The 137,236-nt window shown below is 52.5% G+C and overlaps 7 protein-coding genes across 26 annotated transcripts; 6 read left to right on the forward strand and 1 right to left on the reverse strand.

Moving 5' to 3' along the window:
• Positions 1–8,840: 8,840 nt before the first annotated feature.
• RNF215 (ring finger protein 215) lies at positions 8,841–15,841 on the forward strand. Its single transcript, XM_042962799.1, has 9 exons — positions 8,841–9,125; positions 9,360–9,503; positions 9,980–10,051; positions 10,132–10,217; positions 10,677–10,833; positions 14,241–14,360; positions 14,440–14,583; positions 14,831–14,933; positions 15,022–15,841. The coding sequence occupies exons 1-9, from the start codon at positions 8,841–8,843 to the stop codon at positions 15,042–15,044; spliced, it is 1,134 nt and encodes a 377-aa protein (XP_042818733.1). The 3' UTR covers positions 15,045–15,841.
• Positions 15,842–17,491: 1,650 nt separating this feature from the next.
• CCDC157 (coiled-coil domain containing 157) lies at positions 17,492–31,843 on the reverse strand. 12 transcript variants are annotated; one of them, XM_042961746.1, is made up of 15 exons: positions 31,625–31,843; positions 30,771–30,873; positions 30,007–30,075; positions 29,001–29,114; positions 28,695–28,847; positions 26,125–26,383; positions 24,198–24,369; positions 22,792–23,437; positions 22,003–22,080; positions 21,438–21,628; positions 19,955–20,131; positions 19,620–19,788; positions 18,411–18,550; positions 17,910–17,998; positions 17,492–17,822 (listed from the first exon to the last, which is right to left on the reverse strand). In XM_042961746.1, the coding sequence occupies exons 6-15, from the start codon at positions 26,370–26,372 to the stop codon at positions 17,573–17,575; spliced, it is 2,160 nt and encodes a 719-aa protein (XP_042817680.1). In that variant the 5' UTR covers positions 26,373–26,383; positions 28,695–28,847; positions 29,001–29,114; positions 30,007–30,075; positions 30,771–30,873; positions 31,625–31,843; the 3' UTR covers positions 17,492–17,572. The 12 variants fall into 12 exon arrangements, with proteins under 12 accessions (XP_042817680.1, XP_015393165.2, XP_042817678.1 ...); XM_015537679.2 differs by lacking the exon at positions 29,001–29,114; XM_042961744.1 differs by lacking the exon at positions 29,001–29,114 and having other exon boundaries at positions 26,125–26,386.
• A 103-nt stretch (positions 31,844–31,946) lies between these two features.
• SF3A1 (splicing factor 3a subunit 1) lies at positions 31,947–51,678 on the forward strand. Its single transcript, XM_042961743.1, has 16 exons — positions 31,947–32,105; positions 34,720–34,841; positions 39,078–39,285; positions 40,413–40,670; positions 43,164–43,238; positions 44,183–44,333; positions 44,689–44,882; positions 45,769–45,886; positions 46,181–46,366; positions 47,007–47,128; positions 47,232–47,477; positions 48,031–48,238; positions 48,750–48,904; positions 50,118–50,219; positions 50,333–50,404; positions 51,189–51,678. The coding sequence occupies exons 1-16, from the start codon at positions 32,043–32,045 to the stop codon at positions 51,288–51,290; spliced, it is 2,382 nt and encodes a 793-aa protein (XP_042817677.1). The 5' UTR covers positions 31,947–32,042; the 3' UTR covers positions 51,291–51,678.
• A 6,300-nt stretch (positions 51,679–57,978) lies between these two features.
• TBC1D10A (TBC1 domain family member 10A) lies at positions 57,979–91,202 on the forward strand. Of its 3 annotated transcripts, XM_042961781.1 has the most exons (10): positions 58,728–59,177; positions 59,898–59,994; positions 77,702–77,801; positions 81,815–81,922; positions 85,417–85,523; positions 86,220–86,334; positions 86,414–86,479; positions 87,169–87,358; positions 87,464–87,618; positions 88,218–91,202. In XM_042961781.1, the coding sequence occupies exons 2-10, from the start codon at positions 59,945–59,947 to the stop codon at positions 88,722–88,724; spliced, it is 1,398 nt and encodes a 465-aa protein (XP_042817715.1). In that variant the 5' UTR covers positions 58,728–59,177; positions 59,898–59,944; the 3' UTR covers positions 88,725–91,202. The 3 variants fall into 3 exon arrangements, with proteins under 3 accessions (XP_042817713.1, XP_042817715.1, XP_042817714.1); XM_042961779.1 differs by lacking the exons at positions 58,728–59,177; positions 59,898–59,994 and adding an exon at positions 57,979–58,456; XM_042961780.1 differs by having other exon boundaries at positions 58,728–59,994.
• Positions 91,203–91,288: 86 nt separating this feature from the next.
• CASTOR1 (cytosolic arginine sensor for mTORC1 subunit 1) lies at positions 91,289–96,240 on the forward strand. Of its 5 annotated transcripts, none has more exons than XM_042961782.1 (9): positions 91,289–91,670; positions 92,303–92,373; positions 93,556–93,743; positions 93,830–93,962; positions 94,220–94,346; positions 94,758–94,871; positions 95,045–95,127; positions 95,229–95,323; positions 95,454–96,238. In XM_042961782.1, the coding sequence occupies exons 1-9, from the start codon at positions 91,558–91,560 to the stop codon at positions 95,520–95,522; spliced, it is 993 nt and encodes a 330-aa protein (XP_042817716.1). In that variant the 5' UTR covers positions 91,289–91,557; the 3' UTR covers positions 95,523–96,238. The 5 variants fall into 5 exon arrangements, with proteins under 5 accessions (XP_042817716.1, XP_042817717.1, XP_007082601.1 ...); XM_042961783.1 differs by having other exon boundaries at positions 91,422–91,670; positions 94,223–94,346; positions 95,454–96,237; XM_007082539.3 differs by lacking the exon at positions 91,289–91,670 and adding an exon at positions 91,883–92,084 and having other exon boundaries at positions 95,454–96,240.
• A 10,957-nt stretch (positions 96,241–107,197) lies between these two features.
• On the forward strand, positions 107,198–112,361 carry OSM (oncostatin M). Of its 3 annotated transcripts, XM_015537675.2 has the most exons (4): positions 107,198–109,410; positions 110,387–110,457; positions 110,941–111,074; positions 111,710–112,361. In XM_015537675.2, the coding sequence occupies exons 1-4, from the start codon at positions 109,217–109,219 to the stop codon at positions 112,256–112,258; spliced, it is 948 nt and encodes a 315-aa protein (XP_015393161.2). In that variant the 5' UTR covers positions 107,198–109,216; the 3' UTR covers positions 112,259–112,361. The 3 variants fall into 3 exon arrangements, with proteins under 3 accessions (XP_015393161.2, XP_007082598.1, XP_042817967.1); XM_007082536.3 differs by lacking the exon at positions 110,387–110,457 and having other exon boundaries at positions 109,301–109,410; XM_042962033.1 differs by having other exon boundaries at positions 109,328–110,457.
• Positions 112,362–127,721: 15,360 nt separating this feature from the next.
• On the forward strand, positions 127,722–134,107 carry LIF (LIF interleukin 6 family cytokine). Its single transcript, XM_007082537.3, has 3 exons — positions 127,722–127,832; positions 129,619–129,797; positions 130,510–134,107. Exons 1-3 carry the CDS (start codon positions 127,814–127,816, stop codon positions 130,918–130,920), a joined length of 609 nt encoding a protein of 202 aa, XP_007082599.1. The 5' UTR covers positions 127,722–127,813; the 3' UTR covers positions 130,921–134,107.
• The last annotated feature ends 3,129 nt before the right edge of the window (positions 134,108–137,236 follow it).

Raw genomic sequence — 137,236 nt, forward strand, 5'->3', positions numbered from 1 at the left:
CAGGATAGCAGGTGGCAGCCGGGGTTCCTCCCCTGAGGCAGCTCCTTGGCCCCTGCTGTTGCCTCTCCCCCTGAAGTAATGCAGTGAGAGCAAGGAAGCCTGGAGCCAAATCCCACCTTTTCAGAGGGCAAAGTCACCTGCCTTCTCCAGGTGCCTGTTTCCTGGGGAGAAAAATAATCCTTGCCTCTTTCCCAGGGCTGCTGTGAGAATTCCAAGTGAAATAATGGCTGAAAAAGTGATGGGTGCACAAATGTGGGGGATTATTAGTACTATTATGTGTTAATTCTGAAGGCACAACAGACTGGAGAAACTGAGCCTGCCCAGCTCCTCCCAAGGAGCCCACTTCCTCTTCACTTCCGCAGTCCATCCTGGCTTTGTGAAGACGCAAATCCCCTCCCCGCCCCACTTCCCACAACCGAACCCCCCTAATTAAGTCCCTTACCTTCCCAGCTATCATTATCTAATCCCTAAGCCTTTTCTCACCCGTCTCCAGTTGTCCCAGGGATTCAAATCCCTTTAGAATGAGGTGGCCCAGTTAGCTGTGAACCCAGAAGCTGGGGGCAGGGAGCAGGGACTTCAGGACTCCCCCCGAGTGGAGGGGACAGTGGAGGAGGGTAGGAAGGGTACTGGAGACCCTGCCCTGGCTCTGGACTAGCTGGCATGAGCCTGGAGACTTCCCTTGGGCAGAGTGGGTTTTCATTTCTACACCTGTACCCTGCATCCAAGATAGAATCCAGATTCTACAGTCAGACTTGCTCAGGGCAGGTCAGTGCCTTTGAGAAACAGAATGGCATGGGATAAGCCCCCCCTGACTCTGGAGTCAGACTACCTGGGTTCAGGTTCTGGTTCCATCACCTACCAAGGTTACTTGGCCTCCATGCCTCAATTTCCCTTCCATTAGATGGCAATGATAATCTACTACCTCATATGCCTTTGGTGAGATTAAATGAGCTAGTTCATGCAAAGGGATCTTGAACAGTGCCTGGAACATATTAAATGTACTGGCTGTTTTTATTTGTACTTCTTATTTCTTCCCCCCATGATATTCTTGCCATTCAGATCTTAACACACACACCACCTCTCAGAGAGGCCTTTCTTCCCTTGGTACTGAAACTGAAGTAGCCCCCAGCAACCCACCCCCCATGCTATTTTATCTCCTTCATATGGCACTAACCGTGGCCTGAAATTACCCTGCTTGTATATGTGGTGATGGTTTCCTATCTATTCGGAAGGGCAGTTGCCATTGCTGGTCCTGGTCACTGTTCCATGTCCAGTGCCTAGAACCCAGCAGGTGCTCCATATCCATTTGTGGGCAAGACCCAGCACTCACTCTGTCCCCCAAGGGCTGGGCCCAGGGAAGGAGCAGGCCCCTGGCCACCCCTCCTTTGGTAGCCCTTCCTCCCCCTGACACCACAGTTAAGATGCTGCTACTCTGTACCTCTGACCCTGCCCTGTGTGATCTTTGGAAAGTCACCACCCCTTTCTGGGCATCCGGGGGAGGGGAGGGAGAGGGCAATGTAACTAGACAAATTTTTTAAAATCTGCTTTTTTTTTAATGTTAATTTATTTTAGAGAGAGAGAGAGAGAGAGAGCACGAGTGGGGGAGAGGCAGAGAGAGAAGGCACCAGAGGATCTGAAGAGGGCTCTGTGCTGACAGCCCGATGCAGGGCTTGAACCCATGACCCGTGAGAGCATGACCTGAGCCGAAGTCGGATGTTGAACCTACTGAGCCGCCCAGATGCCCCGACAGTCTAAGAATTTTCTAAGAAAATTTGTTACATATCCCGGAGCTCATGCCTATTAAGTGAAAGGACCTCAAGGATCTCTGAGGTCTGAAAATGCAGCCCCCCCAGCCTAGCCCTCTCTTGTTGCCACTGGTCCTGAAACCTCCCATGGGGGTAGGGGCGGGGCGCACTCCCCTCAGCTAGGCATTGCCTTCCTGAAGGCCCTTTTTGAAAACAGCAGAGTGCAGCACAGGGCCCCAGCATGGTCCCCGGGGACTAGCCTGCCTCCTGGTGGCAGCTTGATTACATTGGCCCTCTTCCATCCCGGGAGGGTACTCCTGGGTGGCAGACACACATTCTGGATATGGACTTGCCTTCCCTGCCCTTCATCCTACTTCCAGCATCGCTCACGGAATGCTTTGTCCATTTTTATGCACAGCCTGGTATCACATTGAAGAATTCATTTCACAGCAAAGGAAGAGCAGCCATGGGCTTGTGCCCGTGGAATTCACCGGCCTTACCACATATTCTATTACTGGTGTCGATTCTAAAACACTTCACTGGCCCAACCCTGTTCCACTTGGGAGAACACATGCCATGCCTCACACTTTTGTTAACAGCTTCATTTCTTCCTAGGTCCCTGCAACTTAAGGGGGTGAAGGAGATAGGGTGCACTGGGGCCTCCTCCACACAGTTCACAGCCCAGCCCAGGGCTAGGAAACCTTGTAACCCAAGACACAAGCCATTTGGAATGACAGCATGTCTGGTGAAAGCCTCCCCCAGCTCCAAAGTGTTTGGTCCAACTCCCATTTTACTTTACAGTTGGAGACACGAGCCAAGAAAAGGGAAGTGGCTTGCTCAGAAGAACATGGCAGAAAGAGTGACAGCCCTGCCCCTGCCAGCTCCCCACCCAGCCCCAGAAGTGAAGCAAGCTAGGATCTGAGGAACTTGGCTCCTCTGGAGCGGCCCACAGGGCTGAGCATCCTGTTTGTCCCTCCCTGAAGCCCGAGGTACGGCACCAGGTCTAGCTGCCTGCCTCTTCTCCCAGCTGGGATCCCTTCCTTCCCTGTTGGGTCCTCTAGTCTCCTCCTCCTCCTCAGATGTTGCGATCCCAAGCAGGACCTCTCCTGGCATTCATTCCCTGCAGTCAGTCTCCTGACTTTTGCTGCCTTGTCCCTGGGCTGATACTCCCTCCAGCAGTAGCTCCCATCTTCACTGCCCCTCTACCTGCCCCCCACCCCAACCCACCACACACAACAGCAGAAGGGCCCTAGTTGGGCTGGGCTATACCCTGCCACGTTTACAAGCACTTGTCTCTTCGAGGGTAACTAAGGGTTACCCAGCGGGAGGACAGACCACAGAGGAACTCTGATTACTCACCAAGTTTACAGGGGCACTCAGGCTCCCACTGAGGGAAAGCCAGGATTTGTATATTCGTGGGGAAGCAGAAACTTGTTCCAGGCTGGTGACAGACACAGGCAAGGCTCTGTGCCTGGTTTGTGTATGTGTATTAAGGGAGCAGTGAGGACCCCTTGCCTCGGGTGGGCAGGATGGGGGTTAGGGAGCAAGTAGTGGGAATGGGGATAGGCAGACAGTGGAGCCAGCAGCCTGGCTGATTACAGGGTGTGTCCTTGCAACCCTGTCATTGGGGCTGACAGATGGGCTGGGACATCCACAGAATTGGAGAAACAAGACTGTCAGTGGACACCAAGGAGACTTCACAGTGCATTTTGCAAATTATGGAGAATGCTTTTTTTAAAAAATATTTATTTACTTTTGAGAGAGCGAGCGATAGAGAGAGCATGCACACAAGTGGGGGTGGGGCAGAGAGAGAGAATCCCAAGGAGTCTCTGCACTGTCGGCACAGAGCCCCATGTGGGGCTCGAACTCACACACTGTGAGATCATGACCAGAGTTGAAATTAAGAGTTGGGCACTCAACCGACTGAGCCACCCAGGCCCCCCAAGAATGATTTCTTTGACATATGAAAGAATGTTAGTAACCTACGCAAAGAAATAAAGAATGATATAATGAACACTGATGTGATTTAAAAAGCAGAATACTCCTGGGTGCCCTTCCCCAATTATATCCCACAGATGAACTGAAGTTTGTTTCTCATTCCCTTGATTTTCTCTATAGTTATGTTGCAGATGAATTTATCTCTTAACAATATAGTCAGTCTTGTGTGTTTCTTCTTTAATTGAGGTGAAATTGAGGTGAAATTCACATAACATAAAATTAACAATTTTAGAGTTAAAAAAAGTCTAGTGGTACTTCGTACATTCACAATGTGGTGCAGCCAGCACCTCTATCTAGTTCCAAAACATTTTCATCACCCCGGAAAGAAACCTTATACCCGTTAAGCAGTTACTTACCATTTCCTCTACCTGCCCCCTGACCCAGTCACCAATCAGCTTTCTGTCTCTACAAATTTATCTATTCTGGATATATCATACAATATCTAGGCCTTTTGTGTGGGGGTTATTTCACTTAGCATAACGTTTTCAAGCTTCAACCATATGGTAGCATGGGTCAGTACTTCATTCCTATTTATGGCTAAATAATATTCTATTATATGGACATATCAAAATTTATCCATCAATCAATGGACATTTCAGTTGTTTCCACCTTTCAATCATTGTGAATAATACTGCTATGAACACTGGTGTACAAATCTCTGTTCGAGTCCTTGCCTTCATTTATTTTGGATATATACCCACAAGTAGAATTGCTGGATAATATAGTAATTTTACGTTTAATTTTTTAAGGATTTTCCATAGCAGCTGCACCATTTTACATTCCCATTCTTGATCCATTTTGAGTTAATTTTTGTATATAGCGTGAGGTAGGAGTCCAATTTCATTCTTTTGCATGTAGCTGTCCAGTTGTCCCAGCACCATTTGTTAAAGAGACTATTCTTTCCCTTATTGAATAGTCTTGGCACCCTTATTGAAAATCAGTTGGCCATAGATGTCTGGGTATATTTCTGGACTGGCAATTGTATTCCATTGATCTATGGATCGCTTTATGCCAGTACCACACTGTTTTGATTACTGTACTTTGTAGTATATTTTTAAATTGGGAAGTGTGAGTCCTCTAAATTTGTTCTCTTCTTTTTTTTTTATTTTTTTTAACGTTTATTTATTTTTGAGACAGAGAGAGACAGAGCATGAACGAGGGAGGGTCAGAGAGAGGGAGACACAGAATCTGAAACAGGCTCCAGGCTCCGAGCTGTCAGCACAGAGCCCGACGCGGGGCTCAAACTCACAGACCGCGAGATCATGACCTGAGCCGAAGTCGGCCGCCCAACCTACTGAGCCACCCAGGCGCCCCAACTTCTTTTTCTTTTTAATGTTTATTTACTTATTTGGGATGTGGGGGGAGAGAGAGAGAGAGAGAGAGAGAGAGAGAGAGAGAGAGAATGAATATCCCAAGCAGGCTCCATGCTGTAAGTGCAGTCTGTCATGGGGCTTAAACTCACAAACCGTGAGATCATGACCTAAGCCCAAATCAAGAGTCAGATGCCCAACCCCCAAGCCATCCAGATGTCCCTGTTCCTTTTTTTCAATATGGGGTATTCAGGGCTCCTTGCAATTCCATACGAATTTTAGGATGAGTTTTCCATGTCTTCAAAAAAGGTCATTAGGATTTCAGTAGGGATTGCATTGAATCTGCACATTAATTTGGGTAGTATGGCCATCTTAACAATATTAAGTCTGCCAACCCATTAACATGGATGTCTCTCCATTTATTTAGGTCTTCTTTAATTTATTTCAGGAATGTTTTGTAGTTTTCAATGCACGTTTTTCAGCTCCTTGCCTAAGCTTATTCCCAGGTAATTTAATTTTTTATGGAAACTATCATAAATAGAATCGTTACCTTAATGTTCTTTTAAAATCATTCATTGCTGGTGTGGAGATACACAACTGATTTTTATGTGTTGATCTTTTACATTCTGACTTTTCTTAAAAGTTTATTTTGAGAGAGAGAGCATGTGCAAGCAGGGGAGGGGCAGAGAGAGAGAGGGAGAGGGAGAATCCCAAGCAGGCTCCATGCTGTCAGCCTGGAGTCCAGTGAGGGGCTCCATCTCACAAATCGGGAGATCACGACCTGAGCCGAAATCAAGAGTCGGGTGCTTAACCCACTGAGCCACCCAGGCGCCCTTAAATCCTGATGTTTTGGGGCTTAAATGATATTATTATTTGAAGACTTGCTTTTTGTGCCAAGCATTCTATTAGAATTGTCCATGATGATACGCACAACTAATACATTTGTTTTTCTCTGTTGCGTGGTATTTTACATAAGAAGATACTACAGTTTATCTCTTCTCCTAGTGATGACGAGTCAGGCTATTTTAGTCTTTTACTATTCAAGCAGGGCTGCTCTGCATATACCCAGGGAATGGTTCTCACCTGGGACTGCACATTAGAGTCATCTGGAGTACAAGTCTTTTGTCATTACCAGCAACAAGGCCCTACCTCCCAAGATTCTGTTGATTTGGAGTAGGGTTTGGGCAGCATTTTTAAGAAGATCCTTAGATGATTCTTTTTTTTTTTTTTTAATTTTTTTTTCAACTTTTTTTTTAAATTTATTTTTGGGACAGAGAGAGACAGAGCATGAATGGGGGAGGATCAGAGAGAGAGGGAGACACAGAATCGGAAACAGGCTCCAGGCTCCGAGCCATCAGCCCAGAGCCTGACGCGGGGCTCGAACTCACGGACCGCGAGATCGTGACCTGGCTGAAGTCGGACGCTTAACCGACTGCGCCACCCAGGCGCCCCGATCCTTAGATGATTCTAATGTTCAGTCTGTGTTGAGAACCACTACTCTAGAGTGTATACCTAGGAGTGGGATTCCTGGGAGTGTACATTTTCAGTTTGATATGATGTAAAATCGTTGCCAACTGTATGGTACAACCAAGCCATACCACCCTCAATAGTACATATTCCATTATTCCACATCCCTACCAACCCATGACATGTCAGATTTAAAATTTTTGCCAGTTGATCTCTCGTGTGATCTTAACTTGTATTTTCCTGATTACTGATGACGTTGAGCACCTTGTTATATCTATTGACCATTCTTGTTGTTCTTTTGTCAATTGCCTATGCGTACCCCAGGCCCTTAACTATCTATCCATTTGTACATTCTGCAGAGGAATCCTTTGGTTGCAAACACCTTCTCCCAGTTTGTGGCTTCCCCTGCCATTCTATTACAAGGTTCTGATTAACAGAAGTTTGTCATTTTAAGGGTGCCTGGGTGGCTCAGTTGGTTAAGCGTCAGACTTTGGCTCAGGCCATGATCTCACGGTTTGTGAGTTCGAGCCTCGGGTCGGGCTCTGGGCTGACAGCTCAGAGCCTGGAGCCTGCTTCGTATTCTGTGTCTCCCCCTCTCTCTGCCCCCTCCCTTGCTCACACTCTGTGTCTCTCTGTCTCTCCATAATAAATAAATGTTTAAAAATAAATAAATAAACATTAAAATAAAATTTAGAAGTTTGTCATTTTATTGTAGATGCATTTTTTTCAATCTTTTCCTTTATAATCTGTTTTTACATTGTAAAAAATCTCTCCTGACCTTGAAGGAAATACGATAGCCTTTTATATTTCTTTCTAAAAATGTTTGAAGTATTACTTTTCATATTTAGATCTTTAATTCACACTGGATTGATTTTTTTGTGTATGATGCGCAGAAGAGGTCCAATTTCATTTCTTTTCCTTATGGTAAACTCATTTTCTTAGCACGATTTGCCAAACAGTGCATCATACTGGCCCTCCCCACTCCCCAACTGCAGCGCTTCCTCTGACATAGCCACATTTTAGGTATGGAGGCCAGTTTCTGGCTTCTCTGTTGGATGTCTGTTTGTCTGTCTTTGGACTTACATCGGACTGTCTTATTCTCTCCATCTTATTCTTCAGGGGCATCTTGACAGTTCATCATCGGTGGTTTTATGGGTGTTCACTATAAAATTCTTTCAAATTTTCTGTATATTTGAAAATGTTCAAAATAAAATACTGGGGAAAGAGTGTTGTGGCTTATCTGGCCTTTGCCCTTTTATCAAGATACAGTTTTTATTTTTAAAAAATTATTTATATTTGAGAGAGAGAGGGAGGAGACAGAGAATGCCAAGCAGGCTCTGTGCTGCCCGCGCAGAGCCATACATGGGGCTGGAACTCACAAACCATGAGATCACACTGAGCCAAAATCAAGAGTAGGAAGCTCAACAGACTGAGCCACCCAGGCGCCCCAGGATACAATTTTTAAAAGGTTCAGATTTCTGACGAAGTAGTTCCCAGCAGCCACAACCTTTGGGAGAAAAGGATGAGTTTTAGGACGTGTGGACCTCTCACATTCCTTTAGGCATCAGAAATTGTTAGAGATGAGGCAGTGCTGCTCTAATATCACGCTCATTTTACTACCCAGGAAAGTGACCTGCCTGAAGACCCAGCCTGTGGGAGCCACTGAGGAGTTGTGTCTGCCCTGCTTTGTCTAGGCAAGCACCCCGAGCCCCTTTCTCAGCCCTTTCAGGACCCTTCCCCCATCTTCTTTCCACGCCAATGTCTGGTTCTCTGTCTCCTGGAGCTTGGTCTGGAGGAGAGATAGAAACCCAGGAAGGAGGGGGTTGTGACTTGACCAAGGCCACACCGTATGACCGTGTAACCGTTAAGGCTGGCGCACAGCAAGGGCTGTCCCTTGTTCCTGCCCTTCTGGAGCCCTGATCGTGCCTCCGCCTCCCCTTGCGGCCAACTTTTTCCCTCGGTCTCCCCTGCTCTGGTCTCGGCAGGTCTGACAACGGCCACAGGCGGTGACCGCTAACTCTCTTACTTCCCACCTCTGCACAGACCTCTACCCGGGCTCCGCCCCATTCCGGCCTCCGCGGCCGCCGGCGCCTGAATTCTCCGCCGCCACCAGGGGGTGCGCGCGGCCCAGTCTGAGCGCTGGAGTCGCAAAGAACCACCCCCATCCTGGCGCCCCGCCCCGCCCCGTCCGGCCCCGCCCCCGCCCCTCCCGGCGCCCCGCCCCGTCCGGCCGCGGCCTCGTTCCTTACGTTCCCCACCCCCTCGCCCCCCAGCGCCCCGGACCCCCGGCTCCCGTCTCTTCTGCTCGCAGGGTCCGGCCATGGGCCCCGCCGCTCGCCCCGTTCTGAGGTCGCCCCCGCCGCCTCCTCCGCCGCCGCCGTCGCCACTGCTACTGCTGCTGCCCCTGCTGCCGCTCTGGCTGGGCCTGGCGGGACCCGGCGCCGCGGCGGACGGCAGCGAGCCTGCGGCCAGGGCGGGGCGGGGCGGGGCCCGCGCCGTGAGGGTGGACGTGAGGCTGCCGCGGCAGGACGCTCTGATCCTGGAGGGCGTCAGGATTGGCCCCGAAGCCGACCCAGCACCCACGCTGGGCGGTCGCCTGCTGCTGGTGAGCGCAGCCGAGCCATCTGGCTCCGCACCCAGATCTGGCCTTCATCCTGGACCAAGCCCTAGCAGTCCAGCGCCCCCTCCCCAGGCTGCCCAGGCCCCAGATTCCGGCTTCCAAAACCCGAGATCCAGATGCTCTCCCCTTCAAACTCGCTTCCAAACCCTGGCCTTGAATCCTCCGTGTGTCCCCTCTTCTTCCCCCTCCTCCCTCTGCCGATGGTCCTTTGCCCCACAGATGGACATCGTGGATGCTGAGCAGGAGGTGCCGGTAGAAGGCTGGATTGCAGTGGCATACGTGGGCAAGGAGCAGGCGGCCCACTTCCACCAGGAGAGTCAGGGCAGCGGCCCGCAGGCCTATCCTAAGGCCCTGGTTCAGCAGGTGCAGAGGGTGTAGGTGGCAAAGGGGGCTGGAGGAAGGGGTTTCAAGGCATCTGCTAGAGCCAGACTACCATGTGGGCCCCTAAGGAGCTTCCAGAGAAACCCTGGGCCTGGGTGAGGCAAGGGCCCCCAGTTTGTAGAATTGAGTCAGTGGAAGCAGGGAGGTGGGAGGAGGCCAGAGAGTGAGGAAACTTCATCAGGCTCTGAGAGTATCAGATGGGGAGTTCCTGCCCAGGGTCTAGGGGCAGGCCCTTCCTGCTAGGACCAGGGAAGGCACAGAATCACTGGAGTCCCACAGAGCATCTGGGGGAATGGCAGGAGGAATAAGAGTTTCTGCCCTTGACCTCAAAGAGTGTACAGCCAGTCTGTCCAGAGGAAACACTTGCTGCAGAGCCAGCAACTAAGAACCCTGTCGTGGGTGGTGAAGCAGGTGTGTGGGCAGGGTGCCTGCTAGCTTCTGCCTTTGTCCCCTTGCAGATGCGGAGGGCGCTCTTCCTGGGAGCCTCTGCCCTGCTCCTCCTCATCTTGAACCACAACGTGGTCCGAGAGGTAAACGTGTTCAGGCAGTGGGGGTGTGCAGGCCAGGGAAGAGGGGACCAAGGCCAGCTGACCTTCTTGTCCATTAACAGCTAGACATATCGCAGCTTCTGCTCAGACCAGTGATTGTCCTCCATTATTCCTCCAATGTCACCAAGCTACTGGAGGCACTGCTGCAGTGAGTTGGGGTTTGGGTTCCAAAGGACTGGGCCTGGGAGCCTGGGTACTGAGGGGTCCCTGAATCTGCCATGGTTCAGAGGTCTCAGGACCAGGGATTTTCTTGTTAACCTTAAAGCTATAGTCTCTTAGTCTGAAAAATGAGTGAGGGGACTGAAAGAGTGAGTGAGGGGTCTGGAGCAAAGAGACAGCTCTAGGGACAGAGGGGAATTGGCTCTAGCAAGGAGGAAGCTGGATTCCTGATTGACGGGTTCTTTCTGGGACTTGCAGGCCTCCCTGGCCTGGCTGATACAAGAACTGGAAAAACCAATAGCCAGGAAGGACCTAGAAGCCAAAGCAGAAGGGCTGTGGGAGGATACTTGGGGGTATCCTTTTTTTTCTACAAGGCTGGGGTGGATGGGTCTGGGCCTCTTCTCCCAAGAGTCCTTCCGTCTGGCCCCTCTGTGGCTTTCCCTTCCAGGAGGACCCAGGCCACAGCTGAGATCACCAGCGGAGAGTCCCTGTCAGCCAATATCGAGTGGAAGCTGACCCTGTGGACCACCTGTGGCCTCTCCAAGGATGGCTACGGAGGATGGCAGGACTTGGTGTGCCTGGGAGGCAGTCGGGCCCAGGAGCAGGTGGGTGCCTGGGGGGAGGAGACTCAGGTGGGGCCGCACACATGCCTTGTCTCAGATCCTGTGGCCTCTCCTCGCCTTGGTGACCAGGAGCACTTCTTCCACCTCCCAGGGCTGAAATGAGTGTTCATTGACATGGTGGGTGCTCCGTGCAGTGCCTGACCGGGGTCATGCACAGTGTCAACTACTATTGTCATGTTATTCTCCCGCTCAGAAGCCCTCTTTGGCTGCCCATTGCCTACAGAATAACGCTCAGACTTCTTAGTCTGGCTTTCACAGCGCTCCTAATTACTCACCTATCCTTTCTTTTCTAGCTTTCTCCTTATATTCTGCATCCTGTGCCATTTACTGGCCTTCACACATACCCTGGTTTCCTGCCGCTAGGCCTTGCCCATGCCTGCTCTTTTTCTCTGGTTCCATATGTCTCTGTCTGCCTGCTTTCTTTGGAAAGTTTCCCTCACAACCTCTGCTCACCGTTCCTCTCTCCTTCTTCTAAATCACAGCAGTGCCTTGTCAAGCCCTTCACAGGGTTCTTAGGACAGGCCATCCCGTATATGTGTTGGGGAATGGGTGTCTCCTGAAGGCTGGGGCTATGTCTTACTTATCTCTGGATTTCTCAATGCTGGGCATCGAGAGGGTTCAAAGGTATTCCATCCATAAGCATTTCTCGAATCCCTACTCTTTGCAGGGCAGGCATGTCCTGGTCTCCTGGTGGGCAGCCTCCGGTAGATGTTGGTGGATGTGGACCATGCGGGGCAGCTTCAAGTCAGGCAGACTTGCAATTTTAGCTGAGTGATCTCAGGCTGTGTGTTTAACTTCTCTGGTCTCATATCCCTCACTTGTGAACCAAGGCCAGCGCACAGCCACAGGGTTGTCAGGGAGTCGTGTACCTAAAGCTCGCGGTGGGCATGGAGCAGATGGGCAGGTGCTGCTACCCTGAATATCTTCACTATTAGAAGTTCCTGAATGAGTTAGCAGTCATCAGATAACTTTTGAGATCTTAGGACACTTAGGGCTCCATGAGAAGGGCTGTGGAGGGTCCAAAAGACCTGAGACACCTGGGCTCAGTCCTGAAGGGCTCAAAGATGAGCAGGGCTCTCTCACACAAAAAGGCCTCTGCAGTTCAGCCCAGCTTGTGGTATTTACTGTTTGAGCAGCAGGAACTGAACCCCAGTTCTGTGAAGGGAAGGAGCAGCCACTAGGACTGGTAGAATGGAAGGGCTTTCTGGAAGAAAAGGGAGCCCCACCGTATTTCCCCCTGGAGGGCAGCCCACTCACACCTGTGGGTGGGGCAGACATTTGATGAAGGGCTATCAGATGAGAGGAAGTGCCTGTAGAAAGACTGGAGATAGGGAAGGGGCAGGCTGGGCAAGGGGCCTGGAGCTGGGAATGTATGCAGTCTTCAGGTCAGTCTGGCTGGTACAGAGGGCAAAGCTGAACAGCCATGCTGCTGGCCACAGCGGACCCATACAATTGTTGGCTAGCCATGATAGCTGAGGAATCTTAAGGGTGGCTGAAGCCAGCTCTCAGCCCCAACCCCAGGGCCTAGTCACCATCCTTCCAGCTTCAAAATCCAGAGCTGCAGCACCCGTGTATCAGAAAGGTCAGATGAACCACTCCCTTACTGCTTGGATGGACAGACCCTGCCCTCCCTCCTCACCTGGGGGTCCCTAAGATGGGCTGAGCCTGGGGAGGCTGGTCTCCAGCCTGCAGCAGCGCTCCAAGGCGGCCATGCCCTCCACCCACCCAGTGCCCACAGTCTGCTCCAAAGCCTGGAAGTCCAGGTTCCACCCTGGAGAGCTTACATTGCAATGGCCATGGAGTCCTGCCACGTGTCAGTCTGGCTCAGCAGGGTAGCTCCAGCCCTGGGCTCCAGCCCTGGGCCCCATTTGGGGAGGAGATAGGCCATGGCTGTCCCTCTGCTGGGTTGAGCATGGGGCTGGTGGTGGGCATCGGCCCTTGGGACACAGCAAATGCATCTGAGCTCAGCCTAAGGCGCTGTGGAAAGCTTCCTGGAGCAGGTGCACAAGGGAGACAGGGACACAGAGACCACAAGGGAGAGGGTGAGGAGTGGGAAGCTGGGGCTCACTGACATCTCTTGATAATGGTCTCTCGGGTGCCACCGCTGAGCAAGATTAACATCTTGTGACACTAGTGACACCCAGCCTTATCCAGAGTGGTGTTCTCTTTTGGTAGCAAATAATTTCTCGGCCTCTCTCCCCCAACATGATGATAGTTGAACTTCATTGTTGGCTGAGGAAGAACATGATGGCAGAAAGCTACTAGGAATGCAGAAAGCTTTTAAATGAATACATTCATTCCTCCTAACATATCCAAAGACCCTGTGAAAAGGTGAGCCTGTGTGGGTGAGCTGGCTGGAGTTTGCTTACTCTGCTGCATCATTCCCTGAGCCAGCTGTTTTGTAGTCAAAGTCCAGCTGCCACATTGCTGTGGGGGGAGTTCAGTCAAAGTCACTATGTACCCCAGAACTCTGAGGCCTTCAGGGGACTCTCAAAGGCTGAGGCAGGTCAGATGTGGTTCCCTCCCACCAGCGGGACCACCAAGGGCGGCGGCAGGGAAGTACACACTAAAGAGTGTGAGGAGGGCTTGGCTGGGCAGGGGGAGGCGAGTGGGAGCATTTGCTTAGCCCTGGTGGTCAGGGAGAGCTCGGGAGCAAGGGACTTCCAAAGGCATTAGCCAAGGGAAGGGGTGAGGAAGAACAGGGAACATGAGAAGAAGCAAGGAACAGAGTGGGTGGAAGATCTAGGGCCTTGTCAGAGGGCTGCTAGAGGAGTTTGGGTTTTCTCCTGAGGGTGGGGGCATTGCAGGGAAGAGTGTCCAGCAGGGGTCCTCCATGATCAGTTTGCAGGTGAGATCCTTGTGGCTGTGGGAAATGGGCTAATGAGGCTTGAGCAGGTCACCCAAGGAGTGGAGGGGTGGGACGGAGGGAAGGGATGCATGAGACTCCTAAGCGTGAAGCCACAGGGGACCATGTGAATGTTCTGCCCACACAGAAGTGGGTAAGTGATGGCGCTCAAGAAAGTAGACCAGGAGAAGTGTGGGTTAGGGATTGGGATGGGAAGGTGAGCTGGGGAGGGGCTGGGGAGTCTGTAAGGCTGCCAGAGAGAGGCTTCCAAGTATGCAAAACATACTGAGTTTGTTGCCCAAGAGAGGCCTGGGCTGGGGACACATGTGGGTCCCCTCAGCTGCTGGACGAGGAGTTGTGTAGACAGCCGGGGCAGACCCTGGGAGCACACAGATGGGAGGAACAGAGGCTTCAGAAGAGAAAGCCAGGAGCCTGCAGGGACACAGTGCCAACGGACCTTACCTGCCTGGTCCTTTGAGGGGATTTACTGTGGGAAGAGTGTGGAGTGGCCCCAGGACCCCTGACACTCTACTCCCCTCTCCAGAAGCCCCTACAGCAGCTGTGGAACGCCATCCTGCTGGTGGCCATGCTCCTGTGCACAGGCCTTGTGGTTCAGGCCCAGCGGCAGGCGTCAAGGCAGAGCCAGCGGGAGCCCGGAGGCCAGGTGAGAGCCAGCTCCTGGGAGCCCCGGTGCCCCCAGACCTCCAGCCTACCCTTTAACTGTGTCTGCCCTCCCCCAACAGGTAGATCTGTTCAAGCGCCGTGTGGTGCGGAGACTGGCATCCCTCAAGACCCGGCGCTGCCGTCTGGGTAGGGCAGCACAGGGGCCCCCAGAGCCTGGTGCTGAGACTTGCGCCGTGTGTTTGGACTACTTCTGCAACAAGCAGGTTAGTGCCCTGGGCAGAGGCCAGCCATCAGCTGACCCATGATGTCTCTCACTCCACTCCTGAGAGACCCCAGAACCATTCCGACCGGGCCCTTATGCTCCCAGCCCCTGCTATAATTAGGAAAGCAGAATGGTGGGTGGGGGATAGGCCACAGGATTTTCATCATTTCCCCAGCTCAGGTGGGGGCCAGGCATCCCCACTTGGAGGCTTGACTCTGGGGCCTGAACTCTTGCCTCACCCCCTGCAGTGGCTCCGGGTGCTGCCCTGTAAGCATGAGTTTCACCGAGACTGCGTGGACCCCTGGCTGATGCTCCAGCAGACCTGCCCTCTGTGCAAATTCAATGTGCTGGGTAAGCACCAAGGGTGGGGACCCTTGGCTGGCTATATACCTGCTTCCCACCTGACCCTTCCTTCCTGTTTTTTCCTCCTTTTCTGCAGGGAACCGCTACTCAGATGATTAGCTGCCGCAGCTGCATCTCTGCATGTGGTCAAGGGACCCTCCCGCCTGCACCCTGGCCCTAGGCCTGGGCTCGTGGAACACAACAGCAGATGGACGGGAAGCTCTGCTGGTGGGAGGAAGGATAGGGACCTCCCCTCCTGGGGGGCAAGGCACCCCATCATATTTGTACTGGGAAGGAGGGACCACAGCCCCCAGTTAAGGATGCAGGGTCTGGACCTGCCAGTCAAGAGGGAAAAGCCACTTTGGGCCCCTTCTCTGCCATCCTGGCGTGTCTGTGTCTGCCCTCCCCACAGACAGATCCCATGACCCTGGGTGGGAACCCTGGAAAGAGGGTGTGGGGCAGCGCAGCTGTTCCCAGGGCTCTGGCAGCTCTCTGACCTGCCTGTCCAGGTATCCCTGGGGGCTGAGGCTGCAGTGGCTGGCCAGGCTTTATGCTTATTTATTGGGGTTTGGGTTGTGGGAGGAGCTGTCCAGCCTTGGGGACACCTCTTGGTCAAGGCTGTGATGGTCAACCCAGAGAGGCCCTTCCACTGATACTGCCCTCAGCCCTTGGACACTGGGAGCTATGAGTGCTACTGCCTGTCCAGCGGGGTTCCCTTCCCAGGCCTGGCTGGGATTAGAGGCCTCAAGAGCCATCAAGTCCTGTGCTTCTTGGCCGGGCTATAGGTTGCCGACCAGGATACTTGAAGCTGCAGGATAAATGTGGTGCATCTTTTAGGGGCAGCCAGTTTTTTTAGATTTGGGGTAGGGGGGAGGTTTAATATTGAAGTAAACATGGATATATTTTAACATAAGCTATCAGATTTGTGTGGATGTTTTAAGACAGAAGAGTCACTTTGGGCTCTACTGTGTGGGAGGTGGATTTTAAAATGGGCCCCAAGATCTCCCAGCCTTCCTGAACATCCCCTGTTATAAACCTGCAACTATGAGTCTAATGGATTTAATTCCCATGATTAGGTTATGTTATATGGCACAGTTGACTTTAAGGTAGAGAAAGTATCCAAGAGGGCCTAACCTAACACGAGAGCCCATTAGAAGCAGAGAGTTTTCTCTAGTTGATGGAAGAAGAAGTCAAAAGTTGAAGCAGGAAGGGCATTCAATGCATGAGAAATTCTCTGTTGCTGACTTAAAGACAGAGGGGGCCACTTGGCAAGGAAGACAGACAGCCTCTAAGAGCTAAGAGTGGCCCCTGCTGCCAGTGGCCAGCAAAGAAGTGGACCTCAGTCCTATAGCTGCAAGAATCAGAATTCCTCCAACAATCAGAATGAGCCTAGGAATGGGTTCTTTCCCAGAGCTGTCAGAAAGGAATGTAACCTGGCAGATATTTTGATGTGTCTCTTCTAAGATCCTGAATGGAGAACCCAGCCACAGGGCCTGGACTTCTGACCTACAGAACTGTGAGCAGAGGGGAGCTGAGCTGTGACAGGTCCTCCCCCTGGGGCCCATGCCTCCTACCTCAGGGATCCCACCCCAAGGGCTGGCTCTCACCTGTAAGGGACAGGGCCAGGGCATCCCAGGACCGCCGGGTTTCACAGAAGCGAGAGTCGGGCAGACAGTGGCCATGCCAGTTGAGCTACACACATGGCCCCTCTCAACCCTTCTCTGTAAATTGAGGCACACTACCTGCTGGCCTCCTCACCAGGGGAAAATGTCACAGGAAGCTGAGAGTGCCTACCCTGAGAAGTCCTCAGTAAGGCCTTAGAGCTTATCCTTCACTGATGAGGTAACTTAGGGCAGGCTGGAGGCTTCGTGAGGAAAACTGGACCATGGGCCTGGTGTGGCTGGTAGCATCTATGTCCAGGTCTTAGGAGACAGGCCTGGGAAGCCAGGGCTTGCTGGGTGTCTGATTAGATGAGGCCTTGCCCTGCCTTCTAGGAATCCAACCTCCTGGATTTAGAAAATGCCTACATTTCTTGAAGGTGAACAGATCCTCAGTAAAAGGAGGGCTGCCTTTCTTGGGTCCTTAATGTCCTCATCCCAGATTCAGAGCTGGGGCAGGAGGTCCCAGGCCCAGTCTGGGGATGCGGAAGGCTTCCCTGCCCTCTGCCTGCTTCTGTGAGCCCAGAGCCGGGACCCTGTTCTCTGACACCCTTCTGCCTCATACATCCTCACTGGGCCTACCTTGGCAGCTGCTCTCCTTCCCTGACATACCCCCTACCCTGACCTTGCTCTTCATTGGTAGGAATCACCGACTCCACATCACCCTTTTGCCCTTGCTGTGGGCCTTTCACCTGGCCCAGGTACTGGAGCTTCTTTCTGTCCTTGGTGTGCCCTCTTCTCCCATTGCCCTGTCAGGACAGAGGCAGGTAGCACCCATTTACTGAGGGCCCACAGTGTGCCAGGCCTCTCCTGGCAGGTGACCTGCATGACTGGGGACTAGGTGGTCCCTGCCCAGAAAGGGGAAGGAAGGACTCTTCCCCTGGCTCAGCCAGGGCTTTGAGATCAAGGTTGCTGTGGGCAGATGGCCAGGGCTTTATTACATTGAGTGGGTTGCCAGACACCTGCCCTCTAGCCCCACCCCACAGCAGGCTACGTGGGCCGCTCCTGGGGCTGATGTGCAGGGTTGGCCTGGCGTTGGCCTGGTGACAGTCTCCTCCTCAGCCTGGCCAAGGCCTGGATGGGGTTCTGAGCACAGTTGGTCGAGTGGGTCATGTCCTCCAAGGAGGGCTTGCTGGGCCGGCTGCAGGGCTGCTGAGGTGAGGATGCCCGGAGCTGGCACGGTAGGGTCCTGCCCGCACTGGCTGTCCTGCTGCTGGGCAGGTGCTGCCTGTCCGGGGGCCTGAGGGAGGACCAGATGGCAAGATCCCCTGTGAGTGACGGGGACCAGCCCACCTATCTGCCCCACCTCTGGCAAAGCCTTACTCACCCTGGGGATGCGTTCTGGGCCTGGGCCAGGGCCGCTGCTCCGTGGATGCCCTTGTTGTGAGGGGCCCAGAGCTGGTCCTGTGGAATCAGCTGCAAAAAAAGCCAATATCAGAAAGGCTCAGGAAATTTCTCTGTACTGTTCAGAGAGGGTATCATCACCATGGAGGAGAGGGAGGGCCCAAACCTGTACCCACACCCTTCCTCTGAGGGGCAGGGTTTGGGAAGCCTTCCAGGGCTACCCCAGCTGCAGTAAGTGTGGGACGTTTTGCTTTCTGACAAGTTCCAGGTTGCACTTGAAATAAAGGTACCAAGGACTGGAGGGGGAAATTCGGAGCTGGCAGGCACTGTAACACTCTCATGCCTGCTTGAAACCTGTGTAAGCCACGTGATGAGGCAGGCTTTCAACAGGTTCCCAGGGTGGGGTCTGAAGACCTGCCAGTTAGGTACCTCCTCCAAGTCTCCAAGGGTCATCCCTCTCAGGTTGGGGAGCCAGGATGCCCACCTTAAGGCCCCCCTGCTGGGCTACTTCCCGGATTTTGGACAGCATAGACCGGAGCCGCCCATTCTCCTCCTGCAGGACCCGGATGCGGATGTCGTTGGCCTGCACCTGCCTCTCCATGTCGTCTGTAACATTGCCGGAGCCTATGGAGACAAGCTCTCTGGTACCTCACCCCAACCCGTGGAACAGGATCTCAGAGGGCACACATGCCAGCTGAGGTATGGCTTGGGTTGGTGGCCTGGCAAGCACAGGTGAGCTGAGCACAGTCAGTGCACTGAGCCTTCCACCTCATCTTCCTTCTCCTGAGGCCTTGTCTCTGCTTCCCACCCCTACTTGCTGGAGGTGACTGCAGCATTGTAGAATCTGACAGCTGCGTGGGACCTCCAGCTCACTGAAGACTTTGTAACTAGGCAAGAGAGTGAATCTCTGCCAAAGCTGCCTGTTTTCAGAGGGCCAGAGAGACAGTGAGCTGTCCAAAGTCACACAGCCAGCTCTTCTTGGGTATGAGTTACAGGAATTCAGCAAAGATGTTCTTTCTCACCACTTGGGGGATGGAGGTTTCTTCTCTGACTCTATGAACCTGAGCAAGTTGTTGCTTGCTGTGGTTCTCAGTTTCACGGTTTGTAAAAGGGCTCTTGCCTGCCTTGTGGGGCAGATGAAGGGACAGTGGAAGGGCCTGGAACACAGTGCTCAGGACCACTAAATTGTGGTGGATCTTCCTGGCAGCCTTGCAAATGGATTCACCCCCATCCATTTGGGTGAGGGCTGGAGGGGCTGGAATGAGAACCCAGGTTTCCTGGCATCCAGTCCTCTGCTAAGATGGGTAACTAACACTCCTGTGCCATGGGCTGCATGACACAGGACAACTGGGGCTGTACCCCTGGAGCTGGCTCCGTGGTGTGGTTTGGGGAGACACCAGGATGGGGGACACGAGGAAGTTGAGCAAGGACTGGCATGTGACATGGTAAAGAACACAGGCTGCAATGTTAGAACTGTACATTGGACTCAGCTGTGTGACAGTGGGCAGTCACCTCACCTCTGGGCTTCTGTGTCCCCATCTACACAGAGTGGATGATGCACTGTGTGTCCTGGGAGCTCGGTAGGGGCCACGCTGCAGGCTGGGGAGTTGCAGACCCAGTGTCTTGCCCAGGTGAACCCTCAGCTTCCTGTCCAGGCCCTGATATGCCCTTTCCACCACCTCTGGGTCCCTACTTGGGATCTGGGCCTCGATGGGTCTGTGCAGGTCTGGGAAGGCCACCAGCAGTCGCTCCCGCTCCCTCAGCTCCATGAGCTCCCGTTCCATCTCCGATATGGTCAGCTGCAGATCTGTCGTGGTCTGCTCCAGGCTTTGCTTCTCCCGCTGCAGGCTCTGCAGTAGCTCCTGGGGCAGGGAGAGGCTCGTCTTGTCTGAGGAATGGCTCCTGACTCCCCTGGGGACACCCCCTTCCCTTCCAGACAGGGGACTGGCCCACAGGCACTCAGCTGGCTGGATACCCCTCTGGTGAAAGGGAAGAGCCATCCCACACCCTTGCCTTGCCCGCTCCCACCTGCTGGGCCAGGAGCTGGCTCTGCCCCTGCTCCCTCTCGCTCCGTACATTCTGCAGCTGCTCCTCCACGTGGGCCCGCTGGGCCTCGGCCTCGTCCAGGCTGCCCCGCAACTCCTCACGTTCCTGGTCCAGGCTGTCCAGCTGCTGCAGCAGGGCTCGCTGTTTGGACTGCAGGGACTGAGCCAGGGTGGGCAGGCGGGTGAGGCCCAGCCGGCTGGTACAAAGGAGGCTATGGTATCTTTGACCCTCCAAGCCCTCTCCCTTGTGCCCTGCCTGTGTAGAGGGGAGGCTGTGCACAAGGGGCACAGGAAACACAGCTGTATACCCTAATGTATACCCCCAGGCCAGTCAGGGCCAAGCCCCCCAACCTGCAGACCGCTGCCCTTTTGTAGAGCAGTTGGCCAATTAATTATCAGTCTCGCCCCCTTCTTTACAGTCACAGTCTCCATTCGGAGAGGCATTCTGGGCAATATGCTTTTCTTCTTCTCCTTAGGTCTTCAGTGTCCCATCAGCCCATGTCACTTGGGACCCACATTTCCTGACATCCACTGAGTGCAAAGCAGGAAGAACCAAAGCTGGTCCGTTCTGAGTCCTGGCTCTACCTCTGGCTAGCTGTGCAGCTTTGGCAATTTCCTTAATCTCACTGAGCCTGTTTCCTTATCCATAAAATAGGGATATGACAAGAGTATCTGCCTCCTTCTGTTGTGATGAGGAATAAGAACAAGAGGGCTCCAGAGGCTGAAGCCTACCATCTGGATCACTACACACACCTGATGCACGGTGACCATGACTGTTTGCAGGGCACTGAGAAAAGCACCTGCTTGCAGTTGACAGGCTTTCCCATACTGGGCCATGCCTGATGCTGGGGACTTCCACCTGGGGTCTTGGCTTCCCAAATGAGTCTCTGAGACTAAGAATAGTCAGGACAGTCCCCAGACCTATCCCCTTCTCTAGGTGGCAGGTTACTTGCTCCCTCAGCCATACTCTTGAGGGTTCCTGCAAGGCCCCAATGCTGAGGGCACAGCTGTATTCTGGGCTTCGGCTCACACTTGCCCTCCCTATCCTTCCTCTGACTGATGGACTAATCACCAGCCCTTGGCATCCAGTTTAAAGGCCACTTCCTCCCAGAAGCCATCCTGGACTCCCACAGGCAGATGTGCCTGTCCCTCTGTAGACTCCTGCAGTACTTTTCCTGCCCCTGTTAGCCATCTGGCAGCAGAACTACGGTGGCCCAACTGCTTGTCCTCACTGGGTGGGGAGCTCCTCCAGAACAAGGCCTCCTTTGGGTATATCTGTTCCTGGATCACTGTTTCCCCAGGGCCCAGGGCTCAAGGAAAGGCTCAGACTCTTGGTAAAAATCAAACCACCTGGGTGCATGCTGGGGAGTAGGTACCCTACACGGATAACCCCCCACACCCCACCAATGGAGCTCTCTCTTCCTGCAGCCCACGTTGCAGATACCCTCAGGTGCTGGGGGCCTCACCTCCTGGTGGCGGACCATGCTGTCAACTCGGGCTTTCTCCTTGTCCAGCTCTGTGCTGGCCCAGCGGATCTGCTGGCTGGCCCCATCCAGCCGCCCTGCCAGCACCTGCACCTGCTCCTCCAGCCGGTGCACCTGCCTCTCGGCCTCTGCCCTGCGCTCGGCCTCCTCTTGAAGCTGCCGGGCCTTGGTCTCTGCAGGATTGGGTGGGCATGGGAAAGGGTAGTGCAGGGAAGCCTGGATGCAAGTCCCTGTGCTGCCTCTGACCCGGATGGGACCTGAGGTGGGGTGCGGAGGGGTCTCATCTCTGGGTCTCAGTGTCCTCAGCCACAAAATGGGGCCCTGAACACTGCCTGAAGTGGGTTGTGAAAATAGAAGGTGCTCTTTGGGTGGGAGGTGGCACCCCAACTCTGGCCATCACCCAACAGCATGGCCAGTCAGGCCCACTCTCCTTGTGGTTCCCTTTCTCTGCCCCAGAAGCCCAGGGGACAGAGATGGAGGGTGCTCATCCTGCTGCACCACCGAGCACATGGCACGGGGTTCAGGGCCATACGATGGGACTCCTCACCCACAGCCTGCATGGACTCCTGTTGCTGCTTCAGCTCCCTCTCCAGGGTGGCCACCTTCATCCTGAGGTCACTTGTTTCTACGGCAGCCGAGAGAGAGGGGTCTTTCAGAGGCTCCCTTGGCCCCAGCCAGTGCCTTCACACCCGGTGTACCCTGCAAAGCAGTGGCAGCTGTTGCCGTGCAGAGGGGCTCCCTGGGCTTGTAGAAGCTCTAGGGAGATGCCAGGAGGCCTGGGCCCCATTTACCCTATCTACTGGCTGACTGCCATGCCTCTATACCTCTCTGGGCCTTAGTGTCCTCCACAGAGGCAACAGGCTGAGAAAAGGCAGTGGTTTGCCCAAATCCGTCAGGCCACACCGCATCAGTGGGTGCTGGCCCATTTCTGGTGCCATAGCTGTACCTTTGCCTGACGGCTTCCACTGAAACCAAAGAGGCTGCTCTGCTGGCTGGAGGTGCCAGGGGAGTAGCTCTGCCAGGAGCTACTTCAGCGACACCGGAGTGAGTGGATTAATTCCCTGGCTCCCTCACCCTCCTATGGGACAGCTCTGAGGTGCGTGTTCTATACCACCAGCTCCAGTGTTCCCCGTTGGGATCAAGCTCCAGTTGCCTGCAGTGTCACCAGCTTGATGAGTTGCCTTCCCTCTGTGTCTCTTGCCCACTCCTTAGCCCGGGTTTCTTTACACCAACTACTGATACCTGCAGCCCTGTTGTGGGGGCCGCTTCTGGGAGAGCCTGCGCTAGGCCATAGCAGAGCCTTGGGCACTAAAGGTCCGGGTTCTGGGGCACAGACCTGTGAGCAGTTGCTGCTTGTTGTGCTCCCACTCCACCAGGTGCTGCGCAGCTTCATCTGCCTGTTGCTGCCGTTCCCCCTGCTCCTGCTGCAGTGCCTGCTCCAGCTCGCCCACCTGCTTCCTCAGTCCATCCTTCTGGCCCTCAGCCTCCTCCAGCTGGGCCCTAAGGGGCCCAACAAGCTGAGTGAGGGCCCCCACATGCTTACTGAGGCGTGTCAGGTCTTTGCTCTGCTCTGCCGCCCAGTGGCCCATGGTGGCGGCCGGCAGCGGCCTGAGCCCCATGTTGTCCTGCACCAGCTGCTGGAACTGGCCTAAGGACGAGGGCAAGTTCTGGCTCTGACATAGGCTGATGACCATGTTGCCCACCTCCCGCAGGCTTCCCTGGACACTGATGCATGCATCACAGGGCACCAGGGCCGTCTCCACAGTCTGGGAGTGGACGCTCCTACTGTTCTTGACGGTCCTGGCTGGATATTGCAGGGATATTCTGGCAGGGAGGCTGTCTGGCTCCTGGCAGGTCTGGGGCGAGGCCGGCATTGGGGAGGGGGGCTTGATGAACTTGGCAGTCACAAATTCAGGGCTCCTGGCTGGCTCACCCTTGGCTGTGGGCTTGGAGGTGAGGGTCTCCCCTTGGTTTACCCTTTTCTGTGGTCAGGAAAAGAAAGGGAAAGCAGATGAGGGAGACAGGCCTGGAAGGTGACCAGTTTCCTGGGGATATTGTGACAGCCTCTCCTGATATTCAGACCCTCATTATCTGACACCAATGTGAATGAGAGAGAGAACCTTCTCCTTTCTACTGCCTCAATTTACCAAGCCCAGGCCCCCTCTCTGCTGCCCCCTGCCCTAGGCTCCGTGTAGTTACATGCATGGCATTAGGTGTCTAACAGTGTAGGTGTCTAACAGTGAAGCTGCAGCTGCCAGTTACTGGGGTCTTGCCTAGTGGACTTGCTTGCTGTCAGGTCACCGTAGCTGCTTGCAGTTTTCCTTTCCTCCCTGTTATGGTGATGGTGGTCCTTCTCACTGGGGATTTGTGAAGATTACGAGATAAGCCATAACAAATGGGGCTAACATTAACAGTATTACCCAACAACGCCCCGAGAGGTAGGAATTGCTATTATTCCCACTGTACAGATGAACAAACTGAGGTTCAGAGTAGGTAGGGATTTTCTCCAAAGTCCCATGCATAAAGAACAGAGCCAGGTAGCCCAGACATGACCCCTGTGACCTGCATTGCTAACTGTGTACTGTATTTGGCATTGATAGGAAGGCTCCAGAGTTGATACTATCTCCTTCAGGAAGCACGGGGCCAGCAAAGGATGTGGTACACATGTGGTGTGCAAGGAAGCTGGGACTGCGGCAGGTATGAGGGTGGCCATGGTTGGGGAGTGGGGGGGAGCCAACCCACCTGTGGGGCTGCCTGCTTGTAGAGCATGCCCAGCCTCAGTAGGCTGTTCCAAAAGCACCGCGCTGTGAGCCCCACAGACATGCAGCGCCCCACGGCCTGGGCAGAGGGCACTGTTTGCTCTGAACCAAGGTTCTCCAAGTAGCTGGCACAGCTCTGAAGCAGCAGCAGGAGCCTGTGGGCAGAGACAGGAGGGTTAGCTAGGGTAGAGCCTGGTGCAGGCATGCCTACACACCATGCAACTAGCAGCCTCTGGCTCTGAGGACTTAGAGGGCCTTAAAATGTGCTCTACTGGACCAGCTTCAAACCCAATCCAAGAGCCACTGTCTCTAGGAAGACCTCCCTGAGGGCTGTGCTTGGGGGCCTCTTCCAGGCTTCCTGGGTAACAGCACTGCTATCTGGCTGTTCCCCACTACACTGGGATGCTCTGGGAGACAGAGTCTTGCTTCAGTTGTGCTGTGAGTGCTCGGAAGGTGCTGGGTGGGTGGCTGCATTACACACATGGCTCAGAGCCTTCACCTTACAGAGGACAGAGCGGAGACTCTAAGAAGGGAAAGGGCCTGCCCACAGCTTCAGGGCGAGCATGCAGGGCAGGCATGCCCTGGAGTTTCCTGATTCTAGTCAGGGTCTCCTGCAGGGCGAGCTGCTCCTGTGACATGGGACACATGAAGACAGCTGGGTGTCTATGTTAACCTCAGTGTTCAAAATTAGAGTCAGGCTACTTTTAAGGAAGAGAGGCATTAGAAGGATGAGCTTGGATCTGCATGGGAACCAAGCTATTTTAAAGGAAGAGGAATTATGTTTACAGAGCATACTGGGCAGGTAAGCCACCTTGTATTGTTCCGAGTGCAGAAGGGTCATCCTAAACCCATCGGAGCCTTGGGCAGAGAAGGCCTGGGGAGGATGCACCAAATGCCTCCAGGGCCCACCCTTTCTGGGCCAAGGTGTCTTCCTCTGTGAATGGGGACAACTGTGTCTGCTGCAGTGCTGGGCAGCACTGGCGGCGGGGGGGGGGGGGGCAGGGGGAAGAGCCTGGAAAGAAGACAGAGCATGGCCTTGACAGAGGGAGTGGAGAAGACATGTCAGCAACAGCTTCCCCAGGGGCATAGGTAGACTGGGCCTTGATGGATGAGTGGGGCTTGGCCAGACCAGGAAGGGTTGGGCAGGGGTACTCGAGCAGAGGGCACAGTGTATGTAAAGGCACAGAGGAAGGAAGGTGTGTTCTGTGCTTATCCGTGTTTAGCTTTTCACAGGCTCCAAATAATGCTTTCATACTGGGGGTTCTTCTAAGTGGTTACCCTGGCTTCTCTGTCCCCAGGCAGGTCATCCCCAGACCGCTGGTGTCCTTGGCTGTCAGGCCCCCATGACTTCGGTACGTGTTTGGAGCACAGGGAGCCTGGGTTTCGGGCCCCAGGAAGTGGAAGCCTGATGACCATGTTACGTTTAATGATAGTGTGGAAGTGGAGGGGCTTCAGGGCAATCTGCTGGCCTCTTCCCAGCAGGGCCAGAATCTGGAAAAACATATTCCATGTCTGACCTTGTGACACAGAGAATAGCATAGCCCACAAGACACCAGGAAAAAGAGCCTGGGATGGAAACTCTGAGCAGCAGCCGTGGTGTCCCCAAGGCACAGAAACCCTGAGGAGGCAGCGACGGCAGCTGGAGAGGCAGCTGTTGTGGTGGGGTCGGGGGGCGGGGGGCGGCGGTTGCTGGCAACCCCCTGAGGGCAGGCACGATAGGAAAGTACAGCACATGACAGAAGAGATCACTATGAGGGCCTTGAACTGACCAGCCTCCTGACAGGTACTCAGTTAAAGGTGATTATTGTCACCAACATTATCCCTGCTGAGGGGGATCCCAAGGCTGGTCTACTGGTTTAAGGGGCAGATGCCAGCATCCTGAGATCACCAGGTTTGGTGGAGGCCCTCACCTGTCAATGACCAGCTCCAGCAGAACAGCATGGGACAGCTGCGTGAACTCAGGGTCACCTGGCACATGGTCATAGTGCTCTAGCAGGGCCACCATGTCCAGGTCGCAAGCCACACGGTCAGGGAACTTCCAGGAGGGGAAGTGCACAGGCCCAGCACGAGAGAACACATCCACAATGGCGCCCTGTAAGTCGGTGAGGTCCTTGCGCAGGCTGTCCATGCAGGACTGGCTGCCCAGCAAGTGCGCCATCCTCGTGGCTCCTGCTGAGCAGAGAGGATCCCCGTTAGCCAGAGCCATGTGGCTGCTGCTGGAGGAAACTTCCTAAAACCCTGATCTGCCCCGTTCTTAGGCCAAAAGTCCAACCTAGACCCTGGGGAAAAGTCTTTCCCAGGCCTGGGTCATGGGCCCTTTGGTACCTGCTGGTGGGTAGACTTTACCAAAGTCCCTCTCATCCCCCCAACGCGATGCCCACACTGCCAATTCCATAGCTCCAGGAGTCCCTCCAAGGGCCCAGGTGTGCCAGACCCCTGCTAAAGGCTGGGCAGATACAGCTATGAACAAGTACCTATAGTCCTTCTCTCCCTGAGCAAACCACTGAACAGGCAACTGACACCTAAAAGAGAGTGGTAGTTACAGGGTAACAGGAAGAGCTGGATCATGCTGGGCCATTGTCAGCTCCTGCCTGGACAGCTGCAGCATCTTCCAGCAGGGCCGCAGGTCTGATCCCTCCAAGTGACGCACTTCAGCTCTAGAGATCTGGGCCAAACCCGACCCGAGCATGTCACACCGGCCAACACCCCTCAGGACTCCCTTGGGAGAAAGGCCACCTCTGGCCACATCTCCCCCACTGCCATACTCTGCGTCCCAACCACCATCAGCTCCAAACAGCAGTTCAAGTGCCAGCACTCATTTCTAAACCTGGGCCCGATCTGTCTCTCTGGTCTATATCATGCTTTCCCCATTCAATTCCCATCACCCCGCTAATTCCTCTCATCCTTTGGGCTTCCTGGATATCACCTCCTTCAGGAAGCCTTCCCTGACCACCCTCTAGGGCAAGACACCAGTAAAAGTGCTCAAGCAATAATAAACATTATTCTTGTGATTACTATTATTAGCAGTAGCGACAACAAAGACCATCCTTGTCTGGAGCCACTGCCTGCCTTCTATATGTCCCCTTTCCCCCTGCAGCCCATACAGAATGCTTCTTGTCCATCTCTGGAATCTGTGGACATCTGAAGAAAGTGACAAATGGTCCCTGGTCCTTGACTCAGAAGGTGGAGAAGCATGACACTGTCCTGCCCCTCCAGTGGCTCATCGCATGCCCTGCCAGTTTCACCCTCTTCCCTCTGTTCAGAGCTGGGCAGCCCTGGTTCTTCCCCACCCTGAAGCAGGGTCTCTTGTCCTTTGTGGGTTTCTTAGCAGCAGAAAGCACTTCCTTGTACCATAGCTCTTCCCTGCCCTGCATGGGCTGCTTGGGCAGTATTTAGGTCATGGTTGGTTTCCCTGATTCCCAGCAAGTCCAGGCCTGGTACAGAAGTTTCTCTTCCTCCAACCTATTTCTACCCCAACCTCACTCATCTCAGAAAATGGCACCCCCACTATGTGCAACTGGACACTTCCTTGTACTCCCTTCCTTTACCCTCACATCCAAGCGCCTAGTGCTGCCAATCCTGTGTCCAGACCACACTGAGAACCCACCACCGTGTTCGTTAGTGCTGCTCCACACTCCATCTTCTCCCTAGACCACCGCCACCGCTTCCCTTAGGAGTCACCCTCGTCCCTCTGCCCAGCATCACCTCGTCCATTCATTCTGTATATGGCCAGAGTGATCATTTAAAAGGCAACTCAGGGGCGCCTGGGTGGCTCAGTCGGTTGAGCGGCCGACTTCGGCTCAGGTCATGATCTCGTGGTCTGTGGGTTCGAGCCCCGCATTGGGCTCTGTGCTGACGGCTCAGAGCCTGGAGCCTGTTTCAGATTCTGTGTCTCCCTCTCTCTGACCCTCCCCCGTTCATGCTCTGTCTCTCTCTGTCTCAAAAATAAATATACATTAAAAATAAATAAATAAATAAATAAATAAATAAATAAATAAATAAATAAATGGCAACTCACCCCCCAGCCTAGAACTCTTGAATGGCTTTCTACAGCATAAACACTGGAACACTTCCTTGGGCTCTGCCCCTGTGTGGTCTGTTCCCACTTCAGCATTTTACCATCCAGAATGTGCCCTCACCTTCCCACACTTTCTCTAGATAAGACACCTTCCTTCAGGTCCCGAGGCCAGGTGAGTTCACCTGTTACACATTCTCAGAGCACTCTGTTCTTTTCCCTCCCAGCATACGCCACACTGGCACTGAATTATTATTTGAATATTTGTAGTTGGTAGTCTGTTTCTCTACAAGTGCATGGACTGTCTTTTAAGTTCACTGTGGTATGACCTGGCCACCTGGGCTGAGAGACCTGAGGGACTGCTTGTGCCCACAGCTCCTGGGATGCTCAAAGGCACCCAGAGGTGATTCCTGAGGGCTGAGCTGGCCTCTCTGGCTTCCCAGAGGACTTGGGCCCTGTCCTCACCTCTGCACAGGTGCCTGCCGGTGAAGCTGAATGCCTGAGTATGTCTGGCTGTCAGACTAGCCTGTGGGCTCTGGGGTTCAGGGTCAGAGGCTCATCCAGGTCCCTGGCTTCCTATATCCAGTGCAGGGCTGGCCCCGAGTAGCTCTTCAGTGTCTGGGAATGGATGAAGGCAAGAGTGAGTGAGTGGGCACTCAGGGAGACTTCCTGGGGTGGGGTGGGGGCAGGGAGGAGCCTGTCCCAGAAGAAGAAGAGGGTGTCCCAGGCTAGAGGAATGGAGTGAGAGAAAGCACATGTGGGGTCACCTACCTTGAGCCTGAGCACAGAGGTTGTACTTTAATGGTGTTAGGCCCTGACCACGAGGACCTAGTGTGTGTTATTTCCTGAATCTGCCTCCTTTACACAGGTGAGGAACCTGAGGCTCTGGAAAGTTAGGGAATTAACCCAAGGTCACTCAGGGAGCTAGGATTCTTGAGTCCAACATTTCTGCTCTGTCTTCAGGCCATGCTGCTTCTAGAGCAGCACTGTCCAAAAGAATTATAATGCTAGCCTTATATGGGATTTTAAATTTTCTACTAGCCATAAAAAAGTAAAAAGAAACAGGTAAGTTAATTTTAACTATATATTTTATTTAACCTAATAAACCCCAAATACTCTCACTCCAACATGAAATCAAAATAACATTATTAAGGAGATTATTTTACAGTCTTTTCCACATTCGGTCTCAAAATCCAGTGTCTATGTGACACAGCACATTTCAATTTGGACCAGCCACCATCTTCAAATGCACCACCACATTGACTGGTGGCTACTGTACTGGACAGTGCAGGTATAGAGGGTCACATCCTGTGTGTTCATGAAGCAAATGGTGACTGAGCACCTATGAATGCTGGGCACTGTGTCAAGAATACAGACAGAGAAGGACACACAGAGCCCTGTCCCCAGGGACCACCTCTGAGGACCCCTACGGGGGGCAGGTCTTTGGTGTGTCAGTTCTGTCAGTTCCACCCACGGGGCAATGAGTATCCACCCTACAACACTCATAAACACACACTGGCCCACATCCCGCAAACTCATGTTGCCACATGACCGCCTCTCGTGAGATATTGCCACCTGTGAGATTTTATTTATATCCCCAAGGAATGAGGCAGAAACAAACAGAAAAAAACAGACTGAAAGATTCTGGGTTTCCTTCCTGGAATGGGAGGCAGGAAATAAATAAAGCAAGCAATCCCATCCTGGCAGGAGGCATATGCAGGTGGCAAAGCACCTGGAACTCAGGAGCTTGCTTGTGAAGACATCAAGAAACACTGACCTGTTCACCCTCAAATAACTATAGCTGCCATCTGGGACCATTTGAGATACCAACTCCTGAACTCTGGTTCTGTTAAGTAGAACAAATGCCAAAGCATCAGTAATATGTGAAAGGAAAACAACACTGAAAAATATCCAAGGTCACCACCCGTCGTTTTCTTCTGAACACTAGAGATTTGCAGTTACAAACGTGTTTTGAGAACCACTTAGTTTTGTGTTAAGTGAAGAAGCATTTGACATGGGCTTTCTCTGTAATTCCTGGGTCTTGAGTGGAACCCTCAGCCTGAAGCTGCCAGCCCTGTACTGACTGAGATCATATAGGTGATGGCACTAATTGTGCTAACATTGCCCTGAGGAAGGAGCAGCAGCTAACCCTGCCTCTGAGTTCCCTCATGCTTAAGGTGGACTTTTGACTTGCAGAGAAGGGAAGGGGCCTTTCTTCCACTCCCATTCAACATGAAAGCTCTTTCCTTCTCTGAGCCATAGGACCCTACCCCTCTGGGAAAAGATTATGCCCACCTCTGGGGTGCCTGGGTGGCCCAGTCTGTTAACCGTCCGACTTCAGCTTAGGTCATCATTTCAGGTCATCATCTCGAGGTTCTTGGGTTTGAGCCCTGCGTCAGGCTCTGCGCTAACAGCTCAGAGTCTAGAGCCTGCATAAGATTCTGAGTCTCCCTATCTTTCTGCCCCTCCCCACCTCGCATTCTGTCTTTGTCTCTCAAAAATAAATAAACATTAAAAAAAAAAAAAAAAGATCTTGCCTACCTCCTGGCCAGTGCCCCTGCTGAGATTCAAGGTCATCAAACACTTTGGAAATTCTAAAACGAGTTGTCAGCCTCTGACTCAGGATTGCTAATTGCCTGGATCCCTGGGGATAATAAAGGACCTGAATGAAGACAAAGGAATAAGTAGCTGCACTAGTAAAGGAACAAGAATGGGTTTGGATTTCCACTCCACCAACTCAAAACTTCACTGTTCTCATCTGTAAATAAGTTGCTATAAGAAATAAGTGATGTAAAGCATGTAGTGTTTGGCACAGGGTCAATAAATCCTAGCTATCATCGTTCTACATTAATAATAACAACAATGACATAAACCAGCTATGGAGTGTGTGCGTGTGAGAAAGAGGGCTGGGGTAAGACACTTGGGAGGGCATCTCTTCCTACCCGGGCTCCATTTCACAGGTGAAGAAACTGTTAAACTATCCAGACAGGGCAAAAGCCGGCCCGGATTCAGGAGCTGGGAGGGAGGGGTGACGGGACAAAGAAGACAGTATCTCAGGAGAGGAAGTGGAATGGGTGGGATTTGAGGTGAGCCTTGGGGAAGCTAGGGTCAGCAGGAACGCACCTGAAAAGGTCTTGATTTGAGATGGTCTGTGGGGCTTGAGGGCGGGACTATGGGAGGTAGAGGGTGGAACCTAAGAAAGGCAGTCCCACGGGAAAAGGGACCAGTGGGAATTAGGACTTGGGACTTGGGACTTGGGAAGGGGGTATAGAGGAGGTGGACCTGAAGCAAAAGAGGAGTTTAAGGGAGAAGGAAGGCGGGGTCTTCAGAAGGCAGCCTCGAGGGGAAGGGGCTCTCCAAAGGGACAGGCCAATGTGAGGGAGCGAGGAACCCACCTTAGGAGTAAAGGAGAGGGGGGCCAAGGTCGTGAGGTGCGGGTGGAGAGTGTCCGGAGAGTGATATAGGACGTCTCCCCAGTCTCCTGCGTTGCAGCTTCAGCCCCAGTGTCTGGTCGGCTCATGAACTGTCCCCTGCGCGCCTGCTGCTCCTGTGATCGCCTACAAATCCTAGCCTGGTGCCCCGACCGCTGCCATGGCAACGGCTTCTCGCGCTGGCAGCCCTAGGAAAGGGGCAGGAAGTTGCATCACGAAGAAGGGGCGGTCCCGGAAGTGCGTCAGCCTCTCCTCCCCGGCGACGATTTTTCTCGGCCGCCGCCATCTTGCGAGCTTGTCGTATCGTCCGTGCGGGGAGCTGCTTTGACGCAGCACCGCTCACCTTCAACAAGGCGGACTGGCAGCCCTGAGCGTCGCAGTCATGCCGGCCGGACCCGTGCAGGCGGTGCCCCCGCCGCCGCCGGCGGCCACCGAGCCCAAACAGGTACCACGACCCCCGCACCTTAATCGGCAGCCTAAGCCTCGGCCTGGGCCCTCTCCGGCGCGGGCGCTCTTCACTCGTGTAGAGGAAGAAGCGGCCGCTTACGAGGGCTGGGAGGGACTGCAAGTCCCAGGAGGCAGCGCGCTTCCCGCCCTACGCTGCCTTCGGGTAGCGAAACAAGCGGTCTTTCAAAGTGTGGTTCGCGGACCAGCAGCATCAGCATCACCTGGGAGTTCATTAGAAATGCCAGAACTAAATACTAATGCATTTTAGCAAGATCTCAAGGTGATTGGTTAAAGGTTGAGAAACACCGATCCAGCTCACTTGCAGGTTTTCTGTGGTACTGCCTCTCCTCACCCTGCCCTCTGGCTTTTGCCCAGTAATCCCTAATTTCCCAGCCTGTAGGGTACATTTGTGGTAGTTCTCAGTATCTACTCTTTGCGTACCCTTAAGCCAACCACCGTGTGAGGCTCCGACTGAACCAGAATGAATGGAGCACAGCTAGTTTATGAAGTTCACGGTTCTAGTGGGGAGACAGATAGAAGTGAATTCTCAACAAATGTTTATTGCTTTAATCACCATAATTGATACCAGCCAGCTCTTAAGTCAACCGAGAGGGAAAGAGGTGTGTAAATCATTGCAGTGTGGTGTGATATGCCCTGTAGGTGAAGCCCACATGAATGCTAAGTAAATTGTTTTTAGAAAGATGAATTGGTTTGTCAGATAGGTGATTGGAAAGGGGAAATAGCATCCTTTATTCATTCAGCAAACCTTTATTGAGTACATACAGGTGTGCTGATTACTGCTTTGGGTTCAGTATACAGCAGAGTACGTGAGAGAAGAGGTCCATACCCTTATAAGTATGTCAGTATCCCTGGTATTTTCCCAGTCATTTGGGGAAAAGTAAACAAGGTAATACCAGATAATTGCAAAAACACCAGGGTAGGCATCAGGTGGTGTCTCAGATCAAGAGTAAATTAAAAAGTGTGATTGAAGCGTAGGGTTGGAAAGGGGTGGCAAAAGATGCATTTGGGGGGATTTGAACTTTTTCTAGTACACAGTGGGGAGAAAGGGAAGAGTTTTAAGCTGGATAATGACGTTTGTGTTTCAGAAATTCAGGTAGGTTGTGATGAGAAATGCTAGGAGCACAGTTATACAAAAGATGCTGAGGGCCTGGCTTAGATAGTGGCAGGGGGGTGAGACAGACGGGATGGGCAAGCTCAAGTCACAAAATGGCTGGTGGTGCATACTCTGCAGCTAAAGTGATGTGTTGGAATCCTGGTTCTGCTCTTTGGTCCAGTTAAGCGTTACATTCCTCAATTTTGTCATCTGTAAATGGAGTATTCACGTCATAAGGCTCTTATAAGAGTTAATCTATTTAAAGTTTTTAGAAAAGTATATGGAACCCACTACGTGCTTGGTAAATGTTATCATCGAATGTGGAGGCTGAGGAAGGGAGAGGAGGCCCATGTTTCTGGCCTGAATGACTGAGTGCATGGTTGACCATTCATAAGGAAAGTGGTTAGAGATGAAAGTGCCCGGGAGTCAGCTGGATCTAGAGTTCTCTGGCACATAAGAGTGATCTGGGACATCAGTTTGGGCTGGATTGTTCAACCTAGAGGTGGTAGGGGAAGTAGGGGACATGGTTGTGAGTGCCTGAGTACAGTGTGAATACCTTGGAGAATAGAATTTGGGGGAGCCCTAGGGCAGAAGATGAAACAGGAGCTAGGAAGGAAACTTGGATGGAATGGTGAGCAAGAAGGAAAGACAGGTGACAATGGGACCTGGGAGTTGAGGAGTAGAGAGTTTTGTGAAGGCATGGACACTGGTCACATGATCAGATGGCTGCTGTATTTGGCATTTTTTACTTTGGCAAGAGCACTTGAAATGGATGGGAGGTGAGGAGGTAGGAATGGCAAGACAGAGAACTCAGGATATTTACCAGAGGAAGAGGGGGAGAGGACAACAGCAGAAAAGAATGTGAGGGCAGGGGTGCTGCTATTTTTTTGTAAGACGAGAGATGGACCCTTTGTTTACTAAGGAGAAGAAGCTGGTAAAGAAAGAATATTGGAGTTTATGGGACAGTTGATGTTGGGTATTCCAGTGGGGTTTCACAGAACATTTGTGCATTGAGTGGTGGTTAAGACTGGAATAGATGCAGAAGAAAGGGGCATAGGGAGTTGTCAGCAAAGAGTTTCCTATTTCTTTATTCAGCAAACAGTCATTAAATATTCCATGCCAGGCACATCCCTAGGTGCAGACATGGCCTTCCGAATTCTGGGAGATGGTTTCTTAGAATGTGGTCAGATTCTCACCCCCATCCCCCATCTTAATCACCGGGGCACTTGGTAAAAATGTAGATTCCCAGTGTCACTGAGACCACTTGCCTGTGAGGGAGCCAAGGAGGCTGCTTTTTTCACTGGTTTCCCCAGGAGAGTCCCACTCAAGTATAGTGCAGTTAAGATAACCACTTTTCTGGAACGGAGGGTCCTAACTAGAGGAATGTCCACGGAAGAGAGTCTACATTCTCAATAATATCTTAGAGGAGTTTGACAGTGGGGATCCAGTCCCAAATCAGGAACTTTAAGACATCATTTTCCTTTTCTTGTTTTCACAGCCTACAGAAGAAGAAGCTTCTTCAAAGGAGGATTCTACTCCCTCCAAACCAGTGGTGGGAATTATTTATCCTCCTCCAGAGGTCAGGAATATCGTTGACAAGACTGCCAGCTTTGTGGCCAGGTAATGTAGCTGCTTCTGCGTTGTCAGCCTAGGCCTGTTAGCTCATCTGACACCACCAGCTGGCGGTGAGGTAGGCAGTGGGCAAGATTGGTGTCTACAGCACAGCATGGTAGGGGCAGAATGTGAATCACACCCAGTCCCAGAGTCACCAGGAACCTGTGCTTCCAAAATGGGCCTGAGGAAGTGCCTGGAAAGCTGCTTTGTCATGGATAGTATGTGTGTCTGTACTGCTGTATGATAGTATGATAGTCTGAGCTGCTGACCTGAGGAAGACGAAGAAAGGAGTTAATTGTTCTCATTATGTAAGAACTGTGCTCAGAGCTTCAACTGACCCATCTGTAAAATGGAATAAAATACCACCTCAGAGTTGTTGTAAGGCAGGAGAGGAGGAGTGGGACTGAGCTGCACGTGTCAGCAGTCTTCGTGGATGGCATGGAAGTCAGTCTGAGTTCCTCTCACTCTTCCGCATCTTATATACGCTGCCACTTCCTCAGATGGAATCTTCTTGATGGCCACTTGGCTCCAAAGGTCAACACATCCCCTAGTTTAAAATACTCTTTGGCAGCCAGCAGGCCTCATGCAACCTACAGAGCTCTTGTTTTTCTTCACAGTATATTTTTTTAAAACTAGAATTAGTTGCCACTGTTGAAAAATGTGGAGATTGCACAATAAATCTAGATTTCTGGCTTCTGTGGGCGACCAGACAGCTCATTGCATGGAAGAAGTAGCTGGCCTAGAATAGACTCCTGCCTTCAGTCAGGGCATATACTCCAAAGGGCCATTCCTTGACCCCAAGGCAGCATCCCCATCACAGTACATCATGTAATACAGGACTCCTTCCTTTCCCAACCTCCTAATATAATGAAAGGTAGAAGTTATTCTGCTTGATGTCTTTCACTTGTCAGGCTCCATGCAGATTCATATTATTACATTTCAAAGGCTTTGATTAACTTGGGTATTGCGTTAAATCTGTTCTGTGCTTGATTGAACAGTCAGATTTAGGGCAGTAAGTGTTGTGTTTATGATAAATGTTTAGTATCTCATAGCAACGCTCATACTTCTCTCTTCCCCCTGATAATTTAAAAACAGAATAAATAGGGTGTTAGAGGAAGAATCACCACAGTCTCACTACCAGAATAGTTTCTACCAGCTGTTTTCACTTTCCTGTTTCCTTCTGGGCCTTGGCATCCTTTTTTAGATCCTTTAATACTAGTAGATACTTTCACATCCTGCTTTTCCCTTTTGTGTTGTGTTATAAGCCTTTTCCCATGTAGCTCCGTGGTCCCCTGATGCTGCGCCGTCCTTGATACACCATGCTGAGGTGATGTTCCTTCCTGGACTTGGCTGTCTCCTCTATATTTTCCTTCATGGTTGTTTCCAACATTTCAATTTGGCAAATGAAGCTGTGGGGAAATCTGAGCATTTTCTTTCCCTTCTAGATTGTTTCCTTAGAAGAGAATTCTATGTGGCACATAACTGGCTGAAAGAGGGTTTTTAAAGATTTTCTTAAACATTTTGCCAAGTAGCTTTCCAATAATTTTGTGCCAGCCTCTGCTGCCACAGAAGTAAGAGTTTCCAAGTTTTCTTAAAAATAAAAATGTATGCTTCCATATTTCTAGATTTATTTTTGGCTAAGGTGATTGCTTTGTAGGCATTTTTAAAATCTGGACTTGCTTTCATGTACATTGCAGTGAAGGAACAGACCAGCACCCTCCCACTCGGGGATAAAGGAAGCATGCAGGACCCTCTACTTCACTTCTGTTGGGTCACATATATTGATTGATGGAGCATACAGTAAAAATCACTGAGTATGTTTTTCCGAAAGAAGTTTTTTCTCTCTTGGTTTGGTCTTTCCTGAATTTTCCTGTCAAGAAACTGAAGTGGAAATTACCCTTAAAAAGTCCCACCAGCTGGGTTGACTCAGAATCATGTCTTTTTCTGCTGAAATCTATTCCTTGTGTTAGAGAACATAATTCTAAAATTAACATTAAGTTAATTTAAAAGAACAGAATCTCTTGGAACAAACATTCTTGCCTTCTTTTTTTCTTTCAGATTATTCCCAGATGTGGTAAGGTTATGGCTTAGGAGGCAGTGATAGAAGAAGCAACCAGAGCCCCCTTTTCTTAGCAGCCCTTTGTCTGCCCTGGGCATTTGCTGGGTATGATTGTCTAGTTTAGCAATATCTAAGTGTGCACTTACCTTCCTCTTCGTATATGGTTTGCATTATAAAAGAGGGGAAGATGCTTCTTCCCCAAGTAGGACGTTCCAGTTGGACTAATGCACTGTCAAATTGAGACCTCATGGTGTTATTCATGCTACAGGGTGTGGCCAGAGCTTGCAAAGTAGCTAGCCTGGGTGTTTACCACCGCCATGGCAGTTTGTTATGGTTGCTAATCTGGGGCACAGCATTGCCTTTATGTACCCTGTCTCCTGCCCTCTCTTCAACTAATAGGGCCAGGGTGTGAAAGTCTGAAGAAAGGGAGCGACCTGCTACCAGCAGCCCCTAGAACCATCCCTTGATGATTTTGGAGCATCTTCTGAGTGTTGGGCTGTGTCTGGAGTAGTGAGGGAAGCCCCACAGACATCTAATACCCAGATCATCTCTAATGTTTGTGGAACAGCCCTTTCTAAGTTTCATAGGAGTGACAGCCTTTGGATTTCAGGCCACCCTATGATTCAGAAAGACTTTGGCATCTCCTTAGCTGATTTGATCTTCTCAGTTCACCAGGGTAGAGAGAGAAGGTAGTATTAGTTGCATCTTACACATGGGAAATTGAGTCAAAGAGAAGGTTGGGTTCCCAACTTTGGGGGTGGGGAGGGTAGAGGGGCCGGAGATTGAGTTCACTCACCAGTGGCCAGTGATTTAATCAATCATGCCTATGTAATTAAGTCTCCATAAAAAACCCTAACTGATGGGATTCAGAGAGCTTCCACGTCGGTAAGTAAGAACACATCTGAGGGGGTGCTGGCAGGGTGGTGCACCCCACACTCTACAGGGACAGAATCTCCTGTGCTCAGGATGCTACCAGACCTATCCCTGTGTGTCTTTTTATCTGGCTGTTCATTTTTACCCTTTAAAATATCTTTTTTTTTTTTAATAAACTGGTAATCTAGGAAATTAAAAAAAAAAAGAGCAGGGAGGGTTGATAACTTGAAGAATCGTTAGTGAACCCAAAATATGAATATTGTCCATATCTTATGTCTTTAGGGTTAACGTGCTTTCTGACTGACACAGATGGTGTATATGTCTCACACCTTGAAGTATTGCCATTGGGCTCTCTAAAAATAAGGGTTTCCTAAATTTCACGACAGGGATTTTTTTTTTTTTTTTTATCCTGAAGTTTTAAAGGAATGCAAACTGGGGACCTGGGGTTTATGTGGAAAACTGTCTCAGCTACCGAGAGAGGTAGAGACCTCCCTTCTATTCTTACCGCTCCCCTTGTTATCTGAATGTGCCTTACACAGCAGCACAGATCACGTCCTTGGGGAGCAGTTTTCCAATGTGGGCCTCACTTAGTAGTAAATGGGGTGATTTGGTAGTACTTGGACAAGGTACTAGTTTGGACAAGGTAGTACTTGGACAAAGCATTACATCAAATGGTCTATGTTTTGATGTTTTTTTCAATCCTTGTGGTTACCCAAAGGACAAAGTGTTAGTTTGGTGCTAGTGTATTTTTAACAGTACTCCAGCCCTCTTTCTTTCTTTCTTTCTTTTTTTTTTTTTTTTTTTTTTGTTCGGTCTCTTTTTAACTAAGATCTGGCCTCAGTCTCAGGAAACCTTGAACTAGACTATTAAAGTCTAGTCTAGTTTAGTCTATCATTATGATACTACTTTGTTTTCATTATGTTTAATTTATGCTTCCTTTTGTTAGTAAAGCCATACTGATTTTTACTTGAAGTAGTAGTATATGCTTTCCTTTTTAAGTAATTCTTAAAATGAATAAACTTCATTAAAAGAACACAGTAGCTTAGATAATTTTGGGAATGGCAAGACTAGCAGAAGGGCTGCAGGAATGACAGAGGTCTGGGACACCCTGTGGTAGAGGCGTTCTGGCCCAGGCTTGAAGGAGGTAGACAACTCTGGCTGGTGACACCAAGAGTTTCAGGAGGACCTCTACAGTGCTTAGGGATGGGCTAGTTTGATGAGTGGTGACAAGAAGGGGGCTTGAATGGGTAATGTTCTGAGTCTAGGCAACTGTAAGGGTTGTAGTGTTAATTATCTTTCCTTCCTTGTAGAAATGGACCTGAATTTGAAGCTAGGATACGACAGAATGAGATCAACAATCCCAAGTTTAACTTCTTGAACCCCAATGACCCTTACCATGCCTACTACCGCCACAAGGTCAGCGAGTTCAAGGAGGGGAAGGCTCAGGAGCCCTCGGCTGCCATCCCCAAGGTCATGCAGCAGCAGCAGCAGGCCACCCAGCAGCAGCTGCCCCAGAAGGTTGGAGCTCACCCCTCCCTTCATATCCCCAGGGCTAAGAGGGAAGCCTGGACAGAGAGGGGAGGATAATGAACTCTGCTCTCCAAACCTCTCTACCAGCCAGGGAGAGACACGAAGTTTTTATCTACTGAGGCTCAGATAGCAAAGTACTGCTGACAGTTGGCATTTTCTGAGCACTGCTTGTCCAGCTCTTTGCTCAGTGCTTTAGGAGTCTCCTTGTCACCTCACAGCAGCTGCTTAAGGAAGACAGCAAAGTGACCATTTTACAGCTGAGGAACCTAAGGCTTGGGGAAATACAGTTTACCCAGGCCACAGTCAGGAGTCCAGAGTTCAAACTCTTGGCCCCTGCTCTTTGCCTTGACCGTGGAGTGAGGACAGTGGCTTGTGATCCCCTTCTTGAGCCATCCCTCCCTTCCATCTCACCTTCCCAGGGCCCCTCCATCTGGCCTGCCCTAATACCCTAATCCTCACTAGGTCCACAAATAGGGACGATTAAGGGTTGTCGGTGTGGACAAGAAGGGCTGGCACAATTTGCCTCCTGTATAGACCTAGACTGGTCCTTTCTCTTTGCTATTTTCCTGAACCATGGTGGCAAAGGCTACCTCTTGTTTTACAGTGGGAAATAAAGGTTCAAGTAGATTCTGTTACCTTGCATTACAATTTACTACTCCTAGGGCCTCAGGCTACCTGAGTTTCCTCATCTGTAAAAAGGATTCACAGTACCTGCTCTGTCCACCTCGTGGTTTGTGTGGAGGCCAGATGAGGTAACAACCGTGGAGTCCTCTCCAGTGGGTCCTCTGCACACATGTAGGGCTTACTGTGGCCTCCATATCCCTCGGATGGGATTTAATATGGCATGTTCCTGTAGAATCTTCTGCCACCAAGTTTTGGCCCTCAATTTCAGGGCAACAGCAGAAATACAGAGGGGCATGGTTCTTGCTCAAAGCCATGCAGGGAGTTGAGGCCACAGTTGGCCAACTAATTGGTGCTCTTGTGAGTTAGTATTCTCTCACACCATGGGCCAGTGATGTGCACATGGTTAACAGAAGCGTAGAGGTCCATGCCATCCTACCAGAGGTGTCTTCCCACCCACCTCGAGCCTCACATTCCCTCTATCTGCATCGTAGGTCCAAGCCCAGGTAATCCAAGAGACCATCGTGCCCAAAGAGCCCCCTCCTGAGTTTGAGTTCATCGCAGACCCCCCCTCCATCTCAGCCTTCGACCTGGATGTGGTGAAGCTGACGGCTCAGTTTGTGGCCAGGAATGGCCGCCAGTTTCTGACCCAGCTGATGCAGAAAGAACAGCGCAACTACCAGTTTGACTTCCTCCGCCCTCAGCACAGCCTTTTCAACTACTTCACGAAGCTGGTGGAGCAGTACACCAAGGTGCCTGGGCAGGGCAGGGGCCGGGGTGCTGGGCCTAGGGAAGGAAGACATCTTGCAGAAGCACTGAATCTATTCATGTCTACAAGGACAGTACTCCACTGTGGGTCCCTGGGCAGATGTAAAAATTCCAGTTCAGTGTAAAGTCTTGATTTCTATTGAGTTTTTCTTTTTAAATGTAACAGATTGCTGGTTTTAAAGAGAAGTGAAACGTGTGATTGATAACTGTCATTAGGTTAGTGCCTACTATGTGACAAGGCCAAGTGGTACTAGCTGCTCTTAAGTACATTTAAATCTTCAGTTGCCTTGCACAGTACCTGAGAAGAAGCAAGCCGTTAATAATTGCCTCCTTTTTGCCCAGTTTAATCTTCACAAGAACCTAGGATGTGTTCCCCTCTCCCCTTTTTCAGAAGTAGAAACAGGCTCAGAGAGTTGAAGTAACTTACTCATGGTCTCAGCTAGTAAGTGGCTGCACTGACTCTTAACACCTATGTTGTTTTTCACTCTAAAAAGTACCTTGAATTAGAATATAGTTTAGGTATTGAGAAACAATTCATCGTAAGCATAGCCAGTATTGATGGGATACTTGTATATGTAGCATGTTTTCATTTAATTCCTAATAAACTCTAAGGTAGCCACTGGTCTCCTTATTTTATAGAAGAGGAAATGGGCACAGCAAAGTTAATTTGGATAGAGTTACACAGCCAGGGCTTGCTGAGCTGGTACATGACCTCTGGCATTTTTGCTCCAGACCCTAAGACCTGGATCTTAATTATCCTGCTAAAAATATCTTAATTATTATACTACATTGTTGTAATCAAGAATCTGGACAAGTCAGTATTGGTATTGAAAAATAATTGGATCTGGGGTCCCTGGGCAGCTCAGTCGGTTAAATGTGTGACTTCAGCTCAGGTTATGATCTCACATAAGAGTTGTGAGTTTGAGCCCACATCAGGCTCTACACTGTGGAGCCTGCTTGGGATTCCCTTCCCCATTTTCTCTCTCTCTTTCTTTCTCTCTCTCTCTCTCTCTCAAAATAAATTAAAAAAAAGATCATTAATTTATTGCAAAGAACACTGATAACAGATTTGCCAGTGGCTTGTTTTTCTTGTTATACGTGTAGTGGAGGTTGTCTTCCTGATTAGTGGCATGAATTTGTACATCTTTTCTTGTTATTTAGAAACAGTACATTAAAGATCTGACTTTAAAGGACTCATAATGATTTCCTCTAATTTTGATCTGAGTATGTAACTAGAAAGAATTACAAAGATGTATGTGTTTAGAAAATGATCAAATCCAAAAATGGTAGAGTAGCTAAAATAACAATCATTTGAAGGCCAAAGGGTTAGTGTAATTACACAGTATCAATTTTAAGTGAGCCCTGTGTTAATTTTCCCTAGTGGACTACTTCCAGGGTTAAAGGTCCCCAGATACCTTTTTACTCTGTTACTTTCCTGTTTCTTCTCCCTCAGAACTTGGTATAGACATTTAGTACTCTAACCTGAGGGCACTGGTGTCTGTCTTTAGCCATGGGAGATTCCAGGAGCAGATTTATTCCTGGGATAGAAGTATAGAGAGGATGGGGGCGGGGGAGGGGTGGGCTGAGCCAGTTTACCAGTAACAATAAATACTATTTGTGGGGGGAGAGGGGTGCCCGGGTGGCTCAGGTGGTTAAGCATCCGACTTCGGCTCAGGTCGTGATCTTGCGGTTTGTGAATTCAAGCCCTGCATTGGGCTTCTTGCTGACGACCTGGAGCCTGCTTCAGATTCTGTGTCTCCCTCTTTCTCTGCCCCTCCCCTGCTCACGTTCTCTGTCTCCCTCTCAAAAATAAATATTTTTAAAAAATTAAAAAAAAAAAAATATTGGGGCAGGTAGAATGACTGGCTGTTTTGAACAAAGCCATCATTTGTTGTCAAACATATGTTCATTGTCAGAATTCATTTCAAATGCTGGAATTAACAATAGTGAACAGAAAACAGAAATTTCTGTCTATGGAGTTTCTGGTCTAGTGAGGGGGCAACAGGCAAGTGCAATGTCAGTGGATGTTAGCTGGTAATAAATCCTGTGGAGAAATAGAAAGCGGGGGACAGAGATCTAGGAGATAGGGCCTGTGGGTGGCAGTCTTGGGTAGGGTCATCAGGGGAGCATGTGCAAAAAGGTAGGAACATTTCTGTGCCCTGAGAGCAGCCAGCACATGCTGACTGTACACTGGGTGATATAGGCAGTGCATTTGTGTATTTTCCTGCTGATTCTTGCAGCAACCTTTTAATGTTGACTGTGCTGACTTTAAGTGTTGGTGTCACCATTTGTAGAAGGAAGTCAAGTTACAGAGGTTAAGTAACTTGCCCAAAGTTGTTGCATAGCCAAGCGGAGCTGGGATTGGGACCTGGAACCCTATGCTCTCACTTTTCTTATGCCTTTCCACAGGCTCCAGAAGGCAACCTCTTTGTCCTGTGTTGTGCACTGACAGTTGCTTTAACTCTTTTGTGTTTCAGATCTTGATTCCACCTAAAGGGTTATTTACAAAGCTCAAGAAAGAGGCTGAGAATCCCCGAGAAGTTTTGGACCAGGTAAACTGAATTATAACCAGTTACTGATGGTGCAAGTTACTTTGGGTTGTTTCATGTTTGGAAATAGGCTCTGAGGTGGTACCTTGCTGTGTTCCAGGCACAGGAGTAGTGAGAAGAAAGGCCTTGTGGCCACAAAAAGCCAAAGAAACCTAGATTGTCTGCTTGCTAACTTTCTGTTTTTCTCTCAGCTTTACTGGATCTTCCTCTTCTTTGCCCTCACTAGAAGCCAACTCCTGAGCAGGTTTTCTGGTGACAGATGCCTTTTGAGGCCCCAAGTTCTCAAGAGTCAAGGAGAGAAGGCATATTGGTGCTGCCTGTTTTGGGTAGCTGCATGAAGGTTTTGTTCTCAGACTCTCAGATTGCTGCTGCTTTTGTGGGTACTTGGTTGTCACACAGACTTCCTGGGACGGAGTTTGATGTTCTGTGAGCACAGAGCCTCTTGCCAAATCAAGCAGAAAACTCTGAGGTTATAACAAATGGCTGCCCTTGGGGCCCAGACACAAGGTTTCTGTGACATTTAGATTTTTTTTTTTTTTTTTTTTTTTACATTTTATTTATTTTTGAGAGAGAGACAAAGCACAAGTCGGGGAGAGGCAGAGAGAGAGAGGGAGACACAGAATCCGAAGCAGGCTCCAGGCTCTGAGCTGTCCGCACAGAGCCTGACATGGGGCTCGACCTCACAAACTGTGAGATCATGACCTGAGCCGAAGTCGGACGCTTAACCGACTGAGCCACCCAGGTGCCCCGACATTTAGAATTTTTATTCTGTCCAAGCTTTGGGCCTGACTGAGACCAGATGCACATACCAGGAATTTCCTCTTGTAGGCAGAACAGTCTCCTCTTCCAAGGGAGATGCTGGCTTTGGTAAAGGTATTGAAGGTGGCTGCTCCATCAGGAGCTGACCCTGATTCAGCATAGCATCATGCTGTTTTCTGTTTCTTCAGGTGTGTTACCGGGTGGAGTGGGCCAAGTTCCAGGAGCGAGAGAGGAAGAAGGAAGAAGAGGAAAAGGAGAAGGAGCGGGTGGCGTATGCACAGATCGACTGGCATGATTTTGTTGTGGTAGAAACAGTAGACTTCCAACCCAATGAGCAAGGTAGGTCTGTGAGGAAGGGAGGTGTGTGACTCCAGATGGGGAGCCAGGAGCTTAGAACCATCCTGGGATATTTCAGATACACACCTCTTCCCAGGGAGCAGCACAGTGCCCCCGAGGGTTTTATCAGTATGTTTCATCTCTGTTCTCAGAAGACTTTAGATTTACCACATTGCCCCCACTTAAACCCAATTGAGCAAACTTAGTGCCAGACCTTGGGTGGGTGTCTGGAGCTGGAAGAGAAGTCAGACAGCCTTGGCCCTTGGAGAGCTCACAGTGCAGGAAGGGCAGACGGATGGGCCTTTGATAAGGAGCGTCTGTGGAGGTCTCCCTTTGACTCTGGATTGCTTTCTGCCAGGAAACTTCCCTCCCCCTACCACCCCGGAGGAGCTGGGGGCCCGAATCCTTATTCAGGAGCGCTATGAGAAGTTTGGGGAAAGTGAAGAGGTTGAGATGGAGGTCGAGTCTGATGAGGAGGATGAGAAACAAGAAAAAACAGAGGAGCCTCCTTCCCAGTTGGACCAGGACACCCAAGTGCAAGACATGGATGAGGTGTGCTTCTGGGAGGGCCTGTGGGGCTGGCCTTTCCTTCTGGAGCTTAAGGAGATGGGGGTGCTCTCCACCAGAGTCAGAGATCCACCTCCCTTGTGAACCTTGGAAGGAGGCACAGGTCCTGAATAAGGCATCCTGTTTGAGCAGCTGCCCAAACTCAGGCAGCATAGAACCTCTTTCCAGCTCAGGCAACAAAGATTCATTCACAGGCAAGGATCTGAAAGCTGTGCTGGCTCTGTTCTGTGACCTTCCCCCTTTGCCCAGAGGCCCTGCTCCCCACTGCTCCTGTGCCAGCTCTCAGTTAAGGAACGCTTTGCACCACATGCTTTGATACATTTGAGCTTGGGCCCAAATGATCAGCAGTTCCCAGACCTTTTCTAAGTGTAGCCTGTTGCTTCCCTTCGACCGCCTCTACCCCCTCCGAGGCAGGCCCTCTGAGCAGGCATAGAGCCTCTAGAGCCAAGCTGCCTCCTCCCCTTGGAAAGAATTTGTGTGTGAGAAGAAAGGCTCCTGTGTCTGTGGGAATTGACTTTTTCTCTCCCTCCCAGCATTGCTCCATGAGCAGCTACCATTGAGTGCCAGCTTGCCCCCCGCACCCCTCCCCAGCATGTTTAAGTGCCCTTGGCCTCCTGGGACTGCCTGGTGCCAGCTGCTGGAAATGCCTGGGCGGAGTGTTAGCACCACAGCCCCCAGCACTCTCATTCATGTTGTGAGGAAGCAGCTTGGCTGGCTGCCGGCTGGCCTCGGCTGCCCCCAGAGGCTTAGCACATGGACGCTGGCTGGCAGGGACCTAGGTTCCTTGCCACTCTGAGAGCCGCCAGGGCTCAGCTGCAGGGGGATGGCCTGTCGGCCCTTCTCTAAGTCCTGCCATTGCTTTGCTTTTCAGGGTTCAGATGATGAAGAAGAAGGGCAGAAAGTGCCCCCACCCCCAGAGACACCCATGCCTCCTCCTCTGCCCCCGACTCCAGACCAAGTCATTGTTCGGAAGGATTATGACCCTAAAGGTAGGGCCTGCCTGCTTTCCTGCCTTCACATATTCCTCAGACCTTCTGTTTCTAAGAGGGCTCGAGGTTGCTGGTCGCGAAGGCATTGATAGTCTTTCCTTTGCAGGCCTGGTGATAGGGAACAGAGCTTAGTCCTCTTTGGTGCCCAGGTGCCTTGCACAGTGCTAAGTACAGCATGGCACTAAATGGATGGGTCTTGGATGAGTAACACGTGAATAAAACAATAATTTCTTAACGTCTGTTGCTTCCCAGTATTCTCATTCAAGCATCTCTGTTTTTTGGGTTTTTTTTTAGCTTCCAAGCCCCTGCCTCCAGCCCCTGCACCAGATGAATATCTCGTGTCTCCCATCACGGGGGAGAAGATCCCTGCCAGCAAAATGCAGGAACACATGCGCATCGGGCTTCTCGATCCCCGCTGGCTGGAGCAGCGAGACCGTTCCATCCGTGAGAAGCAGAGCGATGATGAGGTGTATGCACCAGGTGAGGTGGGGGTTCTCCCACCCAGTCCACACCCCTTCTCTGACTCAGCCCTGACTCCCTTTGACCCATGGGCACGTCTAGACTTTAAAGAAACGAAAAGCAAGAATTGAGGTCAACAAAAACTTTGGAGGATAGGTATAGTCTGTGATGCTACAGAAGAACTGCCCGTTTTCCAGAAGGACTCTTCGTAAGACTCCTCCAGAGGCAGACACCTGACATGGATGACATCCCAGACATCCCAGAGTTGGAAGGGTGCTCGTCTTGGAGTTGTCTTAGAATGAGGGCTCTGGTGGCTGGAGCACCTTGAGCAATTTGAAATGAGACACAATAGGGAGAAAACTGTCCCGGAAGCAGGAGACTAAGCTTTTAGTCCTGACTGCTACTTGTCGCTTTTGTGGCCCTGTCCTCCCAGTTGCTTTTCGTAAGTTAAGCAATTGGATAGCCTCTAGTGTACGGGCTTTTTGCTGGTTGGGCAGCCTTCCCCAGGCTTAGAGGATAGGCCTGCTGTGTTGGGACCCAGATTCAGGCCTGCTCCATGGGACCAGCCTCTACCCTGCACCATGAGAGTTGCTGGTATGTTGGAAGGACACCTGGTTTTAGTTTCCTTTCTGCTCCCTGCGTCCATTTTGTGACTATCCAGGTCTGGATATCGAAAGCAGCTTGAAACAGTTGGCTGAGCGGCGTACTGACATCTTCGGTGTAGAGGAAACAGCCATTGGTAAGAAGATTGGTGAGGAGGAGATCCAGAAGCCAGAGGAAAAGGTGACATTCTTATGGATCGTAGTACTTTCCCCACCCTCACACTCCTATACTTGGGCTCAGTTTCAGAAGCCCTGACAAGCTGCGGCTTTGCTTTCCTTTGTAGGTGACCTGGGACGGTCACTCAGGCAGCATGGCGCGGACCCAGCAGGCTGCCCAGGCCAATATCACCCTTCAGGAGCAGATTGAGGCCATCCACAAGGCCAAGGGCCTAGTGCCAGAGGATGATACCAAGGAGAAGATTGGTCCCAGCAAACCCAATGAACTTCCTCAGCAGCCACCACCTCCGTCTTCAGCCACCAATATTCCTAGCTCTGCCCCTCCCATTACCTCTGTGCCTCGGCCACCCGCAGTAAGCCAGTAGCCACTTTGGGACTAATCTTTTAATGTTTGCTTTTTGGGGTTGGACACTATTGGCTGAGAAGGACAGCTTCCTTGCAGTGGGGCTCAAGGGCTGCTTGGGTTAAGTTGAGAGACAAAGAACTCTTTAATAGTAAGTGGGAACCTCTAGTCTGTGTGGGAGGATTGGAACAGGAAGGGAAGCAGGAGGCAAAAATGAGAAGCAGGCTTGGGGCAGAGAAGGGCTGCAGGGCTTAACAGGTCTTCGAGGACTGTTGGCCTGTCTCCAGGAAGCTAAGTTGAGGTCACCCTCTTTAGTGGCTTTTTCAGTGTCTGCCACAAGCAGCTGGTTGAGTCTCAGGAGGAAAGAATGTCACCCTGGGCCTCTCTTGGCGTAGTTCCTGTCAGAGTTTAGTCATGGGCTGCAGTTTGTCAGTCCCAGGGGATTGAGTCGGAGCTTTCCAGTCCCCATCCTCAAAGGTTGCTGGTGGCTAATCACCAGCCATATGTGCCGTTGAGGTCCACCTTTGGTTTTCTGTGATCTATGTGTCCCTTCTTCCCCACAGATGCCACCTCCTGTTCGTACCACGGTTGTGTCTGCAGTACCTGTCATGCCCCGCCCCCCGATGGCATCAGTGGTCCGACTACCCCCAGGCTCAGTGATTGCCCCCATGCCGCCAATCATCCATGCACCCAGGATCAATGTGGTGCCCATGCCTCCCTCAGCCCCTCCTATCATGGCACCCCGCCCACCCCCCATGATTGTGCCAACAGGTCAGTGTCTCTCATGTCGCTTTCCAAGCCATTGGGTCAGGACTATGGACCAAGCACATCAGCAGTGGCTGATGGTAGTGCCCAGCTTTTCCCGTTGGGCGTCCAGCTCAGAGAAGAGCCTTGGTTTCCCCATGTGAACAATCCCTGAGCTAGGAGCTGGGGAACTGGTGGTCCTAGGGGAGATAGGCTGATGTGGCAGAGCTGGGGTCTGTGCACCTAGAGTGGTCAGGCCCCAGACAGGTGCAGAGGCCTAGTGAGACTTGCTGTCAGCTGGCACCTACTCCATTCATCAGTCCTGCCCCTCTTCTAGGCTTCTGTTGCCCAGTGTGGGCAGTCTCTTAGGTCTCCCTGCCAGGGAACTTACTGGCTCTCAGACTGAGCCAGGAGTGACTCTTCACACCCCTGACTGTGAGAAGTGGGACACCTTTGCAGTCTTTCCTCATTTATCACCATCCCTGAGTCCCAGGGCCCTTCCTCCCACTCATGCGGCTGCTTATTCCTGTCTTGGCAGCATTTGTGCCTGCTCCTCCTGTGGCACCTGTCCCAGCTCCAGCCCCCATGCCCCCTGTCCACCCCCCACCTCCCATGGAGGATGAGCCTGCCTCCAAGAAACTGAAGACAGAGGACAGCCTTGTGCCTGAGGAGGAATTCCTACGCAGAAATAAGGTATGTGATACCAGAGTGCCACCTGTGGCCTGGAGTGACTAGTGGGGGGACCCAGTCTTGCCCCAGTTACACACTCCCTTGGCGCACCCTCTTCTCCCACCGTTTTGGCTTCTGGGGCCTGGGTCAGTTATTGGAAGCCTGTAAGGGCTTCTGGGTACACAGTAGATGCATAGTCAACAGTTGAAGGACCGGACCAAATAGTCCCTCTGTTGTGAACTATCATGGAGACCAGTAGGAAAACTAGCTGGTAGGCAGCAGGACTTGAGTGTGAAGGGACCTTGAATACTGGAAGAAATCCCGGGTGTAGTTCTTAATTTCTTTGCGACCTTCTTCTGTGGCTCCAGTCCTTTGAAGTTCTCCCTGTTGTGGGGATCCTGTTGGGGTGCTAGAAATAAGGAGAACTTTGACACTTCCAGTGCCTAAGGAAGCTGTCCACCTCTAGTGAGGAGGCAGAAACAGTCTTAGCCGCACTCCCCCAGTGCATTTGACCAGATTTTTTTTTTTCTTTCTGATAGCAGTTCCCATTTTCTGAGTACCAGCTGAAGTGCCAAGAGCTACACGTTTTATGGGCACTTGTTTCTTCAGTGCTTACAACAGTACCATGCAGTCGTTGTGATCACTTGTTTTATAAACTTGGCGTTGAGGCTCAGAGAGACCTAGTTGGCAGGGAAACTGAGTTGGGAGCCTAGGTCTCGGACCTGGCAGTTTATATTCTCTCTGTGGTGCTTCTGGGGTTTGCAGGGCATTTTCTTACTACTTTTTCGGTTCCAGACTCACCAAAAGGCAGGGTAGAGATCGTTTTAAAGATTTCTTTGCTCTGTAAAGGTAAGGTAAGGAAAGATATTTCCTGCTCTGTAAAATGAGACTTGGATTAGTTGATCTCTAAAGATCTTATGATTTGAGAGTCAAGAATTTCATGGGGTTGGTCTGGGCCAACTTCTTAGGGAGTTGACAAAGAGGAAGAATATGACTTACTAGGAAGGAAGGAAAAGCAGAGCATGCTGGGGGGAACCAGAGACCTTTAATCCCAAATCTTGAAAATGGGGGGGCATGAGTTGTGACATCATACTAATGGCCTTAATAGTGAATTGGAGCAGAGTCCAGGAGTTCACATGGACAGGAGACATTGTTCAGACTGGCCCAGGAATAGGAGAGCATAGTTGCTGATGGGCTCAGGTTTCCCTGGCCATAATGGCCATGTCCTATTTTGCAGGGTCCAGTGTCCATCAAAGTCCAAGTGCCCAACATGCAGGATAAGACTGAATGGAAACTGAATGGACAAGTTCTGGTCTTCACCCTCCCGCTGACAGATCAGGTATGAGTTGGTGTTGCTAACTGGCATCAGGTGCACTGGATCCCAGGATTCAGGGGGCAGCTTTCTTTAGCTGACCTTAGCAAAGAGGTGAATGACCTCTCTCTGTCCCACAGGTCTCTGTCATCAAGGTGAAGATTCACGAAGCCACGGGTATGCCCGCAGGGAAACAGAAGCTGCAGTATGAGGTGGGTCACATATCAGTGCTCCTGCCCCTTGGGTTCAACAGCTCTGCCATTGCAGAAGCTTAATGACCTGTGGAATCTAAAGGAGTGGGGAGACATGTGGGGTGGCCATGTGAGTCTATCCTAGAAGTGATGATGCTGGCTAGGAGTGCCAGGGCAGGTTAGCCTGACAGAATGAAACTCTGCTGGGGTCACAGTATAGTCTTGTGTGAGGCCCAAAAAACTTTTTGCCTTAATGACTAGGGTGGACATTTGGTCGGTTTCTGGCCCAGAGGTAGAGGTACGAACGGGAGGTAGAGCCATCCCAGCCAGTGTGGTCTGGGGTAGCCTGGCTTTGTGCAGGGACACAGAGGTCATAGTCCACCTCAACCTGGTGTCCGCCTGGCATGCTTCATTCTCCGTCTCAGTACTTTGACAAATCCCTACTCTGAGCCTCAGTTTCCTGCTCTGTCAAATGAGACTTGGACTAGTTGATCTCTAAAGATCTTCTGATTTGAGAGTCAGAATTTCATGGGGGTTGGTCTGGGCCAACTTCTTGAGGAGTTGACAAAGAGGAAGAGTGTGACTTACTAGGAAGGAGGGAAAAGCAGAGCATTCTGGGAGGGAACCAGAGACCTTCAGTCCCACCCTTTCACCCTCCCACCCCCCCACCCCCCCGCCATTGTCCTACCTTCTTTCAGGCCCCTGTATTCTCTGAGTTCAGAGTGAATGGATGTTGGGAGTTGTGAGGCTATATACTGTTCAAGGCCAGATTGCCCTGTGCTAAAGCACACCATCTGTTTTCCAGGGCATTTTCATCAAGGATTCCAACTCGCTGGCTTACTACAACATGGCCAATGGCGCTGTCATCCACCTGGCCCTCAAGGAGAGAGGCGGGAGGAAGAAGTAGAGGGAAACCTGCTGTCAGATCTCAGCCACTGCCGTTTTTGCCTCTACTATCCCCTACTGCCCCACCCTCTGTCCCAGACCCAGGAGACCCTGCCTTGCACATTTCTTTCTTTCTTTCTTACTAAGTTTGGAAATTCAAATGGTCCTGAGCTTTCTAAGCCACTCTCCTTCCCAGTGGTCTCTGGAATCCCTTTGTGTTTGAGTCTTGATTTGAGGGGATTCATTTCTTTAGGTAGCATATTAGGAGATATGAACCCAGAGATGTCCTGTGGGATAGTATCATAGTGCCAGGTGGCACTTGGCTGATAGAATATGGTTGTTCTCATTATTAATCATTTTGTATTTTGCCATGGGTTGTCTAATAAACCTCTTGTGTCCTTCTTGTGAAATCAGTGTCCTGAGACTTGGCTCCTCTTCTGCTCTGAGGAGTGCTGGACTTTTAACTAAATTCTTGTTGCCACCAAGTCTTTCATGAATCCGTCTTAGATTTCTTTTTATGGCTCATTTAAAACATTTGGACCTTTCAAAGGCATACCCTGAGTATTTAACAGATTGCTACAAAATGCCTTTAACATGCCAGGACCACAGAAGAACAAGGACAAGTGTGATGCACTTCCTGGGCCAGTGGGCAGCAGAGAGATACATGTAGATGAGACTTGGGGTGGAGGGGGGGCAGTATAGTTTCCTGCAGACCTGGAATCACCCATCACCTGATTGGCTCTATGACCTTAGAGGCAGGTGGCTTACCCTGAGTGAGCACAGGGACATGACGTTTTTTAAACTTATTTATTTACAAAATGCTAAATTGTGCCACAGCCTTGAACCATTCCAAGGATTTTATAAAATTTAACCAGTTTACTGTTTATTGTTTTAAGTGTTTCATCAGTTTTAACCTACATAATCTTGAGTATTCCTGTTTTATACTGAGGCACAGAGAAGGTGGATCATATGCCCACAGCCACACAGTAAGAAGATGAAAAGAATGTGTACAAAATGCTTGTCACAGGCCTTGCTCCCTAGTAAGAGCCAGACGCCGGCTATTATTTTTGGAATTATGCTATCACAGGGACATAGGCGCCGCTGTGGGTGTTTAGAGGAAGGAAGGTGAGAGCCTGTTGAAAACTGTTTCCTGGTTTGAAATGTAAATCCCATTTTATTCTGAAGATTTCACGTGTGTTTATCTTTTGAGAGTTTGTGATGCCTTTTCTTTGCAGTCCCTCCATTCGATCTTCCTAGCTGCTCCATGAGGTCCTCTCCAAGGCTCAGGGGGTGAGGCCATTCCCAAGGTCATAGAACCAGTATTCTAGTCACCACCCTGCTCTACTCTGCACACACCCCTTTGTGCCTAATACACACTTGCAAGCTAAAGCTTCTTACTCTAGACCTGGGGCACAGATGGCCCTTCTGCCATGCCACTTGCATGGCTCCATTACACACTGCTGGATCCCTCACATTTTTAACTTGGTCAGAGGGATGTTCTTCCTCACCTTTTTTGACATTTACTGGAAGTTCCCCCCCAGGGGCAGAGTGGGTTCCGTGGTTTGGGTGCCTAAAATGAAGGCACTGCTGGTTGCTTCTCTGTAGTCAACACCAAAAACACTAAACACCATCTGGGAAGGGGGTCAGGAGACCTGGGGGAGTCCTGTGCTCCAAGCTCTCCTTTCTTCCACGGATTGGCTCTGGGGATGGGGAGTAGGGTGTGGTGTTGGGCACTGTCCCCCACAGATGGCAGATCCGAAGGGCTCTGGATCACGGAGGCTGTGACTGGAGGCTAGGAATGTATTTGGGTAGAATGTGAGTGAATGGGTCCTTTGAGCCACCCTCTGGGGCCCAAACCCAATTTCCCAGAGCTCTTGAGTGGACATCTGTCCTGGCTTACTCCTGTTGAAGAAGGGCCATTGACCAGGGTAGCCTTGTGACCATCATTGGCCTTGGGCACAGCACTCTGTACTTCTGGGTTAGGGTATGCAACATGAAGGCAATGCCTTGCTCACACAGCTTTTCTGAATCTCGCTGCAATTCTCTGAGAATTATCTGCCCCATTTTTAAGATTAGGTGGATACCCAAGGTCATGTAGCCAGTGAGGGCTCTGGAAGGCCAAAATAGCTCTTACATTCCTGGAGACCACGCTGTCCTATTGCCTCACCAGGGGAGGGGAGAGATGTTCCTGTTGTGGGACTGCTGGGAAAATGGGCAGGACTTAATGCTGTCAGAGTGGTGGTCATTTTAGACTTAGGCAAAGAAGACATTGGGAATTATAGACATTAGGAATTTCACTTTTAACTCTACCAGCTGCTTGAATTGTCATGTATCCCAGAGGAAGCCACCTATGATTATACCCGTTTCATTTTTTTTTAATTAAATATTGTATTAGGGAATATATATAAAGGTTATATTAGGTTACATTAGGGTATATACTTAAATGGAAATATATGGCATACTCAATAGCAGTTCTCATATGTAATAATTCACAATTAAAGGCAAAATACAATATGGCTTAAGCAACGTGTTTAAGGGTACACATACTAGTATATAAGATTTTTAGTTTATTTTTTTTAATACAAGTAAAATGTACCGTTTAAAAAAATTTTTTTAATGTTTATTTTTGAGAGTGAGAAAGACAGCAAGCAGGGGAGGGGCAGAGAGGGCAACACAGAACCTGAAGCAGGCTCCAGGCTCCTAGCTGTTAGCACAGAGCCCGATGTGGGGCTCAACCCACAAACCATGAGATCATGACCTGAGCTGAAGTCGGACATTCAACTGACTGAGCCATCCAGGCACCCCTAAAATGTACCATCTTGAAATTAACGTTATTAACTCTAGTTTGGGAATTTGCTCTCAACTATTCTATATTGTTATATTTGTTAAAAAGTAAGTGAATAATTATAGATAACTCCTGAGCCATATAATCCATGAAGCAAGACAGGAGTACTCCTATTCCTTGTATCGTTACAGAGCAGGTACTACTGTTGCCTTTAACTGAGTCCAGTCAGTGTTATCCCTGAGATATGGTGATTAGATTAGGGTTAGGTGCGTATCCTAGTGTGAACATGATACATGAAGGAATGCCTCCACCTCACTATTGAGCAGAAGCTACCAGAAGATTCTGTTGTATTGATGTGTGGAGGAAGGATGTGAGCCTGGAGCTGCTGCCATGAGGGGCTCTAGCTTCAGATGAAGGTAACCACAGGAAGGAGGACGAAAAGAAAAGGGAAAAGAGGAAAATGAGGCTGCTCTCCCTTGTCAATTTCTGGATCAAACTGCTCCTGAAGCTCATTTGCCTATGAATTTCTTTTAAGTTATAGGACCCACTAAATGCAGTTTGGGGGTAAGCCCATTTGGACCGCTGCCACTTGGACCAAAAGAATCTTAACTGTTATTCTCAGTGTAGGGATAAGGAAGTTTTATAGTTTGCCTACTCTTCATTGGCTTCTGGGCGCTTAAAACTGTCTACGTTTTAAACCTCAGCTCCATTCTCATTACAAATCCAGGCTATGACATCTGGACATCGGCTCATGGCCAATGCTGCCAGATTTTCTAAGCTCATGCAAGTTTCTCATTCCAGGATCCAGGAGATGGGACTTCCCTGGGGCCTGTGTAAGCTCCTAGAGCAAAACTTGCAGGAATGACCCCAGTAGATGATGAGACTCTAGGTTATCCATACATTCCTGTAGCCCTGGCTAAGCATCTAATCCTCAAAAGAACACCTACAGCTGCCAGTCTACCTGGATGTCTCATGCCATTGCCAAAGGTCTCTTAGTATTTCAGGGAGCCACATGACTCTGCAGGGCATTCCTGTGGATCATTCATTCATTCACTCTTGCTTTGTTACTTCAGTCTGATCACCCCAATCTCTGAGCCTGCTTCTCCTTCGTGAGCTTTGCAACTTGCTGCCCTGCTTCCTGCCCACTTTTCCTAGATCCCCACAGAGAAGCTTCCTTATTTCCATCTACTCACCCCCACCAGCACCCTTTCCCCTAGCATTCTTCCTACCTTACCCTGCTTTATTTTCTTCACACACATGTTCTTCCTCTACTGCAATATAAACTGTTGTTCCTGGTCTTCATCTCTCTTGCTCACTAAATATCAGATAAAGAGTTCTGGAATTTGAAGTAAAGAAATGTAACAATTGAGTGTCTACTATGTGCTGGAGGCTTCAGAAACAGTTCATGGAGTTTACCATGTCTTTTTTTTTTTTTTTTTTTTTTTTTAAGTAAGCTCTACATCCAATGTGGAGTTTGAAATCATGACCCTGAGATGAAGAGTTGCATGCTCTACTGACTGAGCCAGCCAGATGCCCCATCACCAAGTAATTATTGACATTTTTCAGAAGAGGAAGCTGAGGTTCTGAGAAGTGAAGTGATTTTGCATAAGAAACGCCCAGTTATTGAGGGGCACAGCCATGAAATGAAGTCTCCCAAGCCATGTTCCATTGGTTAGATTAGGTAAACACCCCTGCTACAGCCACAGGCCGTGGTGGGAAATATTCAAGACAATAATGGATTTGCAAAGTGCTTTGCAAACTACAAACATCAGCACTCCTGGCTTCCATCTACTGAGTACCTCCATGTGTCAGATGCTTAGCACATATTATCACACCAAAGTCTCAGAACAACTGCCCCAAGGAGGTATATTTTCCAGTATTTCCACTTTGCAGATGAGGAAATGGGCTCAGAGAGAAGTAGTTTGTCTAAGGTACACAGTGACAGCTGAGATTTGAATTCTGGGTGGTCTTGTGTAAGAAAATTAAAAGCTGGGGCCTCAAGGCCTTAACTTGAGAAACACTCTTCCAAAGATGGACACCCAGCTGCTTCTAATATCCCTCAACCCCACTGCAAATACCTCTGAGCTAAACATCACTGTGCCTATGCCCTTACAGAGCTGAACATATTTGGAATATGATCATCCTAAGACCAGAATTATGAAGTCAAAGGGTTGTCAATACTTTGCCCAACTTCAGGTCTCACATATGCTCTCCGTGTGTGGCTCCTCTCTCCCTTCCCTGGGATAGGCCCACATCCCCATGTAAGGCCCACTCTGCCCCTCCTAGGAGCTGGGAGTAAGAGCCCACAACTGTCTAGAGCCATTGGAGAGGAGGAATGTCCTCCTAGACTTGAGAGTTTAAGACCAAAATAGCCTGCGCCCAGTCCCATGTCTGCTGTTGCCCTGTTTATGGAAAACCAGAAGCCTATGGAATGTGAAGATTGCACAGTGAAGTCTTCAAGAATGTCTGGGCCATGTGGCATCAAGGAAACACCCGGTGAAATCACTCAAGTCTTAAGACCCCCTTCTTGGGACCATGCCATGGGCCCCTTAGCCTGCCCCAGGCTCTGCAGCTCAGGCCTGGCTCTCACAGTGCTTTCTTTTTTCTGGGTCTGTCTGCCTCACAGATCTATGGGGAATATCAGATGACAACGTGGTTGTAACTTGTAAACTATAAAGTACTGGGCTTAACTGAGGAGCTATTATAGCGACTCTAAGTGTTGACAATCCTGGGGTGAGAAGTAGGCTTCTGGGAGCTAAGTCTATATAGATACAATTGGTCCATGCCTCCCCATAAACTGTTGGCAAGAGCTATTTTCAAATCCTGCCTCTGCCACAGCTATTGCTGGGACTTTAGGGAGCTGATTTAACTTCCCTGAACCTCAGTTTTTTTTTTTTTTTAACTGTAAAAATGGGACAAAATTGTATCTACCTCATTGCACGAAGGTTCCAAGAGATGGTGTGACCAATTTGGAGAACAGTTTGCCAGTTCCTCCCTCAGAAGATTAACAGGTTACCATATAACCTAGCAATTCCCACTCCTAGGTATTTACCCAAGAAAAACAAAAATGTATGTCCATACAAAAGCTTGTACCTGACCATCACTGGCAAATGGATAAACAAATGTAGTATTGCATTTGGTGCAATATTATTCAGGCACAGAAAGGAATGAAGTACTGATAACATGCTACAACATGGATGAACCTTGAAAACATGCTGAATGAAAGAAGCCAGACACAAAGGCCACGTTGTATGATTCCATTTCTATGAAATGTCCAGAAAGGGCAAATCTTTAGAAACAGAAAGCAGATTTGTGGTTGCCAGAGACTAGGGGAGGAAGGATGGTGAGTGACTGCTAATGGATAGGAATTTGGGGGGTGATGAAAATGTTCTAAAATTAGGTTGTGGTGATAGTTGCACAACTCCACAAATATGCTTAAAACGATTGAACTATACACTTTAAACTGGTGATTTTTATGGTAGGTTAGTTATGTCTCAATAAAGCTGCTGAGAAAAAGATTACAAGAGGAAGGTAGAACTTGGGGCAATGAGTGTCTCAATAAACGTTGGTCATTACTCTTATTAACTGGATCTCCCAAGGGCTCATTTAAAGCCCTAGAGGCAGTGAGCAGGGGTTGCTGAACTTCTAGCTCAGCCTGTGTCTTTAAGACGTTGAGTGTCCCTGGGCGAATCCCTGGACCCTTCCTAGGTCTCCTCAGAGGTCCTCATAAACGATTGAAACCATCCCTACCTACATCCCTGGGGTCTCGCGAGGAGCCAGGGGCTCAGGAGGCAATGCAGAATCCCCAGCGCACTCCCTCAGCCTGTGACTGAGCGGCGCTTGCAGGTGACTGGCGGCCGGGAGCCAACCGAGAAAGGCCCGGGGAGCTTTTTCAGGTAAGCTCTCTTGATTGACAGCCTGGGGGGGAGGGCTCCCAGTGACGGCTGCCCCGCCCCCTCACGTCGGGTCGGTTGGCGCCAGTCTAGGGCAGGTGGGCGGGCCCTGGGGTCCGCTGCGCCCATTGGGCGTGGGGGGAAGCTCCCGGGAGGGCCTAGGGCCCCGCCCCTGGCCTTGCGGCGGCCAATGGACGCGGCGCGTGGGCGGGGCGTCGGCGGCGTCGGCGGCGGCCCTGAGGCTGAGGCGGCTGAGGTGGCTGAGGTGGCCGCTGGGGCTGAGGCGGCGGGCGCGGCCAGGATGGCGAAGAGCCGCGGAGAGAACGGGCCGCGCGCGCCCGCGGCCGAAGGAAGTCTGTCCGGGACCCGGGAGAGCCTGGCCCCGGGCCCCGACGCCGCAGCCGCGGACGAGCTCAGCTCTCTCGGCTCCGACTCGGAGGCCAACGGCTTCGCCGAACGCCGCATCGACAAGTTCGGCTTCATCGTGGGCTCGCAAGGCGCCGAGGGCGCGTGAGTAGCGCCGGGGCTCGGGGCCGGGGGCCGGGAACGGCGCGGGACCTTCGTGGGGGGCCTCGACGCTGACGGAGCTGCCCTCAGGACAGACCGACAAGCTCCCCTCCCAACCGGGGACAACTGACCCCTTCTCTCCCTGCCCCCTCCCCCCACTCCCCCAACCAGGGCCGACTGACCCGCCCCTCATTCGCGAGCCTGCTTCCGACCTAAGGACAGACAGGCCAGCCCTACCTCCCCCCAGCCCCCGCCCTCCAGACACATTGACCCGCCCCCAAGAAGGGCCCACAGTGCCCTCCTCCCAACTGCGGGACAGAACGACAGACACCTGGCCCAACCCCACTGCTGCCACCGCGGCCTTAGGCCTGATTGTGCCACCCCTGACAGGCTCACAGATGGCTGCCCCTCCCCCGACACATATCTTCTCTACCCCCATCCCCCAAGACCCACAGATGCCCTGTCTCCACCCTACTACCCCGCACCAGGGGGATACTTTAGGGAGAGGGACTTCAAAGGGACAGACTACCCTGCCCTCATTCCACTCCAGGACAGACTGACCCCTTACCTCAAGACACACAGGCTCCTGGGTGGACTGGACTGACATCGGTCATCTCCCTCCCAGACAGTCCCACCCTGGGGCAGATAGTCCCTTCCCTTCAGGGAAGGGTCAGAGAGTGCTCTCCCCACCCTTCAGAGGCCAATTTCTCCTCACTGGCAACAGGTGGGCAGACACTCCCCCTTCTTGGTACCCACAGGGTGACAGTGCCTCACCTCCAGGACAGACTGTTGGCTGTCTTTGTGTATGCTGTGGAAACACACACCTCCTCCCAAACTCTTGAGGGGGCAGTCATGGAGACAGCAGGGTCCCTGCTGGTAGCACACTCTGGTCCCCCACCCCCAGAGCCTCCAGGACCCAGCTGGCAGGCAGAGATATGCAAGGCAGTGAAGCAGCACCTTCCCTCCAAGCTGGGTAACTGGGCAGCCGCACTGCCCCACAGAACCCTCTGAGAAGGACAGACTCCAGACCCCACTCCCATTCCAGCTGTCCTGTCACATGAGACCAGTGTTCTGCACAGAATTGACAAGCCTTCCTCCTGGTGTGCCTCCCCTTCAACAGAGGGCCTCACACAATTACCTGTGGGGGCCCCACAAGACTCAGCCAAGATCCTACTCCACATGGTCCTTTCTCCCCTTCTCTGACCAGTTGTGACTGTCCAAGCCTCTTCCAGCCTCTCTTATGACTAATGAAAGTGCCTTGACCATCTGTTAAGAACCCCACCCCATACAAGCGGCCCCATAAAGGCCACTTCCGGATTTCTCCCAGTTTCAAATTCACCAGGCCTCCTTCTCCTTTGGAGAAATATAGCCCCCTCCTCTAAGGAGAGCTCTCTCTTACCCACTGGACTGTGTCCTCCAGCCTCTCCCCACTTGCTCACAGCAGGCTAAACCTTGTCCAGTGCAGGACCCCAGAGATCACCCTTTATTCTGATGCTTCATCTTGCTATGATGCTTTGTCACAGCTCCCCAGGGATTAGCCTGTGAGTATATTTTTTGAATTGAGGGATCAATTTTTGAATCACTAGGGATCAGGGCCCTGAGAGGGATGGGATCTTGAGAAGTGGGAATGGAGTTCCCAGTTGCATTTGTGGGTTCTTGGAAGAAGGACCTCAAATTTGCCTGTGAGTTCTAAGAGATAAGAATTCCTGCTACATTCTTACCAGACAGTTAACCAGATATCGGGGTACACAGCAGTGATATAGTGGGAAAAGAACAGACTTAGGAAAAAAATCACACTTGCTAGCTGTGTGACCTTGGGCAAGATCCTGAATCTCTGAGCCTGTTTGCTCACCATAAAGGGCAGCAGTCACATGTACTCCCAAGATTACTATGGGGATTAAATGAAATCAGGTATATGAAGGTGCCTAGCACTGTGCCTGACCCAAGTAGTGGCCCAGAATATGTTAGTTTCCTTTCTTTTCCTTCTAAGGGTCTGAGAATTGATGAGAAAAATGAGGGCGTACCTCTGGTATTTTTTAACAGAGAGACGCCTCAGTGGGAGCACCTCCCTTTGGCTGTATTCCCCCACCAGACAGCCAGACATCTGTCTTCCCCACACTCCAACCACAAACCCAGACTTTGCAGATGCCCTCTACCTCACTGGTGTTTATAGAACTGGGACTGAGGTGGGGTCCCAGGCTCCTTTCTCTCTCCCTGCCTCACTTTCTTGACCCCCTTGGTCAACCTAAAATCTCTGGTGTCTGAAAGTTTTGACTGTTCCCTGCTGAGTTTATAATGTGGTTCCAAGGAAGCCAAAAGTAAGTCCCTGCCCAAAGCCATAAGAGGGGAAGTTATGGAAAGTATCAGGGTGATTGCCCTAAAGCTAATCTCGTGGTTAAGGGCTAGGAGTCCATGTGTTATCCCAGAGAGTGAAACATTAGCACTGATGGCTGCAGTGGAGAGGGCAGGAACTCTGGCTCTAGATTAAAGGTCCATTTCAGCCACCCTGGACCAAAGGTTGTCTCAAGATGGTCAGTTTGGCAGTTACCAGGGGCTTGGGGGTAGGGAAGAAAGCAGATCAGAGGCTACCCTGCTTAGGTGACTGTTAGGTGCTTGGCATGAGTAGATCATAAAATCATAGACTGTTGGAACTGGAAGGGATCTTAAGAGATTGACTGAGCTTATTAGCCCTTGCTTTTACAGATAAGGAAACCAAAGCCCAGAGAGGAGAATCACTTACTTAAGAACACACAGCATATTAGTTGGCAGAACCAGGACTTGAACCCAGGGTTTCTGACTCCTAGGTCAGGATAGTTTCCACTGCTTTCACCATCCATTAATACAGCCTGTGGTCCCAGCAGGAAACCAGGTGCCAGGTAGGTAGAACAGAAGGTTCTTAGCAGAAACCTGCCTGCCCTCACTTTCCCTGGCTTAGCTCAGTAGTGTAGGAGGCTAACAAGTCCTGCCCAGCAAGGGTAAGAGTGTGTTGTCATTACCAGTTCATTAGACTATCAACTTTAGGGCTGGGGCCAGGTTTATTCACCTTTTTCTATTCAGGCCTGCAAAGAAGTAAATGGTCAACTAGTATTTACTTACTGAATGACATTAACTGACAGACATTTCAAGTCAGAGAGCTGAAAGTGACCTTAGAGATGGCAATCATCATACAGATAGGTAAACTGAGATCTGAGAGAACTGATTAGCCTCACCTCTTCAGTCTGTTAAGATCAAAGCCAGAAATTGAACCCAGAACTCCTGATTCCCAGCCCTGAGCCTTTTCTACTTCTTCACCTCATCTGTCTTTTGAGCCTACTCTATGGGGCACCTTTGGTGAGCCTGTGATAGTCCTCGCCTACACGTGAGCAGAAGCCAGTGAGGAAAGACAAGAAAGCAACCAAACCAGCAAAGAGCCCTGTGGGAGGCATGGACACAGACAGAGGAGCTGATAGCATTAGTTCTTTTGGCTTGGTTGGGAGTTGAGCTGGTTGTTGAAGCCCAGGAAGGACCAGAGGAGGAAAAAGAAGTGTCCTTAGAGGGGAGGGGTAGGAAGAGTGATGTTACCGTTCCTATCACCTTGGGGTAGGAAGAGCAGATCTATACGGGGAAGTCCCTTCTGCAGCATAGGGGAGGGGGGTCATGAAGGAAAAGAAGGATACCAGTTGGATACTAGGTCTCCTGGCCCAAGGGAGATGGCCTGAGAGAGATGGGTTCCCAACCTCCTTCTACTTTTCCCATGTAATTGCCAGGACTGGCTTCCTTAGGCTGGAGCTTCCCACCCAGCTTCAGTCTGCTCAGTGCTGCAGGCCAGATGAGGTGAGGAGCTATGCTTTCTGGGATCCCGTGGGTGTTGGCTTCCTGCTAGGGGAGAGAGGGATCTGAGCTGGGTCCAGAGAGAAACATCTGGAACAGTAGTATTGTCTTCGGCTGATTCAGGTCTCCTGTCCCCTGGGTTCTCCACTACTCCTAGCCAACTATGGCAGCCCTGTGGCTTTGGAAATCGTAGAACTGGCTTAATTGGCATCCCTATAGTTTGGTTTGTGCCAGTTTTTGTTGGGGTAGGGCCAGGGCCCTCCTGGCAGGCCAGAGCCTGTCTCCCTGCCTTCCCACCACCTTCTCCAGCTTGTAAGCTCAGAGCATCCTCTTTTCTTGAGCTATTATGGTTCCCAGGAGAGCATGGAACTGGCAATGGAGTGGTCCCTGGGTGGTCCATCTGGAAGGAGGCGGCTGTACATGTGGACTAGACCACAGGCCCTCCATTTTCTCTCCTCCTTCTCTTTCCAGCTTCAAAGGAAAATCCGGTTTGGTGGCCCTGTGGGTGTTCTAGGGCCTCAGACAAGACTTGACTTGGTGAAGGGGAAGGCCAGCGCACCAGCTGCTGCCCTGGGAAGGTGCCTGCATGTCCGCCTGCTAGGAAATCCTAAGCTGTGGGAAAGAGATAAAGCAGTGGGACCTGCTTGATGTTTTGTCCTCCTAGCATCTGGGTTTGAAACAGGACCTCCAGAGGATCAGTGAGGCCTGGCTCTGGTCCAGCCACCCAATCTGTTTACACTGAGGTGGGGGAAAGAAGATGCTCTGTGTTCCCTCTTCACACAAACTCTGGAGTCTGGCTGTCTGTGTGACTTTGGACATGTTGCTTCACTTGACTAAGTCTTAGTTTCTCACTGTGAAATGGTTGTGATAATACTGATTTTGCAGGATGTTGGTGAGGTTTAAATGAGCTGATGTTTGAAAAGAGCCTGGCACACAGTACAGTAGGTGCTCAATGAATGTTCTTGCTCCTTTTATTAAATGTTTATTTATTTATTTATTTTTAGTAATCTCTACACCTAACATGGGGCTTGAACTCATGACCCCGAGATCATGCTCTTGTGGTCATGCAAGAGAGTTGCATGCTCTTGTGACTGAACCAGCCAGGTACCCCTGTTCTTGCTTCTTTTTAAGACTGGAGTGGCTAGTGGTCCTGTCTTTTCATTTTCTACTTGTATCTCTAGATATGATGATGAGTGTCAGTGAGGTCCATTCTCCTGCGGGGAGGAGTGAACTCTAACCAGTGGTGCACCCTCACTTTCCCCGGAGAGAGATAGTTATCCCCATTCTATAGATGAACACACCAAAGATCTGAGAAGAAAGTGCCCAAGGTTTGCCAGCTGGTAAATGGCAGAACTAGGACTAGAACCTGTTTCTCAATGCTAAATCCAGTGACTAAGCCTTGCTAATGTGGCAGCAGGCAGATGACAGGTGCTCACTAGTCCCAGAGGCCCCCACACCCAGAGCAGGAGTTAGCAGGAACTTGGCTACCTTTCCAACCTGGTGTGGAGGGCAGTGTGAGTCTCAGTACAGCTTAAGTCCATAGCCAGCCAAATCACAGAAAGACCCAGTGAGAAAGATCCTTGGGGAGGCCCTGAAAGCATGACCAGACTGGCCTGGTCTAGTCCTCCCATAGGCCAGAGTCCACACTGCATTGCTCTTGACCCCAAAATACTGCTTAATGGTCATCTGACTTTGATATCCAGTCTGTGCCTTTGTTTCTTTGTAGATTAGGCAGGGATTATGCTCCCCATACAGGTGAGGAATCTGAGGCTTGGAGCAGCCTTGCAGTTAGTTAACAATGGAGCCAAATTAAGGAGGAATCCCAGATCTTCTGATACTCAGCCCACTGCTACCCTATATGTCAGTGCCCATTCTCTTCCTGACTCCAAGCCAATTGAGCCTCCAGGCCAGGAGACATTGCCCACCAGAGCAGAACCCAGCCATCATCCACTCATTGTCAGTGCCCTAGTTGATCACTTTAACCTGCAGGCAGCACAGCTGAGGGGGAGGAGGCCTCCTTTAGCTGCTTTGTCTGCCCCTGACAAATCTGCTATCCAGGGCCCAAGGAACCTCTCTGGCAGAGGGAAAGCTGTCCTGTCCTCCCCACTGGCAAACCAAAGCTCCTGATGCTTCACCTGCTTAGAAGCCTCCTATCCAGGATTTCAGGGTAGCTGCCAACTTTGGCTTTATATATCTCACCTTTCTTTTTCCCTTCTTCATCCCACCTACTCTGTTTCATGCCCTGTATAGCTCCTAAGAGGCTGTCACAGCTTAGCTCTTTACTGCTCCTCAGGTAGGGAAGTAAGCAGCAGACTCAGGAGTCTGGGAGAGAAAGCCAAGGCTTACTTTTGCCAGCTTATCCACCTTAGTAGTGAGCTTATTTACCAAACATTTATTGAGCACCTACTCTGTCAGCCCCTGTGATTGGAACAAAGGATTCAGAACTGAACAAGGCATCTTTGTCTTATTGCCCTCAAGAGGTTCATAGACTTGTTGGAAAATAGAACCACAAATAAATCATTACAATGTTGAGCAATAAAGGCCATAATTGAGGTGTGTGGTCGCTCTGGAATATATAGGAAGAGATAGCCAGCTCCATCTATAGGAGCCCAGGAAGAAGTGACTTTTGATCCAGGCCTCAGAAGTAGCAAGGAAGGGCATTTCACTGGGTGGGAGGGGACCTATGTACAAGACCCCCTCCCCCCCCCCACCAAAATCCAGCTGTTTAAGAAACGTGGTATACCAAGAAGAGAGGTGACAAGAAGAGCAGAAGGCAGGAGGTGGATGTGAAGCAAGGGGAGGCTAGGAAAGTAGGTTGGGAAGACCATGCCTAGCCTTGAATGTCAGACTGAGGCCTCCTGTGTTTCATCAAAGTCAGTCTGGTGCTGGTGTGGAAGATGGCATAGGGAAGAACTGGACCACAGGCAGCGAGACCAGTTGAGAGAGCTCAGGACAGCCCAAAAGGGCTATGGAGAGGCCTGGAAGATGTCTGGAGCTGTGAGGATGAAGAGGCCAGCAAATCAGTAGGGCTTGGTGCCTGGCAGGCTGTGTGGACTGATGGGGAATTGGGAAGTCTCAGGATAAGCTGAAGAGGCCCTAGTCTCTCACAGAACCCATCCTGGGGCCTTCTGGCCACAGGGAGGGAAGGCCATCTGTGGCCTTCCTGTGAAGTGGACAGTGGGCTGCTGCTAACTCTGCTTTGTCACAGCCCTGGGCTCCCCAAGGTGCCTGGCATGGCTGGCATGCCCAGGACACATCAAGGGGTTCTTTGTCTCTCTCCAGTGGGAGAGCGGGTTAGCTGGCCTGGTTGGGAGGGGGTGGGGTGAGTGGTACTGAGCTTTGTGTTCTCTGCCCGGTAAACATACTGGATGGCAAGGAGAGCCAGACTCCTCTCTAAGGAGAGAGGAGTAAGGCCTAAGGGCATAGAAAACCAGCCTTAGGGTAGTGCGCAGCTGGAGAAGGTAGGTTTGGGGGTTTGGGCATAGATAAACTGATCAAGGGGAGGCAGATGGCAGCCAGGGCTGGCTTGACCTCAACCTCATGTCTTTATTCTGTTCCTGGAGGTGGTTCCTCAGATGGGACAAGTGGAAATAAGTCCAGTACCTATGAGAAGGTGAACCCCTTAGCACTTAGGGACATCACCAGCCATTTCTCAGAGATTAAAGATTCTGGCTGGAAATATAGGTTTAGGCTAGTAGGCGGAAAAGGCTCTGAATGAGGCACAGGAGTCAAGGCACTAATGCTGGCTCTACCTCAGACCGTTATGGTATATGACTTAGGCACATCCCCTCACTTGATCATGGGACTGATGCTCCCTGTTTCTCACCCAGCACTTACTATGTGTACAGCTGCGTGCTAGGCTCAGGGGATGCAGATCTGGTCCTGCCCTCCCGGGGCTTACAGCCTAGCAGGGAAGTGAGACGTTCAGTAGGTAGTTAAAGGCATGGCCTGTGTACAAAAGGATTGTGAGGATCAAATGAGATAAGTGGATTATGAGCATAGTATAAACAAAGACTACTGTACAGGGGTCAGGAGACCTGAGTCCTGGGCCTCGTGGATCCCTAGCTAGCTGTGTGACCTTGAGAAATTTGCTTAATCTTTCTAAGCCTCAGTTTTCCCTACATATAAACTAAGGTAGTTTTTTTTTTTTTTTATGTTTATTTTTGAGAGAGAGCACATGCATGCATGCACATTAGCTGGGAAGGGGCAGAAAGAGAGGGAGACAGAGGATCTGAAGTGGGTGTGGGATGACAGCAGAGAGCCTGATGCTGGGCTTGAACTCACGAAACCGTGAGACCGTGGCCTGAGCTGAAGTCGGACGTTTAACTAGCTGAGCCCCCCAGGTACCCCTAAACTAAGGCAGTTTTAATGGGATGATATTGAAAAGCTCTTTCACTTCTAATATTCTGAGACTGACCTTGGAGTATATGAAAAGTGCTTTGAGAAGTTTTTTATGAGGTATCACGCAAGTGCAAGGGGTCGTTATGGCACAGCCCACAGAAGCCAGTTCTTTCAGCATGCTCTGTTCTTCTTGTGGGAGGACCTCTCTTTGTGTGTAGGACCAGTGGCCCTCATGTCTTAGGGAGTATAATCAAATCAAAGGATGCTTTGATTTGTTTAGCTCTTTAGTCTGCAAAGTGCTTTCATTCCCATTGCCTTACAGTAGTCCTTATAGGAGCAATGGGAAATCGGTAGGCTAAGTTTTATTTTCCCGTTTACAGCCAAGGAAACCAAAGCTGAGCAAGTAATGGAATTGGGTCTGGGACTCAGGACTGCTTTTTTCCAGTTTTCTATCTTACCAAAGCTGGTGGCCACTGTGTGGCCTCTCTGGCCCCTCCCTGTCTCAGCTTTAGAACTTCAGTTCAGCCCCAAGTGTTTGTGCTTCTCCTAGTAGCCCTCTCAAGTTGTTTGAATTGTTGTGATGAATGGAGCACTTCTTGTCCCAGATCTCCACACACAGCCCCTCATATGTACCCCAAGACAAGGCAGGAACAGCTGGCTAGTGAGGGGGTCCAGAAACATAGTGTGGAGAGCTCTTGTTCCTTCTGAGTGCACTCTGGGCCCTAGACTCTGTATGTCCAGAAACGATCCTTTCCAACCATCCACTTTTGGAGGATGCTGCTTCTTTTCCCTTACCTCTCTGTATTGGTTTCACAAAAAGGGAGAACCTAAATTTGACCCATGGGTTTAAGACACAGGCAGACCTGACTTCAAGTCCTGGCTCTTGTCACTTTCTGGTCATGTGACCTCTCTAAGGTAAATAGGCCGTGTTGACACTGGGAGAGAGGGGTGTTATGAGGATTAAGAGAGCTAATGTTGGTAAAACACCCAGCACAGTGTCTGTCACCAAATAAAGGTACAGGGTGGCTCTTATAATTCGAGTGTGAATTATCCTCTGAGGTTTACTTCAAGCCTTTGGCATAATGGTGAGACAGCAAGGCAATATGGGTGTGAAGATCCAGATTTATGTGCTCTGCCCACCACCCTTGGGAGTGGTGGGCAGAGGAGCCAGTCCCACTCAGCTTGTGGTCTGGAGCATTCTGGCATGCCAGGGCAGACTGGGAATCCCCCCATCAGTTCCTCTTTGAGTCATTTGGAACAGAGTCCTCAGGTGACCCTGACTCAGAGGGCCTCATCTTCCTTCTCTTTGGACTGTGAAGATCAAGCAGAAGTGAGAGTAAAGGTGGGTCTCCTGAAAGATTCACCTCAAAGCATGTAACCATAGTGCTGCCTGGGACCTCAGCCTTCCTGGGTAGTGGCAGTTACTTGGGGAAGAAATCAGAATTTGCTTCATAATTACTACCACCCTCCTTCTGTGCTTCTTGTAGACTTTGATCCTGAGCTTCCTGTCCTGCTTCAGGGTGACCTCCTCCACCCTCCCAGCATAGTCACATGGTAATGCCGGTTCACAGAGGAGCCTGAATGGTGGACCAGGCTTTTACTGACACTGCCCCCATTTAATTCTGTGAGATACAGTTCATCATAATCTCCATTTCACAGAAGCAGATACCAAATTTCAGAGAGGTAAAGTGACTTGCCAAACACCACACAGTTTATGGCTCTGAGTCCACAAAGCTCCAAGTTCCCTGGGATCAAGGCTGGTATGAACCCTGCCTAGTGGTTAGCACTCTGTGCTGGAGTTGAGTGACAGAGCAGAAGAAGAACAGGGTCTGGATTCATCTCCCAGGGCTGTCTTCTGCTCACCCTAGACCTTAGATAGTTACTGGCTTACTGAAAACCTGTTTCTTCATCTGTGGAAGGGGAGGTGGTGATAATTAGAGGACCTATTTCATGGGCCTGTTGTCAAGATTAAATGAAATAATGTAAGTTAAGTGCTGAGCACCATGTCTGTTGCATAGCAAGTGCCTGGTAAGTGCTCTAACAGACATTCAGCTGCATTAATTGAATATTCGAATTATAATGTTGTAAAAGGCTGTCATTAAGCACATCTGTTCAGCCCTGTGCTGGGCTTCAAGGAAGATCCAGAGCTGGTATCAGGCCAGAGAGGGAATGTTCTTTATGAAGCACTTTCTGTGTTTTACCCACCTGATCTCAAGGTTGAGGACAGTATTCCCATCTCAATGTGGAGAAAACTGAAACACAGAGTTCCCGAGGTCACAAAGCTAATGATTCTGTCAACACACATTTATTGGGCACCAACAAAACCAAGCTCTGTTCTAGGCCCAGAACACACTGTGGAGAATGAGACGGGCAGAGCCCTCCAGGAGTGTACCTTCTCACGGAATGCTGCCTCAGCAGAGCAGATAGGATATTCGGGTGGAGAAGCTGTACCTGCTCCACTAGACTGCTCACATTCCCCAAACAAGCCGTGGTCTTTTCTGTTAACTTGTGCTTGCTCATACTGGGTCTTCTGGCTGGTGTCCCCTTTCCCCTTTCTCACCCTGGCTACTTCCTGTCACCCTTCAAAGACCATCTCAAAAATCAGCCCCCTCTTAAAAGCTTTCTCTGAACACCACCCCCACCCCCCACCAACCACTAGCACCACCCTGGGGGCTTCTTGCAGTTTCTTAGCACCTTCTACATGCTTCTGTGATAGCACTTCTATGTGTGCTAGTTTTCTACTCACCCATCTGTCTCCTCTGCCAGATTGACCTCTTCAAGGGCAAGGACTGCATTTTATTCATCTTTGTAGATTCAGGGCCTGGAACACAAGCTCTAGAGAAATGTGTATGGAATATAATGAGGGGCTGATTGTGTTTTGTCCCTGGAGTAGTTAGGAAAGGCTTTGTAGACATGAGAGGGAGTTCTGAATGAGGCCTTGGAAGATGAGTGGGACTGAACTAGAGTGGGGGTAGGGGTGAGGGAGGCCAGTTCAGAGAGAGGGCCACCTAGAGATAGGGCTGGGGAAAGAACAGGGATGTTTAGAGGAAATAGGAGGACCTGAAGTTTCTGTTGGACAAGGAGGGCAGTAGGGAGCCTTGAAGGAATGTGAGCAGAGGAAAGTCCTTATATAAACAGTGAGTCAAAACTAATTTGGTAAAATCTATCAGTAAGATCTAGCAATTTGGTAAGGATGGCTAAGGAGCCCATACATGAGTCAGGATGGCCCCTGGGTGCCCACAGTGGGATTGTGATCTGAAAACCCAGTTGCCAGTGGGAAATTTCAAGCACTACTCAGCCTGCTAAGGGTGAAGGCTTGGGGAAGGGAAGTCTTCTATTGAGAATAGTCTCCATACCTTTCTGCAGTTGTCAGAGCTGCCCTGGAGGTTTCTGCTGTGGTCTGTGCCTTTCCCTAGCTGGGTGAGGGAGTGGGGATTCCTTGCTTTTTGGAACCAGCAAGGTTGGTGCCTAAAGGAACCATTTCTTCCATCTGACATCAAGAGGGGTGGAGCTGAACAGAGTGGAGAGCTGGGCAGAGGCCCAAGGCCAGTGAAGGGTGGAGAGAACCTGTTTACCATTGTGCACTGACCCAGGGCTAGAAGGAGCAAAGCCAGGGAATTCCTTATGGGAAAGGAAAGCAGACCCAGAACTAGCTTGCACTGGGAATTGGGGAGAGTGAAGCAAGCCAGACTCTCACCCAGACAGAGAGCCTGGACATTGCCCTACCCTTAAACCAGTGGCTGCCAGGCTGCAGGAGGGAGTGCCAGGCTTCTGCAGACCGTCTTGCTTTTCCACACTGACTCACAGCATGGCCTTGGGCAAATCACTTACCCTTTGGGCTATAGGCCTTGCTGGCTCTCTGAGGAGGAGTAGACCCCCTGGGTGATTTCACAGGCCTTCCATCCTGGACTATCAGCCATTTGTACCCTCCCAACCCACCCTCTCTTGTATTCCAGTTTCTTATCATCAGTTATTATGGAGCTGGCATAAAAGCTATTTATACTTGCAGTCCTTACCAACTCTTAGGTTAATGAACTCCAGAGGTTGTTACCCAGTGTGCAAAGTAGGTCAGCCTTTTGTTTATCCTCACTTTTTCCAGCTCTGGGAGAAGGGAACCCCCCCCCCCCGCCTTGTCGCTGGATCTGTCATTGGCTATGCTCTTTCTGGACATCTACTTCCCAATTTTCCACACTTCCTTGTTGCTCACTTCTGCCGTTCTCAGCACAGAGGGTAGTGGTTCTCTATTGGTAGTAAAGAAGAGGAAAGAGAATGTGACAGGCACTGAGGGCTTTAGATTGTATTGAGGCCAGGTGGTGAGACATTTTATATTTATTGGATAATTTAGTGCTTAAGTGGCAGCCTCCACTTCCAAGCTGTGTAACCTTGGGCAGATTACTCAACCATACTGAGCTTTAGTTTTCTTGTCTATTAAATGGAGATAATAAAAGCTACTTCCTTGGGGAATTGTGTGCATATGTAGTACTTGGCAGAGCTACTACATGGCCAGTGCTGGAAATGTGTCAGCTCTTACTGCCTCGTGTGATCTTTACCGCTGCCCTCTAAGGAGGTGGCAGTGCCCCCATATTACAGGTGGGGAACCTGCTTGGAGTGGAGCAGCCTGCCCTGTTTCAGGCAGCTATAAAATGATAGAGCTGGGATCAGAAACCAGGAGTTACAGTCTTTGTGTCATTGAGTAAATTACTTAATCTCTCTGGACCTTAATTGCTTCATAGTTAAATGGGCATAATCCTGCCCTGCTGCATGTGTATGTGGCTGTATATGTGGACCAGTCAGATGACAAACGGGATATGAAAGTGCTAGGTTAGCTGCAAATATCAGTCACCTAATAGCTACCATTTTCTGTCCACTCATCAGGCTTGTTTCAGCCCTGTAAAATCTGAGGTGTGTATTATAGTCCCACTTAAAGATGAAGAAGTCAAGACTTAGGGAGGACAAGTATTTTGTCCATGGTTTCCCAGGTGGAGGAGCTGGAAGTTGATTGGCCTCAAGATCTCCACTCTGTTCACTCGCTCCATAACCTAGCTGGCCTCCAGTGCTTAAGATGAGGAACAATCCTGTGATCTGTGCCTTGGGCTTTCTGCTTAGGCTGTGTTTCTCTTCATTTGGGCTTCTTTGAAGAGTGAAGCTTGAAGGAGGAGGTTGCACTGGGTCTTTGGGACCAAGATTTATCTTCCACCATCGGATAAAGGGGGCATGGGCATGGGCACCATACCTGGCTGACTGCCAGCCAGAAGGGCTGAGGTGTGCTTGGGCAGAAGGCAGACAGCTAGAAGGACAAGTGCAAAGAGAGCCCCAGTCTTTGGTCTTGATAGCCTTGGGAACTGGTCTTGTTCCTCTGAGTTCTTGGAAACTTCCAGTTCTGAGTTTGGAGAAAAGAGTAGGTAACTGGGAGCCTTCAGAGCACAGGGTCAGCAGAGTGTTACTACTGCCTTGGGCCATGGCCTGGCATAACACTGCTAAGCCTAGCTCAGCCTGAGAGCCCAACAGAATCTGGGCTCAGTCACCCCCCTGGCTGCCCACTTTTGTCTCCTCTGTGCCTCTCTCCCTCAGGAGGGGTGGCTGGCAAACAGTACATTGCCCAGGCTTGCCATCTCCAGCTGAGGTTGTGCTTGGAACCTGTGCCCATCCAGCATATTGGCTTCCCTGAGCATTACTAGGAGTGGGCAGGATGCTCACTGGGGCAGTCAGAACACTGACGGGGATAGACTGGCTTCAGGGGCTTGGGGACTAGAGATAGATCCCCACAGTGGCATCTGGAGAATAGCCTGATTTCCTCATAGTCTTCCCAGGGGAGTCCAAAACAGCACACGAGTCACTGTAGCAGAGGGGAAGCCCTAGTTCTGCCACTTAACTTATTACCTTTGTGACGTTGCCCAAGTCATGTAACGTCTCTGATTGGGTCAAATCTCTCATGGACCAAGTGGAAATAGTAAATCATCTATTAATTAAGGAGGGCTCCACCTCACTGAGCTATTAGGGGCACAAATAAAATTGCTGTAGGCAGCAGTGGCTTGTAGACCTGAAGGCAATTCATATGAAAGTAATGATGTCATGGAGAAAAGCAGGCAGGCACTGTTGAATACCTGTGAGGTGCTTGGTGGGGGTTACAGAAGTTCAAGACCCAGTCCAGTTAGGGAGGGACAGTGCTAAGCAATATGAGCAAGGTGTAATGAAGTGTTAATTTCATGTCTTGATTTATTAGTGAATTACTGCTGAAATTAATTTTAGGGGATTGGGACAGCATTAAAAGAAAAAAAGGGGGGGGTATCGCCTAGGTGGCTCAGTCATTAAGCATCTGACTTAGGCTCAAGTCATGATCTCACGTCACGGTTCGTGAGCTTGAGCCCCACATTGGGTGAGCTCGAGCCCCACTTCAGGTGAACACAAGCCCCACTTCAGGTGAGCCCTACTTCTCTCTCTCTCTGCCCCTTGTGGGATTCTCTCACTCTGCTCTTGCTCACTTGTGCCCTCTCTCTCTCAAAAAAAAGAAAAAAAAAAAAAAGGAAGAAATAGAATAATATAAAACTAAACTGAAAATTTTGGAGTGCATGTAAGAATAAATTATTATGGGATGCCTGGATGGCTCGGTCAGTTAAGCATCCAACTCTTGTTTTTGGCTCAGGTCTTGATCTCACGGTTCTAGAGACTGAGTGCCAAGCCCAATGAGGGAGCAAAGAGACTGCTTAAGATTGATTCTCTTTTTCACTCTCTCTGCACCTCTCCCACATGTGTGTGCACATGCACACACTCTCTCTCAAAATAAAAAAAATAAACTTAAAAAAAGTAAATTATTTCATAAAATGTATTTCAGCTGTGTGTGTGTGTGTGTGTGTGTGTGTGTGTATAAAATCTCAATATATAATGTGTTTCTTATTGTGGGTCTCAGTTTTAAAACTTGTGAGAAATGGTATTCTAAGTCAAGATAAAAGTCTTCAGATTGGAGGACAGTTAATGAGATCTGAGCAAGTGTGGAGGCCATGTGGATGGAGGCTGAGTGCTTGACCTATAGGAGCAGAGGGCTATAGTACAAGGGTCAAGAGCATGGACTATGGAGTCAGGCAGGCCTGGATTTGAGTCCCAGCTTTGTCTCTTCCAGCTATTTGGCCTTAAGTAAGTCACTTAACTTTACTAAGTCTTGGATTCTACTTCTGGAAAATTAAAAGAATGATATTATGGTAGGGTTATTATGAAAGGTACATGATAAAAATGTATATAACACTTTTAGGAAGAAATCGGTAAGTAGAAAATGATGTATAAATGGTAACTACTATTGCTGCTGGTATTGTTGCAGTTGTGATTTTTATTGTTATATTGGGCCCTGAAAGGGTTGCTGTGACTTGGAGAGGGGAGAAGAAGGGGCATTCTAGGTAAGGATGGGTCGGTGACAAGGGATAAGTATGTGTGTGCCTGGTATGAGACTGATCTGGCTGAGATGTGTGTAGCCTTAAAAGGGGGTGCTGAGATTATAGATAGATGGTGCCAGGAAAGTTTTGGCATTACAGGGGAGGAAAGTTTTAGCACTAGAAATTTCAACAATAGGGTGGCTTCACCTGGTGATAATGAGACCCATCCCTGGCAGAATTCCAGCATAGATTGGGCCACTAGAGACTGTTCCTCATTAGGCTCTTTTGATTGCAGAGAGTCCCTCAAGCCACCTGAAAGAAAGAGGGGTTTTCTGAAGGGAGAGTGAAGCTCTGAGACCTGAAACATTCCCAGTGGGCCGTTTGATCCCTTAAACTGGCCATTTGGTCAACTTCCTTGTCACTAGAAACTGGCTCATGCTCTCCCTCCACTGTCAGGAGGAAACCACCTCAGATAGCCTCTACACCATCATGCCATTTGCAGGGACACACCTGACTCTATCTTCATCTCATGGCTCATTTCTGGGCTTCCTTTGAGGATCAATTCACAATGCAGATCATTCTAATCATGTAGTGAAATTGAGGTCTGAAGAGGGCAAGCAGCTTACCTGTTGTAGAAGGGATTCCTATACCAGACAGCAGTCTTGATCAGAGATACCTTTTAAGATCCTGACTGACTAGACCAAAGGATATGTGAACTTTCTGGTTTTAAAAAAAGGATAACCTGCAACTTTTCAGGAGCACATACTGTGCATAGAGAGAAATCTACCTGCAGTTAGAGAGCATGTGGTGTAGTGAGTTCTGGGTACAACCAGACCTCTAGTGGTCTTCCTTTTCACCATCTCCAGGTGGCTTAAACTCCTCTACTATTGGAGGAGAAGCTACTCAAATGACCCTATTTCCTCAAAGTTTTCCCAGTTTAAGGTTTTAAAAGTCAAAGCAGATCTTTCAGTTAACATGTACATTTCAAGTAGTGGTGGGTTTTTTGTTTCTGAGAAGATCTTGCCAAATCAATGGTATAGCTTAAAGTCAGTAGCATCGTAGAATCCAGGAAATATGGTCGTTTGTTTTGTAACCAATTGAAATTCCGGTTTGAGGTTTGATGTTGGGGCTTTGAAACTGCCAAAGCTGTTATCTGACATCATTTAAAGGAACACTGAACTTGAATGTGTTCCCCTGTGTATCTGCAATTGGGAGAATGGGTATCTCTGAGGCCCTGCAATCAGATCTTATCAACAAAGACCTGGAGGGTTGAAGTATCAAATGGGCATGTATTTAATCACATGGGAATTCACTGGAAACATAGTCTCAGGCAAAAGCCTTGCCCTCTTTGAGCCTCAGTTTTCTCATCTGCTCAGTGGAGGGGTTGGATCAAATATTATCCACATCCACAACTGCCAAAACTTCCTGTTAACACAGTGTGGGCATCCCCTTTCATTTAGCTAACCAGAAGCCTCGTCCCCTGACTTGTATAAGCTAGTGCTTTGTAGGTGGTGGGAGGCAGCATGCCCTGTGGTGTCTGGGCCTTTGGTTTCCGTTTCCTGGGTGTATAGGGGTTGCCTGGAGACATGCATCTGTCAGTTTATTTGATCTAAAGGTGTGGTCTCTGGTTTTCTCCCATGAGGAAGGAAAGGAAAGAAGTGTCCTCACACCCTGGTTCTGCCTCTGGGTGGTGAGGAGAGAGTCAGCAGTTCAAGAGGAGAATGACTTTTGTCAGTGTGTTGAGGGGGCTAAGTTTGCCCTAGACTGCCATTCCTCCTCAGCTCTTCAGCCCCAAAGCTGCTCTCAGGCCTGTGCAATTCCCCAGAATAAAGTGCATAAAGAAGACCTGCCCTTTTGTGTCTGGGAGGCCTCTGCTCTGCCAAGGCCCCTCCCTCTGCTCTTCCAACCAGTAAAAGTCACAGCAGCGCATTTCCTTCCGTTAGAGAATCAAGGCCTGGGCCAAGCCCTAGCCCCATTATGTCCTGTTCCTAAGGGCCTCCTCCCAGCTGCCTAAGTGCTTCTGACCCTGCACTCTTTTCTGGGAGGTCAGGCAGGACTGAGTGCAGGCTCTTGGCTAGGATCTAACTTTGGATTCTGGGATTTTCCACTGATTTGCTGTTTGACTCTGAGCAAGATACCCTCCCTGGGTATCTTACCTCTAAATAACATCAAGCACTTTTTTTAATTGAAAAAAAAATGTTAAAAATAAGAAAGTCAAAATCTACCACTTTAAAAATGATTTTAAGAAGAGAGCTTGGGACACCTGAGTGGTTCAGTCGGTTAAGCCTCCGACTTCGGCCCAGGTCATGATCTCACAGTTCATGAGTTTGAGCCCCGCATCGGGCTCTGTGCTAACAGCTCAGAGCCTGGAGCCTGCTTCAGATTCTGTGTCTCCCTCTCTCTCTGTCAGAAATAAATAAACTTAAAAAAAAAAAAAAAAAAAAAAAAGACAGCATGTATGTAGGGCACCTGGGTGGCATAGTCAGTCAAGCGTCCAACTCTTGATCTTGGCTCAGGTCATGATGTCCGTGTTTGTGAGTTCAAGCCCCGCATCAGGCTCTGTACTGATGGTGGGGAGCCTGCTTGGGATTCTGTCTCTCCTGCTCTCTGCCCCTCCCCCATCATGCCCCTCTCTCTCAAAATAAGTAAACTTAAAGAATAAAATAAAAAAAGAAGAGAGCATGTATGTGTGTGTACAGAGGTGTACACATACATTTTTCATTTTTTTCCTATCAATATTGCTCTGTAGTCTAAATAAGAAAGCATATGTAGAATAATCACTCTGTAAATCACTCCTCTTTGCCCCTCAGTTATTTGAACTCAGGAATTCTCAGGAAGTCACTTTTTAGAGGAAGCCTACTCACATGAAGCACTCTCTGGCTAAGCCAGGGATTCTGCCCCAACCTGCCTCAGCTGCTCCGGTGCTGATCTTCTTGCCTGGGGTGGGTCTCCATGCCCAGTGTTTCTGCCACTGACTCTAGTGGGCATTCAGAGTCCAGTAGAATGTCAGTGCCATGAAGGCCAGGACTTTGTTCTAGTCAAAGGAGTGTTTCCTCACAGCCTGCCCAGAAGCCCTGGCCCTAGAACAATGCTAGCACAGCTGTGATAGCTGCTCAGTTAGTAGATGTACAAATACAAGTGATATTTGATGAGGATTTGAAGCATGTGTAGGATTTTGATAGGTAGAGACAACTTGGAGTCCCTTCCAGCAAAGGCACTGGCATGAGCAAGGTTGAGAGGTGGGAAAGGGCCAGGGCATAATTGTGGAAACTATGAATAACTAGTTTTGCTAGAATGAAGAGGTGAGCATGCTATTTATGTACTTGTTTGACTGTTTTGTTTTGTTTTGTTTTGATCCAGCTCTACACCTTGCATGCAGGCCCCCTAAGAGGCTTATTTATCTAGACAGACCCAGGACAGGAATGCTTTGCTTTGGTGCACAGATGCACGCACTGAGACCTCTGTCCCCAGAGAGGCACAGTGACCCCTGGCCCCTTGACACATTGGGGGAGTGGGCACTTAACCTGGTGTCTCTCTGGCCTGTGCCTTCTAGGGAGGAGGCAGCGTTCCCTCTCATCTGTGTAAGTGTGTTCAAGAGTTAGCAGCCCTGAAGGGAACAGCAGGGATGGAAGATGGGTAGTAATGAAGGCCTGACAAGGCTGGTGGCTGGGGCTTAAGCCAGGACCTTTGCTTCCTTTGGCACTTCTGACAGGTCCTACCCTTTGCTCCACAGACTAGAGGAAGTCCCCCTGGAGGTGCTGAGGCAGAGGGAGTCCAAGTGGCTGGACATGCTCAACAACTGGGACAAATGGATGGCCAAGAAGCACAAAAAGGTGAGGGGCCTGGCCTTGGGCCTTGGGCTGGGAGTTGGCAGCCTGGAGAAGAAAAGGAAGAAGGAGGAACTGTATCAGCTTAGAGGAGCAGTAGCCAACTGCCAGTAGCCTTCTCCAACTGCCAGTAGCCTTAAGTGTCTCTGTCTGCCAGCTCTGAAAAGGAAACAGAAGCTGGCTGGAGGGCAGGGACCAGTCTTTACTTGATCTTCCAAGATGGCTTCAGACTCACCTAGAACTTTGTCCTGGAGTCAAACTTCAAAGCCACTTCAAAGGGCTTAGCCAAAAGCCCTTATAGGTAGCTTTCCTCCAGCCCTCTTTTGGGAGAAGTTCTTACTGCCATTTACTACCTATCAGGGAGGACTTTATAATACTAATAATAGCTAACATGTGTTGAACATTTGCAGTGTGCTGGACACTTGACTTGAGTAGTCCTTATAACACTTCAGTGAGGTTGGTAGCAGTAGTACCCCTACTTTATGGATGACACACAAAATCAAAATTTGCACCCAGGCAATCTACATTTAGTACCTTCATTCTTCATCACCACCCTCTAGATGAATTTGATGAGTTCCCTCTTGCCTCCTGGCCAAAGAAAAGTAACCTCGCAGTTTAATGGTCTTATTAAAATGAAAGTACCCTCTGGCCCTCTTCTAATTGGTCTTTCTTTAGACACTAGCTCTATTGCCCCATAGGAACATCGTAGCCTAGCACAATGTGTGTGTTGGTGCCCTTGGATACCTGGGCAGGATCTAGTTACTCCTTGGCCTAGTGGAGACCTGTCCAGAACTTCATAGCCAGGGTGTCTCTGCATAAGTTCCCACTGCACAGAGTGAACCTGCTGTCCTGCTCTTATCACCTGACATGCTGGTCTGGTCTAGGCTGGCATAGCTGGCTGCAGGGTCAAGCAGAAATCTCAGGCCTGAAAGTCATATATGGGCTTGGGCCCAGCCCCACTACCTTCCCCTCTTCATGCCTGTGGCTAGCTGTGCAACTTTGTGTGAGCCACTTCACCCTCAGTTTCCCTGGTTGAATGGAAATGACAGTCATGTTGGGAGGCTCCCATCAGTTGGTGACTGCAAAGCCTTGTGCCTATGGAGAAGAGGCACACCTAGCCCAGGCTCTTTCTTGCTATTCTTTGTAGGCTTTGGAGCATTCATTTTTTGCTTATTAACATTTCTCTTAAAAAAATTTTTTTTTAAAGACAGCTCTTCTCAACTGTGTCATGCATGACTCTGGAGTCTATTTTCCTCCCTCCTTACCCCTCAGGCTCTTACCCTGAGCTTCAGATCCCTCTCCAATCTCGTGATTAGTGACTAGCAGGGATGGTGGATCCTTCTTGCCCCAGTATCCCTTGCAAATGGGGGATTCCAGAAGGGAGCCTTGGGGAGATCCTTTCAGCAGAGCAGGCAGTACCACTTCCTCTTTCCCTTTGCTTCCCTGGCACTGTGGTTAGGAAGCCAAGAGCTCCCCTTGTCCAGCAGGGGCCACCACAAGAGGCTATACCCTATCCTACCCAGAAGCCCTAGCCCACTGCTCTCTGCTCCTGCCACCTCAGCTGTGGTCACACTGGCCCTAGGATCTCTTCCTGTCTGGCTGCACAGGCTTGGGCTCTCCCCTTGGTCAGGAAGTCATGGCACAGGAAGGACAATACCTGCTTCAGGAAGTGGGTCCAGACCCAACACCTCTCCTGGACTTAGAATCTGAGTCCCCAGGAGGGGGTCCAGGCCCTGTAGGGAGGCAAGGCTGTGGCTGGAATGCTGTCTTCCCCTGTAGGGCTCTGCTCAAACTGTGGCCTAGCTCTCCCAGAGTTCAGCAGGCAGGGTGTGGCCTCACTCAGCTGTCGTCAGAGAATAATAACCCTTGTGCTTTCTGTTTGCTGAGCATTTTCTCTTGCTTTTTCTTTTCTGATCCCCACCATTGCCTCCTCTCTAAGGCTGGCAGGTAGAAATTGCCATCTCTAACACCTCTGTGCTGAGGAGGATTCCAGAGGCCAGGGTGGGAAAAGATGGCTATACTCCTGGTTCTCCATCCCCACCTCCCCAGCTCTGGCCTGAATGAGGGCAGGGCCTTTTTGAGAGCCTTAATGAACTGAAGGTATTCCTGGGCTCCCCTGTGGCAGGCCAACTATGACAGGGGGCTGTGATGATGTGGGAGCTGGCTTAGGTCAGCTAAGCTTGGCCCTGGGGAGAGCCCAAAGGACCTGTGGCTCTAGGCCATACTATATCCCTTTGCCAAAACCTTCTCAGACCAAGTGGACTCCTTAAGGAGACTCTCATCCCACACAGCAGGAAACTATTATTCCAAGAGTCTGGGGCAGTTCCCTTCCACTCCCTTCCTTGCCCCCCTTTGCAAGAAGTTCCAGAAGCTCCAGCTTAGCTCTCATGACCAGCTACTCTGCTCTTCCCCCATTGCCTCCTGCCTGTCTGCCTGTCTCCTTCCTGGTTCTTGATACTCTCTGACCCTTGGAAAGTTTTCTCTTGTTTGTGCTCATCATCAGGAAGGCTAGGCCTTCTGTGCTCCTCTGAGAGATTCCAACGGGACTATTTGAGGGGGTTTCCAGGTAAGGGAGCAGGAGCCCCTGGGGTTTCCGTGTCAGGCATCTTCCTGGGATGGAGGGGTGGAAAGGAAGGCATTTATTAAACACAGACTGTGTGTCAAGCCCCATTCTAGGCATTTTCCCAACCTTCTAATAGAATCCTGGGTATTACCATTCTGTTTTTAACTATTGATGAGACTTGATTGGTTGAATCCAGCACTGGACTCAAACTCATATCCACTTGCTCTTCCCAGTGCCCTGAGCTCCCATCTCCGTCCCAGGCCAGGCTGCTTAGTGCAGGGGTTGAGGGGAGTGTCATTGGTCAGTACCCCCACCTCCATTCTATAGGATTGGTACCTCTGCTTTTGGTCTTACCATCCTTGACCATTGGCCTTGAGGTCAAAGAGGATGATCAGAGCAGCTGCCCTCAGTCTCATTCTGTCCCAAAGTCCAGGTGGAGCTCATCTCCCAACTAGTTCTGTGAGGCCAGTGAAGTGGAAAGCTTATGGGGCTGGATTCCCCTAGCCTGTGTGGTATAGGAAGTAGTGGGTTCCTCATGGTGTGACCTTAATATTTTCCCACTCTGTCTTCAGTTTTCCCATTCGTAAAAGATGATTTTTCAAACTGGATTTTGACACAGAAGTCTTTTTCTTTTAAAGACAGCAAGCATAAGAATTGAGCATAGCTCTGGGTCATGAGTTATCCCAGATACTTTCTCCCTCACCTCTCCCAGTCTATGGGACTTTTCCTATGAGTAGGAAAGACCCATGCCATTGTAGCAAGGGTTGGAATCAGGATTCGCAGCCAGGAAAGCTGCCTCTGACTTGGGCTGGGCTGGTAATTGTGGGAGCTCAGGGTCAAGGAGCGCAGAAGAGAGAGGATTCATGACTAAAACAAGTATGGAGGCATTCTGCTCAGTTCCCATCTCCCTTGAGTTCTGCTGACTTTCCACTCTAGGTGGCCACACGGCTACTTAAACAAACACCCCTGTGAAAGTGCCCAGGCCATGTCTCTGGGCACAGTCTGGGTCATCTCATAAGCCACCCTTTCCTGAGCTGCAGCTGTGCCCCGCACCATGCAGATTCCTCCCTAGTGATATCCCATGGGGCTCCTCCAACTTGAATGGTTCCATTTTTGGTCCAGAAAATGGTCATGGGGATTCAGAATTATGTGGTAGATCTCAGAAATAACCTGTTTTATCACTGGACCAGGGGACATGGAGACTGCCATCACCTGGTGGCAGCATATCTAATTACAGTCATTACTTGTCACCACCCCCCCGGCCCCCACCAGCATCCTAGGCTATGCATTGTAGCAACAGTAGCAGCAGGAGGGGAGTCCTATTTTCTCCACTTTACGGCTTGCCCAGTGTGCTAACTAAAAGCCCGCCAAACACCAATAGAGGAGCTGGACTGGCACACAGCCTCTGGAGGAGCTGCCTGGGTGGATGTATAAGCACAGTCCTTTTGACTTTCAGATCCGTCTGCGGTGCCAGAAGGGCATCCCACCTTCTCTGCGGGGCCGTGCTTGGCAGTACTTGTCAGGAGGCAAGGTGAAGCTACAGCAGAACCCTGGAAAGTTTGACGTGAGTGGCCCTTCCTTCACCCTACCCTCCCTTCCATGTCTCTTGATGCCCTACCCATGGCAGCAGTCCTCCATGTACTCACTTGGACCTCAGCAATATGAGCTGGTTAATAGGACCACCCATAAAATGCCCCATTGGCTAGGCCTATTCAACCTGTGACTCCTGGGGGCTCTGTCCATCTGAAGCTCCAACTGTGCAGGCTTCAGTGGGATGGACAGATTTTGCATCCTCCATTCCAGCTCTTTATTTTGTCAACCACCCAGTTTTGTTTTCTTGGGGTTAGCAGGCCACCTCCCAGCTCTTGGTTGTCAGGAGGGGATACTCAGACCACTTCCCTGTCTTCCTTGGGCTCCGTGCTCTGGGCTTTTGGAGGCCTGCCCTCAGGACCACAGGACCTTCAGTAATCTTAGCCTCCCATCCTCAACTCTTTTCTCCTGCCTCATCCAAGCTGGCCAGACACAGTTCACCTGTGCTGCTAGTTGTCAGCCTTAGGGGTGGCATAGCCAAACCAGTATCCTTAAGGGTTAGAAACCAGTCAGTGGCGAGAGAGGGTGTCCTCTGCAGGCATGCCTTCCCCTCCCCACCTGCTGCTCCCTACCCCATCACTGCCAGAGTAAGAACACTCCTTCTTTCATGGGCTTCTTAGGGCCCACCTGGGCTGGGCAGCTTCTCCAGGAGTTGGCTCCCCTGGGGTTGCCCCTGCTTACCTCCTAGACCTGGCCGTAGGCATCAGGGTTTCTTCCAACCTCTTGGGACTGGTGACAGGCAGTGAGAAAGAGCTGCCAGCTACCAGCTTTTTGTTGACATACTTCATGCTTCAGCAAACACTCCTGTTTTGCCAAACCTGTTCCCTAAGAAGAGTAGGTAGGGCAGGGGAGCCTAGAGTTTCTGCTGTTGACCTGAAGAGGGTAAGAGCCTTTTACTAACAGTACTTGGCCCTGGGGCTGGGGGATTTGGTGGAGTGTCTGGCTGAGGGCAGCTCTGAATCAGATTGGACTGTCCTACCAAACATCAATACCAGGTCCTACTAGAGCAGCCTCTTGACTCCAGAGTCTACCTCCCAGTGTCTTCCTCCCATCCCTTACATTTCAGGAGGCTGCATCCTGGATGGAGGGAAAAACTCAGTGGTGGGAACCTCACCCCAAGGTTACCTCTGGCTGCCAGAGCACAGGCATAGGAGCCAAGAGCTTAGTTGGCCTGGCCAGACTCCTGGTTCCATAGTTAGCAAATGTGAGCACGTGTTGTGTGAATAGCAGAGTATGGAGCATGTGTGTGCATTTTGTGTGTGGGGAATAGTGTGTCTGGAGAGGAATCAGCCACCTCTGTGGAGTCTTGAGAGTTGCTTGTGGGAAAAGGTAGATTTTTCCCAGGAAGGCCTTCTAGATACTCTGAAGCTGAGTAGTGGGTCCCCAAGGCAGTCCTGGGGGCTGGAACAGTAGTTTTCGAGCACACCTAGAAGGACTTTGCCTGTGGATGACATGGAGGAAGTGAGCAAGGTTGAGAAGCTCCCTCTGGCTGCTGTGGACAAGACAGCCAAAGGCAAGGGTACAGTGACAGGCTATTGGTGGCAGCACATAACAGCACCTATTCCTGTGTTCCCCTGAAGATCCAGGTAGTTGACCCCAATCTCAGCTGTCAGGGAAGGTTCTGCAGCCTCTTGTGGTTCTGTCTTCTCCCACACTTGCTCTTCTTCCTCCTTCATTGGGCAGGCAAGTCCTTTCCTTACCCGGTTTTCTTCTCTGGCTTCACCTCATGATGGTGCCAGTGCCTTCAGGCTCTCTTGGAGGCTGCAATAGTGGCATGAGTTGCCAGCGGCTCACACCTGCCTTTGATTCCCAGAGCCCTTTCTCCCCATAGGTCCTTCAGCTATACCTTTTTCTTTCTCACCCATCCATGTGTGGTCAAGTGCTTTGGGCTGCTGAGGTGTCAGGCAAGTACATCCTAGGAACTGACTTTTTGGAGTCTCGGGTCCCTACCTTACCAGAGCCCTCGGGAGAATTTGTAGGATCCTCCTCCACTTTCTGACAAAAGCAATCCTGCATTGTGCTCAGACAGTATCCAGCCCTGGGCTTGACTTGGGAAGTTCATAGGACATGCACAGACCCCCATCTTTAGAATATGTGGGACTCTAGAGGTTGTATACCCACTTCTTCACTCTGTGCCTGCTCAAGGGCCCTCTGTGGAGGCACCTCGCCCTTCCTTCCACCTTCCAGCCTTGAACATTCCATCAGTTTTTTCTCTCAGACTCACTCTCTCATGTCAAGTTACCTGGCACCCTAGGGTTTTTAGCTTAATATTGGGACACCCCCACTGAGAGGGCACAAGAGAGAAAGGAGCTTGTATGAAGACACCTGCCAGTCAAGGCCAAAGCCTGGGTCTGTGCCCACTGGTGTGTTTGCTGAGAACCTGGCCCTCATCCCAGGGGCTTTCTCTAATGCTGCACGAGCCCCGCAGGCAACATGTACTTAATCTGTTTCCCTGCTCAGCCCTCTGGGTTTCCTTTTTATTGATATATTCTTTCTTTTTTTAAAGTTGGGGCATGAATTTACAGAGGGTAAAATGCACAGATCTTAAGTGTGCAGTTCAGTGAGTTTTGACAAATAATACATATCCATGTAACTAACTAGCAAATCACAATATAGACATTTCAAATGATGAGGAAATGATTTTTGTTTGTGTAATACTTTGTTTTTTAAAATGGTTCTCATGACAAAATGTTCACAGAAGTTCAAAGAAAACAGTAAAACTTAGTTGAAACCCCAGCACCCAGAGATGGCTGAGTTTAATGGTTTGACAAATGTCATATCCTTCCACATAACACTCTATGCAGATCTCTCCCTCTCTTTCCCTCTCTCACTGTCTCTTTCTCACACCCACACCCACACACAAACACCCTTCCCTGAATAGGTGACACCACTTGCACAGGGAGACAGAGAGCAGAGGAGTTGGGATCAACGGCTCTGAGTCAACCTGGCTTCCAGGCCCAGCTCTACCATTTTTCTAACCATGAGGATTTGGGCAAGTGACTTTTCTTTGACCTTCAGTTTCCTTATCTGTTGAACAGTATAATGGTAGGACTTTTGGGATTAAGGAAAAGAGTCAGTGACGCCCACGGGTGGCTCAGAGCAGTGGCGACAGGTGGTAGCTATTGCTTTGATAGTAGCCTTCCATCTTAAGGATGTGACATAAGGTATTTGAGTGAGTCCTGAATAAAGTGTCTAGGGGTTATTTCTAGCCACAGCTATGACAGACACTTGACCACATGGGTCTTCCTGGATCACCCCTCAGAGTTTCTAGGGCCCTCCCTCCTTGCCTTTTTGCCTCTGCCCAGGCTTCCTTACCTGAGCTTCCTGACTTGTCTTCAAGAGGGCCCAGTTCATGATAGGATTGGGTGGGCATTACTCCTGGCAGGGGGCTCCTCCAGTACCCAGGACAATTGTATATTCCAGCAGCTATTCCTAACTCCTAATACATGCTCTTGACCTTGTTTCTAGGAGCTGGACATGTCCCCTGGGGACCCCAAGTGGCTAGATGTGATTGAGCGTGACCTGCACCGGCAGTTCCCTTTCCATGAGATGTTTGTGTCCCGGGGAGGCCATGGGTGAGTAGGCTGGGCCTTGCACACTGGAGGTGGCTCTGAGCCCTGTCCCTCAGAGTGCAGAGGGGGTAAAATGAGTTTGGATTTATCTCAGGGGTCCAGAAGCTGGCAGGCCCAAACTCCACTGTTAGAGTTTCCCTTTGGTTTGAATCTGATGGGTCTTCTTAGCTTCTCCTCTTACCTCTGGGGCAACTTTCATTTACTCCCCAGAGTGCTAGAGCTTGCCTGGTCCTCTTCTAGAAATAAGTTTTGGTGGTAAGAAAGAGTGTTAGAGATAATTGGGTGCACAGAGGGTATGTAGGAAGGGAAGGATAGGCAGGCCAGGCCAAGGGACCAAGACAGACACCTAGGACAAAGCTGACTTGGCCAAGGGGACACAACTGCTGAGTAAGAGCCCCAGACTTCCAGCCCTGACACACCCTTACCTTGTATCTGGTATCCTGCCTGGCTCTGCCTCTGCTTTCTCTTTGAGCCTCTGCCCTCACCTTTCAAACTGGGGGAGGGGGTGCCCTCCTGCCTCCCTTCTCTGGTATTGTGAGAGTCTGTGTGCTACAGTGGGAGACTGACCCCTTGCTGACCACAGTCAGGTCACCAGAGAAGAGCAAATTCTAAGACAGGTCTGGTCTGGTAGGGCATAGGTAAGGACAGCGGATGGCAGAGTCACACCTATCTTCCCTGCCCCACTTGGCCCTTCCACAGCCAGCAGGACCTATTCCGTGTGCTGAAGGCCTACACCCTATACCGACCTGAGGAGGGATACTGCCAGGCCCAGGCGCCCATTGCTGCTGTTCTGCTCATGCACATGCCTGCTGAGGTACCACCAGGCCCTGGGCGGGTGAGTAGGTGGGCAGGGAATACCCAGCAGCAAGACCTCATGTCTCTCTTGCCCTCAGCAAGCCTTCTGGTGCCTGGTGCAGATCTGTGAGAAGTACCTGCCTGGCTACTACAGTGAGAAACTGGTGAGTGTTTGTGGTTGGAGACCTGGCCTGGGACCTGCTGTTTGTAGCCTCTCCAGGCCTTTCTCTCCGCAGCCACTCTTGCCCCAGCTTAAAACCTTCCCAGACTTCTGTTGCTTTCAGGCTGAAGACCCAAGGCCTGACATGATCAGGTCTTCTAGGCTCCAGACTCATCGGTTCCACCCTGCCATCCATCCCTGCTTCAGCCGTCTGGCTGTTGTCAGGATCTCAGTTCCACCAGTGCACCAAGTTCTTCCCTGCCTCAGCCTTGGCATAGGCTTAAATCTCTACCCCCTTCCTTCTTTTAATAACCCCTGCTTTCCTTCAGTTTTCAGCCCTTAGGGAGCTTTCTGTGACCCTGACAGGTGGGATCTCTGGCACATGCTAATCCAGCATTCCTGGTCCTGCCATATTCTGGGCACTTAGCCACCCCCTATGCCCTGCTCCTAGTCTCTTTGCTCCTATAATTCTTCTGTCTGCCCCTTTTTACTACATGCTCCATGAGGGGGACCAGCTATGTCTTGTTTGCTCTTCATTGTATCCCAGCACCCAACACAAGGTTGGCTGCCTACAGGCAGTAGCTGCCTGAGAGATGAATGAATGCCTGCCTGGTACTGGGAGCCAGGGCATAGTCTCTGTCCTGCCTGCTGTGAGCCTACATTCCTGGTCCCATGGCCTTGCTGTGTCCCCAGGAGGCGATCCAACTGGATGGGGAGATCCTCTTCTCACTGCTGCAGAAGGTGTCACCCGTGGCCCACAAGCACCTCAGCAGGCAGAAGATCGACCCACTGCTGTACATGACAGAGTGGTTCATGTGTGCCTTTGCCCGCACCCTGCCCTGGAGCTCTGTGTTGCGCGTCTGGGATATGTTCTTTTGCGAAGGTACTGGGTTGGGCTCAGGGGAGCACCCCTGCTTCTAACCCAGCCCAAGGGGGCCTCTATTTCCAGAGAAATTCCTTACAGGCCCCTTACCACCCCCTCATGCAGGAGTCAAGATCATCTTCCGTGTGGGACTGGTGCTGCTGAAACATGCATTGGGCTCCCCTGAAAAGCTCAAAGCCTGCCAGGGCCAGTATGAGACTATCGAGCAGCTGCGGAGCCTTAGCCCCAAAATCATGCAGGAGGCCTTCCTGGTCCAGGAGGTATGACCCACACCCTTCCCTTACCCCTGGGTGGGAGCAGGAGATATGGGGATCCTTTGGGAGGGGCCTTGTAGCTCTGCCCTTGAAGGTGAGTCACTGGTGTCAGGCCTGGTGCTCAGCAGCTTAGGATAGTATGGGTAGACCTTATCCTCCTGTCTCAATGAGAAGACAGGGTCACAGAGAGGCCTAGGTTTGCAGGGCCTCCCAAGTTCTGAACCACTTTGGAATGAGAGAAGCTGCAACTCATCACCTCTCTTTTTCCCTGGTACCACATCCATGGCCTTGGCTTTATTTTCCCTTTTTTCTTTCTTTTGTGCAATTTTGTCTCTCAGGGGCTATACTTTGGTGACGTATAGTTGGGCAAGTGGACTCATGAGTTGTGGGCAGCTTTCTCCATTGAGGCAGTGGGCCTTAAGTGCCTGGCTCACCTGGCACTCAGCTCTGGGACTTGTGATCACCACAGGAACCAGACCCCCATTATTCCTAAGGTCAACCATTAGTGACCAAGACTGGAGGACACTGAGAGAGAACAGACACCAGGCTGGGAGACAGAGGGGAAGTTTCTTCCTGGTCTTATCTGCCTGTCACCACCCACACAGGTGGTAGAGTTGCCAGTGACAGAGCGCCAGATTGAACGTGAGCACCTCATTCAGCTGCGGCGCTGGCAAGAGACCCGGGGTGAGCTGCAGTGCTGCTCCCTGCCCAGGCTGCATGGTGCCAAGGCCATCCTGGAGGCGGAGCCAGGCCCCCGGCCCACACTGCAACCCTCACCATCCATCCGCCTGCCCCCGGATGCCCCCCTTCCTGGCTCCAAAGGCAAGCCCAAGCCACCCAAACAGAGCCAGAAGGAGAAGGAGCAGTGGAAGCAGGCAAAGGCAAGTGGGCAGCTGGACAAGCCCCCAGTCCCAAGTCAAGCCAAGGTGGCAGCTGCTGCAGGAGATGCATGTCCCCCACAGGATGTACCCCCAAAGGATCCAGCCCACCAGGACTCAGCCCCGCAGGACTCAGCTCCCCAGGATTCAGCCCACCACCACTCCCAGGATTCAGCCCACCACCATTCCCAGGAGAGCCTGACGTCCCTGGAGAGTGAGGACACCTACTTGTAACCCTGGCAGCTCAGGCCTGTGGCGTGGGGTCTCCACATACCTACACGGTTCATGAACTGACATTCAAGGGCCAGCCCACGCACTGAGGGCCCAGCTGCCTGGCCACTGGGTGGCAGAGAGTCTGGCTGGCCCAGCACAGATTCTGCCTGAGCCTCCTTATTTATTTTCTCCAGAGTGGAGCTTGGGCCAGCCCAGCTGGGACAGGCAGAAGTGAGGACCCATGGGTGGTGCCTCACTCAGCCCCCTCCTCCTGGGGGGATGCTCCCCAGGGCTAGGGTGCTGTTGTGAGGAGAGAGGGTGGGGTAAAGGGTGGGGTGCTCTTTGTGTAAAATAGAAAAATGATTTTGTACAGAAATAAACAGGCTTGTGTAGAGAGTTGCTGTGCAACTAGGGACTGGGAAGGAGAGCTACCTCTGTGCTCAGCATCTCCTCTGTGCCCTATAGAGCCCCCCATCCTTGCCCCAGCCCAGCACCAGGGCCTCTCTAGAAATGATTTTGCCATAGGGGATGCCAAGTCCAAGGCCAGTCCTGTTGCTGGCCCCCACTTTCTCTCACCCTATCCACTCTTCCCCATGTCCACCAGCTGCCATAGATGAGGGTCACCGGAGCTAGAGCCCAGTGCTGGAGCAGAGCAGGGGCCTGCTTCCCAGGCCTTGATATCTACCCACCTCTGAGGGGGAGGGGCTCCTTAAGAAGGTCTTTTCAGGGCCTTCCTCCACCAAGGCCTGACCTGCATACCACTTCAGATCCCAGTAAGGGTCTGAGTGTTCATTTAGGTTGAGTGCTGGAGCCAGGGGTGGGGGACCATGAATGCCCTTACATGCTAAGTCCAGACCTCCACTTTAGGTAGAGGGGTGAGGGGAGAAGTTTGGGTCTTTGATAAAAAGCTGCCTGTCATTTCCTGGTGCTCAGCATGTGCCAGGCTGGGCTGGTTATATCACCTGCTGATCAGGTAGGCTCTCTTATTATCCCCATTTTACAGATGAGCAAACAGGGGAGCTGAGTGGGAAAGATGAAGCTGATTGATTTGCGCCTAGAGTCCCTCAGTTACCTCTCCTGAGCAGCGTGCCTGGTGACCTGGCAATGCCATTGAGGGCCCAGGCAGGCACTATGGTCACAACCTGATGACTGGTGAGGGTAAGGACAGGGTGTCCCTGGGAAAGGCCCTCCCTTCTGCTGAGGAAGCAGCTTTTCCAGTCAAACAATAGCGTCTGTTCCTGGCAGGCTATCAAGCTGGGCTGGGCTGGGCTGGGCCATTGTGGGAGGGGGTGGGAGAGGGAGGAATAGAGCCTCCCTAAGAGCTTTCAGGCATCACAGGGCCTGGGCCTGGAACATCTTGTCCTGGTACAGCTGGGGATACTGAGGCCTAGGGAGGTCAAGCGCCTCTGAGTCTATCAGGGCAGGCTACCACTTCCTGCCTCCCACCCCTCACTCCTGTGGTTTCCCACCCCATCTGTACCTGTCATGAGGGGTTTTGAGGACTCCCTTCCCCCTGGCTTTCCAGGGAACAGGCCAGGATGTGGCAGCTGCAGTGTTCCACAGGAGCCCCCTGAGCCAGAGAGCCCAGGGAGGGAGGGTGCTGCCCAGCTTCCATCCACCTACAGTAGAGGCTTCTGAGCAGGCAGGAGGCTTGTGTAGGCCTGCTTTAACCTGTTTGGTTCAAAGCTTCAGATCTGAGGCCTAAGGATGCTTGGGCCAGACAAAGGTCCCCCAGAGCATGCTCTGTCTGTCTTGCTACAGAGCCAGCCTAGGTATGCTGATGCCTGCTTAGACTTTGAAGTCTTCTTAGACCTGAGGCAGCCTGAGCAGAACACATTCTAATGTTGAAATGAGCCCAAGTTGGTCCTAACAAGCCTCAGATCTGGGGCATCTGCCAGTGCTGAGGGCCTCTCTGGGCATGAAGCAAGTTTACATGTGCTCAGGCCAACTGGGTTCTGCTAATGGCTCACTCTTTGGGAGGTCTCAACAGGGCTCAAGTCTCAAGTCTGAGATCTGAGTACCCATGAGCCCCAGATGCATGGGAGTGTCTACTGAAGTCTGAGCCTGGGGCATCCCTGGCCCAAGCGCTTAGTCTTGAGGGGTCTCAAGCCATAAATAAGCCTGGCCACCTTCATTACCCTACCCTACAGTATGTTGCTCAGACATAAGTGGCTGGGGCCCTCCCTATCTCTATGACCCCCGTGAGTAAGTGCATTCTTCCTCCGCAAGAGGAAGAGGGAGAAAGGCAGCAGGACACTTCGTTGGGAGAGAATCACAGGGTCACCAAGGGCTTTACAGCATACCCCTCCATACTCCAGAGTTTTGGAGGCGACACTCTGGTCCCAGCTGAGCCCTGGTTCGCCTCACGGCCCTTCGGAGCCTCAAGGATATCAATCATAAGACCCATATGGGGACCCGAAGGACAAAAACCTATTCCACACCTCCCCCATGCTCCCGACCCCAGCAAGGCAGGAGGCCTGCGGAAAAGCCGGCTGAGGGGGCGCGGCATAGGCGGGGCCTGGAGGACTCAATGGGGTGGGATCAGCCTAAAATCTCCAGCCCACGCTAAAGGGGCGGAGTCACCGGGGGCGGGGCTCGGCGGGCTGGAACACGAGGGAAGAGGCTCTGGCCTCAAAAAGGAGGCGTGGCCACTCCAGATAGGCCGCTCATTCCTGAGGGCGTGGCCGTCAGGGAGGTGGACACGGCATGGGGCTAGGAAGATCCACGGCTTAGCGGGCGGCGTGGAAGCGGCTGCAGAGCGGCTCCTTTAAGCCCCCGGCACCGCCCCCACCGCCCCGCCCCCCGCGGCGGTCTGGGTCTGGTTGGCGACCCGGTCGGGTCCGCGCGGACCGTGATGGAGCTGCACATCCTAGAGCACCGGGTGCGGGTGCTGAGCCTCGCCCGCCCAGGTCTCTGGCTCTACACCCACCCGCTCATCAAGCTACTCTTCCTACCCCGCCGCAGCCGGTGCGCGCCCGGGTTCGGAGGCATAGATGGGGGTGGGCTTCGCTGTTGTTCCGGGACGGGGTCGGGAGATTAACATAGCCGCGGGGCAAGCGGGAGCGGGCGGGGAGGGCCCTTCTCCTCTCTACCCCCCGCCCTCCCCGCACCCCTTCCCCCCCCCACCCCCCCGTCCCGGCCTCCATCCGGCTTGGGCCTACCTCCCTGGGACCGCCGCCTATCCGGCCCCGTGAGGCCCCCTCCCAGAGCTAGTTAAGGCGCAAACAACCCGGGGTGGGCAATGCTTAACTCCGAGTGGTGTCAAATGGACGCAGTTCCTTCCTGGCGACTATGGGGAGCTTTTTCCAGATGCCTCCCATCGGGTCAGAGGGACCGATCTAGGGGGCCCAAAGTCCAACGCCCCCGGGGGTGTCGCCGCGGGTGAGCCTCCCCTTCCGGAATGGACGGTCCGGAGCTTCTGCGGAGGTCGGGAGGCGAAAAACAGTTTGTGATTCCGGTGATGAGGCCCACACTCCCCTGGCCCGGGAAGAAAATTGGGGCTTGAGGGGGCAAGCAGGAATCTTTCCAGGCGCTTGAAGTGAAGTCTGCTCGCCCCCTCCGCTCCACCCAGGCTGAAGATGCCCCCCACCCCCATCCAGGTGCAAGTTCTTCAGCCTGACGGAGACCCCCGAGGATTACACGCTCATGGTGGACGAGGAGGGCTTCAAAGGTGGGGGCTGGGGAAGGATGTTGTGCTCCCCTCTTTGTGGGATTCTCACTAGATGCTGGAATCCAGAGTCCCAAGATCTGGATGCGAATTTGACTCCGCCACTCACTGGCTGTGTGCCCTTGAGCAAGTCACTTCCTCTCTCTGAGCTGTTTGTTTCCTCTTATGTAAAATGGGTATAGTTATGGTTCTTGCCTAATAGAATCCCATGAGAACTTTATAGACAGGGGTTTGAAAGGCACTTGGCAGCCTCAGGCCAGTAGCAGGGCTTCAGTTACAGTTCAGAGCAAGAATTGGGGTGTTCCTGAGGCATTTATATCCCCCTGGCCATTATTTCACGCTAGACTTATCTCCCTGGTGCGGATCATCCCCTCCCTGACTGGTCTGGGAACTCCAGGAGTCTGAGGGCTGGGAAAGGAATGCAGGAGCAGGCAGCCAGTCCAGGGCAGGGTCCTGGGGGGCCTCCTGGCTGCGGTTGGGAGATTAGCAGACACCTTGGCCCCAGCTTCTGCTCCAGACTGGACTCCAGCCTGGTTCCTCCCTCCCCGGTCTCTGGAGCTGATATCTGGCTCCTACTCCTGCCAGCCTGACCCGTCCTCACAGGTCTGGAGTCTCAGGCCATGAAACTGTGGCTTGGCCCATCCGCTGGGCCCTTCCAGGCCTTAGTTTCCCTGTTTGTAATGCGGGAAAGTCTGGGTCTGCTAAGGGAGAAGGGCATCTCTCTGCCAACCTGATCTGCTTGCGCCCCCTGGTGGTGCCAGGTGGTATAAAACCTCTGTTCACCCAAAGAATGCCATCATGAGATATAATGCTGTCATCCCATTTTACAGATGAGGAAACTGAGATTCAGAGAAGTTAAATCATTTGCCCCAGGTCAACAGCAAGTAAATGGTGAAGCTGGTATTTAAACCCAGGTCTGTCTAAATCTGGAGTTCCAGTCTTAACTGGAAAGTTTGGATCCCTGGCAGGCCAGCACCTGAAGAACTTCTCAGTCCTTACATACATGCAATTCTCAGGAGCAGAACTTAGGAGAGGGAGACAGCCCCAGTCTCCAGACCTGCTCCTACCTTGGTAGAGCACGCCCCACCTCCCCCCTCTCCACCCCTGCCAAGGCATAGACAGGGAAACTGAGCGGCAGGGGACAGCCCAGTAGGTCCTGACATGGTGTATACTTTCTGCTCACAGAACTACCCCCATCTGAGTTCCTTCAAGTGGCTGAGGCCACATGGCTGGTGCTGAACGTGTCATCCCACAGTGGCGCAGCAGTGCAGGCTGCTGGGGTCACCAAAATCGCGCGCTCAGTCATTGCACCACTGGCCGAGCACCATGTGTCTGTGCTGATGCTGTCTACTTACCAGACGGACTTCATCCTGGTGAGTTTTCTGCAAGCTCCAGTGCAGGGCAGGGTGGGTATGGGTGCCTGGGGGCTCATGTGATATATCATCTCCCTGTGGTCCAGGTGCGGGAACAGGACCTGTCTGTGGTGATCCACACGCTATCCCAGGAGTTCAACATTTACCGAGAAGTGGGCGGGGAGCCTGTGCCTGTTGCCAGGGATGATTCCAGCAATGGCTTTCCCCGTTCTCAGCATGGTGAGGTTACCCTCTGACACCCAGACCTAGGCAGGGCCTCCTCTTCCCACCGGGACCCTTCCCTTGTGAGGATTGGTCTGCGGGCATGGGGATACCAGCTGATACTGACTGCCTCACAAGACAGGGAAATGTGGAGAAAAGAGGTGGGTTCCTGTAGAGCATGACCCTACACCCCACCCAGATGGCCCTATCTGGCCACCAGGGGGCACCCCAACCCACAGTCTCCTTAACACCGGCTGCTGCCTGGTCCCTCCTAGCAGGGCCCAGCCCCACTGTGCATCCCATCCAGAGCCCACAGAACCGCTTCTGTGTCCTTACGCTGGACCCTGAGACACTGCCAGCCATTGCTACCACCCTCATCGATGTTCTCTTCTACTCATACAGGTGGGCCTTGTTTGCACTTTGTTTCTGTTTTCACACCATCCTGTGTTCCACTACCTTCCGCTTGTCCCTCAGCTCTGCAGCTCTGTGCCCTGTTCTATGTCTTGGGTTCCTGGCAGCCTGTGATACCCGTGTGCCCCTCACTGATGTTCAGGGAAGATCTCGATGCCACAGCTGCAGCCCTTTCCTGTATTGTGAACAGACAACCCCGAGCCATGCCTTGGTCTGGTCCTCTGCCAGCCCTGGGGTCCAGTGTCTTTGGAACAGGCGAGATTTATTGTCCTCCCCCACCTCCACCTGACACCATCAGGAGATCAGGGCCCTTGGACAGAGGAGGAGAGTGGCCCAGAGATAGGAGGAGATGCAGTGGGCCGGGTGCCCTGAAGAGCACTTGAGCCTTCTGTCCCTTCCCAGTGCCCCCAAGGAGGCAGCCTCTGGTGGTCCTGGACCCAGCTCTATTACATTCTTTGCCTTCTCCCTCATCGAGGGCTACATCTCCATCGTCATGGATGCTGAGACGCAGAAAAAGTATGTGACTCCTGACCCCTAGTGGACCATAGATCCTAAGCCAGTCCTAGGGAGGGAGGAGGAGGTGGAGCATCAGACTCTGAGGTCACCAGGTCAACCTGCTCCCAGGGGCTCACATTGGGGCAGGGAGGGGACAGGTGGGTGCCCTGCCCACTGCCTGCCTGCCTCTCCAGGTTCCCCAGTGACCTCCTGCTGACCAGCTCCTCGGGGGAGCTGTGGAGGATGGTGCGCATCGGTGGACAGCCCCTGGGCTTTGGTAAGGGCTGCTCCTTGTGGCCTGGGGACTTGGGGGGAACCTGGGGGGGCAACCAGGATGATCCACATGCACCCCCCCTCCCCCCCCACCATAACCCTCAGATGAGTGTGGAATCGTGGCTCAGATCGCAGGCCCCCTGGCTGCGGCCGACATCTCTGCCTACTACATCAGCACCTTCAACTTTGACCATGCCCTGGTAAGCACCATGGGTTGGGCTCCTGGAAAGACACTGAGGCCCAGGAGAGTGGGGAGGGTACAGGATGTAGTCCATCTGGGCCAGGAAGTCAGCATGGCCCTGACCCCTCTCTCCGTCCACCTGCCCGCAGGTGCCTGAGGATGGCATCGGCAGCGCCATTGAGGTCCTCCAACGACGGCAGGACGGCCAGGGCTCCTGAGGCCTCCATGCTGTCCCCTCACCCCAGGCTTCCAGAGACTTCTCTAAGCTATTTCCTCAAGCACTGGGATGAGTCCTCCCCACCCCCATTCCTGCTGGGGGACCCCTCCTTCTGCTCTCTGTATGTAAGCTGCGTGCAGGCACCGGCTCTCACGTGGACATGCGTGTCTGCCCACGCAGGGGAACACGGTGCTCTGGGCTTCCTCCAGGAAGCCCTCACCCCTCACTCCCTGCTCGGCCTCAGTGTTTGCACATTCCCTGCCTGAGGCCCAAGACATCCCCCCTCTCAGTGCCCTGAGCCAGCTGCTCCCTTGGACAGGGCCCTGGTCTCCATTCTGCTTCTGGCTGGGTCACCTTCCCTGGCCAGGTGAGTTCTGACAGTGCCTGCCCCTCCCGGGGTCTCCAAGAAAAGTATTTTTACATCTTTCTCCCTTTTTTATTGACTTATTAATAAAGGCTTATAGTTATAAAGGGTTGGGCTGTGGTCCATGGGGGTTGTTTGAGCTCAGCCATGGCTACTCTGCTGCTCCTTCCAGCCCCTCTGCCTGAGGTCCTGGTTTGTCCCTGTGTAGCTGGCTCTGGCTGGGCTCACCTGACTCAGTTCTTGCCTCGGGGAGAATCGAAGCCTTGAGAGGTGATGTGACTTAGCCAAGGTCACCTGATTCCCATCCAAGGCTACCTGCCTCTGAAGCCCAGCCTCTTCCTTCCTTCCTTCCTTCCTTCCTTCCTTCCTTCCTTCCTTTCTTTCTTTCTTAATGTTTTTATTTATTTTTGAGACAGAGAGAGAGACAGAGCATGAGCAGGGGAGGGGCAGAGAGGAGGAGACACAGAATCTGAAGCAGGCTCCAGGCTCTGAGCTGTCAGCACAGAGTCCAACGTGGGGCTCGAACTCACAGAGTGTGAGATCATGACCTGAGCTAAGTCGGACGCTTAACCAACTGAGCCACCCAGGCACCCCGATCTTTCTTCCTTTCTTGCTGTTTTGCAATAGTCCAGAAGGTTCTGAACATGGTTAGAGATTCCCAGACCATCCCACCTGGAAGTCCTCCAGCCTTCCCTGCCACCCCAAGGTGGGCCCAAAAGCACCTTTCTTCTAGACTGCTGCCTGCTTGCTTTTAGACCATGCCTGAGTCCTGGAGGTCCCACACAGGAGTCCCTGTTGGCCAAAAAATCAGTTAGTTCTTGTCACCAGGGCTCTCCTGGAGTAGTGGTAGGAGGGGGGCCAGCCAGAGTGGGGACCTGGGAGTCCGCACACTGGGCTTCCCCTGGCCAGAAGGAGAGGATTGGGGCCTGGAGGCCACCTGGAACCCAATGTGCCTTCAAAGGCTGCCTTCCTGGGCCAGAGGCTCAGCACATGTGGGCCCGGGTTTCCTGTCACAGAGGGGCTGCCTCCCTGCTCCACAAGACTGGGATTCCACTGTGGCCAGATGGGGCCCTACAGATGTGCTGGGGAGGTTATCAGGTACCCTCAGCCCAGACCCGCCCACATTCAGGAAAGGAAGAAGGGTGTGACTTCGGCGTATTCAGAGGTTGCAGTGGCTCCCCAGAAAAGCCAGAGCGGGGGCCAGGCCTCTGGCAGTGTGCCCACCCTACCCCTGGGACCCAGGGGCTACAGATCAAGGAGCAGAAAGCACAGCCCAGCCTGGTGAGTGAGCGGTCGGGACCCTAGACCATCTCCTTCCCCTCAGCATCTGTTTCCTCATGTGTATCAAGATCTAGGAGGCAGCTCCTTCAGGATCCCTATTCTTCTTGGCCCTGGGAAGGTGGCATTCCTTTGTAGTTTGACTTGGGGGGAAATTGGGGAGTTCTGGCTTCTCTCTGGAGGGCCCATCCTGGGCCCTGGTTCAAGGGATGTCTTGGGCTGAGTGGGGGCTTTAACACCAGAATCCTTAGGGCTCCTGACCTGCAGGTAGAGAGCTCCTGGGCCCCATGTTCAGCTCTGGGGACTCTGTCCATCTGTCTGCTTATGAGTCCCTGTGAGTCATGGACTGATTTGGATGTTTCTGTCATCCCGGCTTTCCAGGTGGCATCAGGCTTTGCCCAGTCCCTCAGACCAGGTCTCAACCTGGCATTGGTTAGTTCTTGGCGTGCTGCCCACAGGTAGGGGGGCCACCAGCATGCCCCAGTGGGCTAGTCTGACTTGGACCCAGGCCTAGAGCTTACGTGTGTCTCTTTGCCACATGTGTGTGAGTCTGTGTGGAGGGGCTTAGCTCCCAGGGCATTAGAGTCCTTGGGGCTCACTGAGTCAGCTTGGCCTTCAGCAGGTTACAAATGGGGAGATCTGCTCTGATATTGCCAGGAAGACCAGGACCCACCTGGGGTCAGGGCACAGGGCTTGGGAGGTGACTGGGGCACACTCAGCTGAGAAGGAACATGACTCTGGACCTCACATGTGGCTGATGCTCTGGGTACCATCAGATAGACAGGCCTTAAGCTGTCCCAAGCTGAGGTGGGGGGCTCCCAGAATCACCTCTTGGTCCCACCCAGGCCCCTGAAGAGTTCTAGAACAAAGGAAGTCAGTATGGTCAACCCAGGCCTGGAGTTGAGCTCAGCTTGGGTCATTCAGAACTGAGGTTGGGGGGTGCTCACTGGCACACAGTCCACATCCTTGTCCTTCCAACCCTGGGAGCCCCAGTCCACCTGTCCACATCAGCACAGCCTTCCTGAGCTCAAGGGTCAAGGCCCCAGACTGCAGAGCTTGAGTGCACATCCTCATAAAGGTGGTAGCCTGTGTCTGGGGAAAACCGTACCCACAGCCCCCTGGGGAGTAGGAAGGTGCTCTTAGCCCTCTGACTGTCAGCCCAGTGTCTGGCATCTGCTGGGAGGATGTGAACCTAGGTGGGGGCTCTTGAGTGGGTGGGGACGGGAGATGAGGAAACCTCAGGCGGGGAGAGTCAGTGGCTCATTTCCACCCTTTCTGATTTTGCATGCCCATGCAGAGGAAATGATCTTGTAAGTCCTCTTTGAAGTTATTTGAGCAGAAACTCAGGGTTTAAAGTCGTCCCTACCCCTGCCAGGCAGGGCTGTATGGTCCCGTGCTTATTGCCAAGTTGCTCCAAAGCTGGCTTCTTGGTTTTGTGTAGAAAGGAGAATACACCCACACCCTCTCGATGTTCCACCTGGCCCCAAGATCCCATCTGGTGGGAAGGAACCAAGCAGGAGGCAGGAGGGCAGCCCCCTCTACAGCCAGCTGACTGTGAGTACTGGGAAGCTGCTTCTCCCATCTGTGCAAGAGGTGGGAAGGGATGTGCTCATGTACTCAACACATGTTCTCATTACCGTCCGCTCTACGTAGGGGGAAACAAAGCACCAAGAGGTGGAGTGACTTGCCCAAGGTCACAGAGCTGGGCGTGGCAAAAACCAGAATTCAAAAAGGCTAACAGTGGCCACAGCCTGGAGAGGTTCCGTGGGGGAAGGGACACTTTAGCTGAACCCTGAGGGATGGGGATGATTTTGCAAGATCCCTTGCAATCCCAGCTGTCTACGTCGGTGGCTGGCCGTTGTCGGTGGCTGGTGTCTGCCGCCGATGGCAGTGAGTGCGTGGGCAGGCACGAGAGGACTGGCCCTGGCTCCTCCCTGACCTTGAGCTGGGCCCAGTAGGTGTGTTGGGCAATGGCCGCGGTTTGTGTCTCACTTTCCCAGGCGGGCCCTGGTGCCGGGGTGAGCCACGGGTGCCTTGAATAGGGGTGCACAGAGCTTCTTTTGTGTAGAATGGTTGGTCATGATGCCGTGTAGATGTGTGTGCTGCATGGGTGTCTTCTGTGTGGGTGTGCATGTACAGGGCTGTACTTGCGGTCAGTGCAGACCTCTGTGTGCATCTCTACAGATAAGCCTGTTTTTGCCAGAAAGTGTGTCTGTCTGTCCACACTTGTGTCCATGTCAGTGTATTCCAGTGTGTACCTGTGCCTCTGTCTATGGCCAAACGTACATCCAATTACATATGAACATCAGCTCCGTGCCTGGCTCCATTTCTGCGTGTGCCCCACGTAGGTGTGGCTGGAGTGTGCATCTGTGACTGTATGTGCACGTGTGACCACTTGTGGTACTGGTTTCTATATGTCTGCTTTTGTCTGTGGAATGGCAGCTTTTTATGTCTGCATGTGCCTGTGCACATATCTGCATCTTGTTTTCATGTTCAGGTGTGTGTCCGTGTGTGCCTTCCTGTCCACTTTCCTTCCCCGGACCCACATCTTCTCAGGCCTCCCTGCCTCTGCCTAATCTCAGGAGGCCCAGCTTCCTGCAGTCACCAGGGGACTGATGGGCTGTGCTGGGTGCCCCCCGATCCTACCCTTCTACTTTCACCCTCTGCCCCAGCTGCCTCAGCCTCCCTGGTCTCCCTCTTACCTCTCTGCCCATTCCTCCTCTGTCCCTCCTCTTCTGTCTGCAGCCTGAAGTCAAGCTTGGCCTGCCTTTCTGCCCCTCAACGTGGGCCCTCCACCAGGACACAGAGGAATCGACCCCTTTCCCCCCCCACCCCTGGCTTCCCAGCTCCAGTGTCCTCCACAGCCTGGCCCTCCCCACTTGCCAGGGCCCTGATTCAGCCCACAGTTGTCCTCACCTGCGCTTCCCCAGACTTCCTACAGGTCTCCCTGTCATCTGGCTGCACAAGTACATTTTCCCCAACAAAATCTTAGTGTGTCCCCTCCCTCCCTGATCGCCAGCCTTGGGTAGACCCTTGCTCGGGAGGTGTGCCTTTGAGACCTCCTGGCCGTATCAGCTCTTCTGCTTGCTCTGACCTCCAGTGCCTCACCCTAGACTTGTTCTTCCCCAAAACTGGGATCCTCTCCCTGGGGCAGCTGTCAGGCCCTGTCCTGAGCAGGCATGCCCCGGCCTTTTAAGCTGAGGTAAGCCTTCTCTAAGTCAACGAACAAGAGCTCTGGGACAAGTGCTAACCAGGCTGCAACAGGAGGGGCCGTGGGAGGCCTCTGACTCTCTCCTGCTCCCTTGCCGCTGACTCACTGCTTTCCAGCCCCTTGGTTTTTCTGGAGTTGCCAGAACTTTTAAGCTCTGCCTTAAAAAAAAATAATAATGTTTATTTATTTTGGGAGAGAGAGAGTGCACGCACACGTGCAGTGGAGGGGCAGAGAGAGGGAGAGAGAGAATCCCAAGCAACCTCCCCACTGTCAGCACAGAGCCTGACTCAGGGCTCAATCTCAAGACCATGAGATCATGACCTGAGCCGAAACCAAGAGTCAGACACCTAACTAACTGAGCCACCCAGGTGTCCCCCCCCCCAAATTTTTTTAATTGAGGTGAAAGTCACATAGTACGTAACAGACCATTTTAGAGTGAATACCTCGGTGGCATTTAGCACATTCATAGTATTGTGCAACCACCACCTGTATAGTTCTAGAACATTTTCGTCATCCCAAAAGGAAACCCATACCCATCAATAGTCACTCATTCTTCTTCCTACCAGCCTCTGGCAGCCGCCAATCTACAGTCTATCTCTGGATTTCCCTATTCTGGACATATCACAAAGAATTCTGTAATAAGTGACTTTTGGCCTCTAGCTTGTTTGACTCAGCTTGATGTTTTCAGGGTACATCCAGGTGGTGGCATGTATTAGTACTTCATTCCATTTTGTGGCTGAATGACATCCTATTGTATGGACACACCACTTTTTAAAAATTTGTTATCTGCTGGTGGACATTTGGGTTCCCACCTTTTGGCTGTTAACCTCTGCCTTCTTGACTAGGGGAGGGCGCCCAACATTTGTGTTTACTGCCATACTGTTCCGCTTCTCTTCCTCACATGCTTGTTCTGTGGACAACGTGTCCTGGCCCCAGCTGGCCACACTCCCATCACCCATGGAATGGGTGCCCACCCTACTGTCCACCAGTAGGCCTTTGGACAGAGCAAGCTTTGATGGCCTTTTCTCCCCTTGGAGCTGCAGGATCTGTTTTTTTTTCTTATCAAGATAAGCACCCAGAGGCACCTGGGTGGGCTCAGTTGGTTGAGTGTTTGACTTTGGCTCAAGTCATGATCTTGCAGTTTGTGGGTTTGAGCCCCACATTGGGCTCACTGCTGTCAGTGCGGAGCCCACTTCGGATCCTCTGCCCCCCCTCTGCCCTCCCCTGCTCATACTTTATTTTTATCAAAAATAAACATTAAAAAAAAAAGATAAACACCCAGAGTTTCCTTGGCATCTCCCCAAGAACAAGAGGAAGAAGAAGGCAGGTCTTCCACAGCACCTTTCCCAGGTCATTTCCTCCAGGCATCCCTGCTAGTGAGTCCCACCTCTGTCCTGGACTTCCCCTTGGCACCAGGACTATCATAGACATTCCCATGGGGACCCTGGCTGGTTGTACCCATCTTTCTCCAGTTGCTTTCTCTGTTGAGCAGAGGTTCTGAGCTTTCACAGCAGCTGGCACCAAGAGAAGGCTCCAAGCCCATCCCACTTCCTCTGTAGCCTCCACCCCTCCTGCCTCCATCCTCATACTGGGGCAGGACAAAGGACTCCCCACTGCAAGTGCCAGGAAACCAGTTCAACTAGCAGAAAATGGATTGACATCATTGTACCGTGTAGCTGGAACTAGCCAAGGGGTTGGTCCTGGCTTCAGGCAGAGACCAGGGACTCAAGGAAGTCGCTTGGCCTCCCTGGCTGTGCCAGCCATGTTGTCACCCACTTGATGGGACCCCACCCCACCCCATGGAGTTGGGAAAGTGACCTTTCTTGGCATCAGACCAGTGACATCCCAGCTCAGAAACCCTGGCCATGCAAGGGAGGCGTGTCCTCTGAGTCTGACATCAGTCTTGGGAAAGGATTGTGACTGGTTCTGCTCGGTACATAGGTGTAGTGCTGGATTCCAAGGTACCACGAAGGGCCAGGCAGGGTTGGGTGCTCCCTCCTGTGGCCTGGGGTGAGAAATGAGCAGGCTGACAGATGATGGGTCTTCCAGATCCTTCCTCATGCTGGATGTTGGCTTGTATGTTTATTCACCCTTCAAAACCTGGACATAAAAAGACATTCACAACAAATTCACTTACCTATAAGCCTAGTCTTTCTTGCTGATCTCTACCCCATACCTAGCCTGGTGCCTGATACATACAGTGAATTACTTAAATATAGGTTGAGTGAGGGACTGAAAAGCCACCATGATTTGTCTCTTTTTGGAAAATGTAGGATTGTGCCCTCTAGTGAAGACTGGCCCCTTTCTATCAGGCTGTCAGGTACTGCTTATGTGGAATTCATTCTGAAGTGAATTCTTTAAAGGAAGTAGGAGAAATGCCTTGTCTTTTTCTTTTTCAGTTCGTTTTCCAGGAAAGTGTTGAAATCTGCAGTGGGTGAAAGAATATATTTTGAATTCACTTAAAAAAATATCATAAAGGAAAAAGTCAGCGTCTTTAAAATCCAGGCTTCCTAAAAAAAGGATCACGTGCTTTGGTGTATTGTGAGTGATATAATTCTGATTTCCTTGGGGAAAGATGACCAAGAGAAGGCATGAGAAAGGCTTCAAGAAAACCTGTTCCTGCCCAGCAGTGAGGTTGGCCTGAACTTCCAGAGGCCTGGCTGCAGGTGCACTAGATATGGGAGGGACACATCTGGATCCTGTACCCTGGGAGCCACAGGTGACCTTTCCTGGGGATTCTGCAGATGGCCACATCTGTGGTCATGCATTCATCCATTCACTAAAGATTTATTGAGCACCTACTATATGACATGGACTGTGCTGTGCTCTGGAAAGGCAACGAGGAGCCACAACCACAGCACACACCCTCTTGGAATTTTGTCAGGGGTGGGCAGGGACCAGCCTGGGGTGGAGGAAGTTCAGGGGGGGCTTCCCTGAAGAGGTGAAGCTTGGACTGGACCTTGATGTCTGGATGACAGTTCATTCAGTAGGAGGAGGTTCAGGCAGTGGGAACAGCATATGCAAAGGCCATGAGGTGAGTGCTCTGCTCCCCTGAGGGACTGAGGAAAGTCAGAGAAGGCAGCGGGCTAGAAAGGTATGGGTGAGGCTGGGGGGTGGGCAGGACCTGGTGGCTGTGGTAATAACTTTGGCCTCACCAAATGTCCGCATGAATCCAGGGAGTGTTTTAAACAAGAGGGTGGCACCAGGCTGTATTGTACAAGTCCCCTGGAGGGACTGCAATGGCAGTAAAGCCATTTGGTGGGTGGATCCATTTCATCCCTCCTGACTTTCCTCCCTCTCTGTTAAGACTTCCAGCCACACCTGCTTTTCTCTAAACCAGACCTATGCAGTCTTGCTTGCATATCACCTCATGCAGTCCTGTTCCATGTGGAATTTGTAGCATCTCTCTCCTGCATTTTTGCCAGTTAAACTGGCATTCCCCGCCCCCCTCCTCCACCCCAGACCTGTAGAAATACCGACCTCCTCACCCAATCACTCCCTGGCTGGTCCTTGACCAAGTGGATATCCATCTTCCCTCTGTGAAAACCATTTGTTTTCAAGTTTGTTGAGCCATGTGGCTGCATGAGTTCTGGGCAAGCCACTGCGTGTATGGTGTGCTGGCCAATCGTGTGGACCTAGGACAGCTGCCTGGAGCCCAACTTGCCTTTGCTCCCTCCCACCTGTGTGACCTCCCGTCAAATATCTCATCTCTCAGGCCTCAGTTTCCCCATCTACAGGATAGACACAATGATCTCTGTGAGGATGGTTGGGAGAATTCACAGAGCCAGCCTGTAGGAGGAAGTGCTCAGAACTGGGTGCAGCCCACAGAAGAGCTCCAGAAACGTCTGATTATTACCACTGGGCAAATGGCACGTACCTGGGCACCAAAACATTTTTGGCAAGAATGTGATGTTTCAAAATAGGCATTGTATGTTCCCAGCATGAGAAAAGTCAGGACTCCATTGGACTTCGTGATCCTTGTTTGATGGTTAAGGTTATTTTTATTTACAGTGATATCTCAGTGTTTAGAGCCTGTAGGGTTCTAGGCCCTCTGTGTTCATCTAGCCCATCCCCTCATCTCTCAGAGAGGACCCTGGGCTCAGAGGGGATGGTGAGGGGGGTGGTTGTTCTAGGCCAGCCAGAGAGAAGATAGCAGGGCAGCGCTCTTATCTCCTGGTCATCCCACCTCAGAGTAGATGCTTGTCCCCCGCCCCCCTCCCCACTGCCAAAGACAGTGAGCCTCCTGAACAGAAGTGAGTTCCTTCTATCCCTATCTCTATGCTGCATTTCTCTGAAGGTTCAGGCCTCTGGAAGAGGGCTCAGTTACCCAATTTGGGGGAGCCACTGGACACACAGAGGCTTCCCACACTGTGGACACACCAGGTCCCAGAAGAATTCTGTGGTACATCTCAAGCCAAAGGATCCTCCAGCCCAGGGTGACCTCGCTGGCCTCATGGGGAGGGCCCTGGTAGATACTTGCTCACCCCAGGGTTTATGTAATGTCGTCTTTCCCAATCGTCCTCAAAGCCATGCTATGACATAAGCAAATGTACGCCTCTGTCTGCCCCAGTGGCTGGCGGGTATTTATCGAGCACTTGCTATGAGCTAGGCATTTGCACGCATTATCCACCAAATTGCCCTCACTGTCCTCTTGAGATAGCACTTACCACTGCATTTTTTAAAAAATAGAGACACAAGATATGTATATTATCAACTTTACCATTTTAAAGTCTATAATTCGGTGGGTTTTAGTATATTAAGAAGATTGTACAACCATCACCACTATTTAATTCAAAAACATTTCATCACCCCAAAAGAAACCCCATACCCATTAGCTGTCACTCCTTATCCTTAGATCTCTCCAGGCACTGGGAAGCACTCAGGTGCTTTCTGTCTCTATGAATTAAACTATTCTGGACATTTCATATAAATGGAATCATCCAGCAACATTTTGTGACGGGTTTCTTTTACTTAGTATAAGGTTTTTGAGGCTCATCCACATTGTAGCATGTGTCTGTACTTCATTCCTTTTGTGGCTGAATAATATTCCATTGTATGGATATACCACAGCTTAAAAATCTGTTTTCTGTTGATGGACATTTGGATTGCTTCCACTTTGGGGCTATTGTGAATAAACGCTGCTATAAATATTTGTGTGCAAGTTCTGTATGCTTTCAAGTCTCTGGGGTGTGTATGTAGGCATGAAATAGTTCGGTGTATGACACCTCTTAATGTTTAATAGTTTGAAGTTCTGCCAGACAGCCTTCTGAAGCGGCTGCACCATTTTGCATTCCCACCAGCAGCCTGTGAGGGTTTTGGGTTTCTCCGTGTCCTCTCCAATACTTGTTATTGTCTGTCTTTGATTGTAGCCACCTAGTGGGTATGAAGAGGTGTCTCATTGCGGGTTTGATTTTGCATTTTCCTGATGGCTAACGATGATGAGCAGCTTTTTATGTATTTATTGGCCCTTTGTCTGTTTTGAAGAAATACCTATTCATTTCTCCTTTGCCCATTTTAAAATTGGGTTGTCTCTTGATTGTTAAATTGTGGCACTGCAGTCCACAGGGGAAACCGAGGCTCAGAAAGGGCCAAGCACACTGAGCTCATAAGCAAATTGAGACCGGTAACTGGATGGATCTCCACCTCCCACCCTAACAGGTCAGAGATCACTGTCTCTCTTCCCAGATGAATGGCCTCCTGCCTTCCATTTTGACCCACTCACAAAGGTCACCCCAGGTCTTTTTATTGCATTTAAAGCAGTAGAGCCCCACAGCCGGAGGGTGGGCCGGAAAGACATGGAAACAGCAGTTCTAAGGAACAAAGCTGGTCCTCTTTCCCCCTTCAAATCACGCGGACCTAGCTGACGTGGCCCGGGAAGAGGGGACAGCCCGGGCCTGTGGTCGGGGAGCCTATTTATACTGGCTGGGCCATGTTGCAAGCTTTTCCTGCTGGCGAGAGGGACGTCACTGGGTGCTGACCTCACCAGAAACGCTGACGCATCTTCCCCTCATGCTTTGCTCTGTTGACCAGCCGGGTCTCCTCACCTTGGGGCCACTCCCTGTCCTCCTACACATCACTGTCCCCTCCCACCGAGCTCTGGACACTCCCCCATCGTCCCCACTCCCTGCAGCCCTCCAACCATGCCCTCCACTTGCGAGCTGTTATAGGCTGAATTTTATCCCTTAAGTTTATATGTTAAAGACCTAACCCCACTGTACCTCAGAATGTGGTTGTATTTGGAGATAGGACCTTCAAAGAGGTAAGTTATAATGAGGTCATTGTGGGAGGGTGGGGCTAATACAATATGACCGGTGTCCGTATAAGAAGAGGAGATTAGGATAGACAGACAGAGGGCCACCATGTGAGGAGATGAGAAGGCAACCATCTACAAGTCAAGGAGAGAGGCTGCCAGATGAAATCCACCCTGCTGACACCTGGGTCTCAAGACTTAGGACGGCGCCAACATGCCTTCCTATTGTTTATGTCCTGCCATCTGTGCTCCTTTGTTACAGCAGTCTGCGCAAACTAATATAGAAGCCCTCTTTGCCTTTGGTGGCCTTTGTCCCTGGGGCCTGCACACTGAACCTCGGTTAGCTACGTGCTCAGAGCGTCGTCTTTTAGACTTGACAGCCCTGGTTTGAATGCCCCCTCCTCTTTTTTCTTTTTTTTTTTTTTTAAGTTTATTTATTTATTTTTTTAGAGAGAGAGAGAGAGGGAGAGCACACGTGAGCAAGTTGAGGAGGGGCAGAGAGAGAGAGAGAGAATCCAAAGCCAACTCAGCTGTCAGTGAGAGCCTGAGGCAGGGCTCGAGCCCACAAACTGCAGGATCATGACCTGAACCGAAGTTGGACGCTTAACTGACTGAGCCACCCAGGCGCTGCTGAATGTCCCCTCCTTTTAACTATTCCCACACAGGGTGACGCGGGGACGGGAAAGTAAAGGCATGTAGCTCTCCCCCGAGTGTGGAGGTTGGTCCGCAGTAGCTGAGAGGGGCAAGAGGCTCTCCTGCTGGATGTGGCTTTCCTGCTTGGAGCCAGGCCCCGAGCTTCTCGGTTTCCTCATTAAAAGGAGCCAAAGCATCCTTGCCTGGGTGCTCTCCCTCTCAGGGCTGTTGCAAGATGAGATCAAGGATGTGAAATGAAGAAGGATCCCAGCTTGGCTTGGGCCCCAGGAAATAGTCTTGCGGGGGTGGGCACAGAGATGAGGAATTTAGCAGAAGCGATGTTAAAAGGAGGAAAATCCAGAACTGGCCTTTGGGGGTGGCGCTGGTGGGTGTGGTAAACACCATGCTGGGGTGCCAGGGAGTGGGTGGGGGGTGACAAACAGCCTCCTGGGCATGGAGGTGTGTCTGGTTTTACCCACTACTGGATCCTTAGCACTTGGGAATGGCTGGCTCAGAGAAGGGCCAAATAAAAGTTTTTTGAATGAATAAACGAGTGATGTTAAGTGTATATACAGAGGAGAGAGCAGGTAGGAATAGCCTTGGTGGTCATGATGGGTGCTGGGGACATGGATGGACAGGAGGTTGTCTGACCCTCTTCCTTCCTGGCCACCTCAGCTCTCCTTGTTCAGGCTCCACGGGCCCAATGCTCTCCCCAGCTGGAGCAGCCCAGGTATCCCTGGCAGATTCCAGAGGCCCCGCCCTGGTTCCCAGCCTTCTGAGGCCCCCCTCCCCACCGGGCTCCTGAGGGTGCAGGCCACAGACCCCCTTCCAGGCCTGGTAGATATGCTGCGGGTGCCAGGCACGACCTGCAGGCCTGAGCCAGCCTTTCCGCCCCCTTGTCTGCCCTAGCCCAGGCCTCCTTCACCCTAGGCAAAGTAACAGGTAGACTAGAGAGGCGTGGTCTCCAGGGTTCCTTCACTCTGACGTCCAGAGGTCTGCGAGAAGCTGAGGACCAACCCACAATCACTATCTTTCAGAGAAAGTGAAACCTGGTCCCCAACCGTCACCACGGCGACTCCCCCACCCTGGCTTCCCCTCTGAGCTCACAGCTTCCCCATCTCCTCCGCCCCCCACACCATCCCTCAACAGCTAGTACTTGGAATTAGACTTTCAGCTTTCTTTTTTCCTTCAAAGGACTTTTGCCTTTTATGTCCATGACAGCAGCAGCTCTGTGAGCCTGAGCCAAGAAATACTGTTTGAACCCTCCTTTTACAGGTGGGGCCTCTGAGGCCCAGAGAGGTTAAATGACTTGCCTCTGGTCACACAGTATGTCAGCCCCCTTGAGCCCTAACCTCCTGTTTCTCTTGCTTTAAGCACCTGTTTTCCCACCAAAGACCCTGTCTGTAAAGAAAGAGCCTAGGTGTGGGCAATGGGCCTGGGATAAACAAGGTTGGTTGCAAGGGGTTTGCATGATGGGAGAAAGGAGATGGCTGGGAGCCCCACTGGGGGATGCAGGTCCTGGGGCCAGAACCACAATCTCGGGGCTGCCAGCCTGGGTCTGGCTCTGTGCCCAGAGCCCGGTGGTTTCCGCTCACAGATGTCCCAACAGCCTCAGCAGGAGGGCGGGAAGGGCACTCAAGAAGGAAGATGTCTCGCTCCCCTCAGTCCCAAACCACAGTGGCTGGTGAGGCTGATGGCTCCTGGGCCGAGCCTGGCCTGCGGGCCCTCTGAGGCCCCAGTTGGCACACTCTCCCCTCTATCCTGGGCACAGCTCCCTGCACATGGCTCGGACCCCCATGTTCCCTACTCGCCCCAGGAAGGCTGGGGCTGCGGTTTGCATCATCCTTGGGCGTGGGGCTGACCTCGAAGAACGAATTCGAAGAAAACAGGAGGAGGAGCAGGCATGCCACCGCACCCAGCGCCCATTGGCCGCCCGTGGAAACTTTGGTTTTTGGGGTCATGTTCCCAGAAGGCCTGCCCCTCCCCCCCCCACTCCCCACCCACCTCACGAGGTGTTGGCCAATCGCCCTGGCGGGCATAAAGTGGCTGCTAGCCCGCAGGGCTCCCAGCCAGGAGGTGTCACCCCCAGCAGGCGCCGGCCGGAGCTCGGGCACCCAGCATGCGGGCACAGCTTATGCGGAGGACGCTTCTCAGTAAGTACTTCCTTCCTCTCCACCAGTACCCACTTGCTGTGCCCCTGGGCACCAGCGGGGAGCAGAGGAACCTTCTGTCCTTTGGGAGCTGGAAAGGCTGGGCACCAGAAGGATGCTGAGAAGGGGGGAGAGCTGGGAGGTCAGGCAAAGCAAGTGGTCCACTGAGAACACAGCATCTTTACAAGGTAGAGAAGGACTATCCCCAGAAGGCTTCTAAGGGGGAGGTGATGTAGAGGCAGCTCTGGGAACAAGAGAGTGAGGGAAGGGGATAGATTGAGGGGAGAAGCCAGAGAAGCAGGGGGGAGGTGAGAGACGTGCTGGATAGAGGAGGAAGCTGCAGAAGCCAAGAGGAAAACAGTGTGATGTCTGGCGGGGTGGTGAGGCCTCCTTCTTGCCCTGATTCGCAGGGTCTGGAATGGATACACACATCCAGCCAGGCCCAGGGACCCTGGAACCCACACAATCACACAGCACACATAGCCACACCCACAGGGTGACGCACACACAGAGCCGTGTGATGTCATTCAGAGCCCTCAATCTCACCAACTTGGGAACCCCCACATGCAGCCTGGGCCCCCATGGTGGACAGGGCACAACGCTTATTCGTGGCCAGCTCCTTCCTTTCACCTCACACAGACCTGGACACATGCCCATGAAGACACCCTAGTCCCACGTGCATGTGGTGCTCACGCGGACTCCCCCGCCCAAGCCCAGCAGCAGATACCTGAGGAGGTGGCGAGGAGTGCCCTGTGGTCGCCATGCCTGGGTGGCCAGCCCCTCGTCCTTCCCCAGCAGCTGAACGGTTCTTAGGAAGGGAACATGGTGTCACTGCCTTCCGGGCCATTGCGCCACAGGCCCCTTCCGACCACATGGCTGCCGGTGCCTGGGGGGTGGGTGTGGGGAGGTTGGCCGGCAGTAACTATGCTCTTCCCACCCTGAACATTCTGGCTCATGGCGTATCTGGTGGGCCTGACAGATGTGGGACACGAAGGGAGAGAAGAGGAAGGTGCAAGAGGTCGAGGACAATGCTGGCCTTGTGTGACCTGGGTGAGCCCTTCTCCTTCAGTGCCTTGATTTTCCTGTCAGTAAAATGGGGGCTCTCTTGTTTGTACAGACATAGCTCAGGGCACCAGGCTGCTGCCAGGCTAAGCCCACCTGCAAGGAGGGCCAGGCTCTGTTATGGGGGGATCCGGAGGTCTTGCAGGCAGCAGCCCCACCTGGGCTGCTGTGTGTCAGATCCTGGGGTTGGGAAGATTGGCAAGTGCAGGAGGTCCAACTGGGTCCCAAAACCTCCTCTCAAAGGCCTGCATGGTGAAGTGCAGCCCTGTTTTGGATGCTGGGCAGTGCCTCACGGGGGAGGTGGTGGTGGCCCCAGCAGGTGCTCCTGTGCACACATGGTGCCCAGCCCCACCCGTGATGGCACGAAGCCTGAGACGATGGGCTGTGCCCTCTAAGGCCCTCTTAGGTTCCCTCCCCTCTGAAAGCCGCCCGCCTCCCCAAGTCAGGTGACACCCCCCTTCTCTGCCCCAGGTCTGGTCCTCGGACTCCTGTTCCTGAGTACGCCGGCCATGGGCAGCTGTTTGGACAACTACCAAGAGCTCCTTGGGCAGCTCCAGAAGCAGGCGGACTTCATGCAGCACACCAGCATGCTCCTGGACCACTATGTGAGCGCCTGGCCCCTGGTGGCATCTGAGTTTCAGAGAATAGTAGGCCTAGGGCAGCAGTGAGCCCAGAGAAGATGAGACCCGACTCCCATTCACCCCTACTCGATATGGGGCAGGTGGGGAAACCAAGTCCCTGTGTCATTCCGGGGACACATCGAACACTCCAGGCCTTGGAGTGTTCCACTCCTTGGCACTTCACTCCTCTGAAATGCCAAGGAGACATTACAGCTTTCCCAGCTCAGTGGGCCGGAGTGAAAACCTCAGCTCCATTGTATACCTACCCATGTGCCCTGCTCTAGGCCTCAGAGATGTAACAGTGAACAAAACAGGGTTCCATCCTCCTAAAAAAGCTCAAGGTTACCCACCCACCCCCACTCAAACTCTGCACACCACAATCACCGCCTGTGCAGTCACCTCAACCCGCCAGCCCCCCAACATCCTTCTGTCCTGTCTGCAGTGATGGGAGAGTCCTTGCTCCTCCCTGGCCTCAGTTTCTGATCTGTACGATGGGAGGATTGGATGGGATACATGAGGTTGAGCATTTCAAGGCTGACCAGAGCAGAATTGTGTGTGTGTGTGTGTGTGTGTGTGGTGGGGGCTCTAGCACTCACCCTCTGATTCTCCTTTCCCTCCAGATCAGCATCCAAGGCCTGGACAAGGATGGTCTGAAGGAGCACTGTCAGGAGCGCCCCGGGGTCTTCCCCAGCAAAGATGCCCTGCAGCGGCTCAGCAGGCAGGAATTTCTGCAGATCCTTAACAACACACTGGGCCACGTTCTGCACAGACTGAGAACTTTACAGAAGGACATCCCCAAAGCCCAGGACTTAGAGAAGCTAAATATAGCAAAGTTAAACATTCGCGGGTTCAAGAACAATATCCACTGCATGGCCCAGCTGCTTCCAGGCTCCTTGGAGAAGACTGAGCCCACTCCGACAGGCCCAGGGGCTTCTCCATCACCCACCCCCATCTCAGACGCCTTTCAGCGCAGGCTGGAGGGCTGCAGGTTCCTGCATGGCTACCACCGCTTCATGCACTCAGTGGGTCAGGTATTCCGAGAGTGGGGGCAGAGCCCGAGTCGGAGCCGGAGACACAGCCCCCGCCGGGGCCTGCGGAAGGGGACCCACAGGACGCATCTCTCCAGCAGGAACAAAAGACTCATGCCCAGAGGGTGGCTGCCCCGGTAGCCTTAGGGGTACCCCTGGCAGATAAAAGACTCACAGGTATTCTGTAGGATGGCCCATCCCCGCTGGCCTCCAAACCTGCTCTCCTCTGTCCCCCCCCCCCCCCCCCCCCGTCAGAAGCGCACTTTAAGGGGTGGGAGCCAAGCAGGCCCCTCTACCTCCTCCAGGCGGGGAGGGGAGGGTCAGGCCATTGAACCCCCAGCCCTGAGTTCCCCAGTCTCGGTGGGATGGCCAGGTCAGGCCACGCGGGGCTAACTTTCCATTGATTCAGGGGTCTGATGACACAGGCTGACTCATGGCCAGACTGACTGCCCCCCCTGCTCTGCTCCCCAGAGGCCTGTCGGCCCTTCCCTCTCATGACTTGCAGGGCTGTTGACCCCAGACTTCCTCCTTTCCATGGAGGCATGGTTCCGAGGGGGAGGTCAGGGCCTGAGCTGGCCTCTTATGCCTCATTGCCAGTCTCAGGCCAGACACCTGGACATCTGGGTGACCTCATTTTAGGCAGCTGTGACACAGGCAGAGTGTCCTAGAAGAAGTGCTGATCGGGGTAGGGTGTCTAAAAGTGGGGCTCAAGTGCCCTCTCACTGTGTAGCCTCGGGAAGACCACCTTACCTCTCTGGACTTCAGTTTTCTTTTTGTGATTCAAGAGGGTTGGGACCGTGTAAAGCCCTCTCTGCTTGCCAGTAGCTGGGATTCTATGACATACAGTGGATGTCAAATGCAGTGCAAATGGACATGGAGTAAAGACCTAGTGTCTGGAAGTACCCAGTATTGGGTCCTGGCTGCTGGCTCCTCCCCCTGGTGGTGCATCATGAAATTTTCTCATGCTGAAGCGAGGGAGTCCCAGAAGCTGCTGGGCCAATTCTTTGCAGGGATATGATTAATTTATCGATTTTTATCAGTTTTTATCTGTTTCCTATTTATAAGGCTTATTTATGATATGTATTTAATGTTAATATTGTGCCAACATATATTTAAAACTTGCCTGGTTTCTAAAGTCCCTGTGTCTCTCTGTTGCCTTGTGGGAAAGAATTTGAGGGAATCTAGCCTCTTGGAGGAAGGCGGGGGGGGCCCTTACCATGGGGGTGTCTCAAACAGGGCGTTTATTGTGTCTGAATGTGACTCCCTTGAGATGCTAGGGACTAGAGGGTTTGGGAGCAAGAGAGGAGGGAGGAAAGCTGGAATGTGTGGGCCCCTGTAGGTGTGTGACTGGGGGGTACGTGTGCTTATGCGTGTTACGTGAAATAGACAAGATAGTAACAGACCCTGCCTCAGACATGGCCTGTGACCTGCTGTGCGCTTGAACCTGTTTCTTGAAGGGCTTCCGGCAGGACTCTCTGCAATAGATAAGATCCACTTTGCAGATAAGAAGACTGAGTCTCAGGGAGACTGAGTTACCTGCCCATGTCCTCAGAACACGTTTTCTGGGAGGGCGGACACATGCTGAATTCAGGTCTGTTAGATGCCAGAGCATCTTCTGTTACTCTTCAATCTCTGTAACTTGGCCAGCAATGTCATGAGTCCCTAAGGGCACAGAGCTCCCAGGCTAGGGGGCAGACAGGCAACAGACATGCAGAAGAACCAACTCAGGAATTGGGGTATGAGCTCTGCAAAATGAAATCGGGTGATGTAATAGAGTGAGAACCTCAGGCAACAGGCATGGCCCTGGGAGAGGTGAAGCCTCTCCATCCACTCTGAAATCTGAATGCCACAGGAGACAGGGTGGGCCCCCAGGTGGCAGAAACAGCTAGGGCAAAGGCTCCAAGCATTCCAGGATCAGCATATAGTGAGCCAGGGGCGTCACTGGTTTATATCAAAAAGGCCTGGAAAAGGGAAGCATCTTGCTCAAGATCACAGAGGGAACTCCAGCACAGAACTCCGGACCCTGACTCCCAACCAACAGTCTTCCCAGCAATGCCCAGTGTGTTCCAGGTGACCTACCAAGTCCCTAATAAGAGCTTTCCACCGTCTCCCACTGGGCTCTCCCTTGCTCTTGAGGATCCGCCACACAGGCCACCTTTTGGCTCTTGATATGCCCAGGGCTCCGTCCTACCATGAGGCCTCTGCTTATGCTGTTCCCTCTGTCTGGAACACCGTTCCCTGTCATTTTGCTCAGTGCATCTTCAGCTATTCTTCCCTACCACGCATGGTCTGGGTCCAGCAACTTGGTTATTTGTCCTTGTAAAGCTGTCCTCTTGGGAGGCTCTTGCCTGCTGTGGTGCTTTACCATCTCCCTCCCACACTAGCCTAGAGCTGCCAAGGATGTGGAGACAGCAGCTGCTTCCCTTTGCTCCGCCTCAGCACCCGGCACAGGGCCTGCACCCAGTAGGAGCTCAGTGAGCAGCATGCCAGAGAGGCTGGCTTGGGTGGTACCATCCCGGTGCCACCAACGGCAGGGGGCCGGGCCTCTCTCTTTTGTGCCCTGCCCGGCATAGGGGTGGGGGGGGGGCACTTTCCTCAGGCTGAGTTGCTGGGAAGCTGTGGGTGGGAGGTGGCAGACGCCGAAAGCCAGGCATGCTCAGGTTCTCGGAGAGGAAGGGGAGCTGGCGCTGCGGCAGGTGTGCGGTTGCCCACGGAGTGAGCAGAGGTTGGTCTGTGGAGGAAGAGCTGGGAAGCCCAGGGTGGCTGCCCCCTACCCCTGCCTGGGCCCCTTGCCAACCCCTTACTCTGTGGATAAGCCTAAGGAGAGGTGTCTGACTTAGAGCTGGAACAGCACCCACTCCGTAGGAAGCAGATCAGGGAGCTCCAGAATCTGGGGAGGGAGTTTCAGGGGTCCCACCTTTGAGGACTTGTCACCTCTATGTCATACCCTGATGAGACCACAGCTGCAGGTGCCCCCAAACTGCCATCTCCAGTCTGGTGCTCTCCCAAGCCTACAGACTCGACTTCTAGGAACCTCTGCCAGGAGCCCTGTGCCAAAGGTCTCAGGGCCAAAGTCACCTCCACCCCACACCTGATTTCTGCTTCCTATTTGCCCCCACAGAGGTTCCAGAGCCCCAGTCCTCACCGTCACCTCTCTCAGCTTCTCCCCTGTCCGTTGATCACAAGGTCCCTCGATCTCTCCCACATCCCATCTCTGGCACATGCCTCCTGCTCTCCCAACAGCCAGCCAGGTCCCGGCTCCCTGGACACGGTCAAAAATGTCACTGCCACCATATCTTCTGCTCCCAAACCTTCAGAGACTCCTTCCTGTCCTACTGCTGTGGTACCAATTCCAAACCCCTCATCGTAACATGCCAGGCCCCTGTTCTCATGCCAGGCCAGCTTTGCCCACTCATGTCTGTGTTCGAGCCATGCTTTGCTGTCTCCCTAACCCATATAGGCATCCTGACCTCCCTGAAGCCTGGACTTCCCCCCTCCATTCCCAGCCTCAGCCTCCTACCCTTCTGCCCTGAGCCCCAGTTCGAATTCCCCCTCCTCCTTGATTCCCCCATCCAGAAGGGTTTATGGGGCTTCCCTGGGGGCCACAGGTGGCCTACAGAGAGCCTGCAGGGTGACATTTCTAGAATCTGCATCTCAAGTCAGAATAAGCTTTCTCTGATGGTGAGACTGGGGTTCCCACAATCATTGTTGTGACAGGCAGTGGGGTGGGGGCCCAAATGATGCTTTTGTGCCACAGAAGGAGCTGATCCTATACAGGCACATTTTCCTGGAGTGGTGATACCCTGTGGGCCCACAGTGTATGCTTCGTCTCCAGTGGTTATGTGAAGGGACAAAGGCTCAGGAAGATAAAGGGGTCCTGGCCTTGCTGCAGGCATCAGCTTGAAGCCAGATTTTCTTCTTCTTTTTCAAGGTTTTCAAAGTGACAGACCTTCAGTCAACTACATGTAACACACAGGATGGAAAGTTCCCCAGGACAGGGGTCCCAGAGGGCAGGGACACTGCTGGAAAAAGGTGGGGATGGGGTGCACTTACTACCTACCCACAAAACAAACACAGCTTGCAAACGGCAGAGCCGGGTTTTTCGCCTCCATGGCCTTCACTGTCCACCACTACTAATGCGATTTTTTTCCTCCTCTTTCTCGAAGGATGAGAAAATACTTGAGAGTTAAATAAAATGAGTTCAACCCCCAGTCACCCTGCCCTCAAAGCCGTGTGACCTCCTGGGTTGAGCCTCAGCTTTCCCCTTTGTACAATGGGCTGAACTGGCCCACCGCCCTGGCTGTGACAGATTTCCCAGGAGACCACACAAATACTGCACTATTTCAGCATTATTGTAAGCGGTTACTGAGCAGGTGCACAAGCAACGTTCTCTGTATTTTCTCTCTCTCATTCTCCCTTTTTCCTTATTGCTCTCTTCATGGCTTTTCTCTCTGTGCCCCTGTCCCCCTGCACCCCCTACCCTCCACACCAGGCCTGGGACCCAGAGTGCACACAGACCACCTTTTCCATGCTGAGGCAAGGCTCACAGTCCATGGTCAGCGTTGGAGAGGCCTTCCACTTGGCCAGCCCCACTCCCTGCTTCCTGGGGCGGCCCCAAGGGCTGGGCTCTGCTCCCTGGCTCGGGGAGGGGCGAAGGTCTCCCAGGGAGGTGGGTTGGGCAGGTGGGGCCCTGGAGCCTGTGGAGGAGGGCCAACCAGACGGGCCAGGTGACTCTGGGGTTCTGAGGTGGGTGTCCGGAAAGCGTGTGGTGGCTTGGTGGGGGGGGCACTGTGTCCAGGGGGACAGCTGCGGCCCTGTGACTCTTCTGGGGACAGGGACAAGGGGCATGGCCCTGGTGCACACGGCTTGTGGCAGGTCTGAGTCAAAACACCTAAGGCCGACCCCGGCCGGTCATGCGGAGGGCTGCTCAGTCATCGCCTTATGCTGGCCTGGGTCACCCAGGCAGGCTGGGTGCGGCCCAGTCAGTTGTGACTCAGGTCCCAGCGGCCTTGCCACGCAGCACTGGGTAGGGGCATTGGGCACAGGGTCGCCCCCTCCCCAGCCCCAGCCGCAGCCCCACTTTTCCCCCTTGGCCACCCTGAAGATCCTGCCCCTGTTAGGCACAGTCTGGCCAGGGGCCTGGGGTTCTCTGCCCCTGTTGCACCCAGCCCTTCAGCCAGGGGGTGGGGTGGAAGTGGGGGGAGCCTCAGGGCCACGCGGCACTTGACGGGAAGTCAAGTGGGGGGCAGTGTGAGGAGCTGTCTCCAGAGAAGATTCAGCAAGAGAGGGAAGCAGAGGAGGCCTGGCCCTGAAGTCGATGGTGTCCCATTGAAGACCTGGAAAACACCTGTGAGACTCCAGAGGGTCCTGCGCAAGAACAGACCACGGTAGGCTTCCCTCACAGGGCAGGGCTGGGACCGGGGGGGGGGGTGGTGGGGGGTGGGGGTGGTTAGATGCCAGCACCCAAATCTATCCTCAGCACCAGCAAATCCTCCAGTGTTTGGGGGGGGGGGTACCTGGTGTCCCGCACAGTTCTCCGAGCCTCAGTCTTCCCAGCTGTGTAACAGGCGTGGGAAGACATTCCCTGCCCATCTCACCAAAGATGTTGAGGTAAAGTGGATAGATCGGATGCTAGATTCGAAAGTGTTATGGGTCACTAAAGGTTAAAGATCACAGAAGAGTGGAGGAGAGACAACTGGATGGGGAGGCCAGAATCCTGGTTTTATGTGATCCCAGAGGGTCACCTCTCTTCAGGGTATTGATTCCTGGATTCCCAAGGGACCCTCAAGTTCCCTTTACCCCAAAGAAGTAGAGGGTTCTGAGGCCATGGCAGCCTGGTTTTTCCTCAGATGGAGATGTGGCAGGCAGAGGGTCCCTGTCTCTTTAGAAGGGGCTGTGGTGGGTCATGGGGTGGATCCTGCCTGCCTATGCGTTGGGGAGAAGGGCAAAGCGAAGTCCCTCACTGGAGGCTCTGGGGTGTGTCAGTCAAGGTCACGGCTCCTACACTTTTGACCTTGTCAAGCACAGGGCTCGACCACTCTGCTTTGTTCACTCTGTAAGATGGGCCTAATTGTGGAAGCACCAGCTTGGTGAGGAAAAAGGAAAAACACAACTGAAGTCTGTGCAGAGCTCTGCACCAGAGGAGAGGGCACCTTGGCACAAATAACCTGAGAAGGGGCTGGACCCCAATCTTGCCATCAGCAGTTCCTGACTGTGGAGAAGCTTCCGGGATGGCGGGGACATTGTCCCCAGAGCCTGTCCTACGTGAACTAGGTGGTTCTGGGGCCCGAGGTGGGTGGGAAGGGGCGGTGGTGTCCCCAACTCCCTCCTTCCAGATCTCCAGCTGGATCCAGGCCCTCTGCCCCACCCCAGCCCACTGAGTGTGGTCATTGGCGCCCCCTTGCGGCCGGTACTCGGGGCTCTCCTCTTCTCTTCCTCACGTAGGTGCTGGGCCAGGCCAAGGTTCGCCCAGGACCCACAAGCGTGTGTCCTCTTCCCCGGTCTTGGCCAAGGGCCTCTGCTTACCCTCCATTCGGTGCCTCAGGCATCTCCGCCCACTTCCTCAATCCCCCCTCCCAATTACCGCCCTGCCCAGCCCTGGGGGAGGCACCGGCGCGAGAAACGCCATCCCGGGGCTTTGCCAAGGCGGCTGCTGCTGACTGGGCAGTGGGGGGCGCTGCAGCCCGCGGCTTGGAGCGGACCTAAGTGGCTGGGCGGAGGAGAACGCAGGGCTCCGAGTCAGGGACCTAGCTCTCAACCTTGCAGGGCCCAGCTTTCCAGGGCACCTGGAAGACTTTCTCTGTCCTCCACCACCAGACCCCAAAGTCCACATCTTGAAAAGCCGTTTCTGGATCCTTTGAGACTGATGGCCTTCTCTAGAACTGTTTTACAGCTGAGGAAGCTGAGACTCCAAGAAGCTTCCTTCTGGAATTCTCACAACCGAAGGGGACTAAAACTCAGGGTTCCCAACTCTGTCTGAGAGTCCAAGTGAGGCAAACCACACACATGCTGTTGGGGGATGTGCCACTAATTTGCTATGTGGCCTGTGGCCTTGGAAGAGTGACTTCCCTTCTCTGGGTCCCACCTGTGGAATTTTAACAGCTAGGTTAGTATCTATAACTTAGGCCCACCTTCCAGAGGGTGTTGCTACCCTCACCGGTTGACGATGTTCCATCCCATTTTGTAGATGTTGGAGGTCTGAGAGATGAGGGCCCCTGTCTGAGGGCCACAGCTCTTAAGTGTCAAAGCTCTGACTGGACCTGAGGTCTGGCCAGTTGCTGAGCCCACCTAGTTCTCCCCCACCCCTCAGTCTCATCTTCCCAAACTTTTCCCTTTACAAGTGGGGACACCGAGGCCAAGAGAGGCCATGATGGTCTCTAAGTTCCCTCCTCCTCCTCAGACCTCTTGGGAGAAGTGGGCTTTCAGAAGAGAGTCTAAGGATGGGGAACTATAGGCCACCATCCTCCTTCTGTGAGGGTCCCCTTCTGGCCACCTGCTGGCCAGAGTGCACGTGGAAGCTCCTGGCTGCGGAGGGGCTGGCAGGGATACTGGCTCTCCCAACTGCCCACTCTGATCCCGGGGCAGGCCTGGTCCCACCCAGAAAGGGAGGAAACGGAAACAGGGTCCTGGGGTGGGGCTGGGGTGGAAGGGGCCCTGCTGGGCAGGAGATCAGAGCAGGATTGTGTCATGGAGTCCTGTGGCTGATAAGCAGCTGAGTGACCGGCCCAAGCAGAAGGAGGGGCTCCCTCGAGACGACACATCCCAGGGACCCCCATGGCCCCTGTGGCCAGTGGGCCCTGCCCGGCTTGCAGGCCACATCTGCCATCCTGGGTCCTGTTGTGGGGAGGCTGTGGGGGTGTGGGGGAGAACCGGCTCCATCACACTCTGTGTGGCCTGGGGCAAACATTCAGCTCTCTGAGCCTCAGTTTCCATGTCTGTGAAACAGGATTAAAATGCCTCCTTTGGAGGTGCCGACTAGGACTGAAGTCAATAGGGGGCTTTAGGAAGCACTTTGTAATGCTTGCTTTGGGGGATGTTAATTGGGACAGAGGCCCACGGTGGCCTTTGGGGTTTGAAGTGTGCCAGCCATGTGCCCCAGAAAGGGTGGGAAGCAGGGCTGGAGTGGCCCACAGGTGCAGGGTTTGTGGGAGACAGGCATCATATCCAGATTGCCTGAGGGAGGCAGGGGGAGGCCTGGCCTTCTCCTTGCTCCCCAGGAGCTGCTCCCCTACCTGGTCCTGTCCCTCCCCTGACTTCAGGGAACTCATCTTTTCTTCTCTTCCCAGGGAAGAGAATGGTCCAACCCTGACTGGGCCTCGTTCCCTCCATCATCCCCACCCACTGGGAGGGGGCCACTCTGCTCTTTCCATCTTATCACCTCCCACCCACCGTCCTCAGAACATTTCCTCAATCCCTGCAGGCACTGAGGGACAGTTTGGAGAGAGGGCCTGACTGCCTCCCTGACATCATCTCTGGGGTCGGGTTGGGTGGCTCCAGTGAGCTTGACTCGGGAGGGAGCCTGGGCCCCACCTCTGGCTGGCCAGTTTCAGGCTGAATGGGTCCACAGGGCTGCTTCCTGTTCTGTTTATTGCCTCTGAGTTCAGGAAATCATTGAGTGAAACATCCTCCTCCCCCCACCCTCCCCCACCCCCCCCCACCCCCGGCCCTATGATTATTTAATAGGAGCCGAGCTGTGGTCTCTCTCTTTTGGAAAATCCAGTGGGAGAAGGAAGCTGTCAGCTCAACTCTGACATCAGCTTTGTCCCTGTGCCAAGAGTCAGGGTGGCCAGGGCAGGGGGGGCCTGGGGCAGGGTGGGGAGGAAACCAGCTGCTGGTGGCCCCCGTGACGTGAGGCTGCCACACGGTTCCCAGGGGCGGGAGCTGGAGGGTGAGGGGTAGGGATTTTGGAGACACACTCAGGACACACACACACACACACACACACACACATGGTCATGCCTCCCCGCTTGTGACAGAGACCCCCTGCCACGCACAGACTCACACAGACACAAGGTCAGATGCATACGTGTACAGGATTCACGCACACAGTCACTTACACATCCACACAGTTACACAGAGGACTCACAAGGTCAGCTGGAGATGTGCATGCTTCAGCTCTCTCCCACAAGCAAACAGACCAGCACAGGCACACGCATGCACATTTATAGGGTCAGACATGGCTGAACACAGATGTGCAGACACACAAAGGCCCTTGCTACACTCACGTTGGAGAGCCCATTCAGACCCAGACAGACAGACCCATGGGATGCCCGGCAGGCACTCCCAGACACGGATTTAGCCTCTGGGTTGTAGGCTACCCTGCTCCAGCCACCGCCTTTGGTGAGGATGAAGGGCTCCTGTGGATGAGTGAGGAAAGGCCCATGACTGTCCTCACCCCACCCAGGTGGGGCAGGTTGGGGTGGGGAGCTGGGGGTCTGAGGCTACGGAAGGGAGTGGACAGTGGGAGGTTGGGGCCCAGGAGGGCCTTTGTCCCACACAAGGTGATGACAGGCCTCCACCCCACACCAGGAGCACCCGCCCCACCCCGCCCCGCCCCACCTGCAGCGCTTCCCGTCCATTCCTGAGCTGGAAGGGATGGCGGATGACATAGAAGTCATGAGTCCCATGCTGCCAACCGCTGAGCGACCTTGAGCAAGTCACTCCTCAGCCCCTCAGGGCCTGGCTTTCATCATCGATACCAGTGGCTTACAAACGTTGTTGACCGCGACCCACAGTTACAAACACATTGCACCTTGCAACCAGAAGATGATGCGCACGCTGACACATACAGACAACGGGGAAAAAAAGTTTTGTGGAACGGTGCTTGCCCTCGCTCAGGGCGATGCCCGGTGATTTTGCCATTCCATTTCCGTTTTGAAAGCGCTGCGGCAAGCCTTCCAAATTGAATCCATGGGCTGCTAAGAGGCCACTGAAACCTATAGCATGATAGAAAGTATTGCTCTCGACATGTTCCTGCTACAGTCTCGAGCTAGTTGCAGACTCAGGGAGAGCCCGGAGGAGGGCAAAGTGTTTACAGAGGGTATGCTGAAGAATGAAGAGAGAGGTGGGCAACCCATTCTAAAGATGGAGATGCTGAGGGCAGACCCCGGAGTGGAACCAGACTTCCTGCAACAACATGGGCCTTGGAGGCAGGCTCCTGACCCTGCTGGTGATGGGATCAGGGCTCTGTGGGCTGCTGCTTCCCTTGCAACTTTTATCAGAATTGAAGAAAAAATGCAGTCACTCTGATTCACCTCCAGGGGGGTGATTCCTGACGCAGAACCAGTCGGGAAATGTCCGGATGATGATGGGGGCAGTTGGAAGCAGGCCAGGATGGCTTCGGGCCTGTGCTTGGCCCTGAGGGGTATAGTTGGTCCCTGCCAGAGATGTGATGGGGTGAGGGTGAGAAAGAGCAGACTATATGCCCAGAGCCTGGGCCTCAAGAGTCCTAACAACAGCTGGGCTCTCTAGAATGCTGAGGTGGGAAGTATTACTTATTCCCCTGCTGAGGTTCTGGAAAGCTGCCTGTCCCCCCAGGACCCATGCCATGCTCTGTGTACTGACCCAGGGGCCCTCTCTGGCCTAACTCTCTGACCCAAACCCCTGACTCAAGCTGGGGTTTGAGCCCCTCCTGTGACCACTCAGATCTCTGGTTAGAATGACCATCACGTGTTAGGCACTTTATCTGTGTTTCCCACTTAACATCCTCACGACAGCATTATAGGATTCCCTACTTCCAGAGGGAAAATCACGGCTCAGAGAAAGGAAGCCGGTTGCCCCAGGTCACACAGCTGGTAGGTGGTGTGGGTAGGATTTGAACCCAGGTTTGCCTGGCTCTAAGCCACACCTTTACCCATGGGCACCACCACCAGCGTAGTCCTGGCTGTCCCGAGCTTGACTTGCAAGACAGAGCCCTGGGCCACAGGAAAGTCCACAAGGGCATGTGGATGGTTTCGTGGTACTGCGGGCTGCCGGCTGGGGCCACAGGTGTAGCTACACTTTCACTTCTCAAGTGTTGAATAATGAGGTGCTTTTCCCTTTTTGGACAGGACACCCAACTTCCAGCGCTGTGCCAGGAATTCCTGAGCTGCTCCTGTCTACTCTGGCTGCCCCTCACTTGCCCTAGTCCTGGACCACAGCCTCTGACCCCCACCTTCCTCCCCGGGGCCCATCTGACTCCCCTGAGCTCATTTCCCAAATGGGAACATCAAGGCACGGGGCTGGGCAAAGCTGGTGGCTAAGAGCAGCTGCTGGTTGGTTTTTCAGAGAACTGAGATCTTAGCTGGGCACAGGGGAGGGGATGGTGAAGGAAGGAGGGGGCTGGCCTGGGCAGTGGGGGTTGCCCGGAGCACTGTTTCTGGGTCACTGGTCTTGGGGAATTCCCCGATGCCCAGAGAGCTGCTTACCTGGTGAGTAACCGCTACTGGCTGCCCACACAGGATGCCTGACTGTGAGGGTACCTCCCAGCCACCCCCCTGCCGATGGCCACTGCCACACTGCCCTCTCCCCTGAGTGCCCCGAGGCCCAGGAAAGAGACAGACAGACAGGCAGGGGGCTGGCCCCCGCCCCCGCATCCCCCCCTGGGGCTCCGCAGGGGGCGGCTGGTGATTCAAGCCCCTCTGAGCTGAGCTATGTCTCCTTCCTTCTCAGATGGGGCCTGGGGGTGAATCAGTTCCTGGGGGCGGTGAGCCCGGGGTCAGCTGCTGTCCTCAGCTCAGGCCTGGGGTGGGGGTGGTCAGGGGCCAGGAGGGGACAAGGGGGGAGTGAGCGGACTGCCATGCCATCCCCCCCCATGTAAGCTGTCTGATCTCCCCGGGGTGTCCCTCAAGGGTCTGTAAGGGTGTCCTGCCTCCATTATCCTCTCAGCTTTTCTCCCTCAGCCCTGGAGTGTGCCCATTTTCCTCATTTGTAAAATGGGGACAAAACCCCCTACCTCATGGGTGAGGTAAGGATCCTCACCTGGTAGGAATCAATGCTGACATATAGAGGGCTTGCTGGGTGCCCAGAACTGTGCTGAGCCCTGACACCTCACGGCGAACCCACAGCGTAGGTACCATTATTCCCATTTTATTGATGGAGAAACTGAGGCCCCAGGGTGCTCACTTCTCCAAAGTCACCCAGCTCATAACTGGCAAAGCCAAACCTCCAACCTGGCTCTGACTGAGGCCAAAGTCCACGCTTCAAACCACGAAGCTCCACAACGTCTCTCCACGAGACATTTGGCACAGAGAGCTTTTGGAAATTGTGAAATGCATTTAAAAGCTACTTAGCATCTATTCTGGTATAACCCTAAGCCAGATGCTGTCAAGAGTACAAATGAGTACCAGACCCCATCCAAGCCCTCAAAGAGCAAGGAATAAGACTTGTCTCCACTTGAAAGGAGAGCAGGCAGGATGAGGCAGACTCGAGCCGGTCTGGGCCGTGTGCAGGGGAGACATCCTGGAAGAAGTGGCCTATGTGTTCCTCATCAACCTTTGCTTTCCTCAGAGTGGGAGGTGCTTCTGGCATCACCGTGGCCTGCAAGCCAGAGACCTGGGTTCCAGACCCTGCTGTATTGTCTCTGCATGGCCCTGGGCAAGTGCCTTGACTTCTCCAAGCCTCAGTTTCCCCATCTGAAAAATAAAACACTTGTGACTTTCTAGGAGAGGCTTATGGATGGAGGGTAAGAATCAGCAGAAAAGGAGGCCTGGATGGCCACATGCAGCAGACTGTGTTGGACAGAAAGAGACCTGAGGGGCCCAGGGAAGGTAGACACATGGGCTTACTTCCTGGAGAGGAGATGAGCAAGTGGCTGGCACAGCCACCTGGAGACAGCACCCTGGGGCCTTGACCTGGCAGTGCCCTGCCCAGGCGGAGAAGGGTCCCATGTGGACCCTTCCTGTCCCCCTCACTCTGAGGCAGGTCAAATCCCCAGCAGGCCAGGGTGCAGGAGCAGGACAGGCTGGGGATGAAGTCACAGCTGGAAGGGGCTGAGCTGGGGCTGCCACTCCAGGGTGGGGCCTGGGGTCACGACCCTGGGAGCATGCAGCCAAGAAGGGAGGATGCCTTCCGTGAGGAAGCCGAGGGGAAAACACACACACACACACACACACACACACACACACACAGTGTAGAGAGGGAGGGAAGAAAACAAACTCCAGGAGACCAAAGCTGGCCTGGAGCGCGGTCTGGGCGGCCGATTCCTGGGGACCGAGGCCACGTTGCAGGCAGCTCACAGCCTGGCGGCTCCAAGACCCTGCCCAAGCTTCCCCCCAGAGGCCGGTGCAGGTGGTGCCTGGACATGGACAGGAAAGGGAGGCTGGGCCTGGGGTGCCAAGGGGCCCACAGCTCTTGGGGAGCATGGACCAAGTCAGGTACCGTGAGAGGGGAAACTGAGGCATGGGAAGGGAGCCGGTTGGGGAGGGAGTTAAATATCTTCTAGACTCTGCCCCCACTTCCTGTTTCCTGTGGGGTGGGGCTGAGATTACATGGTGACTGGGGGTGGATTGTCGGGCTGGCGCGGGACCTGGGGAGCCAGAAGACAGTACGAGGACCCGGACACTCAGAAGGATGCAGGGAAGAGACAGGGGCAGGAGAGTGGCAGCACAGGGTCGCAGCCTCTAGGAAAATCAGGGCACCTAGTGAGAGTCTCAGGTAGGGGAACAAGGGGATCCATAGATGGGGCCACGGTGGGGCCTTGGTCAAATGGATTTGGGGTCCACATCAGAAGCACCAGGCTGAGTCAGGTGACAGGGGTCCAGGAGATGTGGCTTTAGGACTGGAGGCTGATGCAGCGTTCATGTTGATGTGCTCTGTGTTCATGTCAGGCCCTCATGCGGGAGAGTAGAGGAGTGCCGTTGGGGTCGTCCGAGCTAGGCTGGGGTAGGTGGGCCTCCTGGGGGCCTATGCCCACCCCACAGTAGGTGCATGGGAGGAGCAAGTGCCAGGTGGGGTCTTCTATGGCCCTCCAAGGAAGAGACCAGGGGGAAGGTAGGGAAGAGGAAGGAGAGCCAGTCTGGACTCTACCAGCCTCCTTCCTGCTGGGAAGTGCCAGCTGGGATGGGCAGTTTTATCACCCCACATCCCAGGCCCTGCTGGGAGAGCATGAGGGAAGTGAGCCTGGAGAGGGCAGGGTGTGTGTGGGGGCAGGGGGACCGACCGCAGCAGGCACGAGGGCTCGTCCTGGCATGATGAGGGAGGAACGCGTGGCTGGGCAGGTCCGGGATGTGGCAAGAGGCAGGAGCTGGGGGCATGCATGGGGGATGGGTGAGGGGGTGAGTACAGGGTGTTGGGGGTCAGGGAAAAGCTGTGCGTCTCCCTGGTCTTGGAAAACCAACTCTCCCACGTTGTTTTCTGGTTGGGGTCAGGCCGGCCCTAGGGGAATGAGACATCTCCTGGGACAAAGGGTGCCCCTGACAACTTGGGGGGACAGTGTGGTGCCAGATATGTGTTCTCTGGCCAGCATTCACTCATATCATTTTTTGGAAATGCTTTTTGCAGGGAGCTGTCCATGTGCTCATTTTACCCTGGTCCCCACCATTCCTTCCTGCCTCTCCTCACTCATTTACAAATCTAACTGGCCATGATAGACACCAGAATTTGTGACCCTGCCTTACAGACACCTTAGAGGCACCTTTTGAGGGCTACCATTATTCTCTGAGGCTGAGCCCCAAGGGGCTTCCAAGGCAGGTTTTGAGGGGCAAGCTATTTCTCTCGTCCCCGGCCAGCCCTCAGCATCCTGAGGAAGAAACCTGGGTCTCTGCTTCAGGTGTCCCTCCAGAATGGAAACACTGGACCACCTTCCCCTGAAGGGCAAGCTGGGGTTGCAGAGTTTAGGTAAACCCCGGACACACAACACCTTCCCAGAAGTTTCTCAGGCTGTCCCCAAGGAACTACTAAGTCACAGCAACCTCTCCCCTCCCCATCTTCCCAGCCCCTGCCCAGCCTCACAGGCACCTGCGGTCAGCAATGCAGGCTTGCTGATGGTGGTCAGGAGGTCCTACCCTGTGGAACTCTGGGCAACCTGTTGCCTTTGGAGCCCCATTTTGCCCAGTGGCAATGGGCAGGTTGGAGGAGGCTACCTCTGAGGTGCCCACGTTCAGTTCTGCTTTATTACTGTCTAAAGTCCAAGCAGGGCCCCAGCCCCTCTTCCTGGAGCCTCCTTCTCAGCCAAGCCCCAGCCTGCCTCCTCCCCACTGCCCCCAAAATCCCTTGATCAGGGGGCCACAGGTGCCAGCCTCCATCTGCTTGCCTATGGTCAAGCCACCTCCCCAAACCCAGGTGAGTCAGGGCTGTCTGGAGCACCTACAGCCACGGGGACCCCGATGACTCGGCCTGGGAACCCTCCTTGCCCTCTCCAACTTCAAACAACTCCTAGGGCTAGCCATTCAGGAAAACCACAGGCTGTTTTGTAGAAGAGTTCATTATCATTATAATTTTATCAATCAAATTCTTAGAAGAGGGAAAAAGTCTGCTCTCTCCACCCTCCCCCTTCACTCCCCCCCCCCTCAACTCTCACTTTCTTCCATTCATAATTTCCTATGATGCACCTCAAACAACTTCCTGGACGGGGATCCCTGCTAAATATAGCTGTTTCTCTCTCTGTCTTACAACACAGGCTCCAGTATATAAATCAGGCAAATTCCCCGTTGAGCATGAATCTCTGAAAACTGCCGGCATCTAAGGTCTTCTCCAAGGCCCTCTGGAGTCCAGCCCATAATGAAGGTCTTGGCGGCAGGTAAATCCACCCGCCCCGCACCGGCTTCCGCGCCCCACTGCCGGTGCTGCGGCAGCTTGGGGCACTTGGCGATCGCGAACGGGACACCCACCCGCCTCAGACACACGGGCTCGGGGCACCCGTGCAACCGGCCCCGGGCTGCCGGAGGCGCTGGGTGGCGGCCGGGAGCGAGCGCAGACACATGGTCCCGGCACCGCGCGCCCAGCCTGCCCGGGGGCCAGCAGGTTGGCGGGCAACGGAGGGGGCTGCCGAAGCCTTCCTCCTGCTCCTCCTCCACCTCCTCCGCTTCCTCCTCCTCCTCCTCCTCCTCCTCCTTGTTCCTGCCACTCTCCCTTGCTGCTCTTCCCGCTCCGCTTTCTCCCGATTTACCCTCCCTCTTTCTTTCTTTCTGTCTTTCCGCTTTCTCTTTTCCAACCGCGTCCCGGGCTGCTCCCAGGGAGGGGCACCGGCCGCCGAGCAGCTTGCAAACTCCGGCGGGGACGGAAGCAGGTGCCGCCTCCATCTGCTAGTGCCTGGAAAGCTGTGGTCTTTGCTAGGTGAGCCGGGGGTGTGGGGGGCCCCCGACCATCCCGGGGGCCTCAGAGCTGCCTGGGGATGTTGGGAGGAACAGGGGACCCAGGAGAAGTGAACTTGAGGCTGCCACTGTCCCAGCAGGGGAGATCCCTGAGGCGCTCCAGCACCCCCCTTCACCCCAGCCTCACCGGTTCTCCAGCCTCACTGGTCTGCAGACCCCCAGCTCCTGCTGGTGGGCCACCAGGAGAAGCCCCTCGGAAGGGACCTGAGAGTAAATAGGGGAAGCAGGCGCCTTGGGAGGGAGGGGCGACCCAGGACAGGCCCGGACAGCTCCCAGCTCTCCTGTCACCTTTCACTTTCCTTCCTCCCCCGCCAACCTGGCTGCCTGTGACCTTTTCCCTTTTCTCTTTTCTGGTTGCACCATTTCCTTTGCCTCCCTAAGGCTCTGAGGGCCTTTGGGACCCCAGGATTTTCCTTGTCCTAACCCAGGGCCTGGGACAAGAGGGGATGGCATGGAGGCAGGAGCTGTGCAGAGCAGGTGCCGGGGTTGGGGGGGGGGGGGGACAAGAAATTCTGAATGATGATTCGGGGTTGGAGAGGGGGCAGAATTGCAGAATTGGGGTGGGGTTGAAGGTCCTAGATAGGCGAGTGGCCACATTTGGAGAAGGAAAGCTATAGAAGAGATGGGGGAGGGTGGCAGGCAAAATTAGGGGACAAATGACCCTGGAAGTCAGAATCAAATGACAGGTTTAAAGGATAGAAGAGTGTCAACAGAAAATCCACCCCCTCCCCCACCAGGGTCCCAAGGGGTCCCCATCTGGGAGACGTGGCCCGCAGTGGGTCAGTGAGCATGAAACAATGTGCAGGAATCTGGACCATCCTTCGAGGTGGGAAGAGAGGGGCCTCTCTTTTTCTTGAGACTCGCTGGGCCTGGGGCATGGTCCCTTCCACCCAGAGGGGCAGGAGGCCTCAGGGGAAAGGGCTGGGTGGTTGGTGTCACCCTGAACCCAGCTCCCTGCTGGTGGGAACAGCTCGTGTCCTCTCAGGCAAGAGAAGGGAAAACTGGGAAAGTGGAGGGAAGCAGAGCTAGAGAGAGAGAGACATAGAAACAGATGCAGTGACCTCATGAAAACCAGAAGCAACCAGGGGAAGATAGAGCCGGAGGGGGAGCCAGGGCACTGGTGTCCCTGGGGAGATGAGGCGCATCTTCTGCCATGAGCCCCCTTGCCCGCCCCCTACCCCCTGCTCATGGCTCCTTCCTGCCTATTCCCAGGAGTCGTGCCCCTGCTGCTGGTTCTGCACTGGAAACATGGGGCGGGGAGCCCCCTTCCTATCACCCCTGTCAACGCCACCTGTGCCACACGCCACCCATGTCACAGCAACCTCATGAACCAGATCAGGAACCAACTGGCGCAGCTCAATGGCAGTGCCAATGCCCTCTTTATTCTCTATGTAAGTCCCCCTTCCAGGTCCTGAGAGAGGAGGGAGGGAGGGGGGAGGGCCGCTGCACTGACCTGGGCTGTCGGGGCTGGTCAGGGAAGAGAGCTTTTGGAGCTGGAAGGAGAGAATGGGGAAAGGGCTTGGTTCAACCACATGTGGACTCCCACAGCTTCTGAGCCCCCCACCCCTCCCTCAACCCAGGCTCTGAGACTGGAAGCCACTTTCCCAAGGTGCCCAGTTCATCCTGGGCAGAGCCGGGGGAGAAGGGAGAGGTCGGGCACTGATGGTCTAGGGACTCCTCCCCCACATGGAGCAGAAGGCCGATGAGAGACAGAGAGGAAGTAGGGGGGCCAGAGAGATGCTTTTGGGAAAGTGGGCTGCGGGTGTCTGGAGGCGCAAAGCCGCCGAGGAAGAAGAGGAGGACGGTGGGTTGAAAGAGCAAGTGTGCGTGGTGTGCCCGCAAGAAGTGGGACGTGGTGTTTCCCTTCAGTCCCCTGATGCTCTTGCTGCTGGTGTGGCCCTTGATTCTTTACCAAGTGTGTTCACACCACGATTATTCTGGGCTCTCATAACAATCCCAAGATGCCTACGGGGCAAGTAGTCAGCTCTCTGTGCCAGAGGTGGGAAACTGAGACCCAAGAGCTCACCCAGAGGCTTGGTGGCCAGGCTGAAATACGCGTCCCTGACCCCCACATCACCTCCCCTCTCCCTCTCTGCTCCTCAGTACACGGCCCAGGGGGAGCCGTTCCCCAACAACCTGGACAAACTGTGCGGCCCCAACGTGACGGACTTCCCGCCATTCCATGCCAACGGCACAGAGAAGACCCGGTTGGTGGAGCTGTACCGCATCATCGCTTACCTTGGTGCCTCCCTGGGCAACATCACCCGGGACCAGAAGGTCCTCAATCCCAATGCCCTCAGCCTCCACAGCAAGCTGAACGCCACTGCAGACATCATGCGGGGCCTCCTCAGCAACGTGCTCTGCCGCCTGTGTAACAAGTATCATGTGGCCCACGTGGACGTGGCCTATGGCCCTGACACCTCAGGCAAGGACGTCTTTCAGAAGAAGAAGCTGGGCTGTCAGCTCCTGGGGAAGTATAAACAGGTCATTGCTGTGGTGGCCCAGGCCTTCTAGACAGGAGGTCTTGAAGCATGCAGAGAGTGACCTGAGATCTTAGGCTCAGGCAGCTCTCAAACTGTGCCCAGGGCCCAGAGCATCACCAGACCCAAGTGGGGACTGCTGGCAGACCCCGAGGGGTTTCTGGCCAGTCCATTCCCCTCTAGGTGGGCTGTGATGAAGCCGAGCAGAATCAAAACACCCAAAGGCAGGGCCTATCTACAGCGCCAATTAGAAGAAGGCACCCCTTCCTCTGGGAGACTGCAGCCAGGCACTAGGGTGTCGGGCTGGTCAGGGGATTATGGGCTGGACCTCTGTCCCCACTTGTCCCCTTGGCCAGGGACTTTGTGAGAAAACTGTACAAGTTGTCCATGGTGACCCTGACCATGGGGCAAGACAGCAGGGGTCAGGGGACTCTCCCAGCCCCGCAGAATGACCGCCATTGGTGCCTTTGCTGCCCCTTAATGTAGGTTTTGGAAGGTTTGACTGGGCTTGGGCAGGCCAGAGGAACTGGGGTCCTGAGGACTCCTTGGCCCCTACAAGTATAGCGAGAGGAAGTTAGAGAAGGGAGTTCTGGTTTGAGATGCTCCTTCTCTTGAGCATGATTGGAGAGCTCAGGCCTAGGGACTGGACTATGAGGCAGAAAGTTCCAGAATGAGCTCGCTGGCATTCAGGCTCCTAGGGAGGCAGAGAGGCCACCTTCGGGCCTGGGAAGGAAGAGAGGTCCGGAAAGCTTTGACAAGCTCTCCCTCTTGCCCGCAGGCTTTCCTGAAGCCTGGGATGGCCAGGGTCTGGTGGCTGGACCTGGAGGTAGGGTTTGTGGAGGTGGGCAGGTGGCAAAGTCAGCTGAGGAGGTTCTGAGGGGACCCAGATTCTTCCTTCTGGGCAATGGTCTATAAGGGATGGGAAGGACTAGGTAGTTAAGAGTGGCAGCTCACATCTGGGACCCAGGGAGGCCCTGTGAGGTCACACAAAGGTACTTGAGGGGGCCCAGAGGTCATCTCTGGTTCCTAGGGCAAGGGAACAGCAAAACCTGAGGTCAGGGTCTCAGAGAAGCCTGAGAGCCAAGAGTGCTGTGTGTCTGACCCAGCATGATTGTCTATTTATTATGATGTCCTATTTATATTAACTTATTGGTGCTTTAAATGGCAAAGTTAATTCCCCTTTCCCTGCTTCCTACCCAACAGAAATAATATGATGGCTCCTATAGGAGCCAGGGCCAGGCCTTAGCAGGGACTGGTCCAGAAGTCAAGGATGTTACAAGTGGAATAAGCCTTACGGGTGAAGCTCAGAGGAGGGTCAGGATCTGAGAAAACTGGTCAGCCTTGGTGGGGGAGGGGAGCAGGGGACCCAGCTCCATACCCCATCCCAAATGTGACTTGCTCTGGGGGTATCAGGGTCCTGGCTGCAAGGCAGGCCGGGCCAGTTTGTGGAGTGGCCAGGGGCCTTCCACAGGGCTGCCATGTTGGTTGGCTCCAGGGGGCTCATTCAACACTGTGTTTTCTGGCACCTCCTGGAATTGTGATCAGGGGCAACATTCGTCGTTGAAATGGTGCTCCTAGAGCACTGGGTAAGGCATTCCTGGTGGCCTGCTCTGCTGCTCTTTCCTTGTCCCCAAGCTGCCTCTAAGCCAGCAGTTGAGGGGCTCTGGAACATCCACATGCAGTGCCCAGCATGCTTGCACACAGTGGGGAAGCTCCTTCTCGGGTGGCCCAAACACCCACAAAGGGTGAGAGGGCCTGGCTGGACCTTGGGAAGCTGGGGTGGTGCAGGGAGGAGCTCCCTGCTCCAGAGAGGAGAACAGGGAGGCCCTGGGCCGAGGACCAGGAAGCTGTGGTCCCTGCTGCCCCACCTCCCCCCACGCCCCCACCCATGTCTGGGCTCCCAGGCAGGGAATCCGATCCTTTCCTTTGTGCTGGGGCCAGGCTAGTGGAGAAACGCCCTCCAGTCTGGGAGCAAGGGAGGGGGTGCAGAGCTGGGGCAGCTGCTAAAAGCAGCATTCTGGCTTCTTCTCAAACCCTAAGCTGGTGGCGGTCCTAGTGGTTCGGCCAATGTGATTATGGTACTTTGCACTCACTTTGCACCTCTCTGTCTTCTCTGAGCACTTTACCCATGCACACCAGGTGGCAGGTGGTGAGGCAGCAGGCGGGTCCTGACTCCTGGGGCAGGGGGCAAGGCAGGGGTGCAGAGTTGGGAGTTGTCCGTCCCATTGGCAAGGCTATTTTGTGGCGGGTGGCAGAGGAGACCACGAACCTCTTTCTGAGGCTGTCTTCATCTGGGTCACACTCACCCTCATCCAGTGTCTGAGCCTGCTGCCCTCCCTGCTCTTTGGTGAACACGGCTCAGAAGGCTTGGGGCCAGCTGAGTCCTTAATCATCCCATCACCTTGAGTACACCGACTCCCAGTGCTGAGCCCACCTGGGCAGCCTCTGAGGCCCAGGGACCAAGGGGACCTCCTTCCCTGAGCCCAACACGGACCCTCTGCCTCCCTCTTCCTGCCTCTGCCCTTCCTGCCCCTATTTCCTGCCCTGCCCCTCAGCCCCCATCCTCAGCTCTCTTTCTAGAACCAATCCAGAAGACCACTTTGCACAGCATCCTGGAATTATGGAGCTTCTGTGTGGAAAAAGCTTTGCAGGGCAGGAAGCTGCCCTTTTCCTCGTTTTTCATCTGCTGGTGTGGACCCACACCTGCATCCTGGGTCAAGAGGAGAAGGGAGAGGCTGTCAGCAGAGGAGGGGGTAGGACAGTCATTTTGTAATTTATGGACAAAGGAATATTGGGGACTTTATTTATTTAAAAACATTTTAAACAAAAAGAGCACCGCTGGTTTATTTGTCTCTCCTCTTCCTCTCCTTGCCCCTCTTTGGGGACTCCCCCAACTCCTTCCTCCTGAAGCAATCCCACCCCACCTTGCTGACTTTCCAGAATAGACACAGCATGTGGGGTTGGAGGCTGGAATCAAGTGAGAATTTCCCTTCAGATGGTACAGAGGTCCTTTTAGATCACCCCCACCCCCCCACCTCGATTCCAGTACCTGGACATCTCTCCCATTCGCACTGCTGGCTCCGTTTGTCCCTCCGTGTTTCCCTCCTTCCTTTCTACTGGACAGGACTTGGCCTTGCGGGACAAATTCCTCTTTGATGAATGTACCCTGTGGGAATGTTTCATACTGACAGATTATTTTTATTTATTCAATGTCATATTTAAAATATTTATTTTTTATACTGAAGGAATACTTTTTTTTTTTTAAGAAAAAAGAGAAATTAATAAAGAATCTGCTCTTGGCAAGCTCTCCAGACTGTATTGATGTGGGAAGATGGGGCTGGAGGGGCCGAGACTGTCTCTCCACCCAACTGAGTGGAGTTCTGCTCGACAAAGGGCAGGCGGTTGGGAAGAGGGGGGCACTTCCACCGGGCAAGGGTGCTGGCATGGGTGCATGGGGGTGGTGGGCAGAACAGGCACAGGTGGAACAAGGTGGGTGGGTTCCAGACCCTGAAGTGTTGCCCAGAAAGGCCCCAGCCCTCTCACTGTAGCCCCATGAGTCTCTAAGAGCCATTTAACAGAGGGAGAAACTGAGGCTCAGACAGATAAAGCCACTTGCCAGGGGTCCTATTGGCAGAGTGTTTAGCACCACCCCTGAGCTCCAAATCTCATGCTCTTTCTGCTACATGGAACTTCAGGGATCTAGAAAATTCCAGCTGCTGTCCTCAAGGAATGGCCCAGTGACCGTCCAAGGGGAGCTAAAGGGCGTAGGCATGAATGACTTTGGAGCAGGAAATCTAAGTAAGGGTCCTGTCCAGAATTGTGCAGGATGCTGGGGCCGGGACGGGGGTTTTCTGTCCGGCTCTTCTAGGCCTAAGCAGCCCTCCCATAATGAACGCTGCTGTCCTGTCCCTCTGTCTGTTTCACATGTGGGGACCTCCTTCCACTGCAACCTTCTTCCTAGCCTCCTGGAACTCCTTCCTTGGGGAATAAGGGAGGTTGGGACCAGATAGCCATAGACATAGAGGCTCTGGGGTTTGGGTCTTGGGGCTCCCCCAGCTGAGATTCATTTGAGGATCCGGGCAGTTTTTCTGAGAGTCACCTGCTTGCTCTTTCATGAGCGTTTATAAGCGTCAGGTCCTGTGTTGGGTTCCAAAGGTGAATAGGATACAGTCCAGGCCTTCTTGAAGCTCAAGGGCCAGTGGGGACAATGACTGAGCACATCCGGGAGGATGTGAGTGATGAAAGAGGCACATAGAAGGTGCCAGAGGCCAAGGTGGAGAGAGCACTCACTGCACTGGGTGTCAGCAGGGGGCTCAGTCGGTGGTCCTCCCTGCTGTCTGTGCAATGAAGGGCCTTGACCCACGACACTGGGCAACGTTGGCCTAACCTAAGAGCTGATCAGGAACGCAGAATCTTGCTTCCACCCCCACCCCAGACCTGCTGAATAGGAATCTGCCTTTTAACAAGATCCCAGGGGATTTGTGTGGCTATCCAAGTCTGAGAAAGGCCACCTTGCAGTCCTTCCTTTTCTCACTCCTCCTGAGTCTATGAAGATGCCAAGTGTAAATCGTCAAGGGCGGCACAGGCAGTGGCTCGGGAGGGGGAGTCTGCCTGGTCCCTGGGGCCTGACCCACAGCTATTTGGGTCTCTTCCTCCCCAAGTCCAGCCGGTGACGGCCCCTCCCAGCGGGCTGGATCCCATGGTCAGGCTACTCCCCACCAGCACTGCCCTCCTTCCCCTTCTCTCCTGGGAGACAAGGTTGTAGCTTTTCAAAAGAAATCTTTACTAGGAAACAAGAGGAAAACAAAACAAGCACCAAGGCACAGAAATGAGGGAAGTACAGGGATGTCACATCCTGTCTGCTGTGCTGTGGGGCCAGCCAGGTGCCTGGGCCCCTAGGTATTTCCCTCACCTCTGAGGCAGGGGAGTTCGGAACTCTGGGTCCCTGAGGAGAGGACAGGTGTTCTGTGCTTTGCCCTGCCCTGGCCAGACAGAACAAAGGACTGTTGATTGGTTATTGGATTACTGTCCCAATAAGAGGTGAGAACAATCAGTTGGTGGGAGGAAGGGAGGCCTTTGTTCGGCCTGGAAAGCCCTGCCCTTGAGGCCTGGGTCCTCAGCGGCTCTGCCACGTGCAGTCCTGTGACCCTCCCGGGTGAGCTCGGCTCTCTTATCAGTGAAACCGCAAGAGGAATCGGTGATGAATGCTGTTCTGTCTGCTTCGAAGGGCTGCCAAAGGGATCCCATGAGCAGGAAGATGGAAACACTGTGGGAATCAGGACCGGCTAGGTGGAGTTGGAGGAAGCAGAATGAATTAGGCACAGGCGCTCTCTCTGAAGGGGAAGGGGTCCTTTCCCCCATGAATGCAGAAGGCAGAATCTGACAGCTCGGAGGCCAGGCAGCCAGAGGCCGGGCTGATGGGAAAGGAGGCAAGCCAAGTGGACAACCTTCCAGCTGATGGGTCCTCTGACGGTGGCCTAAGCCCCAGGCTTGGAGGAGACCGGCACACAGGGGCCTCTGACCCCAGGGATGCACTGGAGCCAGGGGCAGCCCAGATACCCAGCTGAGCCTTCTTCCATCCTGGCTTTCAGGGGGTCAACAGAACAGGGGAACTCCCATCCCAACAGGACGATCACCAACAGCTATCCCCCTGGACACACCAGCTCACAGGCTCCATGATGGTCCTACAGTTTACAGTTTACAAAGTGTTTTCTTACTCGTCACTACATCTTCCCAACCATTTTGAAGGTGGGACTACATTACTGTTTCCGTTTTCTAGATAAGGAAACAGAAGCCCCAGAACACTAAAGGACTACCCTGACATCACTCAGCTTATGAGAGATGCTCTTCGTGTTTGCTCATCTTTTTTTTTTTTTTAACATTTTTTAAACATTTATTTATTTTTGAGAGAGAAAGAGCATGTGTGAGGTGGAGGAGGGGCAGAGAGAGGTAGATAGAAGATCCAGAGCAGGCTCCACGCTGACAGCAGAGAGCCTGACGCAGGGCTCCAACTCCCGAACCGCGAGATCATGACCAGAGCAAGTCGAATGCTCAACCTACTGAGCCGCTCAGGCGCCCCACGAGTTTGCTCATCTTTATTTTCATCATCTGTACACTCACCTGGTCAAGACCAGTAAGGGCCTTTATGTGCCAGGCTTCACACCCAAGGACCTCAAGAATTAGTGATAGAAGAAAAATAATTTCTGGGTCACCTCTGCCCTAAATTTAGACAATGCAGTAGGAGAATTCACTTATCGTGCTAAACTGCCATATTTTTAGCAATACAATTAATGTTGAAATGGAACCACGATGTATTTATTTATTTATAGTCCTCTTTGTCCTAAACAGCA

This window comes from Panthera tigris, chromosome D3 (assembly GCF_018350195.1).
Source record: "Panthera tigris isolate Pti1 chromosome D3, P.tigris_Pti1_mat1.1, whole genome shotgun sequence".
Taxonomy (NCBI): Eukaryota; Metazoa; Chordata; class Mammalia; order Carnivora; family Felidae; genus Panthera; species Panthera tigris.

Coding starts and splice junctions, on each gene's coding strand:
- TBC1D10A (XM_042961779.1), top strand. CDS start 58,137: ATGGACGCGGCGCGTGGGCGGGGCGTCGGCGGCGTCGGCGGCGGCCCT. Junction 58,457..77,701: donor TCGCAAGGCGCCGAGGGCGC/GTGAGTAGCGCC, acceptor TTTGCTCCACAG/ACTAGAGGAAGTCCCCCTGG. Junction 87,619..88,217: donor AGGCCTTCCTGGTCCAGGAG/GTATGACCCACA, acceptor CCACCCACACAG/GTGGTAGAGTTGCCAGTGAC.
- RNF215 (XM_042962799.1), top strand. CDS start 8,841: ATGGGCCCCGCCGCTCGCCCCGTTCTGAGGTCGCCCCCGCCGCCTCCT. Junction 10,834..14,240: donor GCAGTCGGGCCCAGGAGCAG/GTGGGTGCCTGG, acceptor TCCCCTCTCCAG/AAGCCCCTACAGCAGCTGTG. Junction 14,584..14,830: donor ACTACTTCTGCAACAAGCAG/GTTAGTGCCCTG, acceptor CACCCCCTGCAG/TGGCTCCGGGTGCTGCCCTG.
- CASTOR1 (XM_007082539.3), top strand. CDS start 91,945: ATGCTTAACTCCGAGTGGTGTCAAATGGACGCAGTTCCTTCCTGGCGA. Junction 93,744..93,829: donor ACCAGACGGACTTCATCCTG/GTGAGTTTTCTG, acceptor CCTGTGGTCCAG/GTGCGGGAACAGGACCTGTC. Junction 94,872..95,044: donor GATGCTGAGACGCAGAAAAA/GTATGTGACTCC, acceptor CTGCCTCTCCAG/GTTCCCCAGTGACCTCCTGC.
- OSM (XM_042962033.1), top strand. CDS start 110,169: ATGCCTGGGTGGCCAGCCCCTCGTCCTTCCCCAGCAGCTGAACGGTTC. Junction 110,458..110,940: donor GCTGGCCTTGTGTGACCTGG/GTGAGCCCTTCT, acceptor TCTCTGCCCCAG/GTCTGGTCCTCGGACTCCTG. Junction 111,075..111,709: donor GCATGCTCCTGGACCACTAT/GTGAGCGCCTGG, acceptor CTTTCCCTCCAG/ATCAGCATCCAAGGCCTGGA.
- SF3A1 (XM_042961743.1), top strand. CDS start 32,043: ATGCCGGCCGGACCCGTGCAGGCGGTGCCCCCGCCGCCGCCGGCGGCC. Junction 43,239..44,182: donor CCCGAGAAGTTTTGGACCAG/GTAAACTGAATT, acceptor CTGTTTCTTCAG/GTGTGTTACCGGGTGGAGTG. Junction 47,129..47,231: donor TCCAGAAGCCAGAGGAAAAG/GTGACATTCTTA, acceptor TTTCCTTTGTAG/GTGACCTGGGACGGTCACTC.
- LIF (XM_007082537.3), top strand. Junction 129,798..130,509: donor ATGCCCTCTTTATTCTCTAT/GTAAGTCCCCCT, acceptor TCTGCTCCTCAG/TACACGGCCCAGGGGGAGCC.
- CCDC157 (XM_042961750.1), bottom strand. CDS start 26,372: ATGGCGCACTTGCTGGGCAGCCAGTCCTGCATGGACAGCCTGCGCAAG. Junction 24,370..26,124: donor CTGGAGCTGGTCATTGACAG/GTGAGGGCCTCC, acceptor CTCTGCCCACAG/GCTCCTGCTGCTGCTTCAGA. Junction 17,999..18,410: donor CCCAGCAGGGGGGCCTTAAG/GTGGGCATCCTG, acceptor CTTTTTTTGCAG/CTGATTCCACAGGACCAGCT.